General features: G+C 47.4%; 1 protein-coding gene and 1 pseudogene across 4 annotated transcripts; one reads left to right on the forward strand and one right to left on the reverse strand.

Annotated features, from left to right (window-relative positions):
* Positions 1-9093: 9093 nt before the first annotated feature.
* On the forward strand, positions 9094-110346 carry RBM19 (RNA binding motif protein 19). Of its 4 annotated transcripts, none has more exons than XM_061602878.1 (25): positions 9094-9279; positions 11450-11632; positions 12929-13060; positions 13224-13262; positions 14304-14520; positions 15746-16041; positions 17226-17306; positions 17885-17963; positions 19696-19767; positions 21052-21252; positions 23482-23612; positions 24209-24330; positions 24882-24978; positions 25890-26000; positions 27537-27737; positions 29577-29694; positions 31784-31932; positions 34114-34174; positions 34856-34935; positions 36020-36075; positions 37690-37806; positions 73411-73516; positions 81065-81185; positions 94197-94305; positions 108939-110346. In XM_061602878.1, the coding sequence occupies exons 1-24, from the start codon at positions 9187-9189 to the stop codon at positions 94280-94282; spliced, it is 2949 nt and encodes a 982-aa protein (XP_061458862.1). In that variant the 5' UTR covers positions 9094-9186; the 3' UTR covers positions 94283-94305; positions 108939-110346. The 4 variants fall into 4 exon arrangements, with proteins under 4 accessions (XP_061458862.1, XP_061458861.1, XP_061458863.1 ...); XM_061602877.1 differs by lacking the exon at positions 108939-110346 and adding an exon at positions 105424-108175; XM_061602879.1 differs by lacking the exon at positions 108939-110346 and adding an exon at positions 105421-108175 and having other exon boundaries at positions 11450-11528.
* On the reverse strand, positions 36289-36407 carry LOC133373597 (5S ribosomal RNA; annotated as a pseudogene).
* Positions 110347-143537: the final 33191 nt, after the last annotated feature.

Consider the following 143537-nt stretch of genomic DNA (forward strand, 5'->3'; position numbering starts at 1 on the left):
CAACGGAAAGGAAATAAAAAGGGAGAGTGACCCAGCGTCCTCCCATCTAATTGATTTCCTGAAGCTGTTGGCTGCTGTACACACTTTCCTCTTTATTGAGGGCACCTGCTCTCACATGTTGGAGTGCTTTGGCTCCCTGGGGGCTTTGCTGCTTTCCCCCCTTGCCAGACTTCAGCCGGGATGATGGACTTATTTGCTTCCATGGCCTCTGTCGATAGCCCCTGCCTCTGATGGAGATGGATTGGCAACAGAGTAGGCAATCCGGTGCACTTCATTAATAGTTCATTCTCCCCACTTAACGAGTGGCAAAGGGGTTTGGCAGGAGGACAGACCGGCAGGCCAGAGGAGATGATAATGTTCGCTCAGAGCTTGGAGGACTCTGTGGCTGCCTAGCTGGGGATGGGGATGGAGCACTTGTCAGAAGAAGCCATCTCCCAACATTTGGAGCCTTTTCAAGTACTTTGCAGCTTGATGCCTCTCTGGAATAGGCATGGGTGAGAAATTCGAGTCAGTTCGCATTTCAAGCCAAATCCATCAAATTCGCACTTACCGAAACAATGTGAGAACTGAAACATAGCCATCCTCTGAAATTTGCACTTATTTGAAAGTTGCAATGCAGTTTTCCAAACAATGTTTACAAAAATGCGTATGTTAAGGGGGACGTGTGCATGAAAATGAATATATGAGTGACAATGACATACAAAAATGAATTAGATGAGGAGAAATCACTTGCAATTCATGCAGACAGGTGAGATTTGAGAGCTGTGTTCAATGAGGTAGGGGTGAGGGCAGTAGCGGGCAGCACGATAGGGTTGTGACGCTTGCCTGAACTCCGACAGATGCAGACTGGGAAGGTTCTCTACTTAAAGGCTTATTGGAAGAGGAAGGTCTTTAGTAGGTGCTGATACGACAACAGAGACGGCGCTTATCTAATATTTAAGGGGAGGGGATTCCAAAGGACAGGCGCCGCCACACTAAAGCTCCGGTGCTGATGTTGTGTGGAACGGACCTCCTGATGGGATGGTATCTGTAAGAGGCTCTCACCTACAGAGCGCTGTGATCGATTGGGTATATAAGGGGTGAGACAATCTTTCCGGTATCCCGGTCCCAAGCCGTATACATCAAACCCAGCATCTTGAACTGGTAGCTAACTGGCAGCCAGTGCAATTCTTTCAGCAGCAGGGTGACATGTCGGCGATATCCTGCCCCAGAGATCAATTGTGCTGGCACATTTTGCACCCGTGGCAACTTCCGCACCAACCTCAAGGGCAGCCCCACACCAAGTAATCCAGCCTGGAGGTTACAGTGCATGGGCAACAGTTAGGAATGATGAGCTTTGTCATAAGCAAGCTGGCTATTTTGCCCCACCCTCTAAGCAACACAAGGAGGGGAGGGGGGAATGTCTAGGGATGATCTGTCAACCGTCAGCTTCAAGCCTAACCATCTGGCCCCAGCAAACTCTCTGCGAAGGTGTGGAGGGCTTAGTCCATTTTTGTCATCCATCTTCACTTGTGAAAATACTACCTACTAGGTCCCTGGTAGGTTATGCAGAATGCAATGACTCGTGTTTCCCTTTCAGTCGGGCTCTAAATCACTCTTGTCAGGCCGCTACCCCCACCAGTACCCTATCCCTTCCTCTCCAGCTCAGCTTCCAAAACATTTCCCAGAGAGCGCCTGCGATATGTTTTCCACTGTCCTTTTACTTTCTGCTCCCCAGGGAGCCTCAAGGCGATGGGAGGCAGAGTGGCAATATCTATCATGGTTGTTTTTTTAAATAAATAACATAACACCACTACCTTGCTGTTGGAAATCAATTTAATGGTCCCCAAAACCTTACTTCCCAGCTCCCTTCACCTGCTCTGTAGTATTCTTCTCACTCTCTCTCACACACAGGTGGCATTTTAGGGGGTAAAGGAGCCAGGTTTCTCCCTGATGGCAAGGTTCATATTGGACCAGGTCCTTCATGTTATCATCAGGGATGTGCCAATCTGTCTGTGTCAATTTCTCTCCTCTCCTCCTCATTTTTCCCCAGTCTTAAGTTCAGTTCTCGGCCTTTCCACACTAGTTTGCAATTTATTTTTTTTATTTTAAGGGCTCGTGAAAATTCATCAGCGTCGGGGTGAGAATTTCTCTTAATATGTATGTTTTTGCATGCAATTCCCCCCTAATTCACAAACTTTGGGCCAGTCAATGTCTGTGGAAAAGGCTATAAATCAAGTTTAAAAAAAGAACCGCTCAAGGCAGAGCCAACTTTGGTGTGTTTTATGATGGAGTTAAGAGTAATGAATGAGGAGCTGGATGTTTATGTTAGCTTTGGCTCTCCGGCAGACGGGGGGAAAAAAGTGATGTTGAACTTCATGATAAACTATGAACACCAGCCTGGCGGAGGGAATGGAAACCGCTTTTCAGAGCTCCAGCTCAGAGCCCCATCAGGGATACAGAACAGCAGATGGTCCTATTGATGAATCGCGACAAGGGGGAATTAGAGAACCTGTAAGAACGTCATCAGTCCTTAGGTTAAAAGAGAGTAGGTGCCAGGATCACCGGATGCCAGGAAATTCTCCTTTTTGCCTCAGGAGTTTCCCTCCCAGCCCAGTACATCTTTTCATTATTTTATTGATAATTTTAATCTATTTTTGTAAACTGCTTAGAGGGTTTTTTAAATTTAAAATCTAGCGGTATATAAATTTTATTTATTTATTTATTTATTAAATTTATATCCTGCCCTTCCTCCCAGAAGGTGAACTGGTTGGCAAACAAAAACACTAAACACACTCTAAACCGTCATAAAAATAGACTTTAAGATATATTAAAATGAAACATCTTTAAAAACATTTTTAAAAAGCTTAAAAAACATCTTTAAAAGCAATTCCCACAAAGATGCAGACTGGGATAAGGTTTCTACTTAAAATACACAGTCGATCACTGAGCTCTGCAGAGACCATCTTATCAGGAGGTCCGTTCCGCATAACATAGGAAGTGGACCTTTAGTGTAGTGGCACCAATCCTTTGGAATTCCCTCCCCTGAAAAGTTAGTCAGGCGCCATCTCTGTTATCTTTTCGGTGCCTATTGAAGACTTTCCTCTTTCAACAAGCCTTTTAAGTAGAGACCTTATCCCAGTCTGCATCTGTGTTGGAATTGCTTTTTAAGATTTTTTAAAGCTTTTTGTTTAAATATGTTTTTAAAGCTTTTTTAAAAAAGATGTTTTTAAAGATGTTTTGTTTTCATGTTTTTAAGAATGTTTGGTTGTAATATATTTTAAAGTCTGTTTTTAGGATGTTTTAGAACCTTTTTAGTGCTTTTGTTTGGTGCCCTAGGTTCCTGCTGGGAGGAAAGGTGGAATATAAATCTAATAATTAATAAATAAATAAAATAAAGGGTTTGTTGGAAGAGGAAGGTCTTCAATAGGTGCCAAAAAGATAACAAAGATGGTGCCTGTCTAATATTTAAGGGGAGGGAATTCCACAGGGTTCTTGCTACCACACTAAAGGTCCACTTCCTATGTTGTGCAGAACAAAACTCCTGATAAGATGGAGATTGACTGTGTCAACTGGGCCTGATGGAAGCCATAGTCTAGAGGGTACCAAGTTGGGGAAGGCTGCACTAATGGATTTGTCAGTAACTCAGGAACAGCCAAGATGATGCCCTCCCAGATATTGCTGGGCTCTAATTTCCACGAGCCCCATCAGCAGGACCAATAGGGATGATGGGAGTTGTAGTCCAACAATATGCGCAGGATGAAAATTCAGGAGAAACTCAACTCAGTTCGCCTTTCAAGGGAAACTTACCCAATTTACACTTTCTAAAGCAACATGTGAACTGAATTACAGGCATCCTTTGAAATTCGCAGATGTCCACATTTTGCAGCTCAGTTCTCCAGCCAAGCAGTGTGTTCAAAAATTTGTACATTGGGGTAAAGTATGCATATAAATGCACATATTCGTGAAAATAGAGCACGGAAATGCATTCTGCCAGGGGAATCAGTGTGTGTGAAGAAACTAGCCTACTGCATAAAAAGATTATATTCATTGCTCTGCCCACTTTTGTCTATGGCCCCGCCCACTAATGGCATGCGGTCCTTGGAAGGTTTCCAAGAAGGGAATGCGGCCCTTGGGCTGAAAAAGTTTTCCCTCACCCCAGACGAATCCATCTACTGAAAACAGAAGAAGAAAACTTTCTTTTCTAAAACGGAGAGAGGCTGTCGCAGGAGAAGCCGCCAAACCAGGCACACGGCTGTTCCTTACTTTAAGCAGCAGCAGAAGCATCCCTGCATTGGGCATTTCCTCAATTTTTTCTCATCTTCCTTTTCACATCAGAACCCAGTCAAGCTCAGTTCAGGTGTACCCAGAAGTATAGTGGCAAATTCAGAAGTGCACGGTCCCTTCATGGTAGTCACAGCCATGCTCCCCCTTATTTTGCTGCTATGTTGAGAATGAGATCCTTGTTAATGTCTTCTCACACAACAACAGATGTCCTTAGGAACCAATAAGCATGAAAGGGGAGAGTGTTAGCTGCTGAGAAGAGGCTTCTCAGTGGCTGACTTGCCTCCTTTCACTCTGATTGGGTCCAATCAGCAGGAAAGGACAAAGAAGCATGTTAGAAGACTCTTCTCAGTGGTTAACACACTCCCCTTTCATGCTGATTGCCTGATAGGATGCTGAAGACATAGGGACCAAAAAAGTAAAGGGTCTAAGATCCCCCGAGACCCTGGATGACTACACCCCTGAGTGTACCCCGAGCCCCCCTCCTGCAGTTGCTGCAGGGGTAATCTTTGCTGTGCCCTCAAAAGCCTCTGGATCCTCAGCTGCTGCCTGGTGGAATAATCTTTCTCGCTGGGCACACAGCTGTCTTGCCCTTCAAATCTCTTTGAAGATTAGGGAGCTTTAATATGTCTTTAAAGTGAAGCCCTCCTCCTCCATTTTATTCCCATAATTAATGACCAGCAAACCTTTGCTGTTTCTCCCATCCCCCTTTATCTTTTAAATATATTTCTCCCCCCCCTTTTTTAAAAAAATGCAATATTTCTTTTAACTCAGACTATGGATGAGTCTGTGCCTAACAGGGCAGCCCATGCGCCATCTGTCAATTTGATCGCGCAAAGCCTGTGCTTTCAGCTGGCACAGATTTCAAAGTTGTGAGTCACCCGCTCCACCAGCAATTGTAAGAGGGGCAGAGGCACACACACACACACACACACACACACACACACACACAGAGCTCTATTGTAGGGTGCTTAAGGATGGAAAGATCCGTCAGTTTTGTATCTCTCAGTTTCTCATTTTTCCAGCGTTAAATTCGGTTCTCTACATTTCTACCCTGATCTGCAATTTTTTTTAAAAAAAAATTCTCATGAAAATTCTCCACCATTTTTGTGCGAATTTCTCCAAATAAACACATTTTTGTAGGCAGTTTTGACCAAGGTAACTTTTTTGCAAGCCATTTCACATCACATCATGCCTTTTTGCAGGTTATTTTCACTCATATATTCATTTTTATGCACCCTTTCCCCTAATACATGCATTTTTGTAAATATTGCTTAGCTGGCGACCTGCATCCCAAAATTCTAATAAACGCAAATTTCGAAGGCTGGCTGAGTTCCGGTTCTCTACTGTTTCGGAAAGTGCGAATTTGATAAACGCTGCTTGAAATGCGAACTGAATCGAAATTCTCACCCATCCCTAATTGTGCTTCGTATCTTTTACAGCTTCCGCCTTACCGACGATGGGGAAGAGAATAAGCCAGTGCCATTATTCATAGCCATACACATATGTAAAGGGAAGAGACGGGCGGTGGCTCACTGGTAGAGCATCCTCTTTGCATGCAGAAAGTCCCGGTTCAGTCCCTGGTGTCACCAGGCAGGGCTGGGAGAGAAACCTGTAAGAAATCCTGGGACAGCCACTGCCAGTCAGAGTAGTCAACACTCAGCTAGATGGACTAATGATCTGACTTGGTAAAAGGCAACTTACTATGTTCTCTTCCAGCACAAGATGAATCATTGGGGAAGTTCTGTACTGGCGAAATCCTTGATATTTGCAGACGTTCATGTCTTTGTCTTTCTTGTCTTGTCTTGTTGATCATTCATGACCGAGTAAGATTGTCTTCCAAAATAAAATTAACAATGGATCCTTCTGAATCTGCATCTACCGCCGATGTGCCAGTCCATGACTAGGGGCTTCTGGGATTTCACAGTCCTGCCTCTGTCGCCATTCACCGATCACCATGGAACTTTTGTTATGGAAGATGCCTGTGTATGAATTTGTTTTATGTGGGGAGATCGGTGCACCACGATCAACACACAATCTTGACAGAAAAAGGCTTGGATCCAATGGCATGGGTACCACGATGATTGGAAGTCCTTTCTCTGCTGCAGCCTTCATCCACCTTCACAGCCGTTGTAATGTACACATTGTTATCCTCTACTTGTTCTGCTGTTGAGGACATTCTTGGATCGTTCTTTGTCTGGTTCCTCTCCCTTGACCTTACCGCCATGGGTGACCCTGCTGGGAGTACATGACTCCAGACGGCATCGCTCACAGGGTTCATTGGAACACGAAAGCTCACTCACCACTACAAGGTGACAATCCAGCGAGGGGAAGATGTTCATGTACTATGTTCCTGTAGCATGGGGATTAATGGCAGGACAACAAAAGTGAATGTCGTAAGTCCTGATGGTCTCTAAGAGTCTGGAACTTTGAGTCTGGGAGGATAAACACCCACTACCTATTATGCAACGGTCTGAGGACCTAACCACCCTGGCTACATTTTAACATATTTCCTATAAATGCCAATCTTGTGTGGATATCCGGAGGGCTTGTATCAACTTATATGTTTCATTTTAGAAAGGAAAAGATGGGGTGGAGCAGGAGTGAAAGACATGCTTCCTTCCAGAAGGATCTCTGTCTCTTTCTGTGGCAACACATCACATGTACTTGGCCATCTCTTTAGTTATGCAAAGGCCCAATACAGTAAAATGAGTAAATAATATAGGGTGGGGTGGATTCATCAAAGATCAGGTCCTTCCAATGATTACAGATTCCCAAGAGAAATTGAAAATGCTTAGGAACATAGGAAGCTGCCTTCATCCCTAACAGGAAGGGTCATCGTTTTATTGGACAGATCTTAGGACCAAGAGTCAAAGGTGGCCCTTCATGACCCTCTATCCAGCCACTGGGTCTTTCTTCAGACCATCTCCCATTTTCCTAGCTCACTGTCTCTGCTCACAAACCAACTCTTTCCCCCTGGCTCTCCAGATCTCAGGCAGCAGCGGAGCAGAGAGCCATAGGGGCTCAGACTGTGACGCCTTGGGTTGGCCAAAAACATTTTGTACCGCCCCACTGACTGGGAGGGTAGTTTAGAAGGAAATTCGTTACATGGGCCAGTTCTTTTGAAAGGAACAAGGATGGATGAGGGTGGAAGAGTAGAAGAAGCAGATGAGAGTGGAGGTAAAGGGGGGATGGAGATGGCCTGTTTGGGTTGGACACCCTCTGCAGCGCACAAACCCCCTCTTTAACACAGAGCTCAGCTGTCAGAGGGCTCCCACCTTTGATCACAGCGCGGCATTCATGCTGGCTGGCTCTCCTAGATCTGGGGCTGATCAAAGGCAGCTGTTGCCAGGGTCTCTCTCCAGAGCCCATTTAGACACGGGCAGAGAAGGAAACCAGGAGGAGAGGGTGATGGATGTAGAACTGAGGGGACAACCAAACGGAGAATATCAGGGGGGCATCACCTCCCAGGCTCTTCTGGGACTCTCTCTCTCTCTCTCTCTCTCTCTCTCTCTCTCTCTCACACACACACACACACACACACACACACACACACATTCAGAGTCTCATTCCAAATTCTCACCATCTCAGTCAAAAGGGCTGCCAATGCAGCCAAACGCCTGTAGTCACATCCACACCATCGCAGTGCATTCGCAACCTCGAGACTGGATTACTGCAATGCACCCTATGTGGGGTTGCCCTAGAGGCTGACCCAGAAGCTCTTGTTAGTACAGGATGCAGCGGCTAGGCTGCTGATGAGGGCCAAACGGCTGAGAACAAACTGCTGAAACTGCCGGTCAGTGTAGGCAGTATGGATCCAGATGGACCACTGGTCTGACAATGGGTAAGATAGAATCTTATGTTCCTTACTTACAAGGTGCCACAGGTTAGAAGAAAATAAAATAAAAAGAAAGGACTCCTGCTCTCTCCTGAAGTTCCCATTGTTTATTTGAGTGGCTTTTGTTTTATATCCTGGGTATAGGGTTGCCAGGTTCATGGCCTGAGACTGATCTTGTATCTTTAGGAGAAGAGAAAGTCAGCCAAGTGCACCTGTTCTTGCAACACTGTAATGGAAAAAAACTCCCCATTACAGTGTTGCAAGAACACGTGCACTTGGCTGACTTTCTCTTCTCCTAAAGATACAGGATCAGTCTCAGGCCATGAACCTGGCAACCCTACCTGGGTACGATGCTGCAACAAAACTCCGAATTCCTGGGGGGGGGGGAACTAGTCAGGAGATCATTCCTGCTGACTCTCTCGCGCCACCTGCTGTCCGATCTCAGCATCTCTTTTAAAAAATTAACCCAAGCGTGCAGGCGGGGAAGTTTTCACCAAGAGGATGTATGTCCATTCCCTCATTACCGGTTCCCATTTGAACGCCTCCATGTGCTGGGATGGTATCTAATACAGCAACTATTATGTGTATTTGCAACACACACACACATGAGTACTTATTGCTGTAAAAAGCCTGTGTCGTTTCCCCCCCAAAATAAAGTATATTAAACTATTACCGCAGAGATGCAAAGCTTCAAAATGATGCCAGTCTATTGGCGGCTTTCAATTGATTACTAATCCATAACGGAAATTGAGGGCTCTTTTCTTTTTTTTTTTAATAGTTCTTATCTCTATGATAAAATGGAAAAGCCACTCTCCTCTTTTCCGACTCTATGGTCTTCTAGTCCTAGTTCTGTGCGTGGATCCCCCCCCCCGCAAAAACTCCACTCAGAGCCGGAAATGTCGTTGAGGAGTCTAGCCTCTGCATCTCCTATGAGCGATTTCTGACCCTGCCTACCGGGAGCGTCGCTTTGGCTGATTCCTCCAATGCGCAGGCGCCCTGCGGATTCTAGTGTCACGTGACCGTTAGCGAGAGCGCAACATGGCGGCGCCCAGGGAGCGGCGTGACTACCGCGGATCATTTTCCCCATGAAGTGGCTCTTGCTGGATTCCGTTGCGGAGGGGAGAAGTCGCAGCTGTTGCAACATGTCGCGGCTTATCGTAAAGAACCTGCCGAACGGGGTGAGAGGCAGCGGTGTGCAGGGGTCGGCTGGGTCGGCGTGGGGTACCGGAGTGCTGTTAGAGGGGCTTTGATACTGACCTTGCTTAACTCTTAAGCAGCAGAGACTGAGGGTGATGGGTGTGCATGGGTGTCTTTTTCTTCTAGGGCCCAGTTGTTCTGGAACGTTGTTGGCTTTGATTTGGGAAGAACTTAAGAGCATAAGAAGAGCCTGGCTACTGGATCAGGCCAGTGGGCCATCCAGTCCAGCATCCTCTTCTCACAGTGGCCCATCCAGATGCCCATTATGGGAAACCCGAAAGCAGGACCTGACTGCAAGAGCACTCTCCCCTCCTGTGGGTTCCAATAATTGGTGTTCAGAAGCATGCTGCCTCTGACTGTAGTGGGAGTGCATAGCCATTGTGGCTAGTAGCCGTTGATGCTGTTATTCTCCATGAATTTGTCTAATCCTCTTTTAAAGCTGTCCAAGTGGGTGGCTATCACTGCCTCTTTTAGGAGCAAGTTCCATAGCTTAACTATGTACTGTGTGAGGAAGTACTTTTTTTGTCTTCCCTGGATCTTCCAACACTCTGCTTCGTTGGATGTCCACGAGTTGTAGTGTTGTGAAAGAGGGAGAAAAAGTTTTCTGTATCCACTTTCTCCATGCCATGCATAATTTTATACACTTCTTTCATGTCACCTGTTACTTGCTTTTTTTCTAAATTAAAAATGCTGCAACCTTTCCTCTTAGAGGAGTCGCTTCATCCCCTTGATCATCTTGGTTGCCCACTTTTGCTTTCGTGTGTTTTGTGTGTTAGGTTCTTTTAGTGGTTGTACTGAGGCATGATCCCTAGTGTGTTTATCCCAAAGACCCACCGAACTCAATAATATCGCCGAGAGTCAAGGCTACAATCCTGTACACAGTCAAGTTGTTAAAATCCCAATAGCCTCAAGAAGAATTTAAGCAGCCTAATTACTTGGAAGATGATAAGAAGTTGATTCTACTAACGCTGCAATCCAAGACCCATTACCCATTGAATCCCATTGAACCCAATAGAATCCCAGTAAATCCCATTGAACCCAACAGAGCTTACTGAGTAGACACATATTGGTTTACAGCCTAAGGCTGTAACCCTGCAGGTATTTAACTGGGAAACATTCTGATTGAGTTAGTAATGATAATAATGGTGGTAGTGATGTCGTTTCCAGGTGTGAGAGATAATTTAAGGTCCAAGTAGCTATTGAGCAAGTGTTGTTTGCCAAAAGCGGTGTCATTCTGTGGCTGCTTCATGGAGAAGTCTTGATTGTTGGAGAATAGCAGGCAGATCTTCCGGGCATGAGTTCAGAAAGACTGGCATGATTTTTATAGGACGTATGACATGCAATCTAGAACTGGATGGATGATCTGAATGGGTTCTGTAAACGTTGAATGCTGGTTGTAAGCTTATTCGTATTTGAAGGCTTCTCTCCCCACCTCCAACCCTTGCAAACTGTCTGTTGCAGAGACGGGGAGCCTGTGACCCTCAATATGGTGTTAGCTCGCCATCTCCCCCACTCAGGATGGCCAATGCCAGGGATGAAGGGCTGGTCTGCGGGCAGAAGGCCCCAGCTTCAGTCTCTGGCATGTCCAGGTGGACTGGGAGCAACCTTGGTCTGAAATCCTGGACAGCTGCTGCCGGTCAGTGTATACAATACTAAACTAGATGGATCAGTTGCCTGACTCGGTATAAGGTAGCTTCTTAATTTCTTGTGGTGAGAGTTATCATCCAGCAATATCTGGAGGGTTGCAGGCTCTCTGTACTTGATCTGTTGAATATGAATAAATTTATTTTGATCAAAGATCAGTACATAGAAACATGAGTAATTAAAATCATATAAAATACATAAAATCATGAATGAATAAAAAGTACAAAATTACAAAGTATAAATTTTCTGCATAAGAACATTTATCACTGTTTTCCGACATTAACTGATGTATATCAGTCAAGATGGAAAAGTTCGTTGTTTGAGAAATTGCAAAATCTGGGATTGACCCCTTGTGCCCTTCTTGCTCTTGGATATGCTAAAGCAAAAACTACTATGCAACAGCGAATTTGGGATATAGAACTACAAAATCACTTGAGTCTTGATCTGTCGTGTTCTTCGTGCTACCTGAAGAAATCAGCCACAGTCTGTTTCCTTCTCCTCCTCTAGATGAAGGAAGAGCGCTTCCGGAACCTCTTTGCTGCCTTTGGGACGCTGACCGATTGCAGCTTGAAATTCACCAAGGATGGCAAGTTCCGCAAATTCGGGTTTATTGGCTTTAAATCTGAAGCTGATGCCAAGGTGGCCCTTGCCCATTTCAACAAAAGTTTCATAGACACAGCCAAAGTAACGGTGAGGTGCCTTTCAGATACACTGCAATGTCAAGTAATTGAGGGAGGGGGTGTTTTTTGGATGTACTTCAGCTGGACGTTGATTACCTCTGAGGGTGAGGGAATAGGAGTCAGGGTTATTATGTGCTGCTCTGAACCCGGCTGCCTATCAGGAAGACGACTAGATATCTGTGGTGAGTTGTATCCTACTCCTACTCAGAATAGACCCATTGAGATTTATTGATCGAAGCTAGTCATGCCCATTAAGTTCAGAACGCAAGAAGAGCCCTGCTGGATCAGGCCTCTAACCCATCTAGTCCAGTGTCCTGTTCTCACAGTGGCCAACCAGAGGTGCATTATGGGAAACCCACAAACAGGACCTGAGTGCAGTAGCACTCTATCCAGTGGTCTTCTGTGGGCCCACTCTGAGTAGGAATAGCATTGGATACAACCCTAAATGCAACCAGAGTGGTTCAGATGTAACAACCTCGGTCTGATAAACCAGGATTTATCCAGCCAAGAACAAGCACTCTTTTGTGTAAAATGTCTAGGTTTGTCAAAACACAGTTTCATGTCCAGACTGGGAAATTGGTTCCAAGTCTGACTGTATTCCTCGCTTTCAAACCGAGATCGCACTGTTGTTTGCATCCCATAGGAACGTAGGAACCTACCTTATGTCCATTTGTGTGGCTTCGAAACTTTGTGAAATCTGCAGTAAGGAATGAATATTCCGTCCCCGCCATGGAATCTGTGAACTCAAGCTGTGCACGCACCATACATTTAGAGCTCATGACTTTCCCCAAAGAATCCTGGGAACTGTAGTTTAAGGGTGTTGGGAAGTGTAACTCTGCAGACAGGAGGTTTCTTTGGGGAAGCCATGTGTTGTAAGTGTATGGTGTGTACTCAGCCGAGAGTGGGGTTAGAGCCTTTTTTAGCTCAAGGGCCACATGACCTTCTGGGCAACCTTCTGAGGGCCATATGCCAGTGGTGGAAAGGGGCGGAGAAAAAAGTGAGCGGAGCAGCAAATGCAAAATTTACCTTTGTGCAGTAGGCCAGTTTCCAGACAGACTCGCACACCCCTCTCCGTCCAGATAAGGAAGAAACTTTATCAGAATTCAAAGCCATCTTCCACCCAGGCAAAAGCATTCAAGGTGTGAAACATGGCCAGTGAATGGGGATGGCCTGTGGAGAGTCCCGGGAGTGAAATAGAGAGGCCTGGAGTATTGCATTTGGCCCCTGAGGCCTGAGGTTCCCCACCCCTGGGCATGAGAGAACTGTAAAAAAACCTGCCTCATAAGTGCTGGTGATTCTTTTGCAGGTGGAGTTCTGTAAGTCTTTTGGGGACCCTCTGAAACCCAGACCTTGGAGCAAACACTCCCTCAAGCCCCCAGCACTGAAAGAAGCTCCTGAAAAGTCCACAAAGAGTCCTGGCCATACAGAAATGACACGGGTAAGATTTTATTTTCTCAAAAATACCCTGAGGGAAGAGTTCTGACGTCTGGTGTTCTCAGCTTTGGTCTTTTTCTTCCCCTGAGATCTGGCGGGCTCGTTCACTGGTACAAAGGCGTCTTCTGTTGTTTCACAGTCACCGCTTTCAAATTTTTATTTTTCAGGGTAAAAAGAAGATGAATCAAGCAGGGGAGTTGAAAGAGGCAAGTCTTGGCTGTTTGCGAGGAGGGTGGGTGAGGACTGCAAGGGAGGCTGGAGGTGGAGGAGCCCAGCACCAAGATGATATGGAGCTCTGCTTGGCATCGTAGGAACATAGGGCGCTCCCCTACCCACAGTCAGAGGCTAAAATGATGAAACTGAGGTTATCATACTTTGGACACATAAGATCTGATTTACTAGAAAAGACAATGATGCTGGGAAAAACAGAAGTGAGTAGAAAAAGAGGAAGGCCAAACAAGAGATGGATTGATTCCATAAAGGAAGCCACAGACCTGAACTTACAAGATCTGAACAGGGTGGTTCATGACAGATGCTCTTGGAGGTCACTGATTCATAGGGTCGCCAGAAGTCGTAATCGACTTGAAGACACATAACAATAAATGTTTCCGAGTACCTGCTGCTGGAAGCCGCAGGAAAGGAGACTGCTCTGGTGTGGATGGGTCCCCAATTGCTATTATACCAATTCGAGTTTTTGTAAATTAGCAGAGTTTAGCTTAGTGTAGCTTGCTCAGGGCTCTGTGTTGTGTGGGTGTGATTTTTACCTGAGAGAAAGCAAGCTTTCACCTTGCTTTAAATCACTCAGACTTAGTCTTGGTTTCAAAATAAGGAAATACTACTTTATTAATAGGAATACATACCAGATAGGAAAGGCTATACTTCTGTCTAGCTAACTAAGTTGGAGGCTGCAGTGACCGTGCCTGGACATTGCCCCTCGTGCTAGAGGACAGGAGACGCAGAGAACATCGCTCCTTCTCTGGTGGTCAGCAGAGAAGAGAGAAACAGGAAGGTGAGAACAGCTCCTTCAGTTTACACAGAAGGAAGATTATTGTTGTTATTATTACGACCTTCCTCCCAGGAGAAGCCCAGAGCTGCTGACAAAAACACTAAAAATAAAATATATTAAAACAACTTTAAAAACATCCTTAAATAAAAAATCTTGAAGAGCAATGGCGTTAGGGGTCTCTTCATGCCAGCTTTTGAGGACCGACCTTGACCTTGGTGATCTCTTCCTTTCGTTCCGCCAGCTGGCAGGAGAGGCGGCCTTTCAAGACTTCCTGGCAGTGCACCAGAAGCGGTCTCAAGCCGCCACCTGGTCCAATGACACAAAAGCGGAGGAGCCCAAGAAGAGCAAAGCCAAGCAGCGGGACGATTATCTGAACTTCGATTCTGATGAGTCGGAGAGCCTGAGCGAGGGGGAAGCTGAGCTTCGAGAGGAGGACCGAGAGGCAGGCGCAACCCAAAGTAATTGGCGTGGGGCTTTTGTGTGTGTGTTTGTTGACTCAGTGTCTCCTGAGGAGCTTATCCTTGCAAGGAGATTCCATCTAGCGGAGCAGAAGAGCACAACATCTATTTGCGGTCTTCCTCCCTAGGCTGCATATAGAGCAAGATGAGGATGAGGATTAATTAAATGTATACCCTGCCCTTCCTCCCAGAAAGAGCCCAGGGTGACAAACTAACAGCGATAAAACACTCAAAATATCTTAAGCTTTTAAAACATTTCCAGTACGGTGTTTCCTAAAAAGGCTTGTGGGAAGGGAAAGGTCTTCAGTTGCTTCACTTATTTTAGTTACTTAACGATGAGTTGTATCCTGGGGAGGTCCTGCCTGCTTCCCTTTTTGCTCACAGCCTGCCCAGAGGGTGGCCGCGGCTGTCAGCTTCCTCCTTCCTGGTCTCAGTGTTGCCCTTGTAGAACTCACCAGGGAAGAGGATGGGGGCCAAACCTAGAATCAAGGAGGCTCCACCTATCATTGGCTCTGGCTCTGCCTGTTATCGCCTCTGGCTTCGCCTACTGTTTGGGCTCCCTGCCTTCCGCTCCACCAGTCTCAATAGGCACCAGCCGCTGCTGGTTGTATCCAATGTTAGTTCTACTCAGAGCAGACCTATTAAAATTAACTGGGCACAACTGACTTGGGCCCATTGACTTCAATGAGACTCTTCTACTCTAGGAATATAGGACGCTGCCTTATACTGAGTCAGACCATTGGTCTGTCTAGCTCAGTATTGTCGACACTGACTGGCAGTGGCTCTGCAGGCAGGAATCTCTCCCAGCCCTCCCTGGAGATGCCGGGGATTGAACCACAGAACTTTTGCATGCAAGGCGGATGCTCTGACCACTGAGCTGTGGCTGTTCCCTTCTAGTATACTTTAGATGGATACAATCTGATATTTATATATGCCTGCCCAGTATTATTGATGTTCTCTGGACAGTGCCCATGAAACAGACCAACAATTACAGTGTTTAAAAATGCAGTGGTCATAGCTCAGAGGTGAATTCTTCCTTCTTTTAATTTCTTTTTTAAGGAGGCGCAGGTGTCTTCCTTCCAGCTCTGCCACCACCCCATTCTTTGTCCTTGGTCATGTTCGTTCTCTCTCTCTTTCCTCCCCCCGCCCCCATTTAACGCTGAAGCCCCATTAGTCGGTGTGCAAAGGGTGCCCTCAACTCTCTGTTCCTTCCCCCAACCCGCAGAGAAAGAGAAAAGCTCCAAGGGAAATGCAGCGGCCAAGCCAGAGCTCTCGGACATGGACTACCTGAGATCGAAAGTGGTGAAGGGCCCCGAGTCCTTATCTTCGTCCGGGGAGGAGAGTGGGGCAGAGGAAGTGGAGAGCATTAAGTCCGACGAAGGAGAAGAGGAGGGGGAGGAAGAGAAGCCCAGTCCAAAGCATGTGGCTGGCTCCGGTTTTACAGCAGAGCCTGGACTAGGGAAAAAGTTCACGGACCAGGAAAGGATTGTGGAGGAGAAGGCACTGAAGGCCACGTCCCAGGTAAGCCCCAACCCACCCTATAGATCAGGGGTGGGGAGTCGTTTTCAAGCCGAGGGCCGCATCCCTTCTGGGCAGCCTAATGGGGGCCACGTACCAGTGGTGGGCGGTGCCAGAGGCAAAAGGGGGTGGAGCAACAGATGTAAGCTTTACTTTTCTGCAGGAGGCTAGTTTCTACCCACCCACACGAACACCGTTCTCTGTCCCAGGCAAAAGGCATGATCAGAGATCAAGGGCGCATAGGAATGGGACCTGGGACTTTCTTCATGCAAAGCATGGGCTACTCTTCCTTCCCAAAGAGTAGATAATGCGCTGATAGCTACATATAGCCATTGTTTAATAAACCACAGTTCCATCAGCTGCGGCTTAGGGTTAATTTGTGAACTAGGCCAAATTCAGGGTGTTAGTACTAGCAGGTAAAGCCCTAAATGGCTTGGGACCTAAGCCCCTAAATGAGTGCATTTCCCAATAGCAACCATCTCGAACCCTGTGATCAGCAGCTGAGCCCTTGTTGGTGCCGCCGCCACCGGGGCTACCTGGTTGGCATGGACCCATGACAGGGTCTTTTCAGGGGTGGTTCCCCATTTGTGGAATGCCCTCCCTGTTGGGGTGTGCCTGTTCTCCTTATAACTGCCTTTTCAGGAGGAATTTTAAAATATTCCTGTTCACACAGGCATTTAAACAGCTGAAAAGACACGGTTCCTGGCAACCCTGAGATCTCTGATTGAGAGACTGTTTCTTCAAAAATTGTTTTTAGAATGCTTTTTTCAAAAATTGTTTTATCCCTGATGTGCTTTCTGCCCTGCGCTTCTTCGGGAAGAAGGGCACCATATACACTGAATGAATGAATGAATATTGGGCTAGTTGAATGAATTGCCTGACCTGGTTTTAGGCAGTTGGTTGCATTTCTACACGTCTTGGCCTGGAACGATTTATTTCTTTGCATTTATTGATTTAAAATATTTTTATCCCACCCTTCTATCCTAAAATAGGGCACTCAGGGCGGCTCACAATAAAATCATAGACAATAACAACACACACACACAGAAAAATACATAAAATACAGTTCAGAAATCTAGGGGAGCAATATTAAAAGGGGACTAACAAGGTAAAACTGAAGATAATAAATTAAGTGCCGAGAAATATTTTAAGGCTTTTCATTGACAATGCTGTTTGTCGTGCCACAGGCAAAAAGTCCGTCCAGCTTGAATGCGCCCACCACACCATGCACAGTGAAGCTGCGAGGCGCCCCGTTCAACGTCACAGAGGTAAGTGTCATTGCAGAACCTCATCTAGGACATAGCTCCGTTCCTAAAAAAGGGATAAAGTTGTAGTTCTCGGAAAGTTGCACTGCAGTCTTTGCAACATCCGTTCAAGTGACCCTTAGGAGAAGAGGAACGTGGAGCCAGGCTGGAGAAGAGACAGAAAAACTGTTGATTTTATTTATGAATATATTTGTATACCGCTATTTCGTTAAAAACGTCAGAGCTGTTTACAAGAAGTTAAAAGCCAACAGCGACCGTACAATAAAAGCAAAGGTCAACTATTGTGAAATCTCCTTAGTTGCCTGCATAAGCCTGGCAGCGCAGAAAGGCTTTCAGCAGGCGTTTAAAAGGGAAAACAGAAGGGTGAGAGTTGGAAAGAGGGAAGTGAAGCTGTTTAAAATGTGTGCTAAACATGGAGAGGAGAAGGAGAAAGGCCATAGCTCAATGGGCAGAGCATCTGCTTTGCACACAGAAAAGAAGGCGGCTTGTGGCTAGGGATGGAAGAAGAATGTTGCACCGTTAGCTTTTTCTGGCTTGCTGACTCTCCTCTGTGACCTGACTTGAGCTTCTACCATCCCCAGCAAAACGTCAAGGAGTTCCTTGTGCCTCTTCGTCCCGCGGCGATCAGGATTGCAAGGAACGCCCATGGAAATAAGACAGGTAACAATTGGCCTCTTGTGTGCTTACGCCGTTCTTGAGTCTTGGATGCAGTCTTCCCATTAGGCCATCAAGTGATATTTTGCTTTGTTGTGTTGTTATATGCCTTCAAGTCGATTTTGACTTACGGCGACCTGATGAATTGGCGACCTCCAGTAGCATCTGCTATAAGCCACCCTGTTCAGATCTTGTAAGTTCAGGTCTGTGGGTTCCTTTATGCAATCAATACATCTCTTGTTTGGTCTTCCTCTTTTTCTACTCCCTTCTGTTTTTCCCAGCATTATTGTCTTTTCTAGTGAATCATGTCTTCTCATGATGTGTCCAAAGTATGATAACCTCAGTTTCCTCATTTTAGCTTCTAGTGACAGTTCTCGTTTAATTTGTTCTAACACCCAATTATTTGTCTTTTTCGCAGTCCATGGTATCCGCAAAGCTCTCCTCCAACACCACATTTCAAATGAGTTGATTTTTCTCTTATCTGCTTTTTTCACTGTCCAACTTTCACATCCATACATACAGATTGGGAATACCATGGTCTGAATGTTCCTGACTTCAGTGTTCAGTGATGCATCTTTGCATTTGAGGACCTTTTCTAGTTCTCTCATAGCTGCCCTCCCCAGTCCTAGCCTTCTTCTGATTCAATACCCTATGAACAGAGTATTTTGTTTTAGACATAGGAATATCTGGTCCAGCATCCTATTCTCACAGTGGCCAACCAGATGCCTATGGGAAGCCTGCAAGTGGGACCTGGGTGCAACAGCGCTCTCCCTTCTTGTGACTCCCACTGAAAGGTATACTGCCTCTGACAGAGGAAGCAGAACATAGTTATTAGCCTTGATAAAATACAGAAAATGGTGGGCATCCAAGTAAACCAATAAACCGCCCCGAGAGCTTCAGCTATGAGGCGGTATATAAATTTAATTAATTAATTAGAGTGAGGGGGGAAAAATCACAGGATGCTGTAAGTTACTTTAATTGTAAAAATAACCCAATGACAGGCCTTCATCGTGGGTCACAAAGTGAAAACATAATTTTCAGAGAACTCTAGGTATTATCAAAGATTTAATGTATTACTGGATGTCTCTGAAATTTGTATTTTCGCTTCGAACTGACCCCGATGAAGGACTAGAGTGTATGCAGGCCGAAATGCGTTGGGTTTTTTTAGAGGTAAAATCACTTAGAGTGTCTTGTGATTTCCCCCCCCCCACACACACACACATTAGTAGCCATTGGTAGCCTTATCTTCCATGAATTTGTCTCATCCCCTCAAGCCCTTCTGGATCAGGCCAAGGGCGCTTCTAGTCTGGCATCCTTTTTCCATAGTGGCCGACCAGAGGCCTCAATGGGAAGCCCACACACAAGCCCTGAGTAGTGCAGTGGCAGATCTCCCCACCTGTGAGGTCTAGCAGTTACTGTTCAGAGACATACTCCCTCTGCCAGTGGAGGTGGAGCATAGCCATCGTGGCTAGTAGCTACTGACAGCCTGATGGGAACATAAGAGGAGCCTCCTGGGTCAGGCCTGTCTAGCCCAGCCCACCAGCAGGACATGAGTGCAACAGCATCTCTCCATCCCTTCCGATTCCCAGTAAATGCTATACTGATGCTGGAGGTAGTGGCCTTGGATAGCCTTTGGACCGGTGGTCTGATTCTCTATAAGGCAACTCCACTCTTAGCTTGTTCTAAAGGCCTGTCTGGAGCTTAATAATATTAATGTGCATTTTTATTCTTCTCCCAGGTTATGTATTTGTTGATTTTAACAGCGAGGAAGAGGTACAGAAAGCACTGAAACGAAATCACGAGTACATGGGTATGTATCCGTCTATTCTGAATGGGGATGAGGAGGTTGAATACAGCCGAACTAGTTCCTGAGTGTCTCTCTGTGCGTTACTGTGTTTAAGGCACGTGCTAAAGATGCTTTGCGCTTCAGATGTTCAGGCATTATGTCTAGAAACATGTAAACGCAACACACACGAATTGCAAACATGCGTACCACTTGGGTACAGTTCAGTCGCAATTTCACAGAAGACTTTAGCCAAGTTTCAGAGTTGTTCCCAAGTTTGCTTATTTCCTCGTCCCTCCCAATCTGTTTTCCTTTTGTATCGTGTCTTCTTCTGTTGTAAGCCTGAGGGCAGGAACTGTCTTCTTTTTCTGTTTTTTAGTCATCTGTCAACCACTCTGGGAGCCCTTTTTGGGCTGAAGAGCGGGACCAAAAATGTTTGAATGCATAAACAATCTAGGCTTTGCTGTTGTTTCTTATTGGGTATATTCTTGCTGGAAAGTTTGCTTTAATGTCATGTGTGACACAGTTGTTTGACTCTCAGTGCCATAAAGCATAGTTTATTATTATTATTATTATTATTGTGTTTGTGTTTATGTTTATTACTTTTATTATTATTAAACCTGTAAGTAATGCTACACACGGTGATGCAGGAAAGAGCCATTTGTGTTTCAAATCGCAAATTTCTAGTCCCTAGTGATTTTATGCTTTGGGATATGCTAAAAATGTTGATTTGCCCAAGTATTTTCAACTTAGTGAAACTGGTCATCTATGTTCCTGGTCACTATGAAGCTGTGGAATTGTATTTTATTATGTATATTTTTGGAGAAGGACTGTAGCTCAACGGTGAAGGACCTGCCTTTCATGCAGAAGGTCCCAGATTCAATCCCTGGCATCTCCAAGAAGGATTGGGAAAGGCTCCCTGTTTGAAACCCTGGAGAGCTGCTGCCAGTCAGTGTGGACAGTACTGAGCTAGATGGACCAGTGTGGTCTGACTTGGTACAAGGCAGCTTTCTGTGTCCCTACAGCACTTTTTCTGTCTGCCTCACCTACCTCGCAAGGTGGTTGTGGCGCTCTTCAGAAGCTCTGCGGAAGGTGCGGGGAATTTTTGGCCCTCCAGATATTGCTGAACTACAGCTTCCATCATCCCTGGCTGTTCTCACTGGGGCTGATGGGAGTTTCAGTTCAGCAGCATCCGGAGGGCCAAAGGTTCCCCCACCTGTTGTAGGGAATGAATGAGTAGATAAATAATCATTGTTTTTGGTGCCTGATTTTCTCCTCCCCCCCCCTTCCCTCTATGCTGTGTTCTGACAGGTGGGCGGTACATCGAGGTGTTCCCCGAGGAGAGCTCAGCAAAAGCAAAATTCCCCTCCAAGGGCCCGGCCCAGACCTGGCAAAGGACGAAGAAGGACGATGAAGAGGAAGAAGATCTGTCTGAATCTGGGAGGCTCTTTGTGAGGAATCTTCCCTACACCAGCACCGAGGAAGACTTGGAAGCAATATTTTCCAAATACGGTAGGCCACCACCCCACCTGCAGGCTACATATAGTACCTGCTCCTCTAGAGAGAGTGCAGCCCCATCGAGGACGCACAGCCAGCCTAACTTCTGGCCAAGGCAACCACCTACCCACAGACCCTCCGTCTTTCCAGGATTTAAGCTCAGTTTATTAACCCTCATCTAATCCATCTCTGCATTAAGATGCTGGTCCAGTGCTTGCGCAGCCTCTCCTGGGTACAGATGCGAAGGCCCGGAAGAACCTCCTAAAACTTTCTGTTTGTTTATTTTTTAAAAAATTGAAAAATAGGGGAGGGAAGAAACAGTTTTCCCCTGCATTTTTCTGGTTTTTTTTTTCCCCTGCATCTTCACATCTCTACTCCTGATTCAGATTTTATGGAGAAGCAGAGTTGTGTGTCAGGAACCTACAGATGCCCCCCCCCAGCCTCTTCACCAAAGTGCTGTTAATGATCTTAGAGAATCTGTATGGATCATAAGAGGCAACAGCTTTGTACACACCATACATTTAAAGCACATTCCTCCCTGCCCATCCCCGCTAAAGAATCCTGGGAATTGTAGTTTACCCCTCACAGAGCTACAATTCCCAGCACCCTTAACAAACCACAGTTTCCAGAACTGGGGGAAGTCATGTGCTTTAAATGCATGGTGTATATGCAGCCAGTTTGGAGTAGCAAAGCATCTGGCTAGGCCTGGGGAAATCCCTGCTCGGCTATGAAGCTCAGTGGATGGCCTTGGTTGGGAAACTCTTTCTTTTTCTCAGCCTGACCTCCCTCACAAGGTTGTTGTGAGGATGAAATGATGGGGGAAGGGAGGTGGAGGGAAAATACACGTACACAGCCCCAAACTCTTCAAAGGGAAGTCGGAATAAAAAAATGTAGTTTAATAATTATTGCTTGTTTTAATGCCACTTCCATTGAAGCTGTCGTCCGGGAATTTCATGAAGGGCTGGCAGAGGATGGCTAGACCGTGTCCTCTCCTCCCCCACTGAAGGGCGTGAAGCATGGCCAGTGAGGGGTGTGGCCTGGAGAGAGTTCAGAGGGCCAGATACAGAGGCCTGGAGGGCCACATTTGCCCCCCCCCATTCCCCACCCTTGGACTAGATAAATCGTGTGTTTGAACCTGCAGGGCTGCTCTTTGCTTTCCTAGCTCTGCTTTTCCAGCCTTTGGGTTTCCAGATGCTACTGAACTACAACTCCCATCAGCCCCAGCCAGCATGTGGTCAGGAATGTTGGGAATTGTAGTCCAGCAACGTCTGGGGGATCCAAAGTTTGGGAAAGGGTGTTGCTCTACCGGCCATGCACCATGATGCTTGTGCAATTCTTTCTCTCAGTCTCTTCCCTGCCCTCCCTCCCCATTCTGCCCATTCCTGGGCATCTAAGGGCCAAACTAGATGTGATGGTGAAGGCATTCTTGCATTTAAAGGTGCAGGATTTCTTGAATTCCAGCAGGAGCTTCAGGCCAAATGGGGGTGCTGATCTGGGACTGCAGTCAGCAGGGTAGGAGGAGTTTATTAAAAACCCTTTTGCCTACCCTGCTGCAGTCCCAGTGAAGACCACTCCTCCAACGGCGCTCTTTGCATTGCAGAGGAAAGGTGGGGAATGAGGGGTTTGCGCCTGATACAACCAGAGCAGCTTCAGAAGAATTTTTTGCCAGGACCGCAGCTGCGGAAGAAAGGGTTTAACCTTCCCTCTGTGCCTAGTGAGATCTGAAAATCTGCATGTTTTTCAAGGCAAAGATTGTTGTAATTACTTATTCCCTTCCATGCACGTGTCAAGGCTATGTACAAAATTCAGTTAAAATAGCCCCCCACACCCACAGAAAGTAACATCAGATAAACTTTAAAAAACAATACAAAGTAGACACCCATGGCAGTGAGTTGTTCATCTAGCCCGTCGGAACAAAAAAATGACTTCAGATGTTTCCGGCAAGCGCAGATAGCAGATGCCTGACGTATCTCGGCAGAAATGCTGTTCCACAGTACTGGGGCAGCCCCACTGAGAGCCCTGCTCTGAGCTCCTGTGGAACGGGCTTCTGATCTCTTTGGATCTTGCAGGAGAAACTCTCCCGCAGACCACAGACCTACCGGGTAAATAAGGAATAAAGCAGTCTCTCCATTATGCATTAAGATGCAATTAATGTCTCATTGTGTTTACACGGGCCCTGCGTTCTGGGGCTGCAAGGACTTCATAATGAACATTCGTGTCTCTGCCTCTCCTAATTCACTGCAGGGCCTCTCTCCGAGATCCATTTCCCCATTGACGGTCTCACCAAGAAACCCAAGGGCTTTGCCTTCATCACCTACATGTTCTCGGAGCATGCTGTGAAAGCCTTTGCAGAAGTGGATGGACAGGTGTTTCAGGTACAGCTGCGTCGGAAGGGGCGGTGGCTTAGTGGGTAGAACACGGGGCTTGCATGTAGAATGCCCCATGTTCCATCCTTGGTCTCTCCAGGTTTTCTAAGACATCGGTAGGCAATTGCTCGCGTGTTTCTCAGCATACATCTTACAGCCGCACAGGCTGCTATAAAGATGGGGAGTCTCTGGCCTGGGTTCCAAATGTGGCCCTTCAGACCTCTTTAACTGGCACCCGAGAGTCTCCCCAGGCTGCACCCCTCACCAGCCTTGCTTTGCACTCTTTCTCGATTGCTTAGTCTGGCTGGAGCGTCTCTTTGACTTCTGATAATAAATCTTGCTTTCCTGGATGGAAGACAGAAAGGAACATATATACAAACTAGCCCACTGTGCGAAGGCAGGGTTCCCATTTGTCTTTCCACCCACTTTTCCGCCCCCATCCAGAAGGGGATGCGGCCCTTGTGCTGAAAAAAAGGTTCTCCAGTCCTGGTTTACAAGGAAGAAATGCGTTTTGACCAGTTTGGCAAGTGTACTAAAAAAAAAAGAAATGGAAGTCTTTTTTCCATTTTGGTGGGGGAATTCAGAGCTCCTATCTTGCCTCTTAGGGAAGGATGTTGCATGTGTTGCCCTCCACCATAAAGAAGGAAGAAGGGGAGAGCTCTGATGCTGGGGGCGCGTCTTCATACAAGAAGCAAAAGGCGTCCAAGGACAAAGCCAACAGTTCCAGGTGTGTTTTTTTGGGGGGGGGGGGTGTATGCATGCAAAGGCCCTCGTTCTCTCCCTGTGGATAGAACAGTGTGTATCTGTGGGTGAGGGGAGACTCTCAAGTAGAGAGGGGCTAAGGCGGTGATTGGGTTCCACATGTTGGGGCTCAATCTGTTTATTATTATTATTATTATTATTATTATTATTATTATTATTATTATTATTATTATTATTAATTATTATTTATACCCCACCCTTTTTCCAAAACTGGCTTACAACTAAAAATGGGTACATATCGTTTGGATATATAAAAATCTACATTTAAAATAGAATTAAACTCATTACAGCATTAAAACAATTAAGCATCACCTAAATATACCTAAAACCAATTTAAGAATAATGTAATCGAACAGTAAAACAATACGGGATACCTCTGGAAGTCCTGTTTTGGTAAGAGTCTTTTTATTTTAAGAAGTTGTAGCTTATGTAACAGTTACAGCCGAATAACGCAGTGCCCCATAATGAGCGAAAGTGGTGCTTGGTCTCCTCTCTTTCTGCCCCCTCCCAATTTAGCTCTCACAACTGGAACACGCTCTTCATGGGGGTGAACGCCGTGGCTGACGCTGTGGCGCAGAAATACAACGCCACCAAGAGCCAAGTCTTGGATCATGTGAGTCTTCCTTTCAACATTATTTTAAGGATGCCTCTTTCGGTGGTTCCTAAACCTTCTCCTCCATGCACCGCTTGCAAATTGCTGACGGTCTTGGCGGAGCACTCAGCCATCTTCTTTTCCCCCTGTCTGTTGGGTCACTTGTAACAAGCGGTGCTAGATGCTGTGTGGTTTTTAACTGAATCAGGAGTCAGCTTCTTAATTCTAGCCTCCCATTGACTTGGCTGCTCATGCTTTTTGCTCCTTTTAAGGGCAGGCTCCTCTTCTCCTCCCCCTACCCCGTCACTTCCAGTTCACCCCCCCCCACCTTCCAGGTGGACCACCAGGTTATAAGCATGACAGAACAGCTGTTGCGTCCACCGTTCACAGACATGGCATGGACCACTTGAATGACGCCCACGGACCACTGGTGGTCTGTAGACCACAATTTGGGAACTGCATTCTGTCCTGTCTTTCAACTAAGTTAACAGCAAAAACATAAACTGGTGGGGGTTTTTTGCCCTGAATTTCTCTTTATCGTTCCATTGGCATATTGTATATGTCAAGATTTTTTTTAAAAGTCTTTGCATGTTGTGGTATTGGGTGGTCGTTGTTTTACATTCTGTAAAGCTGCTTTGAAGGACTCAGGTGCTATCTGCTGGGTGAACTAGGGGCCAGTCACGCTTGCTCGGCCTAACCTACCTCACAGGGTTGTTGTCGTGAGGATAAAATGGAGAGGGAGGAGGAGCTATGTTCGCCACCTTCAGTAATCAGTGTGATAAAACGAACGAATGCATAGAGAATATGGCTCTCGGAGCTTGGTTGTTCTGCAGTCTTGTTGCCGTCCAACAGCGCTGTCCCCCTCCGGAGGCATGGAAGCTGGGGCAACTCCTGGCATGTTGTCCATAATGTCTTTAATTCTCTCTTGGCAGGAGGGCAAGGGCAGCGTGGCAGTGAGGGTGGCTCTGGGGGAAACGGAGCTCGTTCAGAAGGTCCGCCAGTTCCTGCTGGAAAACGGGGTCAGCCTGGATTCCTTCAGCCAGGTAAAGACTGTGTGCCCTTGCGCCCTCCCTGTGCATGTGGGAGCATGCCTTATACAGAGGCAGAGCATCGGTCCATCTAGCTCAGTAATGTCTGCACTGACTGGCAGTAGGTCTCCAGGATTTTAGACAGGATTCACTCCTCGCCCTACCCGGAGATGCCATCAGGGATTAAACTTGGGATTTTTGCATGCAAAGCAGGTGTTCTGCCACTGAGCTGTGGCTGGCTGTCGCGAGCAAAGGAAGCTGCCCTTGAAGTGCTTCCCTCAAGGCTGAGAAATTGTCAGTCTGGGGAGGGTGGCGTGTAGATGGATCTCTTCCCCTGAAAGCGATGCAGATGCCGTTGGCGTAGAGCGCTTTGCAGAAGCAAAACTGTAATGGGATCCCTGCTGAAGGAACACATTTTACCCTGGATATAATCACACTGGGTCTCTGGGTTTCAGAAAACAAGACATTGATTTGAAATTTATTTCAAATCAGTCAATTTATTGATTGTATCAGGAAATTTATTCCTGATAGGAAAGATCCTAGTTCCAGGTAACTAAGCTGGACATGCAAAGAGGCACGCTTGTCCTTTCTTCATCTCTGTAGGGGAAAGAGACAGAAAGGAGAGACGTCTCCTATCCCAAGGTGGGAGAAAGAGGAAGGGGAGGAGGAGGAAATGAGGTCAGAAACCCCTAAGAGTATTAGTTTACACACTTGAAGGTCAGCACAGGTTAGGTCAGAAAGACAGTCTAGGAAGCTTGGAGGTTCTCCTCTGTCTACTCTTTTCCCCATGCTAACCCCCAACAAGGTGAGTTGCATCTCAACCCTTCCAAAAGATAAGGCCTTGGAACTTAGGACACTGCCTTATTCCAAGCTGGACCTCTTGATCCATCTCAGTGTTGTCTGCACTGACTGGCAGCAGCTCTCCAGGTTTCCAGGCAGGGGGATGTTCTCAGTCCTCCCTAGAGTGGCCAGGGATTGAACCTGGGCCTTTTTGCATCCAAAGCACACACCTTAAGCACTGAGCTATGGCCTTTCCCTTAAGACATAGCAAGCTGCCTTATACAGAGTCAGACTGTTGGTCCATCTAGTTCAGTATTACCTAACCCGACTGGCAGCGGCTCTGCAGGAGTTCAAGCAGGGGGACATTCCCCATCAGCACGCAAGGGAGATAATATACCACTGAGCTGTGACCCTTCCCCAGTACGTGAAAACACAGATTGGCTCCTGTAGGCAGGTACATCTGCATGGACTCTGCTGGTCAGAGCCGGGATGAGGGGAGCTCGCTTCACCCGGCCCGTGCTGGATACCTTGACGGGCGAGTTGAATTTTTATTTATTTATTTATTACATTTATACCCCACCTTTCTTTTCATGATGGAAACCCAAGGCGGCTTCCATATGGTTCCCAGGCGGTCTCCCATCCAGGCACTGACCAGACCTGACCCTGCTTAGCTTCAGCAGGGAGCTGGCCTTACGTGCCTTAAGACCATAGCCTGGGACCGAGCCGGAGAAGAAAAGTGTTGCAAAGCCATGTTCTTCTCTCCTTTGCCAGGCAGCCGGTGAGCGGAGTAAGACGGTGATCCTGGCGAAGAACCTGCCCGCTGGCACTGAGGCAACGGAGCTGGAGGAGGCGTTTCAGGCGCACGGCAGCCTCGGGCGGGTGCTGCTCCCTGAAGGCGGGGTGACGGCTATCGTGGAGTTTCTGGAGCCCACGGAAGCGAAGCGGGCATTCACCAAGCTGGCCTATTCGAAGGTAAGGCCCGTACATGCGTTCGTGTGTGTGGGAACAAAATGTGGACTTGGGCTCAGCAAAGGTGGTAAAGCCCCCCGCTGGCGCAATCCGTCTTTGCAGAGCTCTTGCTTTGGGTCCCTGGCTCATTGTCTGTGGCCCAGTGCAGCAAGCGACTCCTGGCCATTCATTTAGTTACTTATTTGGGATTATTTATTGCATTTTTATATTCCACCCTTCCAACTCGACTGGTAGCTCAGTGGTAGAGGGTCTGCTTTGCACACGAAAGGTCCCAGCTTCAATTCTCAGCATCTCCAGGTACAACTGGAGGTGCCTGGGACCTTCCACATGCGAAGCAGACACTCTTCCACTGAGCTGGGGCACTTGATCTTCCTCATGCATCTTTCCATTTAAGTTAAAAGTCCTTTGAAAGTACAGTAGGGCCCCATTCACATGGGGGGTTACATTCCAGACCCCCGCCTAAAAATGAAACCCGCCGAAAAGTGGAAGTCCTTCAATAAAATGGCGCCCAACGCCTGAAAAACACTGTAAAAGCAGAACAAGTGCCGTATGAGTGGGGCCTTACTCTAATTTTAGCCGCCATATTAATGGAACGCCGAAAAGCGGGGCCCTACTGTATATTAAAAAAAACATTAATAACAAAAAGATGTACTTAAATGTTTAGCGGTCCAGCAGAGCTGTCACACCAATGTTAAGGGGTGTCATTTATTTTATTTTCACCTTTCTTCCAAGAAACTCAAGGCTCACCCCATTTTGTCCCCACAACAACACTGAGAGGCAGGTTAGGCTATGAGATGGTGAACAATCCCAGGGGTGGGCAACCTTTTTCAGCCCAAGGGCCATATTCCCTTCTGAGCAACTTTCCGGGGGCCGCACACTATCCTTGTTTTTATATTTGTGTTTGTATGTCGCTGTGCGTTTCACTTTTCTGAAGACAAAGCGACTAATGAATAAGATGCTAGTGGTGGGCAGAGCCAGAGGTGAAAGTGGGAGGAGCAACACATGCAGATTTTACCTCTGGGCGGCAAGCTAGTTGCTACACACACTCCCTCTCTGTCCTCTGCACAAGCAACCGAGAGGCATTGTTGGAGCTGAAGGACACATTTTCGCCACACATAAACACTCAAGGAAGGGTGCACAGCAAGGCCAGGGAGAGGGGAGACTGAGGAGGAAGTAAAGAGTTCTGAGAGCCAGACAGAGAGGCCTGGAGGGCCACATATGGCCCCTGGTTCCCGACCAGTGCTATATCAGCAGGCGCCTTCTGTTTTCACTTTTAAGCACCTGCTGAAAACCTTTCTGTTCTGCCAGCCTTAGCCAGGCAATTAAGAAGATGCTTTTTCACTGTATTTTTAATGGGTTTTTTTGGTAAATTCTGTGGTGGTTCTTTTAAACATGTTGTAAACCACTCTGATGTTTTTAACGAAATAGCAATATGCAAATATTTTATTAATAAATAAATAATAAATCTCCGCTAACTGGGGAGTCATCCCCTTGCAACTCAACGGGGACTGACTTCTGAGTGGGATCTGCTGGTCAACGACCGAAATAAATTTATTATTGTTACAATCTTCTGAGTGGGATTGTACTTGGAAACGCACACCAGCACAGGGCAACGGAGGCTCCAATGCCACAGAGCCATTGGCCACTGAATTGTGTGAGAATGTGTGGGGCGTGAGATGGAGTGGGACAGGTTAAGGGGGGAAAGTAGCACAGCGTTGGTTTTTTAAATAACCCTTTGAGATAAGCCAAGAGTCCAGATACATAGGAAGTTGAAAGCAGCAGGTTCCGCTTCCTGCTGTCGTGCTAACAGTGGGTTTCTCGCCTCCTCTCCCTGCGTCTCAGTTCCAGCACGTCCCCCTGTACCTAGAATGGGCACCGATGGGGATCTTCTCCGGCCCTGGAAAGAGTGCTCCCAAGATCCCAGAAGTCGAGGAGGAAGGCGAAGGGCAGCCTGGAAGTGGTATGCATCTGGCGCTTTTAAGGTTTTGTGGTTGGTTTGAGTTTGAGTGGTGGGTCTCGAGAGCCCCTTCCCGCTTGCTACGTGACAAGTGGCTTTTTGTCCACCTGAAGAAACTGTGGACTGGGAAACGGGCAAAGCTGAGCTCTCCTCCTAGAATGAGAGGGGAATTCTAACAGAGCCTTTGTAGAGCTTCCTAAGACAGGGCCATAGCTCAGTGGCAGAGCATCTGCTGTGCACGCAAAAGGTCCCCGGTTCAATCCCCAGTGGCATCTCCAGGCAGGGCTGGGACAGAGACCTCTGCTGGAAACCCTGGAGAGCTGCTGCCGGTCAGTGTAGACATTACTGAGCTAGGTGGACCAATCGTATGGCGTGGCGTAAGACAGCTTCCCATGTGGGGAAGGGTCATAGCTCTTTGGTAGATAAGGCTGAGAATGTCCCCTGCCTGAACCCCCTGAAGAGCCTCTGCCGGTCAGGGTAGGTAATACAGAACTAGATGGACCAATGGTCCATCTTATACCAAGGCAGCTTGCTACGATTTAAGGGAAAGGCCATTGCTAAGTGGTTAGGCTGTCTCCTTTGAATGCAAAAGGTTCCAGGGTCAAGCCCTGGCAACTACAGGGAGCACTGAGAATGTCCCCTGCTCTTCCCCATCTGCAGCCCGTAGTGGTATACCCTAAACAGGGTCCAATTGCTTCGGTGATGACTCTGCCGGTCAGAGCAGGAGGGACGCATCTATGATTGGCAGGCTGTGTGTGTGTGCGTGTTTAATTTCAAGGCCTGCTGCAAAACGCCCAGATTTCTTGCTTTCGTGACGTGACCTTCTTTGTTTTCATTTTTCAATGCAAGTGTGTGTGTGTGTTTCTTTAAATACGTTTTTAAATATTGAAAACCATCTCCTGCCTGCGGAGGAGTCAGGAGGAGAAGGGAGGTGCAGAGTAAAGCCACTGATCCTTTCTGCATGCTGGTCCCGGCAAGCAGTTTTCTCTTTTCCCACACCCAGGACCTTCACCTCTAGATAAAGGGCTTTAAACGTCGTGGCCCTTAGAAATCTGCTTGTGGCCGATAAGGGTCTCCGCCGCCAGCCTCCGGCACCCGGGGGAAGCAGCAGTAAATTCCTCTGGCTGATTACAAAAGAGCTCTGTGAAGCTGACTTCTTCGTGTTGTTATTGTGGAAACTGCAGACGGGGGCAGGGCAGGGGGAGGGGAGGGGGCTTCATCCCCCATGGCTCCAATTTAGTTTCTTTTCCAGAGAATCAACAAAAGTTCCAGTGAACGTCTGTGTTTGCTGATTCGCCACCTCTCCCTTTGAAAACGCCTGCGATAGGAAATTTTGCCTGACTAGAACTAGGGAATCTTTTTTTCAGTCCTTCTGGGGGCCACATGCCAGGGTGGGAGGGGCCAGAGGCAATAGTGAGTGGAGCAATGGATGTAAATTTTACCTTTAAACAGGAGGCTACTTTGTACATGCAAGTCGCACCTCCCCTCTCTATGCAGAAGAGCAAAAGGCATGATCAGACATGCATAGGCGAGTGGGACGGAGGGAAGCAAAGCTTGGGAGGGAGAGCCTGGGGAGAGTCTCATGGGCCAGGTAAAGAGGCCTAGAGGGGCTGCATTTGACCCCCAAGCCTGAGGTTCCCTAACTCTGGGCTGGAGAGAGAGAGAGAGAGAGGCACTCTTTAAGTGTTCAGGCTGGACACGGGGAGGTCAAAAGTGTGTAGGGGACAGTTCTTCAGCCTTGCATCCCCAGATGTTGCTGGACTACAACTCCCATCTGTCCCAGCCATCTTAGCCCGTGGTCAAGGATGCTGGGAAGTGTAGTCCAGAAATACCTGGAGGACTCAAGATTGAAGAAGACTGGTGTAGAGGAACAAGGGCTCTCTTGTGTTGGCCCCACAAAGGGAGGGCCAGAAGTTTGCCACACCTGCTGTACAAGGACACAAGCTACAGTGCTGGCTTGGACTACAGGTTGCAAGTTTATTAGAATGCCCCTTCTCTGGTTTTTTTTGTGTGTTTTGTTTTAAATGCAAGAGAAATCTTGGGAACTGGCTGCTGGTTGGTGATGGCTGCGATTCTTGCTCGGTCTTTGCAGGCAGTTGTGGAAGCAAAGAAGCTCTGACAGAGGCAGTGGAAGCCGGAATGGAGGAGGAGGAAGAGGAGGAGGAAGAAGAAAGCATCCCAGGGTGTACGCTCTTCATAAAGAACCTCAATTTTGCCACCACGGAGGAGACCCTAAAAGAGGTGCGGGGAGTAGGGTGGTTTGTGTGCGTGCGTGTGTTCCCAGGCCTCTGTGGCTAACGGCAAGAATTGCAACTCTTAACCTCTGTGCAACCCAAGCAGCGACTCCGTTCCAAGTTAAGCTGAATTGTGTCCCCAGCTGACTCCGGCCATGCTGCTGATTTTTGCTTCTGATCCAGTTGAGCTGCAGTTTCTGGCCACACGCCTTTGTCCTTCGGGGTAGCTGCTCCTTATTTATCTATCTATTTTGACAGTTTCGATGCCATGATGTATTTTGAGAGGTGGGGCCTCTCTAAAGCAGCATACAGCTTATAGTTCACATTTATTAGTTGCTTTCCTTGCTAAGCAGCCGAAAGCGACTTACAACGATAAACGTTAAAACCATTTTTACCAAAACGAACCCGTTGAAAACGTCAAAAGCAACACAACAACCTAAAAACTCATTGTTGCATATAAAGACAGGTCTTGCAAGACCTGCTGCGCCAATCGAGGCCGCTGGTGCCTGAAGCCCTTCAAATTAAGGGCCAAAAGCCTGGGTAGAAAGGAAGGTTTTTGGATGTCACCTAAAAACAAATGATGATGGGGCCAGGAGTCCATCCCTGGGGTAGAACGTTCCACAAACAGGAAGCCACCACTGAAAAGGCCAGTTCTTGTGTCACCACCCTCTGCACCACCCGGTACACGGAGGGGGTACACAGAGAAGGGCTGGGGAAGCTTTATTTGTTTTAACTGAAGGGCCACATTCTGTAATGGGTAATCTTCTGGGGACCCTGTCCAATGATGGATGTGGGCGGAGCAACAGATGTGTCTCTCTTGTCTTTGTACAGTAGTCAAGTCATTTAACACTCATTGCACATGCGCGCTCTCTCACACACACATGTCCTTTTCATCCAGGCAAGCAAAAGCATCCAAAGCGGAGGCGGAGCAGGGTCAGGGAGGGGCATGGCCTGGGGACAATCCAGAGGCTCAGAAGGAAAGGCCTGGAGGGACACCCCTGTCTTAAAATATCAGAAATAAAGATATTTCCGGACACAATTCAAAGTGGTGGTTATGACCTATAAAGCCCTATACAGCTTAGGTCCAGGCTATTTGTCAGACCGTATCTCCCTATATGAACCTGCCCGGGCCCTGAGATCTTCAGGAGAGACCCTTTTCATGATCCCAACACCTTCACAAGTGCGACTGGTGGGGACACGAGATAGGGCCTTTTCGGTGGCTGCCCCTAGGCTCTGGAACTCCCTCCCTAGGGAGGCAAGAATGGCCTCCTCTGTGCAGTCTTTCCGCCGACAGCTAAAGACTTTTTTCTTCCGGCAGGCCTTTGGAACTGATGGTTTTAAGGGTAGTGACTGAAGAGGATGCTGTATGTTATTGTTTTACTTGTATGCTTCTAAACTGGGCTGCAGTTTTTTAAGAGTAACTGGTTTTAACATCTTAATAGTTTAATCCTGTTTTAATGCTGATTTTATATGTTTATATGTTTTATATTTTTATAGGTTCTTAATGATATGTACTTATTTTTATCTGGAAGCCGCCTTGAGTTCCAGTTTGGAAAAGGGGCAGGGTATTAATAATAATAATAATAATAATAAGATGCAACCCTCCCCCTGGAAAAATTACATTATAGACCATCACAGTTAACAGCTAAATAGGACATCCTTTTAAACATCGGAAGAGAACATTGCACATGAAGATCAACTGCAAAACTAAAACAAAACATTTCATATTTTAGAACAAAGTAATTAACATCTGTTAATCAGCGGTGGGTGATGGCTGCGTGTCAGCGGGGTGGTGGAGTTCGCTCTGGGTTTAGTCCGATTTCAGCACCTTGGACAACTCCTTGACTATTCAGACTAACACTTGGAGTGTATTCCACTGCCCTGCTGATGTGTAACCATCAGCTACCACTGTGTGGATATATTATTGATACTGATACCCAGCACCTCAGCCACCCTCCCAGAGAGCACGGGATTTCTCACTAAGTGCAGCAATATCCTGATTGGATCCAAGTGTGTTAAACGTGTGCACAACTGTCACAGTTAACTTTGAGTGTGTGTGCCTTTAATTGTTATGAAAAGGGTGGTTGGATCCAGATTAGCCTAGTCGTGATTCGTAACATCGTGATGAACGTCTGCAGTGCAGCTCTCTAAGATTAAAACTAACAAGTGTGTAACTCTTCCTTTCCAGGTTTTTTCCAAGGTGGGAGCCTTAAGGTGTTGCACCGTCTCGAAGAAGAAAGATAAAGCCGGTACTTTCTCTAATTAATTAGTTCTTTGGTATTCTGCCGTGCTCTAGAGCGGCCTTTGCCCACCTGATGACCTCTGCATGCTTGGGACAACAGTGCCCGTCTGCCCCAGTCAGAACAATTGAGCTGGCTGGGGGCTGATGGGAGTTGTAGTCCAAAACATCTGGAGGGTACCAGCTTGGTGCAGCCTACTCTAGAGTGACCAAGCGACAGAGACTAGGAAGGGGGTGCCGCTGTGAATCCAGGAGTAGCCTTTATTCTCAATGGCTGAAGTCACCTGGCAGCAAACACACCAACAATAAAATCTTTTTAAAAATATATATATAAATCTAAAAACGACGATCTCAAGGTTACCAGGAACAGTACCTTTCAACCATCAGATGCCTGGGTAAACAGGAATGTTTTTAATTACCTCCTGGAAGCCAATAATGGGAGAGACAGACACGCCTTACCAGGGAGGAGATTTCACAAATGAGGAGCCACCATTAAAAAGGCCCTGTCATCGACCAGTGCCAGCTGGACAGCCCGTGATGGTGGCACCACCACCAATGACAAGCATTGAGCTCCATGGGCCAGTAGTCTTGCCTAGTGTGAGGCACCTTCCTATATACCTAGGGCTCTGGAACCTGTGGCTATGTTCCCTCCCCTACAGTGCCCCCAACACCTTTTGATCTGATTTTCTAGGCACGCTCCTTTCCATGGGGTTTGGATTCGTGGAATACAAGAAGGCAGAGCATGCGCAGAAAGCCCTCAAACAGCTGCAGGTAATGGGAAAACGCCTCTTTTTGCTCTTCTGCAAGCGGAGGGTGGGGACTGTAGCTGAGTGGTAGAGCGCCCACTTTGTCTGCAGAAGGTCCCAAGTTCAGTTCCTGGTGTCTCCAGTTTAAAAAGATCAGGTAGCAAGTGATTGGGGGTGGGTGGCGGAGACCTTTCTCTGCCTGAGATCCTGGAGAGCCACTAGTCAGAGTAGGCAGTACTGGGCTAGATGGACAGATACTCTGCTTCAAGTATGAGTAACACTGGAGACAATCCAATGTCACCCTAGGATTCATTTACTGTCTGTTTTATTTACATTTCAAGTCAGGGTTTATCAGGGCTTCCAAAACCCAAGGGGGAGAAATTTAATGCTCTGCACCTCTTTTCCCCAACCCCCCATAGATACTGTTCTCTGACCTCATCTCAGTCTTCATTTCAGGGCCTCTTCACATATTTCTTTTTTTACATTACAGACATGGTGGTTGTTACTAGCATTATTATGATCATTATTAAATTTATATACCACAATGCAAAAAAAGGGCTTTAAAGCAGTTTATAAGTATAAAAATACATACTTCTTAAAAAGTGTCATCTTATAAAATTAACGGTGTGGATGTGGGGCACGTTTTCAGAAATAAAGGTGGCAATAATTCACTTGTGAAAACTCTCATGTCGTTCATCGCTAAGGTATTGCTTGCTATCTACAGGTATTTTGGGTGGGTTTGTGTTTTTTTGCAAGGGCTTATATTAATATATAAAAACTCTGCCTAACTAATTGTGGACACCTCTCCAATCTGTCAGATGTTTTGTTTTTAAAATCAATTCCTAACTGATCAATTGGATGAACACTACGACACGGGAAAGGGCCATAGTTCAGTGGCAGAGCATCTGCCTTACATGCAGAAGGTCCCAGGTTTGATTCCTGGCACCTCCGGGTAGCGCTTGGAGAGACCCTCATCTGAAGATCTGCAGAACCTCTGCCAGTTGGTTTAAACAGTACTGAGCTAGATGGATTGTTGCTATAAAGCAACTGTGGACATTCCTTGCTTAAAGGTTTCTTGCATTCCCCTTAGCAGTCTTTGCTTTCTACAGGGTTCTTCTGTGGACGGCCATCAGCTGGAACTGAAGATCTCTGAAAGAGCTGTGAAGTAAGTTTCTGACCGAATACAGGAGGCACGCCTTCCCAGTCTTGTAAACCAATTACACAGTGTTATTGTTGACAGTCAAGCAGTATATTGTTGTTGTTTTATGCCTTCAAGTCGATCACGACTCATGGCGCCCCCATGAATCTTTTTTTGATATATTCATGGGGTTTTCATGGTAAGAGGTCTTCAGAGGTAGTTTGCCATTGCCTTCCTCTAAGCCTTTGGCAGTCGGTATTCCCAGGGGGTCTCCCATCCAAGTACTAACCAGGCCTAACCCTGCTTAGCTTCCGAGATCAGATGAGATCAGGTGTGTTCAGGGTAGTTTGGCCGTAGGTATAAATAGTCTTGTCCATACTAAAAATCCTGTTTGAAAGGTATGTGGAGTTGGGGCAGCTTGTGCCAACTTGGTTTGGGGAGGTTCCTCCAAAGATGCCCAGGGTGACCTTAATCTCAGGAAAGCCATGCATCCTTGCTCATCAGGAAAAACCTCCTAACTGTTAGAGCAGTACCACAAGGGCACTAATGACCTAGGGAGGTGGTGAACTCTCCGACACTGGAGGCCTTCGAGAGGCAGCTGGACAGCCGCCTGTCAGGGATGCTTTAAGTTGGATTCCTGCATTGAGCAGAGGATTGGACTCGATGGCCTTATAGGCCCCTGACGACTCTATGATTCTATGATTCTAGCTTCAATGGGTCAAGGCTGACATTGGATACAAACCACTGTGCATGTGGGTTCTAAATTGCTGACCATCAGCTGACCATCAGTGTTTCAGAAGCCCTTTTGGCCTAGCCCACCTGCCTTTTTACCTGCCCACACCTGACATATATGATGTCAGGTGATTGGCAAGTGGGCGTGGCTTGGACAAAATAGCCTGTTGGGCCAAATGAGGGAGGCCTGTTGGGCCAGAGGCGACCAACCCCTGTCCTGAATAGTAAAATGGCTGCTTTTTCCAAAGGGTTGGGGCCCTAGCAGCTGCCCAAGACCACCAGATGCCGGCGCTGGGCTTGGGTCTGCTTGGGAAGTGCAGCACAGCATCTAAGCTTATGTTCCGCTTGTGTAAATTGATCTGCTGGGCTTGGCGGATGCCTTTCTTGGTCCCTTTCATTCCTGTTGATTACAGTTGGTCTCCCAGGGGTAGAACAGGAAGAAGAGCAATCTGTCTTGGGAAGTGCCTGTGCCTGTTCTTTTAACTAGCTTCTCTGATGCAATGTTCTGTGTCATAGCATTCCTGCAAAAACTGAAACAGGAGTGAAAATTGCCGGTGTTGGCTTATCTGTCCCATGTCCAGAAATCAGTCCAGAGAATATGATCGATACTCGCCGTTGTTGTTGCTTTCCATCCGCAAATGATTCATAATTGATTAAACTCTCCCCCACGCACACATTTGCATTGTTTCCTTTCTGTTGAAATGAATAGAGTGGAATAAGGTAATGATCACGTAACTTACATAATTGTGTAAGTTACTGAATTTTACTGCAGCAGACAAGGAGATGAATAATGTAGTGCAGCGGAACAGAAACAGTGCTGCATGCGACGAATACGGAGTGGAACGGTTGGAGGTGATGCCGCCTTACCTCCCAAGTTGTTTCTCACCTGCCCCTCTCTTGATCTGCCAGGTCGGCTGTGGCTTCGACCCGGAAGAAGCAAGCCAGCAAAAGGCAAAAGAGCTCCAAGATCTTGGTGCGCAACATCCCTTTCCAGGCGACGGTGAAAGAGATCAGAGAGCTCTTCAGGTAAGGACGGAAGCCTCAGGAGGGGAGAGTGTTCTTGCACTTGAGTCCTGCTTGCGGGCTTCCCCCAGGCACCTGGTTGGCCACTGTGAGAACAGGATGCTGGACTAGATGTGCCATTGGCCTGATCCAGCAGGCTCTTCTTATGTTCTTATGTTCTTATAAGACTCTCCTTATGTTCCCTTGAGTTCTCCAGCTGCAACATTTTGTTGCAGATCCCACTAGTTTCTGGATTCCTTTTTGACCTGTGCTGTTAGCCCCTCAAGGTCAGGAGAGGCAGTGTCAAAATGTGTCTGTCTGTCCAATAAAAAGATAACTCATGGCCAGCAACATTCCTTGAGGGATGACATGTCCACCTATGCTGGCCTTCCCCCTGCAACTCTAGTCGGAGCTGCACATCTCAGCTGGCAACAGGCCAGTGGCAAAGCCTGGCCCTTAGTTTGCAAGAAGGTTGCACTCAATGCAACCCTCTGTCAATCCAGACGTGAACGGTGCTTGCCAGTAGGTGGTCCCCCTTGAGTGTGTCCCACACCCAACCCCCAGTTTTCTCGGACCCTTGCTCTGCACCTCTCTGAGCACCTGTTTTGCATTCAGAAGGTCCCAGGTTCAATCCCCAAATGGCATCTCCAGGTAGGTCTAGGAGAGACTCCCTGTCTGAAACCCTGGACAGCTGCTGCCAGCCAGTGTAGACGATACTGAGCGGGATGGACCAATGGTCTGACAGTATAAGGCAGCTGCCTGTGTCGCTAGGGCATTAGGCTGAAGGCCTCCTCAAGCCAGAAGCTGGCCCAAGGGCCTGAAGATCAGGATTTCGGCCACTACCTCTCTCCTTCTCCAATCATAACCCTCCTGAATAAGTTTGCTATTATTCAGGATTCCACTGCACCTCTTTGTCTTTGTGCCACTTTAAAATTGTTGTTGTTGTTGTTGTTGTTGTTGTTACTAGTACTATTATTATTTATTAAACTTATACCCCACCCTTCCACCCAGTAGGAGCCCAGGGCGGCAAACAAAAACACTAAAACACTCTAAAACATCAAAAACAGACATTGAAATATATTAAAACAAAACATCTTTAAAAATGTCTTGTTTAAGAAGCTTTAAAAATACCTTAAAAAGAAATTCGAACACAGATGCAGACTGTCAAAATGCACCCATCAGTCTCTCTCCCTCTCTCTCTCTCTCTCTCTCTCTCTCTCTCTCTCTCTCTCCCTCTCTCTCTCTCTCTCTCTCTTCTCTCACTCACACACACACACGCACACACACACACAGAGAGAGAGAGAGAGAGATTGAGACAGAGAGACAGATCAATCCCAGGCCCCATCTGAGGTTCTTCTAAATAAAATGAAGAGGCCAGTGAGTTGAAGCGAGGATCTTCTGCATGCAAAGTGCACTCTCTGCCAGAGGAAGACTGCAAACCTCTCTCTCTCTCTCTCTCTCTCTCTCTCTCTCTCTCTCTCTCTCTCTCTCTCTCAGAGCTGTAGCTCAGTGGCAGAGTTTGCATGCAGGAGTTCCCAGGTTCAAGCTGGCATCTCCGGGCAAGCTGGGAGAGAGGCTGGAGAGCTGCTGCTGCTGCCCAGTGTAAACAATAACAAGCAAGCGGGTGTAACCCTGTATAAGGCTGTTTCCTGTATTCCTACACAGCCGTCTCCTGTTTTAAGCAGATAAAAAAAGGCCAGCAGGGGGCACTCTTAACCTTTGCAGGAGACAAGAGCTGAGTAGGGAATTGAGAGTCGAAGCTCTCTCCAAAGGCTCTTTGCTAGGCGTTGGTAGCTGCCCGTGGAGGTTGAAGGCTCTGGTTGGGTGGAGGTGGGGAGGCCACTCTCTCTCTCTCTCTCTCTCTCTCTCTCTCTCTCTCTCTCTCTCTCTCTCTGTGTAAGCCACTTTTGAAAAACTCTCACATCTGTTGTTTTAACCTACATCGTTCAGAGATTTTTGTTTGTCTGAGCCAGGGATGTTCACCCTACGTTTATCCTGGATATGGCTGGAGAGACGATTCCTCTTCTCTGTAGTCTCTCTTTTATTTTTTTTCTTTTTGGCTTGGGGAAATGCTCATTTCTCCGCTAAGATAGCCGGCTTACAAACCGGCAGAGGAGGGCGAGATGGCAGAGACAGAGAAAGCGAGGGAACACAAAGCCCGTGCAGGATTTTTCTTCCTGGTTCGAAGCGAAGAGTGCCCTTCTCTTTGTATGCTCTCAAAGGCCGCGAGTGTGGCTTGGAGCATCTCTGAAGCTGCTGCAACGGGTGAAAGACACACATCCTTTACTTTCCCCCTACGGTGAAACCGCTGCATTTTTTGTTGCTGTTGTTGTTCCTGTGCTGATGGTGTGAAGACTGAAGACTTATAATTTTCCTGATGATTGATTTGAATTTGATTTTGATTATGCACCTCTGAATACGCTCCAAAGCATGAGGACCGGAGGCCCCCTCCCTCGGGCTTCTTGTCTCTGTAGATGTGATATACAAGGCGTAGAGACAAGGGAATTCAGGGCTGGTGTCACATCATGTGCACGTGGTCTCTCACAAAAACATATTTTCTGGAGGGTGGCTATTTATTATTTTTTTAAAGGCAGCTTCATTTTGATTGAGCTGAAGGGCTGGTGATGTGTGCTCTGCCCATTGACTCGCTGCTGCGCAAGACAGGAGCCACGAGTCAAGAGGGGCTTGGGTGGAGTTCTCCCCTTTTGTGTAACAGCAGCACTGCATGCTGCCCCCCCCCCCGTTTTGGCTTTTTCTGTCTGCAAGTGGAGAGCCCCCCAAGTGTGTGTGGGACAACACCAGGGTGGGGAATGAGGAGTTAAAGAGCATTTGGCCTGTGTCCCATTTTAGAAGAACTAGGGTCCTCTGCCACACTGCTTGCTCCGCTCGCCGACACACACACACACACCGCCACCGAGGCCTGGCCAGGCTCCCGGAGTGCAATAGAGGCTCCTCTGGTTATGTTCAGGGTGCCTTTCCCTCCCCCACTGGGTAAAGGGCAGTCAGGGTCAGGAGAACAAGGTGGGTGAAGCGTTGGCTTGTAAACTGGCAGGCTGGCTCCCTCGATCATTTCTTCCTGCCAGCCTTCAGTCCCCTGACCCGTTCCTGCCTTCAGAACCTTGGAACACAGCATGACGACAGTTTAGTGCAAATATAATACAGAGAGAAAGGAGTGAGGCCAGGAAATGCGGTCCTTGGGATTGGAGTTTATTCTAGCAGCCAGAATAGCCACAGGGGAGGAGTCATAAGCTAGTGGGTAGAGCACTTCCTTTGCATGCAGAAGGTCCCCCGGTTTAATTCCTGGCATCTCCAGCTGGAAGGATCGGGTAGAGTGGTTCTCTACCCAAGAAACTGCCATTCAGAATAATCAGCACTTGGCTTGATTGGCAAATGGTCTGACCTGGTTTAAGGAATAAAGAAGAAACTTCAGGTGCTATAAAACCATTTATTATGAGCCCCAGGCATTTCAGGAGTGAGTGTGTGTGCAAACCCTTTATCAGGGTCACTGCCAATGTGCAAACTACATAAATAAGGGGAAAAGAGGCAATTGACACTCATGCAATAGAGTGAAACATGAAAAGTACATCGAGCTGAAAGAGGAAGTTGGAAGAGTGACCCTCTTTCCCACTTCCTCTTTGAGCTCTATGATCTTTTGAAGGCATAGATTAATTCTGCTGGCTGAGATTCTTATACAGACCCTTTACAAAAGTGAAGTGTGCGTGTGTGCTTTCTCTCATTCTTTCCAGAGCTGGGGGACCTGATCCAGGGCAGAGAAATGACCAGAGGGGAGTGGCGCCCATGGTACTAGCTCAACAATCCAGCTAAAAGACTGGCAACTGCTGGTGCGAGAGCTCAAACAGGGCAGGAGTGAGTGTGACCCTCAATGATCCCTTGCACGCCACCCTCACATGTAGGTCTGTAGGACATTCTAACCGTGTTCAGCTGAATGTGCTTAGAATCCTCCCTTTGATCAGGAACCCTGATTGCAGGGATAATTTTGAGCAGGCTCGAATTCTGTTAGAATCCCCCTTCAGCATGAAAGTCAGGAGAGGAACTGGCATGCGTGGGGACATTGGTTATGGTTGCTTACGCGCTGCCTCCAGTTTAAGCCTACACACGCATAGCCCACCCGTCTGCCTTAAAGGGAGCCCAGGGCAGCTCACAATAATAAAAAATACAGGAAAGCAATTTGAAACAGCACTGAATTGCATACAGATTAAAACCAGCAGTTTTAAGATTATCAGCACAGAGCCTGGATAAGTCTCTGCGTGTTTCCTAAAGGCAGGTAAAGAGAGGAGAACCACCTGAATCGCCTTGGGAGGGAGTTCCGTAGCCCTGGTGCCACCACTGATAATGCCCTGTCTTGACTCCTTGTTTTTTTGAAAGCTCTCTTGAACACCTGTTGCGCTCAGGTCCTGCTTACGGGCTTCCCATTGGGGCATCTGGTTCTTCATTGTGAAAACAGGATGCTGGACTAGTTGGGCCACTGGCCTGATCCACCAGCCGGGAACTTCTGATGTACTTGGTCTGTTTTTCTATTTTTTTACCTTAGTCCCGACGACTTTTTCCAAAACCTTTGGAAAATGTATTATTATAATTATAAAAAATGGAGGGAAGGTCTCTCCATGTCACTAGAGCTTACTCACAGTCAAAAATTGCAATTAAAATTTTAAAAAAATCAGCATGCAATTCATGGTGAGAGGGTGAGTCTGCACTTGTACAGTTGCCTTTTCTCTCTCTGTTGAATATGAGGGGAGCACTTTTGGGGAAGCTCAGTGTTAGAGCATCAGTTCAGAATGTCCCAGGTTCAGCCCTGGCATCCCCAGGTAGGCCTAGGAAAAACTCTCTGTCTGAAGCCCTGGAGAGCCACTGCCAGTCAGTGTAGACAATATTGAGCTAGGTGGACCACTGGTCTGACTCGGTGTAAGGCAGCTTCCTATGTCCCCCTCTGATCTCACAGTGAGAACATGTGCTAGTCTGGTGGGGGCCCACAACTGTGCGCATGACGTCGGGAGCCCTCCTCCTGGGTTCCTGTTGAAATTAAGAGCTAGATCAAAAGTTCCCAAACGTTTCTCCTGCCAGACCACTTGAAAATTTTAAAGATTGATTTATTGTGTTCACAGTATAGAAAAGTTCTTGCTGCTTGCTCTTCATATTTGTTGTGATGTTGTTCTTTTATTACTTTTTGTTGTTAGGAAATTGCAATTGCTTTTGAGATGTATTTCTGTTCTCCTTGTTGTAAGCCGCCTTGAGCACAATTTTGTGTGGAAAGGCGGCATACAAATAAAATGGATGGATGGATGACGATGAAAATTGCTGACAACCGTGGTGGGCCACTGAATGATTTTTTTGCTGGTTGTCCCATTTGTAGTGCACTGTGCTAGATTCTGTATGGGTTTTGATGGTCTTTTTATGACTTCTTATTTCTTAGATTGCATTTCGTCGTATTGCATTTTGCTTTCCATAGAATTCAAATTGTAGTACAATGCATAACAATTTAAGAAATGAAAGAAGCGATAAAAAATACCATTAAATCAATGTGAATATCGAATTCAGACATGCCTTGGGCCACCTGAATGAAGCTCACGGACCACAAGTGGTCCACGGACCACAGTTTGGGAATGCCTGGGCTCGATCTTTCTGTCCTTGTAAGTGACTCTAGTCTGGTGACATTACATGCTTTGATTTGGGTTCCTACATTGGTCTCAAGGGCCTTCCAGCTCTATGATTCCGTGATATCCATTTGCTATTCATTCTGCTTTTGTTTATTTAGAGTTTTAAGGATTTGTGAAATTTCTCATGCTTTGGGTTTTACCGTTGTAAGCTCTGTGGATGCGATCCATTATTGCCGGCTTTTGTCCTGTATTGGAGTCCACGGTGTGCCTTTTGTTGCCTAGTTGTGGGGAAGAATCATGTAGCTCAGTGGAACAGCATCTGCTTGCATGAAGATGGTCCCGGCATCTCCAGATGGGGCTGGGAAGGACCTTTGTCTACAACGCTGGAGAGTCGCTGCTAATCAGTGTAGATAGCACTGAGCTGGATGGACCAATGGTTTGATTTGGTATACAGTAGGGCCCCGTTTTACAGCGCTTCGCTCATGCGGCGGTTTTCAATTAAGGAAAGGCCCCCCTCTTACAGCGCTTGTTCCGCTAATACGGTGGGTTTTTTCTGTTGCGTGCCATTTTGACGTCAGTTTCGCACGACACGGCCCATTATAGTCTATGGGGCCCCGCTTTACGGCGATTTCCGCTTTACGGCGGGGGCCTGGTCCCTAACCCGCCGTATTAGCGGGGCCCTACTGTAAAGCAGTTTCCTCTGTCCCTAACTTATTTATTTATTAGATTTATATCCCGCCCTTCCTCCTAGTAGGAGCCCAGGGCAGCAGTTGTGGGGTTGACTTTTATTGTAAGCCACCCAGAGATCTTTTATTATTGGGCTATATCTAAATATCTTAAATAAATAATTGCTCAGCTGTGCAGTCGGCCTTTTACGTAGCCTTGACAACTTTTGTTGGCCGTGCTGCTGTAACATAGGGTGAGATCAATATTGTTTTGCTTAAAAATGGAAATATTCAGGAATTGCAATAGGAGTAAGACCCAGTGAACTCGGCAGGACATAACTGCTGGGCAGATGCTCCTAGGATTTTGCCCGTAGGTTCATATGGGCAGCCTGTGCATGCATGCGCACGCATGCATATATGCTTCTGCACTTTCGGAGAAGTCTTCTTCCTCTTCCCACCCCCATCCACCCAGTGGTGGTTGATATCCATTGGGACTGGCAGGGCGGAGAGCAGGCCGCCCAACAGTAGATAGAGTCAGAGCCTATAAGAGGGGAGAGCCAGCTAATCCTAGCTTGGCCCCCATCATCCTCCCTGCTCAATTCTACAAAGGCAGCACTGAGACGGAGGAAGAAACTGACAGCCAGTGTCATGCCCTGGACTGGTTGCAAATAAGGAGTCAAGCTGGTAGTGGCAGCCTGAGGTTGGGTCGGGCAGTGCCGCACTTGCCGTACTGGGCCAGCCACCAAATAAAGACTGTTGGTGATGGATGGGTCACTGAGGAAGTAGTGTAAACTTGGATGCAGATTTGCTTGGGAGAGTTCTATATACAGTGCTAAAAACAACTCTCTGTTCTTTATGGTAGTCCCAGGGTTGGGGTGTGTTTTCTGTTTGAAGTGACAGAGCTGTCCCGTTAACACAAAGCAAACGATAGAATCCGCTTTCGTGCAAGAAGACGTGAAATTGCAATACGGGTGATTCCTTACGGTAAAGGAGTGTGGCCTTTCTGTACTGCATCCATCTCCGTTCTGCTCCCTAGGAAGCTGCCTTATACCCAGTCAGACCATTGGTCCATCTAGCTCCATATTGCTTACACTGACTGGCAGCGGCTCTCCAGGCTTTCTGGCAGGAGTCTCTCCCAGCTGTACCTGGAGATGCCATTGGGGATTGAACTTGGGACCTTCTGCATTAGAAGCATTAGAACGCACCGTTCACCGTTGAGCGATGGCACCTCCCCTTTGGGTGACACCATGCAGATGTTTTGGAGCACAACTCCCGTCAGCCTCAGTCAGCACAGGTGGGAGGCTGCCAGATGGGAAGGGCGTTAGAGGGTCATAAGTCCTGTGGGCCTGTTCCCATAGTCGCTCATTATCTTGACTGCTGCTCAGTGTCACTTGGAAGGATGCATGAAAACCACAACCAAAACAAGCCCTAAATGCTGCATGATTTAAAACTTCTGAGCATCAACTGCTGCATCGACATAAAACAACTGTTGCAGTGAGGCCACATCAAACTGAACATTTGAAGCACTGTGGTGCTACTCTAACGGGCATGCCGTCCCCCAAAGAATCCTGGGAACTGTAGTTGGTTAGGAGTGCTGAGGGTTGTTAGGAAGACTCCCTATTCTCCTCAAACAGCTACAATTCCCAGAGTGGTTTATCAGTCAGTCCCTCTCCCCAGGAAACTATGAGGGGAATAGGGGCATCTCCTAATAACTCAGCACCCTTCACTAACCACAGGTATGTTGGATTTTTTTTAAAAATACTCAATGCAGCTGATGACCTCGATGTTGCAGTGGGTTTAAGAAAACAAGGCTAGAGAATATAATCCCTGACCAGTCAGAATAGCCGGGGGCATTTTAACTTATGTACTTACTACATTTACATCCTTCCTCCTTTTTTAATCCAAGGAGCTTGAGGTGGTATGCACGGCTCTCCCCCCTGCGAGGTAGGTTAGGCTGAGAGATGGCAATTGGCCCAAGGCCACCCAGTGAGCTTCCTGGCTGAGTGGAGATTTGAACCCTGGTCTCTTAAGTCTTAGTCCACCACTCTAACCACTATACTACACTGGTTCAGGTTCACACCAGGTTCAAGTTTCATCCCAGTTGTCTGGGCTATAGCACAACAGCTTTCAATAGGAAAATGGCACATGCATGGACACACACGCTTTTAAAAAAATTATTTTCTTTTTTCTTTAATGCACAGGGGAGCCAGCATGAAACTCACCAATATAACCTGGCCTTGTTCCAGAGAACAAGGACTCTTGCTGGAAATCATTTGTGCTGGGTAGCTACTTCACTCTGGGCTAGAGGAAAGATACAGATATTTTAGAAGAGCATCTAAACAAATCTCTGTGGTGGTTTTCTTTCTTTCTTTCTTTTAAAAATGAAATGAACACTTCTTAGAAGTATTTTTTTTTCCTGCAGTGACTGCAATCGAAATGGCAGTGTGCAATGGATTTTTCTAGCTGGTAAGGGAATTGAAATCTCCCTCGGGTCATTCTGCTGTCCACAGGCAAAGGTGCAAATGCAGATAGACAGTGGATGCATTCTTAAAATGTGTGTGTGTGTGTGTGTGTGTGTGTGTGTGTGCGCATAAATATATATATACTTTGCGCATACCATGGACCGCGAAAAAGACAAATAATTCGGTGTTGGTACAAATTAAACCAGAATGATCACTAGAAGCTAAAATGATAAAACTGAGGTTATCATACTTCGGACACATCATGATGATTCCCTAGAAAAGACCATAATGCTGGGAAAAACAGAAGGGAGTAGAAAAAGAGGAAGGCCAAACAAGAGATGGATAAATCCAGGTACACACACACACGTGTGTGTGTATGAACGTAATTGTGATTAACAAAACAGGTTTTGTATTAACAAAATGTTTCAGCTTCCGCCTTCATCAGCTGCTAACATGCAAACGTTATGAGTGAAAAAAACTTGAGTGAAGTTCTGTTTGTTACTTTCAAAACTGTATATATAGACATCTGCACTAGACATTTATTTGTTTATTTATTATTGATTTATATCCCGCCCTTCCTCCCAGCAGGAGCCCAAGGCGGCAAACAAAAGCATTAAATACACTTTAAAACATCATTTAAAGCACATTGATATCACTCTGACAGTCATGGCTTCCTCCAAAGCATCCTGGGGACTGTCATTTGTAAAGGGTGCTGAGAGTTGTTAGGAGACCCCCCTCGTTCCCTGACAGAGCTACAATTCCCAGAGTTCTCTAGGAAGTGGGATGGATTGTTCAGCCACTCTGGGAATTGTGGCTCTGTGAGGGGACGAGGGGGGGTCTCCTAACAGGTCTTGGCACCTTTCACAAATGACTGTTCTCAGGAAGGCCTTGGGGAGGAGCCCAGATTACTGAAAGTGGCATCACACCGCTTTAAGTGTATAGTGTAGATGGAGCCTAAGGTAAGCTCAAAACCGAACACCTGCAGAAATCCTTAAGCACCCTCAGAATGAGGCAGAAAAATCGGAGCCATCTTTTGCAGGAGAAGACCTTTGAAAAAGTGGTGTGCGTGTGTGGGTGGATGTTTTGGCACAGCGCTAGTGTGGATCGGTGCCCAGTCGAGGAATGTCCTGGGAAACTGCCTTGCCGTTAGTGGCCTCTCCACCTGTTTCATTGGCGAGTTGTCATCTTGAGCAAGTTCTCTGGCTGCAGTGCCTCTGCTCCTGGTTCTGCCCACAGGGGTCGGCATCGTCGGGCACTTGCCGAGGCCCACACAGCTAGCGGGAGGGGCCTGTAGCCAGTCCATGGTGCCCAGTAGCTGTTATGGTGCCTGAGCAAGGGAAAGAAGTAGTAAACTCTGTACACCTCATTCTTGTTCTCTCTCCCTGCAATGTGTTTTCGGTTGGGTCCATAGGCAGAGTGCAAACAACGGACAGCAGCCACTGGAAAGGAAAGAGTGGGTTCATTTGGGGGGGGAAGGCCCAAAGAGAACATCTTTCCCAATGGCAGTCATGTCCCCTCTGCCCCCCCAGATCCCTGAATCTTTCACTGACGCGCCCTCCGCCTTACCCAAACGTGGCGTCCTTCCCGCCGTGGCCTTGCTAGAGAGTTGCAGCAGCGGAAGGGTTAAAAAGGCAACCGGGGGAAACAAGGTATTTCAGACTCTCATTATTCACTGCCAGCTTTTCCCAAAATGGTATTAATTTCATGCTGTCACGCAGGACTGCACCGTGTCTCTTCCAGTGGAGCCTAGCGAGGGCTGGGCGGGGAAGGTGCACCGCCTCACTGCCAAACGGAGGGGATTTATTTATTTATTTATTTTAAAGGAGCCGCTTTGGGGTTTTTTTTCTTGCTTCTGAGCTCTGAGCACCTCTTCTGGGGAAGTGGGGGGTGGCTACTCTGTGGGGATACTCCTTCCCCATTCTCTTCTCCCCTGTTATGTACCCAAACGATGACCCCAAATTTCAGGGCAGGCTGCAGGAGCGATACATTCCTTGTGAAAACAAGAGTGCCATTTTTATTCCATTGTGTTTGTTTTGAATCTGCACCAAAGTCACCCAGTCCCATATATTTATCTGGGAGGAGTGAGGAACCAGGTAGAAGACCGTGACCCACCCTCTGGACACTGTGAATTTAGCTCTTAAAACTTCCACCGGTTGTTGCCTGCAATTTACCTATGAGTCCATGAGGACTAGAGCCATGGTGCTTTAAAATGGGGGGGGGGGTGGATGGCCTATATGGCTGTGTAGAGCAGGTTTAGCGGACGTCTTCCCCTCCCTGATGTTGCTGGACTGCACCTCTCGTCATTCCTGATCATTGGCCATGTTGGCTGGGTCTGAGAGGAGTTTTATTTATTTTTTACTACATTGATATCCCAGCTTTCCTCCAAGGAGCTTAAAGTGGCATATGTGGTTCTCCTCCTTCCCCGTATATCTTTACAACAACTCTGTGAGGTAGGTTAGGCTGAGAGACTTGTGACCGCCCCAAGGCCCCACCCAGTGAGCTTTCTGGCTGAGCTGGGGATTTGAACCCTGGTGTCTCAAGTCCTAGTCCAGCACTCGAACCACTATACCACAATGGTTCACATTCACACCAGGTTCAGGTTTCAACCCAGTTGTCTGGGCTATAGCGCAACAGCTTTCAGTAGGAAAGTCCCCACACACACTTTTTGTATTTTCTTTGCTTTTTTTGATGCTCAGGGGAGCACCCCCCCACACACACAGAGAACTACAATTCCCAAAGTGGTTTAACAATTAGTCCTCTTTCCCAGGGAACCCTGAGCATTGTAGCTCTGGGAGGTGAGCGGGAGTCTCTTAAGAACTCTCAGCACCCTTCACAAGCTACACTTGCCAGCATTCTTTGGGGAAGCCATGACTGTTTAAAGTGGAATAAATGTATGGTGCAGATGGGAACTAAGACCAATCTGCTTTTTTTCTACCTTGTTTGCATGGATTAACATCAGTTTCCCGGAATCTTTCCCCTAAGCATTTACTGGGCTGTGCCATTTTTAGGCCACAAGTGGGATATAAAATGTTTCTTCCTTTATATAAAACTCTTTCTAGATGAATAAAGCACAGATGTTCAGGAGGAGATTGAACGAAACCATTTCCCATATCTTATGTATTTATTTTATATTTACTAGCAGACAGTACCTGCCATTTCTCAGGCAATCTAAGAAACAAACAATTCTGAGATGTGTAAGTGTATTATGTATTTATTTTAGCGTCTTATTGAAAGGAAAAAAATATGCATTTTCATTCTAAAGCTGTTGGGTAAGTTGCAGTGTACAATTCTACCAAATGTGGTTAAAATCAGTGCAGTATTGACAGGTTCAGTCTGCCGCTTTGGTTTAAAATGGTATCCAACAGTAGCCAACCACAGACGAAAACCTGCTTCTCCACCTTAGGAACCATTGTGCCACATTTGGTTACAATTTCTTAAGAAGTGTCCGGACGCGTAGAGAACAGACGGACGGACGGACGGACAGACAGCTTTCCAGAATATAGATATAGACGATGGAAGATATGAGCAGAACTAACATTGAATTCGACCCGGTGAAGCTGAATGTTGGAAGATTCCAAAGCAAATACTTCTTCACACAGCTCATAGCTCATAGTTAGATGGGAACTGGCTCCCACGAGAGGCAGTGATGGCCACTAATTTGGATGGTTTTAAAAGAGGTTTAGACTAATGCATGGAGGATGAGGCTATTGATGGCTACTAGCCATGATGGCTGTGTTCTCCCTCCATAGTCGGAGGAAGTATGTTTCTGAACACCAGTTGCTGGAAACTGCAGGAGGGGGAGAGTTGCTGTTGTGTCCAGGTCATGCTTGCAGGCTTCCCTTTAGGACAGCCTTTCCCAACTAGTGGGCCACCAGATGTTGTTGGACCACAACTAACATCAGCCTCAGCCAGCATTGCCAATGGTCAGGAAAGATGGGAATTGTGGTCCAACAACATCTGGTGGCCCACTAGTTGGGAAAGGCTGTCTTAAGGGAAAGCCCCTGGCTCAGTGGTAGAGCGTATGCTTTGTATGCAGAAGGTCCCAGGTTCAATCTCTGGTAGGGCTGGAAGAGTCTCCCTGCCTGAAAACCTGGAGAGCCGCTGCCAGTCAGTGGAGACCAGCCTTTCCCAACTAGTGGGCCACCAGATGCTGTTGGACCACAACTCCCGTCAGCCTCAGCCAGCATTGCCAATGGTCAGGAAAGATGGGAATTGCGGTCCAACAACATCTGGTGGCCCTCTAGTTGGGAAAGGCTGCTTCAGGACATCTATGGGCCACTGGCCTGATGCATCAGGGCTCTCCTTATGATGAATGTATGTGATCGGCGGGGGGGGGACTCACACATTCACTGGAGACCCTTTTGCCCACAACAAATATTTGAACCTAGGGTTATTTTTTTCATTCATTTTCTTAAATCCATATCCCACCCTTCTTCACGAAAGGTGCCCCCAGGATGGCAAACAAATGATAAAGCAATAAAAACACTTTAAAAACAATTCCAAAAAAAAATGCAGACTGAGATTTTGTGGCCCCTTGTAAGTCACTGCCGCTCAGGTTTGATTTTTTTCCCCGCATCTGCAAAATGGGAGCAATAGTTGATCTCTTTTTGCAGGGTTGTTGTGAACGCTGACATACAACCTAACTAAAACCCACCCAGTGCCTCATTTCTTTTTTTGCCGGAGAGGAGAAAACGCCACTGACGATGGAAGTGTTTATGTGCGTCTTTAACATTTGCTTAGATTTTCCTCCCTAAGCTAATCAGAGGTGGGGAAGGGGAATAGCTACGTTCCCACACCTTTCCTAGTATCCCCTTGTTTTATATCTCATTTTCGCACTATCATCAAGCTTCCACCACCACCTCCAGCCCCTGTTTTGCAAGGCTGTTTTGACAGCTTCTGTCAGTAAAGTGCAGCTGCCTGCCATCACCTCTTATTGGCTGCAGACACCTCTGGCATCGTGCGGAATATGATTAAAATCTGATTAATGGCAGAGAGGGGTGGCGGTGATGTCGTTTCCCCCACCCACCCCAAAGCTCCTCCAGTGCCAGCATCCTGCACTGTTGTGCTGGCCTCTCGGATTGTTTGCGTTTTTGCAAGCCATGGGGGGTGGGGGTGCGGGCGGGCAGCGAAGGAACAAAACTATGATGTGCACAGACCCCTGCAGAGCTGCCTTTTGACATCTTTGTTTTTGGGGTTCGCGGCCTTGAGCCTGTTTCAAGGCTCAGCCGGTGTGGTGTCCTCCAGATGTTTCAGTCTATGACTCCCAGCAGCTCCAGTCAGCACTGCCAGGAACAATGGGAGTTATAGTCCCCCCAAAAAATTGGGGGAGGGGCACCGTGTAGCCCACTCTTGCTCTGTTGCATCCATCCAGAACGCACCCAGAAATACCTGGCTGCATTTGGACAAAGCATCTGCTCTGAAGCATACGAACTGAGTAGGTTTGGGTCCAGGCCAAGTTAAGTCTGATTTTAAGGTCCCATCTGCACTAGATGTTGAAAGCAGTACTGTATCATCCACCATTGATACAAAGAAAATAATGGAGAAAGCTTCAGTTAGCTAATTCATCAGTCTGTAAGGCATAGTCAACGTGATGTCCTCCAGATGTTGGACTCCAGCTGCCATCATCCCTAGCCAGCATGGCCAATGGTCAGATATGATGGGAGCTGTAGATCCAAAGATATCTGGAGGGCGCCATGTTAGCTAACCCTGCCATAAGCTACCTGCAGACTATGCCAACCAAAAGCTGCAATAAATCAAATCACCTAAGCTACCAGATCTTGATTTGCCTAGGGTCTGAATCCTAAATGTGATTGCCGTTACCCCAAAAGCTCCAAGCTGTTTGCATGTGCTTTCCTGCACGGTCTCCTAAGACCTGCTTTGCGTCAGGACTAGATCTATTGGATCACTCTCTGGGCACAATGACTGAGTCGGCTGCATCAAGGCAAAATAGCTGCAATGCAGCTTTTTGGAACGATTGACTTTGCAAAGTTTCAAGACTGCTTTCTCATAACTTACCAAGTTCTGGGCCATGCTCTGGGTACTGTTTGTCTTGGACGCCGACTGGTCTTCTCTCTTGACCTGGTTTGCAATACTGCTGATACATTTCTCTGTTTCGTCCTTTTGGTAATTTCGTCCTTTGGTAATTTCGTCCTTTTGGTAAAACTCGGGGGATGGAGGCCTGGGAGAGGACATTCTTGGTGTTAGCCTCTAAGTTGTGGAACATACTCCCCACCGAGGTGCATCTGTCCACTGTACAGTTTTTGGCAAATGCTGAAGATGCACCTGTTTACCGTGGCCGTTGACACCTGAGACGTATATTTTTAGGACCTGCTATTTTTTGCAATGTTGTGATTTTAGTTTGTTTTTAATGATGGATTTTTAAACTGTTGTGACTCGCCTTGGGACTTTTGGGTGAAGAGCAGGTAATAAATTTAATAATAACAACAACAGCAGCAATAAATGTAAAATGTTTATCGCCAACAACAATCTCGTACCCAGTATTGCTCAGGAATTATAAGAAAGCAAAAAATCAGTGCAATTTTTAAATCGGTGCTTAAAATCTGTGCAGCCTTGAAAGGTTCAGTCTGCCCTCTTGATTCAAAATGGTGGTCCAATTGTAGAATCATAGAATAGCAGAGTTGGAAGGGGCCTATCAGGCCATCGAGTCCAACCTCCTGCTCAATGCAGGAATCCAACTTAAAGCATTGTGTCCAAACAACAACGCAGGTACCGTCATGCAAAATTTGGTTACGGTCTCTTAAGAGGTGTCCGAATGCATAGAGAACAAACAGCTTTCCCAAATGAATAGCAAGTGTTACTTAGAGAAATTCCTATTAAAAATGGTTGCCGCACTGGCAGATGAACTAACAGCAAAGAAAGTTTCATTTCGCTTCCACGCTTCTGCCGTATCTTTTTGGCTTGCATTTAGTTTGCTCTGCCCGTTTTCTGGCTTTGAAGCCCTCAAGGAGAAGAAGCAAGTTCTTCCTTTTCCGGAGACTTATTTCACATTCCAAGTTCTCGCCATTTCTTTAATGGAAATGCTTAATGAGAATCCCCACAACCTTCATGGATTTGCATTTATTTGATCTTCTGCGCACATTTTCCTTATTCCCCTCATTAAAATAATTAATCTAGCCAAAGTCATTTTCTGGAATTCTGCAAAGTAAAGTTCTTCAAAGTCTAGTTATTTTTTTTAATAAAATGAAATAAAAGTGCCTTTTTCGATAATGACGTCCTCCATATATTCAGCATATTCGTTCTCTCATTGAGTTTTGTATGGTTTGGCCACCCAGCTTCTATAAAACTCGACTTCAGTTTAAACAAACAAGATTTGTGTGTATTTATGTGTGAGGGGAGGAACCTGCGGCATTGCATCTGAACAGTTTTTTGCAGCTGAAATTCCAGGAGTGGTTTCTGGGAAATGTCTAGTGCAGTAATTCCCAAGCTGTGTTCCAGCGTGCATTATTCTGTTAAATAATAAAAAGCTCCTGTGAGCTCAGATTACCCACCCAGTGAAGAAGTCTTCCCCCATCTCTTGTATGATATACAGCTGTGACTCTCATTATGTATGATCTCTCTTTCTCTCTGCAACTTTGATCCCTCTTGATCCAGAGAGGGGACTGGAAAAAACTGCCTTTGGAGGAGGGTGTCTGTTGCATCTCTTGTTGAGTTGTTGCACTGTGTACTGGCCATGTCCTGCTCAGAACAGGAACCTAAAACACAAGAGGGTGGGCCTCACCGAAGTTGAATAATTCTTATTTTTAAGCATTCCAAAAAGGTGGCAGTGGCCACGTGTTGGCTGACTAACTTCAGTCCTTCCTCTCCTTTGTGTAAGTTGCCCGATGATCCGTAGCTGCAGACCTCCCTCTCTCATAATACCAGAACTCAGGGTCATCCAGTGACACTTAAGGGGCAAAACCACAGCTCAGTAGTAGAGCATCTGTTTTGCGTGCAGAAGGCATCAGGTTCAATCCCCAGCATCTCCAGGTTAGGGCTGGGAATGTCCCATGTCAGAAACCCTCAAGAGCCGCTGCCAGTCAGTGCAGACAGTAATGAGCCAAATGCACCAATGGTCTGACTCGATATAAGGCAGCTTCCTGTGCCCCTAGATTGATTGGTGGGAGATTCAGGAAAGACAAAAGTGAAGTACTTTTCATGCAGGGCATGATTTGATCTATGGAACTCGGATGCGGTGATGGTCATTAGGTATCTATCAATGGCTATTACTGTTGATGGCTATATCATACCTACAGGGTGTCTCTGAATTCCCAGCTGCTGGTGAGAAAGAACAGGAAAAAGGCTACAGCGTGTAGAAAGGAGATAGAGAAAATTCTTTCTCCCTCTTTCACGACACTAGAATTCGGGGCCATCCACTGGAGCTGAATATTGGTAGATTCAGGACAGACAAAAGAGCATATAGTTAAGCAATGGAAATCCACTCCCACAGGAGGCAACGAAGTCAACCAATTGGAGTGTTAGACGAATTCATGGAGGATCAGGCTGTCAACAGGCTACTAGCCATGATGGCCATGCTCTGCCTCCAAGACAGTGTGCTTCTGAATCCCAGTTTCTGGAAACCGCAGGAGGGGAGACATGCTGTTGCACTCAGGTCCTGTTGGCCACTGTGAGAACAGGATGCTGGACTAGATGGGCCACTGGCCTCATCCAGCAGGCAGGCTCTTCTTAGGTCCTGATTTACGGGACTAGATTTTGGCTAAACAATGGGGGGGGGGAATCCTTCCAGTAAGAACTATGTGCTACCTCAGTTGTTGGAGGCATTATGAATACTACTTACTGGGAATTGCAGGTGGGGTAAGTGCACTCCCATGAGCATCTGGTTGGCCACTGTGGGAACAGGATGCTGGACTTAGATGGGCCACTGGCTTGCTCCAGCAGGCAGACTCTTCTTATGTTCTGAAGGGAATTAGACAAGTAAGGCTGTCAGTGGCTCCTAGGCGTGCTGTTCTACCTCCCCTGTCGGAGGCAGTATGCCAGTTGCTGGAAACCGCAGGAGGGGAAAGGACTCTTGTGCTCAGGTCCTGCTTGTGGGCTTCCCAGAAGAGATATCTGGTTGGCCACTGTGAGAACAGGATGCTGGACAAGATGGGCCACTAGCCTGATCAAGTGACAGCTGCTCTTACTTGCCAGACCTCGGAGAGTGAAGGAGGATCTGGATGCAGGATCCGGATGACGGCTTGATTTCCCCTGGCTCGCCAGTTTATGATGTCAATGTTGCACAGAGCCTCCAGAATCGTCCCCTTTTCTAAGATCTGGGGAAGGCAGTTTGGGGGGGGGAGTCTTGTGCCAGCAGGACAAATGAGGTCCCTTGGGTGAAGCCACACAGCGCCCCCCACCCAACTCCTCCTTGGTTAAATTATTCCATGGGAGCCGGCTCTGGGGTGCTAAATTACTGACAGTTGTAGCAACGCAGCCATACCTGCCTGTGCCTGTCACTCTCTGCTCCAGCTGCGGCTGAGAAGCTGTCAAGAAGTAATCATTTCGGGAGTGGGCTGTTGGTGAGGGGAGGGTGCGAGGGGGGCGGCAGGCAGGGAGGGGCTGGCTGAGAACTGAGACAATGCAGAGCGGCTTGGCTCCCAAGGCTACCGCTCTGAGACGATTGCCCAGGCCCTTGGTCTTAGGAAGCTGCCTTATTTTGAGCGAGATCCATTGTTCCATCTAGCTCAGTATTGTCTACACTGACTGGCAGCGGCTCTCCAGGGTTTCTGGCAGGGAGCCTTTTCTAAAACCATCCTGGAGAGACAGGGAAATCTGGGGCCTTCTGCATGCCCAGCAGATGCACTGCCACTGAGCGACAGCCCTTCGCCCAGCAGATCGTAGCTCATTAAGGAATTCTTACCATTCGAGGACAGATTGTACCAGCAGCAAGAACACAGTTTTCCTTTTTTTTGTTTGCTTTCCCTTCCCAAAATAAGCCAGATGAGGTATGACAGAAATAAAAGCTGGTTGAGGGTCTGTGCCTGAAAAAGTTGAGGCCTGATGGCAAAGGCCTGCTTTTTTCAAGATCTCTCTCCCTCTCCCAGTTTGTGTGTGTGTAGGTGTACATACACACCTGCACACACACACACATACATATAATCTTCCTTTCTTCTCACTCATTCGGCCCCCTATCAATTTTCTTCTCACAATAACCCTGCAAGGTAGCTTAAGCTGAGAGACTGTGACCGTCCCAGGGCCATTGAGTGAGCTTTGTGGCCAAGTGGGGATTTGAACCCAGCTCTCCCCAAACCTGCAGTCCTCCAGATGCAACAACCCCCCCTCTCGTTTTATTCTCACAACAATCCTGTGAGGTAGGGTATGGTGAGAGAGAGATTTACTCATCTGGTGAACTTCATGGCCAAGTGGGGATTTGAATCCAGGGCTCCCTAGTCCTGGTCCGACGCTCTAACCGATGGGGAACTTGTGGCCCTCTTGATATTGCTGGACTACAACTCCCATCATACCCAGCCTATTGGTCATTCTAGGTGGGGTTGATGGGAAATGGAATCCAACATCATCCAGAGGGCCACTGGTTCCCCATGCCTGATCTAACCATTACACCACATTGACTGATTCACATCCTTCACCTGCCCACACTCCCCGATCAATGGCTACATCTCTCCTTTGTTGCATGCTTACCATACACTAAGCTACATCCGCAGCATACATTTCAAGCACTACGATGCCACTTTAAAAAGTCATGGCTCCCCCCCCAAAGCACAGTGCTCATTTGTGAAGGGTGCTGAGAGCTGTTAGGAGACCCCCTTTTTCCCTCACAGAGCTACAATTCCCAGAACAATCAATCGCTCTTCCCAGCTGACTCTGGGAACTACAGCTCTGTGAGGGGTCTCCTGAGAACTCTTAGCACCCCTTAAAAACTACAGTTCCCAGGATTCTTTTCTTTTTTGGGGGGGAGCCATAACTGTTAAAGTGGTGTAACACTGCTTTAAATGTAAGATACAGGTGGGCCCTAGATAAGATCATCCATCGCAGCTCCCTAAACTGTGCACTGGCGTTTGGCTGGCCAGATCCAGTGAAATTTGTGACTGCGGAGAGAATTGAACCTAGATTTCCCCAGCTGGAGCCCAACGCACTCTAACCACTGCACTCTAACACTGGCTCTCTGTTGATGACTGGCAGCTGCTTATGTGTGAACTGGCTCCACTGGAGAGACATCGCACGTTAGTTGAAGAGAGGCGATATGACAGCTTTACCAGTGGTGGTAGATCTGTGATGACACGTTCGCATATGCATGTCATCACTTGATGTGCGTGCGCGGTCTCTCCTTCTCTTTGCACCAGCGCCACCGCAGATCTGCATTCCCAACTCTCTGAGCCCCCTTTCCCCCTCGCGTCCCCATGCAGAAGGTTTTCCAGTTGTTCCATCTGTTTCCCTGTCTCTGTCATCCTGCAGAATTAACTCCTGCACAGTTACAGAAGGGCCGCAACTCAGTGGTAGAGCACCTGGTTTGCATGCAGAAGGTCCCCGGTTAAATCCCAGTCATCTCCAGATGGGTCGAGGAGAGTCCCTTGCAGCTTTCCTGGCCACTGTTGAGAGCAGGTTGCTGGGCTGTTTGGGCCATGGGCCTGATCCAGCAGGCTTTTCTTATTTCTTACTCAGCGGAGCCTGGACCCCCCCCCTTCCAAGGTGGGCTCTATTGCTTTTGTTGGTTTGCTTGTATTTTTGATGTGACAAACCACTCTGCAGATGACAGCATGGCTAATGTTCAGGGAGTTTATTTGTATTTTATTTATCTATAAAACATTACTTGTATCCTGCAATTTCGTATAAAAACAAATTCCAAGCCATTTACAACAATTATATTTTATTATTTGATTTCTATCCCGCCCTTCCAGCAGGAGCCCAGGGCGGCAAACAGAAGCACTAAAAACACTTTAAAACATCTTAAAAACAGGCTATAAAATACATTAAAACAAAACTTCTTTAAAAAAAATTTTTTTAAAAAAAAAGCGTTCAAGACATCTTAAAAAAAAGGTTAAAAACATATTGGGGTTTTTTTTAAAAAAAAAAAAAGGTTTAAAAACATATTAAAAAGCAATTCCAACACAGACGCAGACTGGGATATATCAACACACAACAAAAACCATGTAAAAAAAATAAGTAAAATTGCAGATTGTTAGCTAACTCTTTTGGAAGATGTTGTAGGAATTGCCTGCATGCGCCTGACTGCATAGAAAAGTTTTCAACAAACATTTGAAGGTTAAAAGAGATGGCGCCTGCTGAATCCCTGCCGGACATTCCGCAGGACTGGACCGATGACCCTAAAAGCTCAGCGTCTTGTCGATGTCAAAAGAACCCCACAACTCGAGAGTAGGGGATGGCCAATGAAGCTCCTGCAGATGATCTCAGTCATTGAGCTGCAATAGAAGGATTCAGGCAATCCCTAAAGTACCCTGGGCCTAAGTTGAAAATGAAATTTTCACACCAGCCCAGAATTTAAATGTTGGTATATCACATACAAGAGAGCCAGTGTGGCATAGTGGTTAGAGTGTTGGACTACGACCTGGGAGACCAGAGTTCAAATCCCTGCACAGCATGAAGCTCACTGGGTGACCTTGGGCCAGTCACTGCCTCTCAGCTCAGAGGGAGGCAATGATAAACCCCCTCTGAATACTACTTACCATGAAAACCCTATTCATAGGGTCACCTTAAGTCAGGATCGACTTGAAGGCAGTACACTTACATTTAGTTGGGCTAGACTGGGGAAACCCAGACTTCAAATCCACACTCAGCCCTGAAGATCACTGGATGATCAGGGATCAATCTCTTTCTCACCCTAATGGGAGAAGGGAAGACTCTTTATATTGCTTTGAGGCCCTTGGAGGAAAAGATCTAAGTGTAATGCATAAGGACAGAATCATTTGATCTAGAGCTTGGGAAGAATATTAGAGAAGCTGTGAAGGGGATCTGGAGAGCGAGGGGCTGTATATTCTTGTCTCTCACCAATATCACCCGCTTTGTTAGTGGCACGTTAAAAAAAAATCTTGCTGGGAAAAAGTGTCATTTCTCGTTTCCTGCCATCGCTGGTAACTGGTCCCATTAACTAATCCGACTGATTGTTCGTATTCCCGGTGGGATGAAAAGAGGCCCGAATCTACACTTCATTTACAAGACCCTCTGCTGTGTGCGTCGCTAATGACCGTTCTAATTATGATATCTCACGGCTGCCTTTTTATTCAGAGGCTGCCCGATCCTGGATTGCCTTGTGACATCTCACCAGTTCGGGAGTGTGTCTTGCGGGATGAACGGAAAGTGGGTCAAACTTGGGGGAGGGAAGCAGAAGGTTCTGTCAGAGGTGGATTTTTAGGGTAGCACACATGCTTAGTGCAGCACTGTTTTTCTTCCCCATTGCCCCTCCCTGTCTCTGGGGTAGCTGGGGGCTCTTTGGAGGAGCCGTGATGGCTTACATTCCTCTTGCGAGTAGAAGGAGGGGCGTTAGGAGGCGGGTGCAAGAGGCAGGGCCTTTTTAGTGGTGGGTCCAAATTTATGAAACTCCCTTCTCTGAGAGGTTCAAATTGGCTCCCTCCTTGTTTTTTTTAGTTGGGCTCCAAAGACTTTTTAAATGATTCTTTCCGTCTACTTTGCATCAGGAGAATAGGCTAACATTTCTGTTGCTGTATTTCAGTGATGGGGAACCTTTGTCCAAGGGGCCAAATGCAGCTCCCCAGGCTTGTCTGCCTGGCCCTTGGGACTCTCCTGAGACCAAACCATCAGCAGCCCTTTTTCATACCTATTCTTGTATCTTTTTGCTTGGGTGGAATGCATGCTTGCACTCTGATGATGCCTCTTGGTTGCCTGGGTGAAAGGTGGAGGGTGTGTTGTATGTACAAACTAGCCTACTGAGTAAAGGCAAACTTTACATTCTGTCCACATTTGCCTCTGGCTCTGCCCACCCTGGCATGAGGCCCCCAGAAGGTTGCCTAGGTGGGAGTGTGGCCCTTGGGCTGGAAAAGGCTCTGCACCCTTGCTGTAACCTGTTTTTTTTAAAAAAATGTGCACATTAGTAGGGTTTTATAATGAGGAAAGACTGGCTTGTCGTGAAACAATTATTATGTTTGGTTGTTTTAACGTTGAATGTTGACGTCTGTTTAGAAATATTTCAGTATTGTTTGCCACTTTCGGAGGATGTTTATGCTTTGGAGGCCGGCTAAGAAGTTTCTTAAACTGATCATGAAAAAGTAAAGAGCATTTTCAGCAAAGAGTATAGAGTTGGAAAAAGTAACACAAAAGAACTCAAAATGGAGATGGGTAGCCTGTGACTGTCCAGATTTTGTTGGTCTCCAACTCCCATCAGACCAGGGATTTGGAATCCAGCAACAGATCAAGGGTGAGTGTGAGTGGATCACCCTCTATGGGGATGATAGGTTTAAACAACTTGCAGCATTTTTTTAAAATGTAATTTACTTAAAGGACTTTTACTCTGGTCCTTGGCTGAAAAAGGTCTCCTGGAAGCTTACAAACACCAATCATGAGGCAGCCCCTCACCTCAGGCTTACAGTCTAAAAGGCATGGCACAAAAGGAAAAGAGCTTGGGATGGAGGAGGAAAAAAAAGAATGCAGGCGCTAGTCCTTTGTTGTAAAGTTTTTCTATGATCAGCTGGAATGGCAACAGCCAAACGTTGCTGGCCTCTCGGTAATGGCAGAGAAGTTTGGCTTCCTCTTTCTCCCTGTGCTGCATCTTTGGTGATATGGGGATGGAGGAATTCTAAAAGGAGGGAAGCGACAAAAGATTTGTAGAATCCTGAGGCAGCTGGAATGAGTGGATTTTATTTAATACATCTATATCCTGGATTCACTGATGACATGCATTGTACAAGCTGGGTGGATTTAGGTAACTTATGTTCCTTAACTCTTCAGAATTCTGCTATTTGTGTAGAATTCTCACTTTGCAAGGCACAGAAACCTGTATTCGGATTCATAGTATCATAGAATCATAGAACAATAGAGTTGGAAGGGGCCGTAAGGCCATGAAGTCCAACCCCCTGTGCAATGCAGGAATCCAAATCAAAGCATTCCTGACAGATGTCTGTCCAGCTGCCTCTTGAATGCCTCCAGTGTTGAAGAGCCCACTACCTCTCTAGTTAATTGGTTCCATTGTCGTATGGCTCTAACAGTTAGGAAGTTTTTCCTGATGTCCAGTTGAAATCTGGCTTCCTGCAAGTTGAGCCCATTATTCCGTGTCCTGCACTGTGGGACGATCGAGACGAGATCCCGGCCCTCCTCTATATGACAACCTTTCATGTACTTGAAGAGTGCTAGCCTATCTCCCCTCAGTCTTCTCTTCTCAAGGCTAAGCATGCCCAGTTCTTTCAGTCTCTCCTCATAGGGCTTTGTTTCCAATCCCCTGATCATCCTAGTTGCCCTTCTCTGAACCCCTCCCAGTTGCTATTCTGCAAGGGATATCCTGCCAACCAGTATATGATGATGATTTTGCTTCTGCATCTTTCTTCCAAACAACTCTTCTAGACTTTCTGCTTCATGGGGTCTTGTTTCTTCCTGGTTGAGGTTTGTTAAGCAGGCAGTACTAATCCGCATTCCAGAATATCCTCGCAACTGTAAGGACTAGCAGCGTGGGTTTTTTTAAAAAAAATAATAATTAAAAAGCAAAGGCTGAGATTTTTGAAAGGCTAATGCCACTTCCTTCCTACGTCCTGCCTCCGGTAGAGGTGGCAACATCTCTGGGGCGGGATGGACCCCACACACACAGATCAGTGAAGCCATAGCTCAGATCGCTGTGAAACGCCACCACTACCGTAAACCACTCTGCATCCATCTGATAAGGCTTTCTTTTGCCTTGCTGTTGAGACGGCTTCAGCTGGGGGTTTCAGTGGGCTGAGACAGGTCCGGCTATGTCAGAAAGCCACCTCTCTTTCCTCTTGCGGACGGGAACAAGCTTATTGTAGCGTGTCAGAAGGTATATTCCAATCCCTGCCCTCTGTCCTTCCACGTTCATTCATTCATTCATTCCCCTCCAGGTTACCAAGGAGATGTTATTGATGACAGCAATAATCATAATTGGGGAAGGGGAGAAAAGAAAAAAGAAGATGGTTCAAACCATTTCCCCTGAATTCGCTAGCCAGATTTTTGCAGTAACAAGAAAGGATCTCGATCGCTCTCTCCTTCCTCACCCTACAGATATTTCCTGTGCCGAGGATAACGCTGGGGAAAGAGTGTTTAAATTAGCTCTCAATGTCCACCCCTGGCTGTCTGCATCCTTGTAATGATTTCATTAGCTTGAATTATCCACGTTATTTTCTTGTAATGGGATTAGCCAAACTGGAGTCATCTGAAGAGTGAAGGGCGTGGAGAGAGGGAGAGAATGCCTTCTGCCTTGCGCGTCTCATTGCCTCTCTTATTCAGGGGGTGGAACTGACCACGGCTGGGCCCAGGGGCAAAAACGCTATTGGGCTGAGAGCCTCTTCTTTCAGAGAAAAAAAGGAGGAGATTGGAGGGGGGTGGAAGTGGCTATTATCCTTCTGTAATCGGCCAGTTGGCACAAAGCAAAGATGGTCCAAGACAGTTGGGGGGGACGGAAGATGCTGTTTTGCGGGTGGTTAAGGAAATTGTGTGGCAATGGGATGCATTTTGCTGAGATGGAGCTCATCATCCCAGCAATGGGGAGGGCAGGGTGGTGGTAGTGTAAGATTGCGAGGCATGCCACATCCAGGCCCAGAAAGGCTTGGCTGACAGTGGAATCAAAACTTGCCTTGGCTTCCCCCCCCCCCCGGACTCATTCCTTATTGTTTGAAATAAGAGATTTTTTTTCTTTCAAAATCAGTATTTAATTCTCAGCACCGCTGCCATCTGTGGCAGCTGTGCTGTCATTAGTAGTAGTAGTATTTATTGCCTGCTCTTCACCCGGAGGTCCCAGGGCGGGTTGCAACAACTTTAAAATGCAGTGGGGTTTTGTTGTTGTTCAAATCTCTCAGATCTCATAGGCATCAAGCAGAGGCTGGTGGTGATGCTGAGCCAATTGGTGGTTAGATATTAAATGGCTTAGAAATGCTTTTAAATGAATGAACTATTTATGTATTTATTACATATATGTCCTACCTTTCTTCCAAGGAGCTCAAGATGGTGTACGTTCTCCTCCTTCTCCATTATATCCTCACAACATCCCTGTGAGGTTGGTTAGGCTCAGAGAGTGTGACTGCCCCAAGGTCACCCAGTGAGTTTTAGGGCTAAGTGGGTATTTGAATCCTGGTCTCCCAGGTCTTAGTCCCAACCCACTATCCATGACGTCACACTGGCTGTCTGAATTTTAAAGTGGCAACTTAGTACCTGCCTACTGTAGCCATCGGGTAAGAGCCCATGGCTGGTTTAGGGTGGGCTGGTTCTGGGGAATCTAAGGGATTCACAACACTTGCCAAGGGCTTCCTCAAACACTCAGCCAACCCTGTTCCCTTTTGCGTCCAGCACGAATTCAGTTTCTTTGCCTTCAAAGCGCTCCACGGCTTTTCCTGGCCCCATCTCCCTCTCTCTCCTTACTTCTCATTATATCCCTGCCTGTGACCCCCACGCCTTGAACTCTTACTTATCTCTAGAGCACAGATGGGGAACTTCAGGCCTGGATGACAAATGTCTGGCCCCTAAGACACTCCCCAGCCCACACCCCTCACTGGCCGGGCTCCACACGTCTCCAAGTTCTTTTGCTTCATCTCATTCGTAGAGCAGATGGTCCTGGGTTCAATCCCCGACATCTCCAGGTAGGCCTACGGGAAGATCCCTGCCTGAAATTCCAGAGAGCTGCAGCCAATCAGTGTCATTCGTTCATTGGCGATCACTCATGGCCGAGTAAGATTGTCTTCCAGGGTAAGGTCTTTAACGGTGGGTCCGTAAGTGACTGTGGAGGCCAATTCTGGATCCACACAGCCTCCCACAGTGAGGACATAGGTTTCCAGATGGAAGATGGTCGCGATGAGGATTTGCTTGACGTGCCTTCCGCTTAGCTCGTTTGTCCCTTTCGCCCTGTACTCGTGATTCTTCAAAGTCCACAGCACCTTTGATAATAGCCAACCTCCAATTGGGACGCTCATGGGCCAAGGCTTCCCAGTTCTTGATGCTCATGTTACATTTTTTTAGATTAGCTTTGAGAACATCTTTAAACCTCTTTTGCTGTCCACTGATGTTCCGTTTTCCATCCTTAAGTTGGGAGTAAAGGAGCTGCTTTGGAAGTCAGTGATCAGGCATTCGAACAACATGGCCGGTCCAGCGAAGTTTATGTTGAAGGATCATTGTTTCAACATTGGTGGTCTTTCCTTCTTCCAATACGCTAACATTAGTCTTTCCAAGTAATCTGCAGGATTTTCCGGAGGCAGCGTTGGTGGAATCTTTCAAGAAGGTGGGAGTGGCGTTTATGGATGGTCCATGTTTCACAGGTGTACAGTGAGGTCGGTAGTACAATGGCTACAATATTGAGCTAGGTGGACCAGTGGTCTGACTTGATATAAGGTAGCCGCTTACACTTGGTTGGAATGTGTCCTCAGACAGTGATAATTCTTCTCATTGCCTGGATGGAGATACACATGTGTAGAAACCTGCCATTTGTGTGGCTGGCGTGTTGCTTGCTCTACAAAAATCAGAATCTCATCGTTTTCTCCACCCATTTTGCCTCTCCCCACCACCACCACCACTGACAGGTGTTCCCTGGGAGGTTGCCTAGGAAGGAATGTGACCCTTGGGCTGGGAAGAGTTCCCTACCTCTACTCTAGAGCAGAGGTTCCCAAACTGTCGTCCATGGCCCACCAGCGGTCCGTATCAGGTGAAGCTCATGCATTAAATATTCACATTGATTTTCAGTTGTATTTTCTTGCTGCTTTGATTTCTGGTGTCGCATTTTGTAGTGTTAGGATTTGCAAGTAAACTTCACTCTGTAAGAAATCAGAGAAGCGTTTCCTGGCATTATCGTTTGAATGCCGTGGAATGCAAATTGTGATTCAGCAAAAGACAATATAAGAAAGGAATGAAGCCATAAAAACACAGTTAAAAATCACAGAAGATCTACCACAGGGCATTACCGTCGCTACAACAGGCCAAAACTCTTTTAAGAGGTCCGCCAGACGGTTAGTAGTATTCAAGTGGTCCATGGGGGGAAATGTTTGGGGATCACTGCTCTAGAACACTGTCTGTCAACTGTGGGTCCCCATATGCTGTTGGCCTTCAACTCCCATCATCCTTTGCCATTGGTTAAGCTGGCTGGGGGTGATGGGAGCTGTAGTTCGACAGCATCTGAGGACCCAAGGTTGAAGAACAGTGCTCTACAGCATGGGTTGCCAACCGGCTGCTTTCTCAGACGTTGTTGGACTAGTAACTCCCATCAGCCCCAGCCATCACGACCAGCGGTAAGGGGTGAAAGAAGGCTGTAGTCTCACATCATCTCAAGGGCACCCACATTGGCTGCCTCAGCCTTCAACGCTCCCCCTCTAAACTGCTTTATATGCCTGGCACCTCTCTCCCAAGACAACTCCATGGGGCCACTGTTCCTCTTCAGCTGTGGGGTAGGGCCTTTAGGCAGGGGTGGAAACCTGGCAGCCCTTCAGATGTTTTATTCATTTATTAAATATATATCTCGCCCTTCCTCCCAGAAGGAGCCCAGAGTGGCAAACAACAAGTGACAAGACATGTTGTTAAATGTCTTGGGGGGGAAAATCATTGAAACTTTTTTTAAAAAAAAATAAAATTAAAAATCTTAAAGAACAATTCCAACACAGATGCAGACTGGGATAAAGAGCTCTACTTGAAAGGCTTGTTGGAAGAGGGAGGTCTTCAGTAGGCGCCGAAAAGACAACAGAGACGGCGCCTGTCTTAATATTTCAGCGGTAGGAATTCCAAAAGGGTTGGTGCCACCACACAAAAGGTCTGCTTCCTATGTACTGCAGGATGGACCTCCTGATAAGATGGTGTCTGCAGGAGGCCCTCAGCTGCAGAGCTCAGTCATCGACTGGGGATGTATAAGAAAGTGAGATGATGTCGTTGGAGCCCCAGCTCCCATCAGCTCCAGCCGTCATGGCCAATGGTCAAGGCTGATGGGGCCAGAGTTTGGTGACTTATGACCCTTCCAAATGTTGCTGGATTCTCCAACTCTCCATCATCCCTGACCATGGGCCATGCTGCCTGGGGCCAATGGGACTTGGAGTCCAGCAACATCTGGAGGGCCATAGGCGGCGGTGGGGCTGGTAGGGCAGAAGGCAGTCTGACCACCTGTAGGGTGGAGCCAGACCCAATGGCAGGCAGAGCAACCCTAACTGGCTGGGTTATATCCAACTTAGGCTTTACTCAGAGTAGTCCCATTGAATTCAATGGACTTAAGTTAGTTTTGTGTATTCATTCCAGTGGGTCTGCTCTGAGTTGGACTAACATTGGATACATCCCATTGTAAGCAAGAAGACAGGCAGGTGGGAGGCTGGCTGAGGGCAGACTGAGTTTTGTGGAGCGGTACCCCATGAGTCCTCACGGGGCCCCCTCCCCTGGCCACAGGTTTCCAGCTTCCCGCCACTGGTCTACATCACAGAGAGTGTCAGGAACATGGGCGTTGTGGATGCACATTCTCCACAATCTCCCTCCCCCTAGATCTGCGTCCTCCAAATGACCCCGAAACAATCCGAAACATGAACAACAACCGGATGGAGGGGGGGGGAGCTTTCCGCAAGCTCCAGAGGATTTAAAAGGCGATCCAGAAGTCGCAGATGGCAAATGAGCCATTGGAACAGATTTGCTCAGCAGTTTCACTCCCCCAACCCTCCCTCCCCCCAACCCTAGTCTCCGTCACACATTTGCGCTCACGACAATGTGCATGTGGCCTCACAAGCAGAAAAGCCACAACAACCCAAAATGAAAGCGTTCCCACGATGTCAAGTGCTCCCTCCAGAAACCTCTTTTGGTAACCATTCTGATTATTTGCACACACATACACGCACACAAAGCACCTTTTCCTCCATTGCAGCACAGAAAAACAAGGTGCTAACAGGAAGGACCAGCACACTCGAAAAGAGCGGTGGGATGTGGCCAAAGGTCCCCCACACCTGGTGCTTGCAAGGGAACCCTCTACTACTAAATCTAACCGTAACATTTGTTCTGCTTAATTTTTTTTTATCTCGCCTTTCTTCCAAGGAACGCAAAGTGGCATACATTATGATAATTATTATTATACCTGAGCTCCCAGGGCAGTTTACAGCTGTTTAAAATAGATATGTTTTGTAGTGTATGGCTGAATTGTATTGTCGGATGCAGGTATAGTTTGTGTATGATTTACTGTAATTGATTGATTGATTGATTGATTGCATTTGTATACAGCCCCATAGCCAAAGCTCTCTGGGCGGTTTACAACAATTGAAAACATTAAAAGCAAATATACAAATTTAAAAACACATTTTAAAAAAAGCAATTTAAAAACACATGCTAAAATGCCTGGGAGAAGAGAAAAGTCTTTGACCTGGTGCCGAAAAGATGACAGTGTTGGCGCCAGGCGCACCTCGTCACAAAGAATTGATGAAGGTATTTTCGTTTTGTTGTCGTGCGGATATCTTGTCAGTGTGATAAAAAATGAAATGGATCCTTGAATTTTGCCAATTGTTTATTTTTAGTTATTTTTTGAATTAGTATCGGATGACCGTGGGGGTGTTTTTGGTATAGTTTGGCCTGTCTATGGCTGTAAACCACCTCAAGTACAGTAATGTGGAAAGGCAGTATACAAACTAGAAATGAAATCTTTGAAAACAATTTAAAACAACTTAAAATCACAAACATTGCAAAAATAAGGTGGATCTTAAAAATCTCAGGGTAAGGAGGTATGCTCTCTTCCTCCCTGCATTCCTTTCTGGGCAAATGTCCGTGGGGGGCGAGGGAGGCATATGCCTTTGGTGGGCTGTGCCAGAGGCCAAAGCAGCCAGAGCAACAAACATACATCTTACCTTCTGTACAGCAGCCTGATTTGTACCCACATTCGCGTACCCCTCTCTCTATCCTCCATCGTCAGAGTTCAAGGACACAACTCCAGCCAGACAAAGGATCACCCACAGAAGGAGTGAACCAGGGCCAGTCAGAGGCGTGGCCTGAGGGAAAGGGGGTGTGGCCTCAGAAGAGCCTTGAGGGCCAGTTAGACAGGCTTGCAGGGCCACATTTGGCTTCCAGGCCTGAGGGTTCTCCCCCCCCCAAAAAAAAAACAATAGCCACTAAAGTTACTAGCGGTTTGGTGATGAAGTACTGTGCGAGATGGAGCCAGGGGCTGAAGGCTGTTTCCTAGGTTTGCCTCTCACAATATACCGTATATTGAATAATGCTATTGATGGGTATAAATGAGGGGAAAGGGAATCTCAGGCCCCAGGGCTCAGATGTCTGGCCCTCTGGCTATCAGGACTCCCCCTAAGCCACACCTCGTTTGCCTCTAGCACGTGACCCCTGGAAGGTTGCAAGCAAGAGAATTTGGCCCTTGGGCTGGAAAAAGTTCCCTGCCCTTGGCATAAATAAATAATGGGAGGGAGGAATCATTTTTATCCCTAATGCTGCACAAGGAGGCTGGTGTCTGTTTCTAATGCTTCATACATGAACTGTTTGCACGTGTGTTGTCAGGATTGTTGTGGTGTGTTGTTGAAGGCACAGGGAAAACATGCCCAGCTAGCAGCCTTTGAGAGAGATCGCTGTCTGGCCTTGCAGGCCATGTGTGTTGCAATCTTGTCAGGATTGTTGCGGTGTATTGCTGAATGCAGTGTTTCCCAGCCTGTGAATAGTGGAGCCTCTGCAAGTGGGTTGCACGCTTTCTAAGTAACCCACACACACAAAAAAAGTATTGCTTTTAATCCTTAACTGGTATGACTCTTGCAGCCTCTTGGCATATTATAATGCTGCGTAACTGAACGTCAGAAAGGCTCGAGCCTTACATTTTAACACTTTCTGGTGTCTGGAGGCAGGTGTTTTATTGACGGTTTTTTAATTACATTTTTAATTTATGGATACTTCTACTGATTGCATTTGTGTGTTGTATACCGCAGTGATATATTTTATGAAAGTGCGGATTGTAAATATTTCAATACTTGGATGCCTGGAGTACCGGTTGTGAAATAGGCAAATTTGCAATTAGAATGCATGAAACTGACCGCTGTCAAAGACCTAAGGTCCAAAATTCATGTGACAATAAATCAATGGGTCCCCATACCAGGTAAATTTGGACTTGCGGGTCGCCATACAAAGAGGGCTGAGGACCATTTGTTTAATGTGTAAGGAAGCATGCACAGCTAGTAGCTTTTGGCAGATTACTGTCTGGCCTTGTAAAAGCATGCACTCACTTTCATGCATGTGTGTGTGCACCCAGAAGCCCCCCCATTCCCCTGTTCAGGCTCGCAATCTGCATACAAATAGGGACTTGTGCACATTGTAGCTTCCAGAGCTCAATAGGGCCATAATTATTCTCGGGTTCCATCAGGAAACACACACACCCTCCCTGCGTGCACCCTTTTGCTCATGTGCACACAGAGACCAACCCCATCCCATGCTACAAAACAAATTAGAGATGTGAGAACTCTTCTTGTTGATCAAAACATAAATTATTCTTCACAGACAGGGCACATTGTGCTCTGGAGAGGGTAATTGGTGCCTCCTCCCACTCCTCAAAAGGTGAACATCGTAATTGGAAAAGAGAGGTGTTAGTGGCTCGCTTTTGCTCGGAGAGAAGGGGGGGCATTAAAGCGTCCCCTCCCTGCCGTTTTTTGCAGCTTTGTGGATGTCAGTGGCCGTGTTATGGATTCTAATTATCAACACAGTGGGAGAGAAAGGGGGGTGTCCCCGGACAAGGAGTCCTTGGTTCCCCCTTGGTTCCCCCTGGCTTGCTGCTCAGTGGGTAAGGAAGCCTGATAAAATGCTCTTCCCTTGCCATGACTCTCTCTGGAAAACAGTGGATTCCCCCCCCAAAAAAAAATCTCTCTCTCGCTCGCTCTCTGCCCTCCATTTACCATAACCACATTTGGGTTACAGCTGTGGCTTTACTCTCAGTGAGATGGTCAGCTTAGGTCAGGACTGTATTATTAATAATAATAATAATTAGACTAGAACTGAGGGGTACCCAGTTAAATTTTTGCAGTTGATTTGCGACAGAACCATTTATCTCTCTACCCGATGCATAATTAACTTTTGAAACTCGCTGCCCCAAGATGGGGTGATGAAGGCTAGGTTAAAATGGCTTCAGAGGGGCATGATCTATTTTTGTCAGTTTGTTTGCTGAACTATTTATACACCACAACTTCATAAAAACACGGCCAGGCAGTATGCGGCAAACAAAATGACAGATGAATAAAAAATAAATGCTTGTTGGCCAAAAGAAATTCACATTGCACAGGTCTGCCTGAATAACACAGTTTTTAGGTGACGTCTAAAAGAAGGCAGGAATGATTCCGTTCAGACCTTCAGCATGCAGAGAGTTCCACAGGGCAAGGCCTGCCACATTGAAGTCTCAGTCCCTAGTAAAGACCAGTCAAACCTCATGGGTGGTGGGGTACCACAAAAAGTGCCCATCCAAGGATCTCGGTGATCGAGGCAGTAAGCATAAGGAATCAGACAGTCCTTAATGTAATTCGGGCCCACATCGTTTAGGGCTTTGTGAATTAACACAAGAAACTTGAACTGGGCCCAGTAACAAATTGGCAACCAGCACAGCTCAGATGCCAACCAGTGCAGCATGCAGATTATTTATTTATTATTTGATTTATATCCCGCCCTTCCAGCAGGAGTCAGATTCACAAGATTAGGTGAATTTGTGAAGGAAAGATCTTTTTAGGGTGGAACTAGTCATTTGCCTGCTGCTCTTCCAGGCAGAGATAATTCCCGAAGAGGTCTTGCAAGATTCACACCTGGACAGAGGATCCTGATTGAACCTTCTAGCAGATAACGGCCCAGGTCTGCTTACAACAATGGCCCTTTGTGGCTTGTTTACTTCCCTCTTTCACCACCTCCTCAAAGATTGGGCACAACATCCCTGCTGGTTTAGGCCCCAGCCCGCTGATCCTCCGAGGCTGTTGCCTCTCTCTTGTTTTAGTTTGTTTTGCAATTTTGTTTCAGCGCGGCTTTCAAAGAAAGGAGAGAGATGGAGGCTGCAAGGAGGAGGTAGCGCTGGGGGGGAAGGCTCCGAGGAGGGAGGCGTGCGGATTCATTTTGAGACTTCATAATGCTCTACTTACACACGGTGCATCCCGAGGAAATTCAGCAGATGGATGCCTGGTCATGCGGACAGTGCAGCAGGTTAACTCCCTGGATTTAGCTTCTATCATTTCACGAGAGCATTTATGGCACTTTACCGTGTTTATTCCCAGCTGGCTTCCCCCGGCCTCACGCTGCATGTGTGGAGATTGTCGGATAAAATAGCACACCCTAGCCATCCAGAGCCTGCGTTAAATATTCATTGCCTCCAATTTGTACGTAGGTGTTGATGAATGGCCCCAATGATGGGCGAGAGGCGGCTGACTCTTAGCAGTGAGAAAAGAGGTTGCTTTACTGTGGGATTTTCAGGGGTGGAAGGGAAAGAGAATCTGTGGGACAGGTTGGCTAGCGCCCTCTGTTTCCCCTTATGTGCATGCACATCCAGGCACACTCACTCTCACATACACACTGCCACAAAACAAGGCATATATGATTCATTGGGCTGGATCCAACGGGCTCTTGCGCTAGCTGATGAGTGAGCGTTAACATTGCACAACGGAGGAATCCAACACAACCGTTGCGCTAGTGGGAACTAATTGCGCAGGCTGGTGTGCAGCAAATTGACCGGCCGCCTGCTTCTGCATTCTCTCGTGCAGCGACATTCCACTGGCGCAAAACATTTCACCGGTGGAGCAAGCATACCACTGACTGACTTCGGCCCCATCAGCAGTATACGTTGAAATCGGTATCATACCACTGTAAACAGTCATGGCTTCTCCCAAAGACTGCTGGGAAACTGTAGTTCAGGATACAGAGAGCTGTTAGGAGAGACCCCTCTTCCCTGCACGAAAGCTACAGTTTTCAGAGTGATTGTTAAATCACGGTGATTCATAGGGAAGAAAGTTTGGGAACCACTGTGCTAGATTTTTACTTGTGTGTGTGTGTGTGTTTTCCTTTCTGTGTTAAATAAAAGTTATTCCCACCCCCAGTTCCAAGTTCAGAATCTCTGTTGTGAGATCGGAATCTCCGTTAACCTTTTAAAGAACTAACGCAAATGTTTTGGGACAGCACATTGTGCAGCGTGCCCGAGCAGCCTTCTCCCCATGTGGAAAGCTTAGTTTAGCAGCGCATAGTTAAACTGTGGAATCTGCTCCGACAAGAGGTGGGGATGGCCACACCCTTGGAGGATTAGACAATTTCATGGAGGGTAAGGCTATCAGTGGCTGCTAGCCACGATCTGCCTCCACTTGTTTGAAGGCAGTATATTTCTGAAGGCCATTGTCTGGGGAACGCAAGCGGGGAGAGTTGCTGTTCTGCACAGGTTCCATTTGTGGGCTTCCCAATGAGGCATCTGGCTGGACACTGAGAGAACAGGATGCTGGACTGGATGAGCCTTTGACCTGATCCAGCCGAGCTGTTCAATTCTTAAAAGCTGTAAGAGCACGGAAAGCTAGCATGTCAGGGAGAAAATTAAACCAGAGCATGCCAACTTCCTGACTTTTTTAAAAAAAACCATGGGAACAGTCGGACAAGGCTTCCCCGATGATGGTGATGATATCCTGAAAACGCTGAAGCTTGTGCTTTTCCTGAACATTTGAATGTCCTATAAGCATGCTTTGAAAGGAGAATAACATTCTCTCTTTCACCATCCCAATTATTTCTTGTTCTATTTGTTGATTTGCGGATTGTTCTTTTTCTCCCGCTCTCCCCCACCCCCACCCCCCCAAAAAAATTCCTTGCCTTTAGCACCTTTGGAGAGCTGAAGACAGTTCGCCTGCCAAAGAAAATGGTTGGAACAGGGACGCACCGTGGTTTCGGCTTTGTGGATTTCCTCACCAAACAGGACGCAAAGGTGAGCACCCTAGACTTTCTCTTCCTTTGGGGAAGGGCCGTAGCTCAGTGGCGGAGCATCTGCCTTGCATGCAGAAGGTCCCAGTTCACTCCCTGACATCTCCAGCTGCAGTCGGTAGAGACACTCCTGCCTGAAACCCCGGAGAGCTGCTGCCAGTCAGTGTAGACACAACTGAGCTAGATGGACCAATAGTCCGACTCAGTGCAAGGCAGCTTGCGATGTTCCTTTATCTTAAGGCAGCCTTTCCCAACTAGTGGGCCACCGGATGTTGTTGGACCACAACTCCCATCAGCCTCAGCCAGCATTGCCAGTGGTCAGGAAAGATGGGCATTGTGGTCCAACAACATCTGCTGGCCCACTAGTTGGGGAAGGCTGGTGTAGACAATCCTGAGCTGGATGCACCAGTGAATGTGACTCAGTAATCGGTAGTTTCCTGGAAGGTACTGTTGCAGGATTCAATTGCATACTAGCAAATTCCAGTTGTGCATTTAAAGCTGATTTGGTGTTCTTGTGCACAAACCTGCTTCCCCAACCCACACACCCCCAAAATTGGACTTTTGGATGCATGGCTTCTGGTGGGATACGGCTCGTGTGCCCAGGCCATGGGGGAACCACAAACAATGGTCACCTCCACACCATACATTTAAAACACTCTTATACCACTTTCACCATCACAGCTCCTTCTCCCCAATGAATCCAGGGAAATGTAGTTTGTTACGGGTCTCCTAAATCTAAAATCATAGGCAGGAAACATGTGGCCCTCCAGATGTTGCAAAACTACAACTCCGATCATACCCAGCAGTCATGGCAAATAGTCAGGGGTGATGGGAGTTGTAGTTCTGCAACATCTGGAGGGCCAAAGGTTCCCCACGCCTGATCTAAATGTTGCCTGAGCGGGGAAGGGAGGCAGCACAAGTGACAGGATGATTGATAAAGTGCAGTTGCATGAACTTTAGCTATGACCCTTGTACACCGGGAATAGCCAATGTGGTGCCTTCTGGATGTTTTAGCCTATGACTCCCATCGGCCTCCACCAGCATGGCCAGTACTCAGGGATGATGGGCATGTAGTTTGAAACATCTGGTGGGCACCATGTTGGCTGCCACCAGAGTAGATATCGATGTGGAATCTTGTGGGCTTCATTTTTGCAAGGCGTTCCTCTTTACAAGCGACTGTTTCCTGCGGTTCCCCGGGGCGGTGCTTGGTTCTGGGTGGTATTAAAAACTCAGCTGCTCTGAAAACCAAGAAACCGCCCATTTAGGAGCAAAGAGAATTCCTCTCGCAGCGGCAGCAGCAGGAGCTCAGCTGGCCCTGCAGGGAACATCCTCAACTGGCGCCCTGATGAGCCTTTGTTTTTTAGGAAGGATGGGAAATCTATCAACAGCCTAATGTTGTCTGCCTTTTGTGTCCTGCTAATGGTTTTTGCCTCTGGGCTCTTTGGGCCGAGTGTTTAATAGGGCAACAGGGAGCTGAGAGGCAGAGTGGTCCTGTCCCCCAAATTAAGAGCATTTAGATCCAGTGAGCCGTTGTCCCCCTGGGAGGTGAACTCGGTGGCCCGCTTCCGTGATCTATGGCGTCCACTGCTGTGGAACCCAGACGATTCCCTCCTTCTCTCCTTGCATCTGGGAGCGACATGCACAGTCATGCCAGCAAGAATCCCGGGGTGTGTGGAATTTCAGTTCCAATGTAGATACAGTGAGCTGCTGGGCGCATGTTGCTTGTGTACCCACATTTACAAATGCGTCATACATTGGTGATGGTGATAATAATATGTACACAAAACCAGAGGCTAGATCTTGGGAATGTTCAGGCCTAGGGCCTGTATGTAGATTAGCCCAAAATAGATATAGTGGCCTGCTGGGTGCATGTTACTTATACACCCACATTTATATTGCAGAAGGAAATCACCCTGTGCTTTATAGATTACAGCAAAACCTTTGATTGTGTGGATCATGAAAAGCTATGGGATGCTTTAAAAGAAATGGGGGGTGCCACAGCATCTGATTGTCCTGATGCACAACCTATACTCTGCACAAGAGGCTACTGTAAGGACAGAATATGGAGAAACCGATTGGTTCCCAATCGAAAAGGGAGTGAGACAGGGGTGTATTTTAACACCCTACTTGTTTAATCCATACACAGAACATATCATACGGAAAGCAGGATTGGACTAAGATGAAGGAGGTGTGAAAATTGGAGGGAGAAATATCAATAATTTAAGATATGCAGACGATACCATACTACTACCAGAAACCAGTAATAATTTGAAACGAATGCTGATGAAAGTTAAAGAAGAAAGCACAAAAGCAGGACTACAGCTGAATGTCAAAAAGACTAAAGTAATGACAACGGAAGATTTATGTAACTTTAAAGTTGACAACGAGGCCATTGAACTTGTCAAGTATTATCAGTACCTGGGCACAGTCATTAACCAAAATGGAGACGAGAAATCAGAAGAAGGCTAGGACTGGGGAGGGCAGCTGTGAGAGAACTACAAAAGGTCCTCAAATGCAAAGACGTATCACTGAACACTAAAGTCAGGATCATTCAGACCATGGTATTCCCGATCTCTATGTATGGATGTGAAAGTTGGACAGTGAAAAAAGCTGATAAGAGGAGAATCAATTCATTTGAAATGTGGTGTTGGAGGAGAGCTTTGTGCATACCATGGACTGCGAAAAAGACAAATAATTGGGTGTTAGAACAATTTAAACCAGAACTGTCACTAGAAGCTAAAACGATGAAACTGAGGTTATCATACTTTAGACACATCATGAGAAGACATGATTCATTAGGTAAGATAATAATGCTGGGGAAAACAGAAGGGAGTAGAAAAAGAGGAAGGCCAAGGAAGAGCTGGATTGATTCCAGAAAGGAAGCCACAGACCTGAACTTACAAGATCTGAACAGGGTGGTTCATGACAGATGCTCTTGGAGGTCACTGATTCATAGGGTCGCCAGAAGTCGTAATCGACTTGAAGGCACATAACAAACTATCACAAGATAGTGTAATGGTGTAAAGAAAGTGGACAGAGATGAGTTTTCTCCCCCTCACTCATCCCTCTAGAACCCGTGGTCACCTAGTGGCCTGCTGATTGGCAGGAGGTTCAGGGCAGACAAAGGAGATTCAGGACAGAAAATGAAAGTCCTGTGTCACACATTAAAGTCTGGGACTTGCTTGCTCAGAAGACAGTGATGGCCACCAACGTAGATATTTTAAAAGGCGATTGCACACATTCATAAGGCTATCAGTGTCTGCCAGTCATGAAGGCAGTGGAGGCTACTCCCTTAGGGCAAGTGGGGTACTGCCCCACCAACCTCCGTCTTGGTTCCTCCGAGACCATCTGCCTTCTTCCTCCCAACCACTCTGGCTGTTTGCTTCCTCCTCGGTGTTGCCATTGTAGAACTCAGCAGGGAGGAGGTGGAGAGGGGGGCAAAAGTCGAATGAGTTACCCCTGGCTGCACCTCCTGTTGGCCTCCTTGCCTCCCGTCTCAGCGGGCACCAGCCGCATTTGCACGATAGGCATGCACTACCTCCAAGATGAGAGGCAGCTTGCCTCTGAATTGCATGTTGCTGAGGAATAACAGCCTGAGAGGGCTAAAGCACTCTTCTTGCGGACTTCCCGGAGGCGTCTGTGTGAAGCAGGAGGCTGGACTAGATGAGTCTTTGGTCCGATCCCTTGGGGCCCTTTTTATGCAACTTGTGTAATATCTCGACCAGGGAAGGGCCATAGCTCAGTGGTTAAAGCACCTGCCTTAACATACACAAGGCCTCCGGTTCAATCCTCAATGACATCTCCAGGTAGGGTTGGGAATTGCCCCCTGCCTGAAACCCATGAGAGCCGCTGCCAGTCAGTGTAGACAACACTGAGCAACATGGATCAGTGGTTGTGACTCAGTATAAGGCGTCTTCCTAAGTTCCTGTGTTTCGGAGAGCATTACTGTTGCCTGTCTCTGAGGCTATGAAACGATGAATGGAGGCTGGGAAGGTTTTGACTCTGACATGACACTCTGCCTGGGTGAGACCTCAAGAATCTGGTGGCGCCCAGCTGCCGAATCTCTTGTGTGTACAGACGGGGGCGCAGCGTTCATTCTCACACATTCTCCCTCTCCCTTGTAAGCGATGCCGGGAAGTGAGAAATTAAAAAGTACAAATTAGCAGACGAGAGCCTACAATTAGAACCACAGTTGCTTGCCAGGGTTGGGGCGGCTGTTTCTGCCAACGTAAACAGCTATTACTACTCCCTGCAGCTGACTCCTCCTCCTCTTTTCTTCCACTCAGCTCCCCCCTTCCACCCCACAGCGATGTTTATTTAAGCCAACACATTGCTCTGCTAATTGGGTAACATTCGGTGTGAAAATAGGCATTTAAAAACATGCACACAACAACAACAACAGCAGCAGCAGCAGCAGCAGCAGCAGCAGCAAATAAAAACAGCCTAAGCTGCCACATCGCAGGGAACGTCAACCTTAGGAGAAGCTAAACTTAAAACCGAAAGCGTCTTCTAGTGCTCTCTTGGGGAATCACAGCATCATAGAAGAGTCGAGTTGGAAGGGGCCTCTATGGCCATCCAGTCCAGCCCACCTGCTCGATGCAAGAATCCATCTTAGAGCATCTCCAACAGGTGCCTGTCCAGCTGCCTCTTCAATGCTTCCAGTGTTGGAGAGCCCAGCACTTCCCCAGGTCATGGGTTCCATTATCTACTGCTCTAACAGTTAGGTTTTTCTTGTTGTTCAATCGAAAGGGCTGTGGCTCAGTGGCAGAGCCTCTGCTTTGTATGCAGAAGGTCCCAGGTTCAATCCCCGGCATCTCCCAAGTAAGGCTGGGAGAGATTTGCATTCTGAATCCCTGGAAGACTGCTCAACGAGACTGATCTGGATGGACCCGTGGTGTGAATCAGTATAAGGCAGCTTCCTGTTTTCCTGTGTTATTCTCGAGTGGAAGAGGGCAAAACTAGTTGTAAGGCAAGCTCCCCAATGCCGGGGCCGGGAAGGCCCTCTACAGTACTCATTCCCAGAAGTGGAGAGGCCTCCTCCCTCGAGCTAAGGCGATCCCTTTGGCAGCCAGTTTCCATGGCATCGTTCACAAGGAATAGGCCAACGCAAATCACACCATGGCCTCTGTGATGAATTCTAACATCTTTCTGATGACACAGTGCAAGACCTGGCTGTTCCCAAGATGGATATTCCAGTTGCAGCCTTCCCATAAAAGACACCTCCACCTTTGGACTCGGATGAGCTCCTCAAAGATCAACGTGGCAGAAAAAGTGGAAGTCCTTCCTGTTCAGGGGATTTGAGACCTCTTCCATGGCTTCCCTTGGAGCCTTAGTTATTGCTCAAGTAGCTTTCCCCTGGCTGAATGAGGTCTTGGAAGATAATTCTCTGCACAAGGATGCCACAGTCGGGTTGGATAATCTCTGATGCTCCAGCTGTCATCAGACTCCCAACTCCTGTGAGCTCCAGCTAGCATAGCAAATGCTCAAGGATGTCAGGAGCTGCACTGCAACACCATCTGGAGGGTCACAGGTGTCCCATCTCTCCACTAGAGAAACCCTACATTAGGTTTCCCTCCCCATAGCCACAGTGGCATGTCAGTATGGCCGTGGAATCTCCAGGATTTAATCTGAACTTTCAAGGAGCTGTCCAAGGTGCTGAAGCTTTCCCCCCAAAATAGGTTCAGCATCCTGGACAGGTCCTTGCAGACTAAAACCTGGAGCAGATTCCGCTGTGCCTCTGACATGGAGCCACCAGCCCACCACTATGTGGAGGATACCTTTGTAAGCACCCTCAAACCTGAAGCCTGATCCACCGACTCCAACACGGTAGCTAGCTACTCTGTTTGGAGAAGATGCCACGCCAAAGGTGAATCTGTCCAGCTTTCCGTTCTGCAGAAGATGTCTCTTTGGAGAGTCCTTAGGACATGGGTGGGGAACCTTGGGTTCCATGGGCAAACATAGCCTGCCAGGCCTTCCCATTTGGCCAGCAAGGCCATTTGGGGGGGGGAAGCCATGCTCCATCTGGCCTACGTGATGTCTGGTATGGAGGAGGTAAGGTCAGGGCTTGAAAGAAACAATCAGGAGCTAAAAGTGGGCTCCCAGTTGCTCCTTTGCCAGAGCAAGGCACGCGTCCAGCCATCCATTAGCTGATGGAACTGAAGGAGCAGACCTTGGTCAAGGAGGGGAAAATGTTTTCCATTCAACGGAAACTGCTTCACCCTCCCAGTGGTGCTCTTTGAAGGAGGCTGCTTTGCATCTCCAAAATTGGACAAGTGCAGGGAGGATTGCCAAAGTCCTTTGAACTTCCGACGTCAGGATTTTGACAGGTGGGATGCCCAATTCCCATCATCACCAGCTTCATGTGACTTCATAATAATGGCGTACGATTGATAAGTAGGTTGCCCAACCAGCTTGGCCAAGTGTTCAGGGAGGATGGGAGTCATAGTCCAGCAACATCTGGAGGGCACCATATTGTCTATCCCTGCTGCAGATGCTTACCTGAGAATAAGCCTTGTTGAACTCATGGGGAACTTGCCACCCTGGGCTCCTACTGGGAGGAAGGGATGGGATATAAATTTAATAAATAAATAAATAGCTTATTTCTGTGTGGATCTGCATATAGGACAGCTAAAATTGTCTGTCTGTCTGAAGGGACGCTATTTCCCCAACCATTCTCATTTTGTGCAAGGGTGCTTTGCTTCAGTATCAAGGGGGCTGGGGGCTCCTCTCTCTGTTCTTATGTCTCAAGCCACTAGCTTTCCATGATGTCTCGAGTGACTAGCCTTCCAGCATCACTCCCTATCTTCCAAATGTGGGTGTATACTTTTTTCTTTTTTCTTTTTTGCAAGGGCCTCCTTAAAAAAAGAAGCTGCTCTCTGAAAATGCCCTTTTAGGAAAAGCTCCTTTTTTGTGCATGGCTCCAACTGATAATGGCCCTTATCTCTCCCGGCTGGGGACAAGCTTGTTCCCCAGGATGCCCAGTTGAACCAAATCCTCAACCAGATCAAGCCCTAAATCAATTTGGGGGTGGGGCTAATGTTTAATTAAGGGTTTTTTTTGAAACCCTAATTAAACGCCTAAGGCCAGGAGGGGACAGGGAAAGGTGACACTGCGTCTCCTTCCCCCACCACCACTACCATCCAACCGCACTGTGAACAGGAGGGTTCAGGCCTGCAGTGTGTTGCTTTGCAAACGCCTTCCATGCAGAGGTACGTGCAGGGGCTGCCTGCGCCTTTTCCTTTCTACCTGAGACTCTGCCCCCTGACAGTTCCGGATCGCTCCGGGCAGCCCAACCTGACCTCAGGCAATCCAAGGCTGACTTCACCAGACTCGGGAGCAGCCTGGATCCCCCCAGATCATCCCAGTTTGGGATTCATCTCAATCCAGTGCACACACCTACTTTATATGTTTGACCCCTTCCAGTGTAACGTGGCGCATTTGGGGCCTTTATTCGTCTCTCCATTTGGGGGAGAGGAGAAAGGGAGAGGCAGAGGGATTGCAGATTCTCTTAAAGCCAGCTCAACGGCGTGCCTCCTGTTTTCTCTTTCCACAGAGAGCCTTCAACGCCCTCTGCCACAGCACCCATTTGTACGGCAGGAGGCTTGTCTTGGAATGGGCCGACTCGGAGGAAACGGTGGAGGCCCTGAGACGGAAAACAGCCGAGCATTTTCACGGTACGTGGCGCATGCAGCGCCCTCGCAGTTATTGTTTCTGTTTCGCTTCTAATTTTGTTTTCTATGACTGGTTTTGTTCTGTTTTTCATTTCACAGAATTTGTATGCCACTTAACTGTGTTTTTTTTTTTTAAAAAAAGAGGCAAAACTTCTAAGCGGTTTACCCAAGACAAAACATGCATTAGAATTATTGATTAAAAAGTCAGAAGTTGAAAACAAGTTGGCCCTCCAGAAAAAAAAGATCAAAATACAATCCAAAACAGTGGTTTAAAATACGCATTGTGCGTCCTTTGACTGAGCAGACACCCTCTTTATCATTAGCTGTGATGGAAATTCTTGTGTTGCTCATTTTCTGGTCATTTATATGAATGTATGTCCATAGTCTGCTTGACATATAGGACCACTATGTATATAACATGCACACACACTATAAAAAATAAAATTGCAGATTAAAATACGTGTCACCTTTACAAATCTGGGTAGGCTTCCCTAGGCAAAGCAAAACAACAGTTTTGTTGGTTGGTTGGTTTGTTAGATTTATATCCCACCCTTCCTCCTAGAAGGAGCCCAGGGCGGCAAACAAAAACACTAAAAACATTCTAAAATATCTTTTAAAACATATTAAAACTAAACATGTTAGAACAAAACATATTTAAAAACATGTAAAAAAAACCGTAATTCCGAGACAGACACAGACAGGGATAAGGTCTCTACTTAAAAGGCTTGTTGAAAGAAGAAGGTCTTCAGTAGGCACCGAAAAGATAACAGAGACGCCTAATATTTAAAGGGAAACCCTGGAGAGCTGCTGCCAGTCGGTGTAGGCAGCACTGAGCTAGATGGACCGATATCTGAGTCAATATAAGGCAGCTTCCTATGTCAGGCCTCTAGTATTCCCTCTTCTGAACCTTTTCCAACTCTATAATATCCTTTTTGAGATGAAGACGTTGTAGAGCAGGGGTGAGGAACCTCAGGGCCCAGGGGCCAAATGAGGCCCTCCAGGCCTCTCTGTCTGGCCCTCGGATCTGTCCTCAGGCCACGCTCCTCAGTGGCCCTGCTTTGGACTTGGACCATTTTTGCTTGCCTGTGAACTCTGATCATTCCTGTTGCTTGTCTGGATGGAGGCTGGAGAGGGTTGGGCTTTGAAACTAGCCTCCTGGACAAAGGTGAAAATGCACGTTCGCTGCTGTGCCTGCTTTTGCCTCTGGCCCCACCCACTAGTGGCACGTGGCCCCCAAGAAGGTTGCCCAGAAGGAAATGCGGCCCTTGAGCTAAAAAAAAAGTTTCCCACCTTGGTTGTATTCCTTGGGAGCCAACCACAGTACAGCTGTTGCTTCCACCCCGCCTCGCCCAGGTGAACCATAATCCGTAGATTCCTCTGTGTAATGGTAGGGCCGGCTCTGTGGTGGGCATAGAACCGCAGCAACAACAAAAGCAAACCTCACAGGCCGTGGTGTTCTAAATGCATTCCCGAAACCGGTGGTTTTTCAATACGAAAGACCAGACGCGGGTGAGCGTGCTTGCAAAGACTGATTGTACAGACATTTCTTATTATTATTGCTGTCCGCCAAAGCCCAGGTGATGATTTTGTGTGCGTGCATGTGCCATATCTTCAAGCTAGCAAAGAGGACATGCTTGTGGAGATGTTTTTTGGGAGGGGAAGAATCTGACAGGAAAGCCGAGTGGAGGAGAGAGCGAGAGCCGCTGGCTGTGTGCTATTCATCCCGAGGGCATTTTGAACAGCAGGCCTACAGCAGAGAGAGGCTTTCAGCCCCAGTTTCCCGGCTGTGGTACCTGGGAACTCAATAGACAGAGCATAATGGTGCTGGAGGTATCGGCTCCTGGAAATCTTTGTTTGCTGTTCTCTCGGGTCAGAAGAAATGGGTTTTAATATTTAGCTACATGCTCGGATCTGTGTTTCCTCCTCCCCCCCCCCCCCGCTGGTCCTTTTGTTGCTAGCAAACCACTCCATGCAGAGGGTCAGTGCACTTATCCGCTCACCTTGGAGCATTGTGCTTGGCTGCGGCCTCTGCAGTTGGTAGCCTGCCACTGTCCCTGAATGGCCAGCTCTCAGGAGCAAGAAAGGAGCCACACCTGAACTGCTGAAAAATTGTCTTTTTCTGTTGGCATAGCAGTCTGTGGAGCTGCAGCTCTTTTCTCCCAAGATTTATGTATATCCGGGGGAAAGAAACTTTTTTCATCCCAAGGACCCCGTTGCCACACAGGCAGCCCTTCCGGCAGGAGGGCTTCTGAGTGGTGGCTCCCCACTTGTGGAATGCCTTCCCAAGGAGACACACCTGACACCATCACTATCTTTTTTTTTTTATTCACACAGGCCTTTGGAGCTCCATTCCCTGTTTGTTTTCAGGCGTGGATGAGTTGGATCTTGTTTTTTTATGTACTTGGTGAACATTTTTGGAAGTTTTATTGTTTTTATATCTGTTTTTAATGTTTGTATGTCACTTTGAGCTTCATTTTTGGGGGAAAGGTAAATACTACTACTAATACTAACAACAATAATAATAACAATAACAAAACAACAACAATAATAATATAAGAAGAAGAAGAAGAGGGCCCTACTGCACTAGCTCAAAGGTTCATTTAGTCCAGAATCCTCTTTCCATCCCTGACCAAGCAAATGCCTCTAGGAAGCTCACAAACAGGGTTTAAACCACAGGCAGGGAATCTTTTTCTTACAAAGGGCCACATTTCCATCTGGGCAGCGTTCCGGGGGCCACATGCCAATGGTGACCGGGTCCAGAGGCAAAAAGCAGGCAGAGCAATGAGTATAAAGTTTTACTTTTGTCCAGTCATTTGTTAGTTTATTTATTTCCATTATTTGTAGAGGTCTTTTCACCATCGATGGCCACAAAGCAGTTTTGCACCACCATCTGTGAAACAATCCATCAATCAAATGTTTATAAAAGCGTTCCTTTGCTGTTCTCACCATAGCCAGCCCGGTGCCCCAGTGAGAAGCCCGCAAGCCGAACCTGAGCGCAACAGCTGTCTCCCCACTTGTGATTCCCAGTAAATGGTATACTGTCTCCGACAGTGGAAGTAGAATGTGGCTCGTAGCCATTGATAGGTTTATCCTCTGTGAATTTGGCTCACCCCCTTAAGAACCAAAGAAGATCTTTGCCGGTTCCGGCCCAAGGAGACCCTTCTACTCCAGCATCCAGTTCTCACCGTGGCCAGCCAGATGCCCCCATGGGAAGCCCACGAGCACAACCTGAGCAAGGCCCGCTTTGAAGATTGAGCCACAGTTGCTTGTGGTGCCCCCAAGCCGAGCAGCCGCAGTCCTTTGGGCTAACTGAAGCTCTCTCTCTCTGCTTCCAATCTGGTTTGCTGCTTGTGAGACGTTGTAGAGCGCAGCGGCCCTTGCTTTGCCAACGTCAGCTCTCAAGGCCCTCAGCTCCCTCCCCCCCTCCTTCCTCCCCCCCCCTCTTGGAGGCTTGTTTTAGAAATATTTCCAAGTGAGTCAGTAATAATCCTGTGCACACTTCTCCCCTCCCGGGAGCTGCGATTTGTGCAGAGGAGGTGCCTGCTCCCAATCTTGCTAAATTATTATTGACTTGTGTTCTGTGCGCTCCACAAACATTTCACTCAGCCGTCACCAGCAGGGCCGGCGATCTCCTGCCAGGGGTAACTTGGGAGGCCAGCTGCGCAAGGCCGCATTTCCTGCTCTTCCCCATCGATCAAAGAATTAAACTGACAGAAGGGAAATTTTCAGCCCCGGCTGCGGGCTGGGATGGGGGAAAGCGAGCGCGCCTTGGACTGAGGTGGGGGGATGTATTGCAAATAGAAAGCTTGGGAGGTTGTGAGGGTCCGTAGAGGGGGGGTGTTCTCCATCTCATGTGTCAAGCACTGAAAAGATGCAAGCAAATTTAGTGTTTTATCCGAACTGGGGGGGGGGGTTGTGGGTGGCACATTCAGTTCACAAGACTGTATTTTTTCCCAGCACTTGGTAATTTCCATCCAAGCAGCTATTAGCATAAATGTAATCAAAGATTTTCCCCCTCCCAAATATTTAAGAGTGCCCACTGCGAAGAGAAGGCTACCTTTTTGTTTTGTGATGAGCTCAATTTCCTTAAAAATTATGGTCCAATAAGATACTACCTTTGGATATTTGCAAATTTATTTATTTATTTACATCCCGCTCTTCCTCCCAAGGGGAGCTCAGGGCAGCAAACAAGTGATAAAACACTAAAATCATCTTTTAAAAAATATATATGGTATATAATAAAACTCTGTTCATAGGGTTTTCGTGGTAAGAGGTATTCAGAGGTGGTTTACCATTGCCCTCCTCTGAGTTTGGATGCATCTTAGTCTGGTGTCTCAGCTTTGATGATTCCGCCTTGGGTGCCCCTGCTAGGAGTCTAGCCTCTTGGTCTAGACTCCTGAAGGCATTGCTCTCAGCTTCTTTGACACTCTCAAACCCACTCACCACGTTAACGTGTGCAGTCGAGAATGAGGACATTGAACTTGTCAAGGATTATCAATACCTTGGCACAGTCATTAACCAAAATGGAGAGAATAGTCAAGAAATCAGAAGAAGGCTAGGACTGGGGAGGGCAGCTGTGAGAGAACTAGAAAACGTCCCCAAATGCAAAGATGTATCACTGAACACTAAAGTCAGAATCATTCAGACCATGGCATTCCCGATCTCTGTGTATGGATGTGAAAGTTGGACAGTGAAAAAAGCTGATAAGAGAAAAATCAACTCATTTGAAATGTGGTGTTGGAAAAGAGCTTTGTGCATACCATGGACCGCGAAAAAGTCAAATAACTGGATGTTAGAACAAATGAAACCAGAACTAGAAGCTAAAATGATGAAACTGAGGTTATCATACTTTAGACACATAATGAGAAGACATGATTCACTAGAAAAGACAATACTGCTGGGGAAAACAGAAGGGAATAGAAAAAGAGGAAGGCCAAACAAGAGCTGGATTGATTCCACAAAGGAAGCCACAGACCTGAAGTTACAAGATCTGAACAGGGTGGTCCATGACAGATGCTCTTGGAGGTCGCTGATTCACAGGGTCGCCATAAGTCGTAATTGACTTGAAGGCACATAACAACAACAATATATTTAGAACAAGACACCTTTAGAAACATCTTGAGAACAAAAAAATCTTTAAAAATATCTGAAAAACACAACATCTTTAAAGTCAGAATCATTCAGACCGTGGCATTCCCGATCTCTATGTATGGATGTGAAAGTTGGACAGTGAAAAAAGCGGATAAGAGAAAAATCAACTCATTTGAAATGTGGTGGTGGAGGAGAGCTTTGTGCATACCATGGACCGCGAAAAAGACAAATAACTGGGTGTTAGAACAAATTAAACCAGAACTAGAAGCTAAAATGATGAAATGAAGGTTATCATACTGTAGACACATCATAAGAAGACATGATTCACTAGAAAAGACAATAATGCTGGGAAAAACAGAAGCAGAAAAAAGTAGAAAAAGAAATAGAAAAGAGTAGAAAAAGAGGAAGACCAAATAAGAAGGCACATAACAACAATATATTAAAAACAAGACACCTTTAGAAACATCTTGAGAACAAAAGGATCTTTAAAAATGTCTGGAAAACACATCTTTAAACACATCTTAAAGACAATTCCAATACAGATGCAGACTGGGATAAGGTGTCTACTTAAAAGGCTTGTTGGAAGGAGATATTCAGCAGGCAATGAAAAGACAACAGAGATGGTATGAGGCACATCTCTCTAGGAGAGCATTCCACATTTGAGGAGCCACCACTGAGAAGGCCGGATCTCAAGTTGTCACCCTCTGCACCTCCTTCACAGGGGGCACACAAAGAAGGGTCTCAGATGATGAACATAGGGCCCAGATTGGCTCATGCAGGGAGAGGCGTGATGTACACCCCCCCCATGCCTGCTGTTGTGGGCATGCCCCAGCAGAGTTAGATACCATATGTGAATCCATTTCAATGAGCACTCCCTGGCTACTGCAGAGATGTCATCCATCTCTTGTCACATGGATGCTGTTGAGATACTGATTGTTGCAAACAAGAAAAAGAAAAAAACTAAGGAATGGAGAAAAAACAGTGGAACAGTACTCCACCCCTGAAATCTTTGGATAAAGGGTGGTTAAAAAAATATTCGAAATATCTTCCCCCTTTTTTAAAAAAAATTGCCTTTAAACAAACCTCCCCAAAGAATGCAAGGTAACATCAGCATCCAATCAAATCAATAGGACATGTTTAATCACCGACTGCAAAAGGCTGTATCGAAGCACAAGCCTCCTAGAGGCTCTTCTAGGCCTGGCCACCAAGAGCCAGCCTTGATCAAAATAGGCCTTGCGACGCTTCCCAAAACTCTGATCCAAGGGGAGAAAGTTAGAAAACAGGAAGATGAGACAGCAGACGAATCAGATCGTTGGTCCATCTAGCTCAGTATCGTCCACACTGGTTCTCTAGAGTTTCAAGCAGGGACATCCCAAACCCTGCTGGGAGATGGAATTGGGGATTGACATTGGGACCTTCTGCATGCAAAGCAGGTGCTCTGCCACTGAGCTCCAGCCTTTGTTGTAATCAGCCTTATTTAAACAACTGCTCATGCAAAGGTGAAAGAGGCAGTTTCAACAGCCGAGGCGTAGTTCCCAGGCTATGGTCTGAAGGTACATGAGGACAGCACCCTGCTGAAGTTAAGCAGGGTCAGCTCTGGTAAGTGCCTGGATGGGAGACTGCTTGGGAACCATATGTAAGCTGCCTTGGGACTCTATCATGAAAAGAAAGGCGGGGTATAAATGCAATAAATAAAGAAATAAATAGCTCCTCAAATGTAGGAACCATACAAAGCGGCTTTACACTGAGGCAGACCATTGCCTCAGTATCGCCCACGCTGAATGGTAGCGGCTGTCCAGGGTTTTGGACAAAGACATTTCCTAGCCCTAACTGAAGAGGAATTGAACTGGAGACTTGTGCGTGCAAGGCAGGCGTTCTGCCACTGAGCCACGGTCGTGGTGTGCAGGCGGACTCACGTGCAAGCAAACATAGCTAGACTCTCTGCAACTTAGGAAGCTGCCTTATACCAAGTGAGACCCAGTGATCCATCTAGCTCAGTGTTGTTTACACTGACTGGCAGCAGCTCTCCAGGACTTCAGAGCAGGAGTTTCTCCCAACCCTGCCTGGAGACACCAGGGATGCAATGAAGGTAGATGCTCTGCCTTCCACCATAAGGGTGAAGTGCCCTCTCCCTCCCAGAATTTGCCTTTGTTCACTGAGGGTTTTATGGATTAAAGAAACCTGGGCCGTGTGTAAATTTTGGGGGGGGGGTCCAAAAGCAGAATACCAAACCTGCAATTTTATGCAAATTGTGGATCTCTCTGCCTGTTTTGAATAATGCATGCTCCTTTTACTAGCCGTAGAGAGGAGGGAAGAAATCTCTGCAGGAGTTCTGAACTTCAGGCACATTGCAAACATTGCAAGATAGCGCTGGCTGATGCTCACTCTTCCTGGTGGGGCAGAAAGCAAGAAGGCCCACTGAGCCAATGAGAGACAGAATCATCCCTTGGACTAGAGGGCTATAGGTTCCCCGTTCCCCTCTGCACCTCTTAAGCTGAATAGAAAGTGTTCCTGCTGGGCTCCACCCCTAGATAAACCAAAAGCATCCTGACTCTGCCCCAGATCCACCAAAAAACCTTCCAGGCCCCACCCCCCCAATCAGATTTTTATTTTAGAGAGAGTGTTGGGAAGTCAAGAGAAGAAGCGAATGCGTGCAAAGGTGACACAATCTTGCCTCAGCCTCGAAACGGGCATGGGCGTCTGTCTCCGACTGACGCCTTTTCCGGCTCTCAGTTCTGACTCTCGGACAAAGTGGCGTCAAGTCGTCGGTGGGTTGGGAGGCGTCCCTGTCAGTTTTCCCCCATACCCTCCCCACCTGCTCCTGCCTTTTCCATCTCCTGCAACATTCATGAAAATACAACTTCGTGCTGGCATTCTGTCAAGGAATTAATTGGGGGGAAAAAAATAAAATCATTAGATGGGAGGGGGACTCCAGAAATGCAAAACTGTTTGGTCGAGGACAGAGTGAGGAAGCACCGCTTTTGTCAGGTTAATTTCTCCTGTATTGATGTTTTGTGGCATTTGCTTGTTGTTTGTCTTCCGAAGCAGCTGTAATGCTAGAACAAAATGCAGCAGCTTGTTCTGCGTGTTTATTTTACACCCTCTCCCCGAGTCCTGCAAGTACATTTATTTGTTTGCTTGAGATGGGTGTTTTGATGGCTGAGATCGGGCTTTGAACAGCTGTTGCCCACATGGAGAGCTGCTTTCTAAAATGAGGAGGAAGTACTGAAGGATCGGGATTTTTTCCCCCCAGTGTTTTGCAGGAAATGTTCATAGGGAGCTTCCATAATTCTTTTTTTTTTTTTTTTGAGTTTTGGAAATAATAAATGAGATATCTATATGAAAATGTGTACGGGTTTTTGTTCTTTTAAAAACTCTTATTTTGTGAGCCAGACTGACTTTTCCCCCATCCTGCTCATTAACACCTAAGACTGGTTGAGCTGATGTGAGGTCACTGAATGTTGATGAACATTCTTCTGCAGGGGAAGGGTCAGTCACAGAATGTTGGCAAAGCATGCAAGAAGCTCTGAATCGCTTCCAGGGGTGAGGAGCCTGTCATGGGGCCTAGGGACAGGAAGAAGCTCTGAGCTGTTGGAAGAGAAGAGGCGTAAAGAAAAACCTTCTGAGAAGCTAACAGAAGGGGAGACAGAGTAAGCTGTAGTCTGGGGAGCCAAGACTTCAGGGAAGATTAGGTGGAGGGCAACAAGCAGAGGGGACAAGGTGAGGGCAGGAGGCACTTAGAAGAAAAGAGAGGAGGCATCTAAAGGGCAAAGAAGTAAGAAATTCCAGATTAGAAATCTGTAGGTAAGGAAGTGGAGTAGGTGGTCTGAAATCTCCTTACATAATGTAAGATAACCAGCCAGAACTTTGGCTAGGAAAGTTGGTTGTTATCTAGAATATGTTTCAGCCAGAGCAGTGAATGGGGGGACCTGCAACCCTCTGGATGTTGTTGGACTCCAACTCCCATCAGCCCCAGGCAACATGGCCAATAGTCAGGGATGATGGGAGTTGTAGTACAACAGAGCCAGAAGGGCCACAGGTTCCCTATGCCTAGTCTAGAGAGCACTTAATTACCCTTTGTGGGGGGGGGTCCTAGATTGCCATACCAAGAGCGTGGTGGTGGTATGAATGGCTCTTGTTCATGTGTAGGGTCTTCAACAGGGGTTCCCAAACTGTGACCTGTGGACCACCAGTGGTCTGTGAGCTTCATTCAGGTGGCCCGCGGCGTGTCGGCAAAAATACAATTGAAAATCATGCAGCATCTACCACCTTGTGTTGCAGAAAAGGCATTGGGTGGTCCACCAAGACCCTCACCGGTTTTCAAGTGGTCCATGGGGGGGACGTATGGGAGCCACTGGGCTAGGCTATTTCTCCTCTTTCCCTTTTGCATCATAACCTGAATGGCTCATAAACTCCTTCCTCAGTTTCTCCGCAGGCAAATGGGAATGATGGGAGGTCACCCGTTCAGAAAAGTGTGTGAAACTGGCAAAACATTTCAAGTTCGTAACAGCAAGCAGATGCACATTCCCACCCTACATCTCTCTGCGGACCTGTCCTTGTAGAAGACTAAGAAACTTCAGCTGGTCCAAAATGCAACAGTCAGATTATTGGGGTTCCATTTAGATCTTGTATAACCCCCCTCCCCATTGTAAAACAGCTACATTGGTGTCCAGTTCATTTCTGGGTCAATTCAAGGTGCTCACTTTAGCATTTAAAGCCCTAAACAGCCCTTCATTCCTGAAAACACGCCTCCTTCCCTACAGACCCCCTCGGGTGTTGAGATCAGCAGAGGGGGCCCTCTTCATAGTTCCACCACATTCAGAAGTTTGGGGGACAATGGCCCAGGAGAGGGCATTCTCTGTGGCATCCCCTAAGTTGTGGAATTCCCTCCTCACCAAGGTGGGCCTGGCACCTTCTCTAGACAGCTTTCAAAGTTTGCTGAAGATGCACCTTTTTACCGTGACCTTTTGAATACTTGAGATGCGCATTTTTAGGACCCACCTAAAATTGTAAATTTGTTTTATACTGTTTTTAATGTTGTGCTTTAAATTGTTGTGACCCGCCCTGGGACCTTAGGGTGAAGGGTGGATAAATGATGACGATAGGGTGAAGGGCGGGAAAATGATTATCCTGATTATTATGATCACGATGATGATAATTGCTTTCTGACGGGGTGCTTCTGTGGAACCTGCAAGCCATGCAGATGAGGCGAAAACCCAGGAGTTCACAGCCACGAGAATGTGATCAGAAAGAAAGCACCGTGCAAGGACATAAGGAGAGCCTGCTGGGTCAGGCCAATGGCCCATCCAGTCCAGCATGCTGTTCTCAAAGTCGCCAACCAGGTGCCCACTATGGGAAGCCCACAAGCAGGACCCGAGTGCAACAGCCCTCTCCACTCCTGAAGTGTCCAGGAGCTGGTATTCAGAAGCATACTGCCTCCGACGTGGGAGGTAAAACATAGCTTTATCCTCCATGAATTTGTGGAGTTGTGAACACCACAGTTGCCGGGGAGAACCGGGAGGACAACGTTGGTGCCCGTGTGTTCTGTTTGTGGGCACCTTGGTGGCATCTGGTTGACCAGGATACTGGACCCGAGGGGCCTCTGGCCTCATCCAGCATGGTAGCCATTCTTACATTCTTAATCGCAGCCACCACGTCTTGCCTGGAAGGTGGCCACATTTGGACAGCGCCTGCGACGGCAGCATCTGTTACTGCCTTGAGGGTGTTTGTTATCGCCAGCCGGAGTGGCCTGGCGGAGAGAGCCTCAGCAGGAAGGGATCAGCCGCGGCGACCCTTCTGTCTCAGTTCCTGCAGTGTCACTGAGCCTCACTGCCATCCGAAGCCGGGGAGGAGGGTCTACTCTGCCGTGATTAGAGCGCTCACTTGCTAGGCATTTGCTGCGTCTGCTTGCGCGCACCCCTGGCTTCCCACCACCATTAGCCGTTGCTGCGCTCTCGTTACCTCACTGCGGGTTCAGTTTCCAACTGCCAAGTTGCACCAACATCGCCTTGTCACTACTGAGGAAAAGTGATTGCTGATAGGTTTGGGGGGGGAGAGAGAGAGAGAGAAAGCAATTGCGTGTGCATTCTGGGGACTCTTGTTGGAGAGAAATGTACTGGGAAGAAGCTGCTGAGTGGCAGCTGCTAGGTGCCAGGATAAGTCTGTTGATTGCTACTAGCCACAATGGCTATGGTCTGTCTCCGCTCTTGGATGCAGTAGGTCTCTGAATGCCAGGTGCTGTGCCACTCAGGTCCTGATTTTGGCCTCCCCATTGCGCCATCGGGTTGACCACTGTGAGAACAGGATGCTGGACTAGATGGGCCTCTTGGCCTGATTCAGCTGTGGGGCTCTTCTATATCTTCACCCCACCTTGCAATGACTGGCCTGAGATTTTATTTATTTATTTATTCATTCAATCATTCCATTTCTAGATCACCCATTGACCAGAGTCCTCTGGGTCATTCACAAAAATTTAGTAAAATGCACTCATAAGATGCAATCGATACAACGGTCTCAATGCAAGTGACATGAAAACTCAGAACCCAGGATAAAATAACATCACAAAATCTGGTTGGTGGCTGGCTTACAACATCCAAATAATAAAAACATGGGCTGTCAGTCCGTCAGGATGTTTTCCTGCAGGAGTCCCGCTAACTTGAATAAAATCTCGCTGTGTTTCTTCATAGACTTGGGGCCCATCTGAACTGTACATTTACAGCGGTATTGTGCCACTTAAAATAGTTGTCGTTTCCCCCAAAGAATCCTGGGAACTGTAATTTGTAAAGGATGCTGAGAGTTGTTAGGAGACCCCTGTTCATCTACAATCTCCAGAATGGTTTAACAGTCAATCCCTCTTCCCCCTGGCAACTCTGGGAATTGTAGCTTTGTGAATGATTTAAATGTGTAGTGTAGATTGGGCGATATAGATATTAGCAGTGGAAGCTTCCTTATACTGACTAAGGTCATTGATCCATAAACCTAGCACTGCCAACAATAGCAGTGGCTCTCCAAGGTTTCAGGTAGGGGACTTTTGCAGTCCTACCTTGAGATGCTAGGAATTGTACCTGAGACCTTTTGCACGCACTTGGTCTACAGCCCTCCCCCACTGATCTCCACTGATCTTCCACTGTTCAGGTAGCAAGTGATGCTCCCTCTCTCCGCCTGAGACTTTGGAGCGCCACCGTCCGTCAGAGTAGACATTAAGGGAGCCCAGTTGCTGGATCAGGCCAATGGACCGTGTAATGCAGCATCCTGGTTGCACAGAGGCCAACCGGGTGCCCCACTGGGAAGCCCGCAAGGAGGACCCGAGCACAACAGCACTCTCCCCACTTGTGATTCCCAGCAACTGGTATTCAGAGGCCTTCTACCTCCGACAGTGGAGGCTGAGCAGAGCCATCCTGGCTACTTCTGCCCCCATTTTTTAATGAACATTTTGTAACATTTTGTGTAAACCGTTTAAAGAGGTTTTTGTTGATTTAAGCAGGATATAAATCTTGTTAAGTAAATAAATAAAATAAAGCCATGGAATGAAAAGGAATAGAGCTGAAGAGCCTTACCAGGGTGTGACGGCGCTGTGGGTGTGGGGCAGCACAAGTGCAAGAGGTTCTTTGTGCTGATTGGCTGGGAGGGCGTGGCATTACAGCTCCCTTCTTCCCCATCCGCACCCTCAACTTAAGCAGGGTGTAGTAGTTAGAGTGTCAAATGATGACCTGGGAGACCAGGGTTCAAATTCCCGACTCAGCCTTCAAGCTCACTGGGTGACCTTGGGCCAGTCGCCATCTCTCAGCCTGACCTACCTCACTGGGTTGTTGCAAGGATGAAATGGGCAGAACCGTGCACGCCACTTGGAGCTCCTTGGAGGCAAGGTGGGATATAGATGTAATCAACAAATGAACTAAACATTTTGTCTCTTGACCCGTGCAGATTCTCCAACCAAAAAGAAGAAGATGCGGTCAGCTGCCCTAGAAGAAATCCTGGAGAAATTGGAGGATGATGAGGAAGACAGCTAATGCCGCTGCCCCACAACTTCGAGGTACGTGGGAGCATCTTCCTCTGGTTGTCTCCAATTATTATTTATTTATTTTATTATTTATTAAATTTGTTAGTCGCCCATCTGGCCAGTTGTCCAGCCACTCTGGGCGCCGCACAACATAAAAGCATACAGTTCACATTAGAGCCTTAAAATTCCAACAATAACACTAAAATTAACCCACCCCAATGTAGCGCTAAGCTAAAATGTCTTAGCGGTAGACTCTTTGCCCCTTGCCCTACCAGTCCCAGTGGGCACCAGCCACCATTGTATGGCACCTTCGAGTTCGCTATTAGGAGTGAATCCAGTGGAGACTGATCCAGTAGGGCAAACAGGGCAGTGCCCCACCAACCTGCCCTCAGCCAGCCCCTACTAGCCTGCCTTCTTACTTGCAACCACTCCAGGGGGTGGCCTTACCTGCAGCTTCCTCCTCCTCCGAAAGTCTCAGGGTTGCCCTTGTAGAACTCAGCAGGAGAAGGATACAGGGACAAAACTAGAATTGTTTGGTTCCGCCTATCACTGCCTTTGGCTCCACCCACTGTTGGGCCTCCCTGCCTTCCGCCCCACCAGTCCCAGTGAGCACCAACTACCACTGTAGGTGCTGGCCATAGATGAAAAGGATCAAGACGGGCACCCTAGCATATGTATGGCAAAAGTGCTTAGTCCCTCTCTGCCCCAGGCAGCTTTTGTGTCTTCTCTTTCTCCCTCCCCTCCCCATATTGTCTTTCACGGAGGGGTGAACTGCTTGCCAAGCAGGCCCCTATGTGCGCCGCGGCAGCAAGACAAAGGATTAGTGCGAGCCGAGCAGGTAGGCTTTTGCGAACAGAGCGGAGCTCGGTTTCAACATCTAATTCAATTTGTTCTGCTGAGATTGAAATACGAAATGCTTGACAGTCTGATGTTCAGAGGTTGGGAGGAGGGGGCGGCCACGAGGAGGGGGAGGAAGAGATCAGAGAGCTCCTTCTGAAGTTTGCATTTTTATAAAAATTAGTTTAATCCTTTGATTTTTTTTTTCTCTCTCCTGTCCGCAATCCCTTTTGGGTTTGTTTGGGTTTTTCCCGCCTTTCTCAGCCTTAAAGAAGACTTTGATGTTTCCTCCTCACTCCCAGTAATGATGTTTATCTCCTTTTCAGCAGGGTTTGTTTGGAGAGTTTTATTTTGTCTTAATAATGTCAGTTGAAAAGGAATTCCTTTTGATGAATGTTTGCTGCAAGGTCCTCGTGTTGCAATTAGGTTCCTCTGTCAAAAAGACTCAGACCTCCCTGGTATTGGGGATAAATAAATAAATGTTACCTCCTCCCCTGAAATACTCAGATCACACTGAATTTAGCAGAAATTTGCACGTTAATTCATTAATTACACCACAGTGGGGTGCAACTGCATAGTTTTGGCACACACTCGCCCTTCTCGACACAGGGGAAGGGCCCTAGCTCATTGGAAGAGCATCTGCCTTGCATGCAGAAGGTCCCAGGTTCAATCCTCGGCATCTCCAGGTAGGGCTGGGAGAGACTCCCTGCCTAAAAGCCTAGAGAGCTGCTGCCAGTCCGTGTAGACAACACTGAGCTAGGTGGGTCAGGGGTCTAAGTCAGGATAAGGCAGCTTCCCGTGTTTGTCTCTAACCTTCATTCGGGCGAATCAGAGTTCAAGCCCTCAGACAGACAGGATGTGAAGCAGGGCTAGTGAGGGGTGTGGCTTGCGGAGCATTCCAAGGGCCAGATAGAGAGGCCTGGAGGGCCACATTTGGCCCCCGGGGCCTGAGGTTTCCCACACCTGGTTTAAAATGTGTATCTCCTGTACAGCAGGAGCCTGTGATCCTCCAGGGGTTTCTGGACTCCCAACATCCATCAGCCCTAGCTAGCGTAGAAAATGGCCAGGGATCATGGGAGTTGTAGTCTAATGGCACCTGGAGAGGCCACGGGTTCCTGACCCCTGTCATTCAGTGACATAGGAAGCTGTCTTATACCAGGTCAAACTATTTGCCCAGGGAGCCCAGTATTATTTACTCTAGATGTTGTTGGACTACAACTCCCATCAGCCCCAGTCAGCTTGGCCAGTGGTCAGGGATCATGGAGACTGGAGAGCACTGCATCCCCTGTTGATCTTTGCTTTCTCCGCACACGTACACACATCTCAGTAATTTAAGATTTTTCATTATCTATAACAATAATGATAAACCAAGGGTAGCCAGTGAAGGTGCCTTCCAGATGCTTGTTTATTAATTTTATAACACGCCCGTCCTCCCAGAAGGAGCCCAGGGTGGCAAACAAGGACACTAAAAGCACTTCAAAAAATGGAAATGGACTGCCTTCAAGTCAGTCCCAACTTAAGGCGACCCTACAATAGGGTTTTCATGGTAAGCGGTATTCAGAGGTGGTTTACAGTTGTCTTCCTCTGAGGCTGAGAGGCAGTGACTGGCCCAAGGTCACCCAGTGAGCTTCATGGCTGTGTGGGGATTCGGACCCTGGTCTCCCAGGACATCTTAAAATCAAAAGTCTTTGAAACATATTAAAGCAAAACAGCTTTAAAACCATATTAAAAACATATTCAAACAAAGTATCTTAAAAACATATTTGAAAAGCAACTTTGAAAACATCTAAAAACTTAATTGCAGCACAGACGCAGACCGGGATAATGTCTCTACTTAAAAGGCTTGTTGAAAGAGGACAGTCTTCAGTAGGCGCCGAAAAGATAACAGAGGCCATGGCGCCTGTCTAGTATTTAATGGGGAGGTAATTCCAAAGCGTCGGTGCCACAACACTAAAGGTCCACATCCTATGTTGTGTGGAACGGATCTCCTGATAAGATAGGATCTGCAGGAAGCCCTCACCTGTAGAGTACAGTGATCGACTGGGTATGTAAGGGGTAAGACGATCTTTCACATATCCTAGTCCGAAGCTGCATAGGGCTTTGTACAACAAAACCTGCACCTTGAACTTGGTTCGGTAGCTGATGGGCAGCCAGTGTTGTAGTTGAACAACAACTCCTATCATCTGTAGACAGCATTGCCAGCAGTCAGGAATGATGGGCGTTGTAATCCACCAACATCTGGGGGGCACCACATTGGATACCCACAAGATAAACAAGAAGAGAAACAAAGGCAAGAAGGATTATTGCTCAATTCAAATGTTCAAATACCAAGAGATATATCACCCCTTTAGGCTATTCAGAACAAAGGATGCTTCTAATAATTGTATCTCCTCGTTGTTAACGGACTTCTGGAACTATTAAAAACCCTCCCTTCTCTTTGCAGCGAGATAAGCAAGAAGACAAATCCTTGATAGAAAAAGTTAAAAAGAGTTCCAGAAGTGGGCAGGATGTGACAGGGGTCAAGGAGCTGGCGTTTTTTATGTCAGCTGGGCAAGGAATCTGATTATCAGATCACAGCAATTGTTGATTTGTGGAGTAGTACCATGGTAGTCCGAGCCCTCAAGAAAGGCATGCTATGTTTTTCATCCCATGTGAATAAAACTGTGCACGGCATAGAGAAAGTAGACAGAGAAAAAACTTTCCTACCTCTCTCCTAATGCTGGAACTTAGGGACATCCAATGAAGTTGGATCGAAGGTTCAGAACAGACAAAAGAAAGTCCATCTTCTCATCGTGTATGGCTTAACGATGGATGGTTTTAAAAAATTACACACTCATGGAGGATAGGGCTATCAAGAAATCAGAAGAAGGCTAGGACTGGGGAGAGCAGTTATGAGAGAACTAGAAAAGGTCCTCAAATGCAAAGAGGTATCACTGAACACTAAAGTCAGGATCATTCAGACCATGGTATTCCCGATCTCTATGTATGGATGTGAAAGTTGGACAGTGAAAAAAGCGGATAAGAGGAAAATAAACTCATTTGAAATGTGGCGTCCGAGGAGAGCTTTGCGCATACCATGGACTGCGAAAAAGACAAATAATTGGGTGTTAGAACAAATTAAACTAGAACTATCACTAGATGCTAAAATGATGAAACTGAGGTTATCATACTTTGGACACATAATGAGAAGACACGATTCACTAGAGAAGACAACAATGCTAGGAAAAACAGAAAAAAAGAGGAAGGCCAAAGAAGAGCTGGATTGATTCCATAAAGGAAGCCACAGACCTGAACTTACAAGATCTGAACAGGGTGGTTCATGACAGATGCTCTTGGAGGTCGCTGATTCATAGGGTCGCCATAAGTCGTAATCGACTTGAAGGCACATAACAGCAACAACAGGGCTATCGGAAGCTACTAGCCATGATGCCCAGTGTCGGAGGCAGTATTCTTCTGAATACTAGTTTCTGGCAATCAGAAGGGGGGAACATGCTGTTGTGTTCAGATTCTGCTTGTGGGCTTCCCACAGGCATCTGGTTGACCACTCTGGGAATAGGATACTGGACTAGATGGGTGTTTGGTCTGATCCAGCAGGGTTGTTCTTATATTCTTACGGATGACATTATATTTGTGCAAGGTGTTCCTTTTGTCACTCGGTCTCAGCACGTCAGTTGGTTGAGATTTAATGTTGGGGTCCTGGACCCGAAAATCTAATGTAGGCTATAGCAAAATGGTTAAGTCAGGTGGATGATGTCACAGTTTCTTGTTGAAACTCAGTAGTGACATACGAATGTTCTGAGACATATAGGAAGTATGGCTGAAATGCCATGGAATTCCTTTACTGTATAAATGGAGAAATGATGCCATTCTAAGGTATAGCGTTATGAACTGGGGGGGGGGGAATAAGCAAAGCATTCACAACAGCTGTATTTGAAAAGAAGTCTTTGCAGCTATCCAGTGTGGTCCATCGTCAACATTCCTTCTAACAGCGCTGTCAGGTGGCTGAGTGACTATCATTTTAGGAGCAAAATGGGGCCACCCAAAAATAAAAGAGTGGTTTCTACATGCTCGGAGGACTCCAGACGTATGGAGAATTGTGTGAATTTGTAAATTAAGAAAGATTTAGTTTTTTAAAAATCCGAAAACACACCTGACAAGGACCTATGAACTGACGAAAAGGGAAGCAGGCTGCCCCATGGTAGTACACGTTCATTCATTCATTATTAAACTTAGATCCCACCCTTCCAAAGGAGCCCAGGAGGGCAAACATACCAACAAAACAATTTAACAAAAAAAAGAAAAGCATTCTGTTTTTTTTTTAAAAAAAGCATTCTAAAAACACAGATTCTAAAGCACAGTTACAGTTTAAAGCATTCTTTCATCAGTTATCTTCGGGTGCCAGCAACAGTTGCCTTCAGCCGTCAAATGCCTGAGTAAAAAAGGAATGTTTTCAAATTTCTCCTGAAAGTTATTAGTGATAGAGGCAGACGCACCTCCCTGGGGAGGGCACTCCACAAACGGGGGGCCACCACCGAAAAGGCCCTGTCACAGGTCAGCATCTACTAGGCAGCCCTCACCTGCCAATCGTAGGGTCCAGGATGGTTGACACTGGGGAAAGCATTCTTTTAGATGTTTGGATCCCAAGCCATTTAGGGCTTTATATGCTCATATTAACACCTTCAATCCCCGGCGTATGTGAAAACCTGGACGGCTGCTGCCAGTGAGTGTAGACATAGATGGACCAAATGGCCTGACTCAGTATAAGGCCGCTTCCTTCAAGCCTCTGGCTACTTATATTAAGTATCACAGGTGGGGTTAAATATATATATAGGTGTTCAAAGCAAAGCTCCAAAATTGATGCATTCATTCATTCCATTTTAACCAACTTTTAACCCCACCTGTTTTTCAAAAGAAACTCCAAAGTGGCTAGAAAATCCAAATTTCCCAACAATATTACAATCTATAATAATCCCCAATCTAACCCCCTTCTTAAAATCAACAAAACAACCCCCCCCCAAAAAAATGGCAATGGTAAATTCCAAAATGGCCGCTAGAATTAAAACCTCAAAGAGAGCCAAGGTGGTGTAGTGGTTAGAGTGTTGGACTAGGACCTGGGAGAGCAGGGTTCAAATCCCAACTCAGCCATGAAGCCTGCTGGGCCAGTCACAACCTCTTGGCCCATCCTGCCTCGCAGAGTTGGTTGGGGGGATAAAATAGAGAGGGATGGGGCCCAAGTACGCCACCCTGAGCTTCTTGGGAGAAAAAAGGGATATAAATGTATATAATAATGATAAATTACAAAAAATAACCAGCTGTTACCAGCTGACCTCAAAACAGTGTTATAATGGGGCCTGATGCACCTTGCCTGGCAAGACGTTCTGCAGGGTGGGGGCCACTAAAAAAAAGGCCCTGCCCCTGGTTACTGCTAGCTGTGCCTCACGTGGACCCAGAATCTGAAGCTGGTTCTCATATGCCACTCAGACCTTGCAAGGAGCAGTGTGCGGAGAATGGTAGTGCTTCAGTTACCCAGATCTCAAGCAGTGTAAGGCTGCAAAGCAAGGGGCAGGGACCTTTCTCAGGTCATGGGCCGCATTCCCTTCTGGACAACCTTCCGAGGGCCACACGGCAGCAGTAGGCAGGGCCAGAGGCAAAAGTGGGCGGAGCAACACATTTCTTTTTACCGTTGTACGTTTGCCTCGTTTCTACACACCCCTCTCTCTGTCCTCCATCCTCACAAGGAAGAGATGTGATCAGAGTTCGGGAGCACGTTCCAGCCGAATTAAAAAAGCACCCTCCCAGGAGCCAGATAGAGAGGCCAGAAGGGCCGCGTTTGGAACATTGAAAGCTGCCTTATACTGAGTCAGGCCATTGTTCTGTCTAGCTTGGTATTGTCTACACTGACCAGCAGCAGCTCTGCAGCACTGCAGGCAGGGAGTCTCTCCCTGCCCTACCTGGAGATGCTGCTGGGGACGGAACCTGCAACCTTCTGCCTGCAAGGCGGATGCTCTAACACTGAGCTACAGCCCTTCCCCTGAGATGTCCCATCCCTTTTTCCTTTTTTTTTATAAAGATCAACTGATCCCAGAAACAAACCAACCCAGCAGTCGACGCAGATCACCCAAAACTGGTACGATGGGAGTTTAAAAAAGAAAAAAAAAATCAACAAACGTCTAGCTAGGGTGGTCTCTCTTTTTTTCTTCAGTCTGACAAAGTTGTGGGCTGTTCTTCTCCAACAAAAGGAGCAGGAAAGTTTAAACAGGAACTGTATTAATTGGATTACAGGCTGACTGCCTGGGCTTGCAAGGGAGGGATCAGGTGCAGAGAGCGTCCCTTCAGCTCCAAACCTGGCATCAAGTCAGGGAAGCTCCTGCCTCTCTTTGGTGCCAAGTTAGGAGAAGCCGTGGCTGTTTGTCCTGGTGCCTCTGCTCTTCGGGGGAGACGTGGGGTTTAATATCTGCCCTTTTGGGGTGATGGCAGGAACATCTTGCATCCATGTGGTTTAAACACCCCTGCTTGGGATTGCACGGAAGCGATGGAGGGCTTGCATCCCAGAGAACGAACGGGGCCGCCTCCTGTTTTTCCTCTAAATATATTCATTCGGGGAGAGAGAGAGAGAGAGAGAGAGAGCAATGGCGTAGCGGGGAGCTGAGATTTCAGATTTATCCATTCATGAATAATAATCAGGCTGAGTAATTCACAGTAAATGGGTATCCAAATTGGCTAATAAGGAAGGCTTTCACCTCAAACTGAAACCGGGCGAGAGACTGAGGGTATCAACAGACGTTGGCAGTGGCATGTGTGTGTACGCGATGTGACCTGAATCAGTGAAATATGCAAACCAGGGCCGGAGTGCCAGCAAAATAATAGGCATCTCTGTTAGCAGACGGAGGAGAGGGAGCAGGCCTTGGCGGCCTGACAGCTTAGCAGCCTTGGCGGGGGCTTCCTGTTGGCAGCCGCGGCCCTAGTTAACTTCTTCCTGGCTCTCTGTGTCTGCTCGGCCGAGCGACGGCAAAAGCCCGTTCCGACGGAGAAGGTCCCATCTTATGGCTGGAAGAGGGAAATGGAGAGTGTGGGGTTGGTGGATCCCTGGGGGTGAACAGTTGATTCATACAACAGGGAAAGCCTTCCCGGGAAACTTCTCTCCGTTTGCAAAGTCCCTTGGAATAAAGAAGGATGCACGGAGAAGGCCGGCGGCAACTCAGTGATAGAGCATCCGCCCCGCATGCAGAAGGTCCCAGGTTCAATCCCAGGCATCTCCAGATAGGGCTGGGAATGACCTCCCTGCCCGAAACCCTGGAGAGACACTGCCAGTCAGTGTGTAGATAATACTGAGCTATATGGGCTGACTCCGTATAAGGCAGTGTCCAATGTTCCTATGGTAGATTCAGGCCAGCAGGGAGGAGGATGGGGACAAATGTAGAATTTGTTGGCTGTCCTTGCCATTGGCTCTGGCTCCACCTACTGTCGGCCTCCCTGCCTTCCACCCTACCAGCCCCAGTGGGCGCCAGGCACCCCTGGATAATGGTCCCAAATAATGGGAGTTGTAGTCCATCAATTGCTAGAATCTAACACAGGCTCCTCACCCTTGCCTTAAGTCATTTTCAGCCTAAGGCGTACGTTCCCTCCATGGCCAATCTTCACAGCGCCATGTTGGCTACCTTTGATTTATCTCCTTACTACACATTTTCCCCCTAAACAAAAAAAAAAGAAAGAAAGAAAAATCCCAAAGATTTACTTTTGGGATTGGAGAACCCCTTGCCCTAGAGATGCTGCTGTACCTCAACTCCCATCAGCTGTGACCTTTGGCCAGGGAAGCTGGGGCTGATGGGAGTTGGAGTACAGCAACACCTGGAGGACCAGAACTTCCCATCCCACTTTTAGCAGGGAAAGTTTGCCCACCCCACCCCACTCTTCATTTTGCTCACCCTTCCCTGGACTCCTACCAGCTTTGTCGTATTCTGCACCCTTTGAAATACATCTGAGATGGCAGAACATCAGAAGGGTCCTGCTGGGTCAGGCCAGAGTCTCATCCAGTCCAGTTCTCACAGTGGCCAACCAGATCTCCCAACGAGAAGCCCGCAAGCGGGGCCTGAGTGCAAGAGCACTTGCAATTTCCTGCATCTTGTAGCCAGAGGGATATTGCCTCTGACGCTGGAGGTAGAACATACAAAGGGCCCTACAGCTGGCTCATGCCAGTGGCCCACCTAGTCCAGCATCCTGTTCTCTCAGTGGCCAACCAGATCTCCCAGTGGGAACCGCCAAGCACAACCCGACTGCACTTTCCCCACCCGCAGTTCCCAATAAGTGGTACTCATACTGCCAACAACAGGGGCGGTGGCACATAGCTCTTACCGTTGGAAGTTTTTCCTATGGTTTAGCCCAAATCTGCTCCCGTAAATAAGGACCTAAGAAGAGCCCTACAGCTAGATCAGGCCAGCAGACCGTCTCGTCCAGCATCCTGTTCTCACTGTGGCCAGCCGGATGCCTCAAGTGGTACTCGTACCGCCTCCAACAATGGAGGTCAACCAGATGCCCCAATAGGAATCCCGCAAGAAGGACCTGAGTGCAACCGCACCTCTCCCCGCTTGCAATTTCCAGCAACGGGCATTCAGAGGCACACTGACTCCAACAGTGGAGGTGGGAAAGTGCCATCGTGGCTAGCAGCCACGGATAGCCTTATCCCCCATGAATCTGCCTCATCCCCTCTGAAAGCCATCGGAACCGGCACTGCCTCTTGTAGGAGCGAATTCCCCAGAATATGCGCGTATGTCTCTTTGCGTACATGGCGATGGAGGAGAGAGAATTTGCGCTCCCCCGGGCCCTTTGGGATACGTAGGATAGAAATAAATGAATAAGCCTGAGAGAAGTAGTAGTAACTGTATTTGCATGCAGGCATGTGAGATTATTCGTGGGGGGGGAGGCTCCGGGGTGTGTGTGTGCCTTGGACTTAGTTAGAATTCAGCCGCGAGAGCTTTGCTTTCCCTCTGATGGCTGAGCGTGATTGACACTTACAAATTACCCAGCCAAAAGTGTCGAGTCTTTGACCCCTCAGTAACATCTTCGGCAAGCTTGAGATTTGCCCGCATTTTGTCATCTAATTACTACAAATCCCTTGAAAATTCACTGGCTGGTGAATTTTTAATGCAGGGCGCAGTTTTCGGCGTGATGCATCGCCCAGATGGGTTTGCGGTTTCCTCCCCCTTTCTTGCCGACACACACACAAACACTTTAGTCCTTGCTGGGGATGGGGAGTGGGCTCTACTGGATGCCAACAGAACAACACGGGAAGCGGTCTACAACCGAGTCAGACCATTGGTCTACCTAGCCCAGTGTTGCCTACACCGACTGGTAGTGACTCTCCAGGAATTTAGGCAGGGGGTCTTTTCCGGCCCTATCTGGAGACGCCGGGGATTGAACCTGGGACATTCTGCACTCAGAGCAGATGCTCTCCCATGGAGCTATGGCCCTTAAAATGCAACTCAAATCGGCACGAACGTCTGAAGTTGCTTTCTACTGAGTCAGACCATTGGTTCATCTAGCTCAATATCATCTACACAACTGGCAAGGGCTCGCCGGGATTTCTGGCAGGGGTCTGCCCCAGCCCCACATGGAGATGCCAGGGATTGAACCAGGGACCTTCTGCATGCAAAACATCTGCTGCTGAATCCCATAGACTGGATTCACCCCATAGAATGGCTTCACCACCACTACCACCCCTGAAACTTGACCTCTCCATCTCCACCCCTGGCTATCATTTTGCATTTCATTTGTGGACTCCTCTTTGTGTCCACATCTGTGTGTCTGTACAATTGATCTTTCTGCCTGAACTTTCTAATTTGCAGCATTTAAGAACATAGGAAGCTGCCTTATACCGAGTGAGACCTACTGGTCTAACTCATTAATGGCTACACTGGCTGGCAACGTTTTCCGAAACTGACCTGGGACCTCTTGCATGCAAAGCAGATGTTCTCCCACTCCACTTCAGCTCTTTCCCCCAAATAAATATCTAAACAGACATAAGAAGCTGCCTTATGTTGGGTGAGACCGTTGCTATGTATTGCCTGCACTGACTAGCAGCATCTCTCCAGGGTTTCAGATAAAGGTCTCTCCCAGCCCTACCTGGAGATGCTGGGGATGAACCTGGGACCTTCTGCACTGCACTGCTCTTCAGCCCTTGGTTGGAATGCCATAATAGCAGCTGCTTCTTCGGGTCATTCGCTGACGGTCAAGTTGGGCTCTTCAGCGTTCCTCCGCCCTCCCCAGAAGGATCAAACCGCTCGTATTAACTCTCTGTATCTTTTCTTCCACCAGCAGCTCAGAACTGAGCCATGGCCGGCCAAGAGGACAACAAGGGGACATCGGCCCCTTCTAAAAGCCAAGCGGATCACTTCCTTGAACCTCCCCGAAAGGAGAATTCTCAGGACAAGCAGCTAGACAGCAGTGGCACTCCTCACCTCATGTGCCTCCTCCAGGTTTTTTTCTGTCTCCTGGCTGGGCTCGGAGGAGGCCACAGTGCCTCCTATCCCAGGAAGCCACTACCTTGGCTTGAGTACCCGGGAAACGGCTACCAGCAGTTCGGCTTTCGCCTTTCCTTGATCACTTGTACAGTTCTGAAACGATAAGAAAAACATATGTGCACATACCTTTGTGCTAATGAACACATCTGGGTATTAATATCATATAATGCCGCCCTGGACTCCTACTAGGAGGCAGGGCGGGATATAAATTTAATAAATAAATAAAATAACAATAATCTTTCCGTTGTTTCTGCTGTCCGGCTTCTCTGTGTGTTACTCCCAACTATTCCCTGTAGAATTCCCTCCCCTTAAATTAAATAATAGGCGCCATCTGTGTTACCTTCTTGGTGCCTATTGAAGACCTTCCTCTTTCAACAAGCCTTTTCAGTAGAGACCTATCCCAGTCTGTGTAGGAATTGCTTTTTAATATGTTCTTAAACTTTCCTTTTAAAATGTTTTTAATCTTAGATGTTTTGAAAGCTTTTTTTAAGTAACGTTTTTGAAGATGTTTTGTTTTAATGTGTTTTAAAGTTTGTTTTTATGATGTTTTAGTGTTTTTGGTGCTTTTGTTTGCCGCCCTGGGCTGCTGCTGGGAGGAAAGGTGAGATATAAATCTAACAACAACAACAACAACAACAACAACAACAACAACAACAACAACAACAATAATAATAATAATAATAATAATAATAATAAACTAGAATCCCCACTCCCTGCAAGCTTGATCCCTTTCCACATCCCCCTGTATTTGCACCCAAGCATGTGGGTAGCGGAAAAGAGAATCCTGGAAGGGTTGAGGCTACCAGAGTTGGAGTGGGCCCCTGGGTAGATCCCTTCAGTTTTGCCAAAACAGGGGCAGAGAAATACACCCAGAGGGAGGCAAGGCATAGGAACATCAGAAGAGCCTTGTTGGATCAAGCCAGTGGCCCCTCTAGTCCAAAATCCTGTTCTCACAGTGGCCAACCAGATACTCCAACAGGCAGCCCACGAGCAGATCCTGAGTGCAACAGCGCTGTCCCCATTTGCAATTCCCTGCAACTGATATTCAGAGGCATACTCTCTCCTACTTTGGAGGTAGAACGTTGTAGAAGACGCCTGCTGGATTGGGCCAGAAGACCCATCTAGTCCAGCATCCTGTTCTCACAGTGGCCAACCAGATGCCCTGATGGGAAGCCCGTGAGCAGGACCGACGCACAAGAGCACCCTCCCCTTCTGTGGTTTCCAGCAAGTAGTATACTGCCTCCAACAGGGGAGGTAGAACACCGCCAGCCAGGTTAATAACCAAGCCAGCCAAGATGAACCAGAAAGCAAGAAGCGGCAACAGAGCAGCCATCAAGCTACTGAGAAATACCTGGAGTATAGCTGGAGAGCCAGACCAATCTGTCTGTGGCCCAAGCAAAACACCCAAGCACGGTCAGGAAATGTGTGTAGCTAGGACAGAAGGAGCCAAAGGTCTGTGTGCTATGGTAAAGCCTAGTGTGTAGAACCATCCCTATCTATCTATCTATCTGTCTATCTATCTATCTGTCTATACATGCACACACACACACACACACGAGTGATCTTGAGTTGCTCACTACAAGGGGCACTAGACTCCTGGTTCAACCTGGGCCTCTCTGCAGCGGTGGGGGACCTTAGGCCCTCCATATGTTGCTGTACTACAACTCCCATCAGCCCCAGCAAGCATGACCAATGGCCAGGTATTAGGGGAGTTGTAGTTCAGCAACATCTGGAGGGCCAAAGGGTCCCCACACCTGGCCTGTATTCCATCAGCAGGTTGCTGTCCTTGGCTTGACAGGGGCAGAATATCAACTGAATTTTTTTTAAAAAAAGCTTCCTATTTCCAAAAGGGGCAAAAGGATATCCTTTTCATCTCTTGCCGTAAGGTGGTTTGGCCTAAATGCAAATTTAGATTGCCTGGGAAGGAAAGACGTTTGCGTAGAAGAGTTTTTCCTTCCCTTCTGAAAGGAAGTTCTCTTTTCCTTCCCCACCGCACGGGATCAGTCCCTGGGTGATCTGCTTGGCCATCAGTGCTAACTGAACTTCGGGGGGGTAGAGCTGGGGTAGAAATTCTACAGTAGGGCCCCACTCATGTGGCAGGTTACGTTCCAGACCCTCGCCTAAAAGCGAAACCTGCCGAAAAGCGGAATAAAATGGCACCCAATGCCCGAAAAACGCTGTAAAAGCGGAACAAGTGCCGTATGAGCGGGGCCTGACTCTAACTGAAAGCCGCCATATTGGCGGAACACCGAAAAGCGGGGCCCTGCTGTATTCAGTTTGCATGGAAAGGCGAAGCTCCCTAATTCATCCTTTCCAAAACAATATGTGAACCAAAACAAAGCCATCCTTTGCACTTCTCTGAATTTTGCAAAGCAGCTCTCCAGCCAAATAACATGTACAAAAATGTATATACACGAGCGTACAGCGTGGATCAAAATGCAGATATGCATTCCCTCCCCTTGAATATTAGGCAGGTGCCATCCCTGCTATCTTTTCGGCGCCTTTTGAAGACTTTCCTCTTTCAACAAAACTTTTAGGTTGAGATCTATCCCAGTCTGCGTCTGTGTCAGAATTGCTTAATATGTTTTTTAATAATGTTTTTAACCCTTTTTTAAGGTTGTTTTTTAAAATGTTTTTAATGCTGTTTTGTCGTAATGTATTTTAAGATCTGTTTTTATGATGTTTTAAAGTGTTTTAGTGCTTTGTTTACTGCCCTGGGCTCCTGTTGGGAGGAAGGGCGGGATACAAATTAAATAAATAAATAAGTTAGTGAAAATCGCACACAAAAATGCATCCTGAGCTTATTAGGCAACGTTGCATTACAAAAAGGTGTGCGTTAGGAAAAAGCTGCACTAAACTCCTGATGAGTGTTCATGAGGACTTTCTTCTTTTTAATTGCAACTGATGTCGAAAAGTGGAGACCTGAAAATGGGAAACTGCAGTGGGCAGGTTTGCCCATCCCTACGTAGGAGCAGGGGGTGGCTTTTGCGGTAGAAAGTCACTTCAGGCTTCTTGGCTAGAGCCCAGCAAATGAGGGGTGCCCTCCGCTCCTTGCACTGTCAGGAGAGGAGGAGAGCTTGCTACCCGTCTGATAGTGCCTTTTGAGACAGAGAGAGGCTGGAAGAGGAGTGGGCTGTGCGTACCCACTTGGACGCCTTTCGAATCCACTTACTGCATCCAGAGGCGTGCAATCGGCAACTCTCACTGGCCCCAACAAAGCCAGCTGCATCTCATTCCCACCTCCGCCTTGTGGTGCCAGTGGGGGATTTTCTCCTTGAAAGATTCACTCCTCCACCTCCTTTTTTTTTAAAGGAGAAGAAGGGGGGATGTGCATGGACATCCTCACACGGGCTTGTCCAGGCAGCTTTTGCGGCCCGAGAATTAAGCGAGGAGATCATTTCTTCGGGAGGTGCGAATGTTCATTGTCGGTTCCCTGGCGCTGCAGAAGGAGTCAGATGGAAGCATCTCACAGGGAGTTGAAAATCCATCCAGGAGGATCCTTGGGAGTTTTTATCTGGCCTGCCTTGGAAAGGTCAAACACAGGGGTGACCAGCCCCCAAAATTGGTGTGGGTACCAAACATCATCTACGGCCATACTACCCTGAACACTCCTGATGTTGTCTGATCTCGGAAGCTAAGCAGGGTCAGGCCTGGTTAGTACTTGGATGGAAGACCACCCGGGAATATATATAAAGATTAATAGGGTCACCGTAAGTTGTAATCGACTTGAAGGCACATAACAACAAAGCCAAACATTATAGAATATGCTGGGGGAGGGGTGGAATTCACTTACACTTCCTCATCTAGGCTGAGAGCCAATTTACCCTTTATTTGGGGGGGATCTTTGGCCTTCCAGATGTCGTTTGACTGCAACTCCCATCACCTCTGCTCATTGGCCGTGCTGGCCGGGGCTGATGGGACTCAGAGTTCAGCAACAGCTTGAGGACCAACGGTTCCCCGCGCCTGCTGTTGGGCTTCTGGTCCAGCCCTTTGCTGGATGCAGGAAATCCTGAGCTAGAACAGCCCCAGCAGATGGTGGCCCGGTCTCTTGTGAGCCTCCATCTCCCATCATTTCCAACTTTGCCAGCTGAGGCTGTTGAAAGATGGGAGTCCTGCAACATCTGGAGGGCTGCAGCTTTCCCACCTGTGCCCTAGCCCATTGCCTTCATTGCCAAATTTCTCCTACTGTTAAGTGTCTCCCAATATTCGGAAACTTCAGCTGGTGCAGAATGCTGCGGCCAGAGTTCTTACTTGGACTAAAAAATCTGACCATATAACACCTGCCCTGGCCCAACTGCACTGGCTACCAATATGTTTCCGGGCCAGATTCAAAGTGTTGGTTCTTACCTATAAAGCCCTTAACGGCATCGGACCGCAATACCTGGTGGAACGCCTCTCCCGCTATGTACCTACCCATTCGCTACGCTCGACGTCGAAGGCCCTTCTCCGGGTTCCAACTCACAGGGAGGCACAGAGAGCAATAACTAGATCTAGGGCCTTCTCAGTGGTGGCCCCCGAATTATGGAACGCCCTCCCTGACGAGATACGCCTGGCGCCTTCTTTGTTATCTTTTCGGTGCCAGGTAAAGACCTACCTCTTTGCCCAGGCATTTTAATCTTAATTTTAATTGTAATTGTAATCTTATTTTAATCTTTGTCTTCACCTTGCTTTTAAAATGTTTTTATAGTTGTATTGTACCCTCATTCACCTGTATTTTAATGTGGTTTTATTCTGTTGTACACCACCCTGAGAGCTTGTCGCTAAAGGGCGGTCTAAAAGTACAATAAATAAATAAATAAAATAAAAAATATTCAGCTGAAATCGACCTTCCTCTCCCTTAAGCCCATTCATTCCAGGCCTGCCCTCTGCAGGAGCTGTGAACAAGCCCTTTGAAGAGTGTGGTCTTCTCCTGGCTATGCGCACTGAATTCCTTCAGCCTTTCCCAGCAGGACTTGCTTTCCGTACGTCTGAGGCCGTTCCCGATCGTGGCATCCGGGCTATAGAATGCCCTTCCCTCGCAGACTTGGTGGGTGGCAGTCCTGTTGGGCTTTCGGCCCTTTCTGAAGATTTGTTTATTTACCCAGGCTGCGATAATTAGGAAGCATCTTCCTCCCTCACTGAACGGAATATGATTCTGATGCTTTCTTGTTCCTGCTGTTTTTTGATTGTGTTGTATGATGTTTATATTAGTATATATAAACTAGGACTGGGGAGGGTAGCTATGAGAGAACTAGAAAAGATCCTCAAATGCAAAGATGTAACACTGAACACTAAAGTCAGGATCATTCAGACCATGGTATTCCCGATCTCTATGTATGAATGTGAGAGTTGGACAGTGAAAAAAGCGGATAAGAGAAAAATCAACTCATTTGAAATGTGGTGGTGGAGGAGAGCTTTGTGCATACCATGGACCGCGAAAAAGACAAATAACTGGGTGTTAGAACAAATTAAACCAGAACTAGAAGCTAAAATGATGAAATGAAGGTTATCATACTGTAGACACATCATAAGAAGACATGATTCACTAGAAAAGACAATAATGCTGGGAAAAACAGAAGCAGAAAAAAGTAGAAAAAGAAATAGAAAAGAGTAGAAAAAGAGGAAGACCAAATAAGAAGGCACATAACAACAATATATTAAAAACAAGACACCTTTAGAAACATCTTGTGAACAAAAGGATCTTTAAAAATGTCTGGAAAACACATCTTTAAACACATCTTAAAGACAATTCCAATACAGATGCAGACTGGGATAAGGTATCTACTTAAAAGGCTTGTTGGAAGAAGATCTTCAGCAGGCGACGAAAAGTCAACAGAGACGATATTAGGCACATCTCTCTAGGGAGAGCATTCCACATTTGAGGAGCCACCACCAAGACAGCCGGATCTCGTCACCCTCCGCACCTCCTTCACAGGGGGCACACAAAAAAGTCAAATAATTGGGAGTTAGATCAAACTGAACGAGAACTATCACTAGAAGCTAAAATGATGAAACTGAGGCTATCACACTTTGGACACATAATGAGGACATGATTCACTAGAAAAGACCATAATGCTGGGAAAAACAGAAGGGAGTAGAAAAAGAGGAAGGCCAAACAAGAGATGGATCGATTCCATAAAGGAAGCCACAGACCTGAACCTCCAAGATCTGAACAGGGTGGTTCACGACAGGTCCTATTGGAGGTCGCTGATTCATAGGGTTGCCATAAGCCAAAATCGACGTAAATAATAAAATAATGACAACAATTGGTATACCCCACTCTGGGATTTTTATTTGTGTGTGTGTGTGTGTTTAATGAAGAGCTGGTCAAGCATGCTCTTCATCAAGGGTGGGGACCTTTGACCCTCAAGATATTGCCGGACTACCGTTCCCATCAGCCCTGACCGCTGGCCTTGCTGGGTGATGGGGCTGATAGGAGTTGTAGTTCAGCGGGGGCAAAAGGTTCCCCACTCCTGCTCTTGCCCATGCTGCACCCTATCTATTTAATTGGGCAGCCGTGCCCGGTCTCTTTACTATTGCAGGAGAGCAGAGGGGGAAAAACTTGCCCACTTTTTTCCATCATGATATGATGCCATCAATGTATAGAGTGCTTTACAGATTTAAAAATGTAAATGTACTGCCTTCAAGTCAATTCTGACTTATGGTGACCCTATGAATAGGGTTTTGCATGAGGCTGAGAGGCAGTGACTGGCCCAAGGTCACCCAGTGAGCTTCATGGCTATGTGGGGATTTGAACCCTGGTCTCCAGGTCGTAGTCCAACACCTTAACCACTACACCACACCGGCTCTCTTACAGATTAGGATCAGACAAGAAAGGGGGAGGGGCAAGTCTCCCTAACCCACGGATTTTACAGTCTGAATCAGTGTCTCTTAAGCTTCTTAGAGCCCAAGCGCATTTTTTCTTCTGAATAAAAATTGGAAAGCACCCTTGGTTCTTCGCCGCCAAAGGCTTTGCTTTTAAATGGCACGAGAGTAAGACTCTCCCATAACCCAGAGGAGGTGGCCTCCTCATATATTTTCCTCCTGGCTGCAAAGAGATTGGCCTAGAGCAGAGACTCACACAGAGAGACAACGCCTTTAAGGATGGCTAAAGTCTGTGCTTGCCAGACAGAAGCGAGAGGCATTCTCAGAGCTCAGGGACCCGTTCCAGCCAGGCAAAGATGTGAAGCAGAGCCAGGGAGGGGGGTTGCCCTGGGGAGAGTTCTGAGGGCCGTTTTTGGGGCCTGGGCCTGAGGCTCCCCATCCTTGCTTTAATGATTTAATTTGTCTGTTCCTCCCAGCCCACTTCCTGATCTAAATATTAATAGCAGGTGATCCATTTGATGGGAAGGGGGGGCGATCTCAACAGTTCCAAGTTGGACTGCACGAAGGACTTTGCTACAGACATCTTTGGCACTCCATAAAAGTCTGAGCTTTGCCGCCGCTGCAGTGAAACAGCGAATTAATTAGTCCTGCTTTCCACAGTGAGTAAAACCCAAATGTCAAACAATGCCAGAGCTATTAAGTTCATCTTTTTTTTTTAATAAAAAGAAAGAAAGCTGCATATATGAGCTCGAATGGTAATGTCCACAGCCTTCTCACTGGAATTCCCTGTGGCGATGGGAAGAGCTGATAATGTTGCTTTTGCTGAGCAAAGGGACCAACAGGCTAACACAAGAATACAGAATCTTCATTTGCCAGGTGAGGTGGGGGGGGATGTCCTGCAGGATTCTCTCTGGCCACCAGAGGGCACCGTGTCTGTTCCTCTTCCTTTCCTAGAGAGTGGGGCTCAGTTCCTGCCCCTTTGCATTTCTGTTCTCCGTGGATTTGGAGTGTTTTGCCACAGCAGTTGGGCTAAATTTAGATGGGAGCCAGGAGCTGTGCCAGGAAAAAATCAGAGCCAAGAGACAAAGCCAGGAGTCACAGCCTAAAACCACACTGAAGCCAGGAACGCTGTTTTGCAAACAGGAAGCTCCCGCCAGCATCTCAACAGAAGGAAAGCCATTGGAGAAAAATTGCTAGCACCCCTCATTCATGAATCTTGAGTTCCGTTTACACATGAAGCTGCTTTATACTGAGTCAGACCGTTGGTCCATCGACTGAATACAGGGTGCAGGATGCTGCAGCCAGATTGCACCGCTGCTCAGAGATCTGCACTGGTTGCCAACTGGTTACCGAGCCAAATTCAAGGTGTTACTGCTGGTATATGAAGCCCTTAACAGCTTAGGACCAGTTTACTTGTGGGATCGTGTTACCCCATATGTGCTCACTCAAGCGATTCTCTCTACGGAACAGACACTGTTTCAGGTGCCACGTAATACTCGTTCCACGCTTGTAAGAAATCGTTCTTTTAGCGTAGCAACACCTACTCTTTGGAACTCCACGCCTATTGTCATCAGGCGGACACTTTCATTGTATCCTTTTCTGCTCCTGCTTGAAAATTTTCTGTTTGGGCAAGACACATGGATGTTGATCTGTTTTAATCTTTTTAGCTAGTAGCTGTTTGAATGGTTTTAAATGTGTTTTTAATTACTTGTTTTATTGATAGTTTAAAAACAAGTTTAATTACTTGTTTTTATTGATAGTTTGTAACTGCTTAGAGGTATTTGCATTCAAACATAAATTTTTAATTAAATAAATAATACACCAGCGACAGAGAACCTCTTTTCATCCCAAGGGCCACATTCCCCTCTGGGCAACCTTCCAGGGGCCGCACGCTGGAGGTGGAGCCATGCATGTCAATTTTGCCTTTGTACAGCAGGTAGGGATGGGTGAGAATTTCAATTCAGTTCACATTTCAAGCAGAATTTATCGAATTTGCAATTTTCAAAAGAGTATGAGAACCGAGACACAGCCATCCTTCGAAAATTGCATTTGTTAGAATTTTGGGATGCAGTTCGCCAACTAAACAATATTTACAAAAATGCATATATTAGGAGAAGGTGTGCATAAGAATGAACACATGAGTGAAAATAACATCCAAAAAGGCATGAAATGAGGAGAAATGGCTTGCAAAAATGTGTACCTTTGTCCAAACTGCCTACAAAAATGTGTTTATTAGGAGAAATTCACACTAAAATGGTGGGGAATTTTCATGAGGAATTTTTTCTTTAAAAAAATGGCAGATTGCTACCATAACATACTGAATTTAACATTAGAAATGTGAGGAAGTGAGAGATCTGAAATTGATAGATCTTTCCACCCTGATAGCAGGCAAGGTGCTAAATACCCCTCTCTGTTCTCCATTCAGGGTAGCAAGAGACACTGGGTGTATGCAATGCTAAACCCATTGAAGTCAATAGATATGACTCACTTGAGTTCATAAATTTTCGCGGGTGTACTCTGAGTAGGACCTAGGTGTGAATACAACCCATTCGAGTTCAAGGACATATTTCAGCCAGGCAAAAGCACTCAGGGAGGGTGAAAAACAAGAGTTGTGAGGGGAGTGGCCTGGGAAGAGGCCCAAGGGCCAGACAGAGAGGTTTGGAGGGCCGCATTTGGCCCCCGGACCTCTCACCCCTGATCTACACTGATTGGGCAATGGCTTTCTAGAGTTTCAGAGGGGGGAGATTCCTCGCCCTAACTGAAGATGGTGGGGATTGGACCTGGGATCCTTCCTTGCAAAGCCTGTGCTCTGACCACTGAACCAAGATCCTTCCAGTTGCTGCAAATCAGTTGGAGGATGGAGCCAATTTGAGAAGCGACTAGTCCTACTCTGTATTGTAGGCATGGTTAACAATGGGATACATTTTCCGTTTCTCTTGTGTCTACAAGTCAGGAGGACCTGATCCCAGCATGCAGGACCCGGAGTAATGGGCTCAAGATACAGGAAGCTAGATTTCGACTGAACATCAGGAAAAACATCCTCAGAGAGATACAGCAATAGAACCCATGACCTAGGGAGGCGGTGGGCTCTCCAACCCTGGAGGTGTTGAAGAGGCAGCTGGGCAGCCGCCTGTCAGGGATCCTTTGACATTGAGTATGGGGTTGGACTTGATGGCCTTACAGGCCCCTTCCAGCTCTACTCTTCTGTGATTCTATGATTCTATTACCAGTAACATAGTGGCAAATTCAGAAGAGCTGTGTACCTTCATAATAGTCACAGTCACACACACACACACACTTTGCTTTTGCTGCTTGAGGTTTTGCTGGGTTGAGAATGAGATCCTTGTTAATGTGTTCCCCCACAACAACAGCTGTCCATAGGAACTGATCAGCATGAAAGGAAAAGAGTCTTCTCAGTGGACAACTCACCTCCTTTCACTCTGACTGACTCCAAGGACAAAGAAGCAAGTTAGAAGACTCCTCTGAGTGGCTAACATATTCCCCTTTAATGCTGATTGGCTCATGGGACACTGGAGACAGAGGGACCCTGCTTCTAAAAAAGTAAAGACCCCCTGAGACCCTGGACGACTACATCCCTGTCTATAACTAATTCACCCCTTCCCATGCTTACTCATTTTATTATATTAGGTCGATGAATGGTTTTAGCCAACAAAAACATCTTTATTTTTGGACTGTGGAGGCTCCCAGCTCTCCCTAGCGATGACAGGGATTTAACCCGGGACTTTCTGCATGCAGATCAGGTGCCCTTCCCTTAATACATAGGAAGATGCATTTTATCGAGTAAGACTATTAGTGCATCTAGCTCAGTATTGCTTACGCTGACTGGCAGCAGCTCTCCAGATTTTTAGACAGGTCAATGCCAGGTACAGGACCCGGGCTTTCTGTAGGCCACGCAGATGCTCTAGCCCTGAGCCAGGGCCCTTCTCATCATCAGCCTTTCGGACTCGGGGTTTGAGTCCTCTGAAACAATGGCCTGGCTTACCCTTGGGAGTCAGCACGACCGGCAGCAGGAAGGAAAGGCTGGACTGAAACATGAGAACGGGGGGGTGGCAACGAGAGGACAGCTTTGGCGCTAGGAAACACAGGAGGAGAAACTGAGGCAGTAGAAGGCAATGGCTCTCTGCCGGAGGAGAGCGTGGCAGGCATTCCCACGAACCCTCCAGTCACCTCCACCCTGCATTCAAGGCCACTGTTCACGTCTGTGGACAGCCCCTAGACAGGCGGTGGGGGGCAAAAGAGCCCAGGCAGCCAGCAATGCATTTCCTCGCTGCCTCCCTCTCTCTGCGCCCCCCTCCTCCACCCCCCTGCCAGGCAAGGCCGCCCCTGCCTCGCCGATGCCCGCCGGGCCCCGAAGGCAAATTACAGCCACCGCCATGCTGCGCATCCCTGGCTTTCTGGAGAGGGCCTTCGGGCACCTCCGTGCGCCATCACTCATGCTCGCCTCCACCAAGCCGCTGCCATGGCAACGGGGCGAGTGGCTGAGCCCGTCAGATGATGAGTTACCCCCCCTTTCCCCCTCCTTTTCTTTTAATTCTCCCCTTCTTCTTTTGCTCAGGTAGCTACTGACGAGCAGCCTGTGGGAGCAGGGAGGGGGGCAATGGTCACCCGTCTAGGGTCCAGTGCCACTGACACCCCCACAGGCAGGCAGCCCAGCTGCAGCAGCGACCCAGAGCAGCCACCTTCTTGGAGCAGAGGCCAAGAGCAGCTAGGCTATGCCGACAGTTGCTCCATCTAGCTCAGTATTGTCTACACGGACTGGCAGCAGCTCTCCAGGATTTCAGAGAGGAAGTTTGTCCCAGCCCTACCGGGAGACGCTGGGGATTGAGCCTGCCACCTTCTGCATGCAAAGCAGATGTTCTGTGACTCAGCTCCAGACCTGTCTCACATCAGTTGAGCTAGCATGGTGATGCCTGCACTAACTGGCAACGTCTCTCCAGGGTTTCGGCTAGGAATGTCTCCCAGCCCTACCTGGAGATGCCAGGGATTGAACCTGCCATCTTCTGCACGCAAGGCAGATGCTCTGCCACTGAGCCACAGCCCTTCCCAAATATACAGAATTCTGGGAAGCTGCTTCATACTGAGTCAGATCACACTGGTCCATCTAGCTCAGGATTTTCTACACTGACCGGCAGCATCTCTCCAGGATTTCAGATGGGAGTCTCTCCCAGCCCTACCTGGAGATGCCACTGGGGATTGAACCTGGGGCCTTCTGCATGCAAAGCAGATGCTCTAACACTGAGCTACAGCCCATCCCAAGAAGCTGCTGGGAGAAATTTAAGGCAATAAAATCAGGGTTTGAAAAATGATTTTAAAAAAAAAATTGTAAAACTCCAGCATAGATGCCATTGAAAAAATGTATGAAAGGAGACCCTCAGGAAACTCCAGACCAAGATTTATGAAGAATGGTGTCATGTGATTTCCGATCTCGCACATGAGTGGTGGGAACAATTAATGCAGGCTGCATGCACACTATGCGTTTAAAGTACACTTAAAGCACATTCCCCTTTCCCAAAGAATCCTGGCGCCCTAGTTTCCCCCTCACAGAGCTACAATTATTCCCAGCATCTAAACTTTAACCACTAAAAAGGTCTGTTGTTGGGTTGCCGCTCTCCACCAGTCCCTTGGAGGACGCACACATTGAAAAGCCTCTGGTGATGGTCACAGGGTACAGGCAGGTTCATGCTGGGAGAGGTATCTTAAACTTTCCAATCTATGTCGGAACTTGGTTGGAATTGCCTGCCGCCAACATCCTGTCCTCATCTGGGTTTGGGAATCCATCATGAGAAGTGCCGCGGCTCAGTGGCAGAACACCTGCTCTGCCTGCAGAAGGTGCCAGGTTCAAGCCCCAGTGGCATCTCCGGATAGGCTGGGAAAGACAGCTGTTTCTATGGCAAAATATCTGTACGTGACCAACTCTTTAGACATGTAAAATAATAATAATAATAATAATAAAAATAAAATTTTATTTCTAGGCCGCCTATCTGGCCGAATTAACGGCCACTCTAGGCGGCGTACATAGACTAAAATATAACATAGAGTAAAATATAACATATAATACTAAACAAAACCCCAGTAGTCTATAGACATCCCGAGCAGCAGGTTCACGCACACATACACACACACAGTCTCTGGCCCCTTCAGCAGTTGCTGCTTTTGTAGCTGGAGAGAGACAGGGCCCCGCCCTTCCAGGCCAGGTGGAAATCAGCCAGAAATGCAGGGAGCAGGTCTTGCAGAAACTCACACAGGTAGACGGTCTCTGGCCCCTTCAGCAGTTGCTGCTTTTGCAGCTGGAGAGAGACAGGGCCCCGCCCTTCCAGGCCAGGTGGAAATCAGCCAGAAATGCAGGGAGCAGGTCTTGCAGAAACTCACACAGGTAGACGGTCTCTGGCCCCTTCAGCAGTTGCTGCTTTTGTAGCTGGAGAGAGACAGGGCCCCGCCCTTCCAGGCCAGGTGGAAATCAGCCAGAAATGCAGGGAGCAGGTCTTGCAGAAACTCACACAGGTAGACGGTCTCTGGCCCCTTCAGCAGTTGCTGCTTTTGCAGCTGGAGAGAGACAGGGCCCCGCCCTTCCAGGCCAGGTGGAAATCAGCCAGAAATGCAGGGAGCAGGTCTTGCAGAAACTCACACAGGTAGACGGTCTCTGGCCCCTTCAGCAGTTGCTGCTTTTGCAGCTGGAGAGAGACAGGGCCCCGCCCTTCCAGGCCAGGTGGAAATCAGCCAGAAATGCAGGGAGCAGGTCTTGCAGAAACTCACACAGGTAGATGGTCTCTGGCCCCTTCAGCAGTTGCTGCTTTTGTAGCTGGAGAGAGACCGGGCCCTGCCCTTCCAGGCCAGGTGGAAATCAGCCAGAAATGCAGGGAGCAGGTCTTGCAGAAACTCACACAGATAGATGGTCTCTGGCCTCTTCAGCAGTTGCTGCTTTTGTAGCTGGAGAGAGACAGGGCCCCGCCCTTCCAGGCCAGGTGGAAATCAGCCAGAAATGCAGGGAGCAGGTCTTGCAGAAACTCACACAGGTAGATGGTCTCTGGCCCCTTCAGCAGTTGCTGCTTTTGTAGCTGGAGGGAGACAGGGCCCTGCCCTTCCAGGCCAGGTGGAAATCAGCCAGAAATGCAGGGAGCAGGTCTTGCAGAAACTCACGCAGGTAGATGGTCTCTGGCCCCTTCAGCAGTTGCTGCTTTTGTAGCTGGAGAGAGACAGGGCCCCGCCCTTCCAGGCCAGGTAGAAATCAGCCAGAAATGCAGGGAGCAGGTCTTGCAGAAACTCACACAGGTAGATGGTCTCTGGCCCCTTCAGCAGTTGCTGCTTTTGTAGCTGGAGAGAGACAGGGCCCCGCCCTTCCAGGCCAGGTGGAAATCAGCCAGAAATGCAGGGAGCAGGTCTTGCAGAAACTCACGCAGGTAGATGGTCTCTGGCCCCTTCAGCAGTTGCTGCTTTTGTAGCTGGAGAGAGACAGGGCCCCGCCCTTCCAGGCCAGGTGGAAATCAGCCAGAAATGCAGGGAGCAGGTCTTGCAGAAACTCACACAGGTAGATGGTCTCTGGCCCCTTCAGCAGTTGCTGCTTTTGTAGCTGGAGAGAGACAGGGCCCCGCCCTTCCAGGCCAGGTGGAAATCAGCCAGAAATGCAGGGAGCAGGTCTTGCAGAAACTCACACAGGTAGATGGTCTCTGGCCCCTTCAGCAGTTGCTGCTTTTGTAGCTGGAGAGAGACAGGTAAAAGAATGCTTTAGCAGGCTCAGCTAAGGCCGTTAACAGAGACTGGCCTGAGAAGAGTGTGACCACTTCAGCAGTTGTTTTGGCTATCTGTACTTCCTTTTACTATCTGTACACAACAGGCTTGGCTCAAAGATATCATCCAAACCAACCCCCCATTCCTATACCAATATAATTTTTGTGGTGACGGGCAGCACTGAGTCAGCACACTCTGACATGCAAATCAGGGCAATGCAAGCCCCGCATCCCTGTTTCCTTCAGTGAGTTATTAGAGGGACTTGCAACAAAATGTTGCAGTATGAAGTCCTGTCCAGGATTCTAGCCAGTCATGACTTTTTTCTAGGATACTCAACTCTATTCCTCCACACATACAAATTATCCCACATATGCCCCAATAGTCACCATGGTTCATTGGGCTGTTGTTTGAGGGTAGATTTCCCTCCTTAGGGTTTTTTTGCCCCCTAAATATTTTGTTGTACTTCCTCAAACATTCAGGTCCCCTCATCCTTACTGATGCTTCCCTCTTGTGTGTGGATGGACCTAATCTGACTACATTAGCTTAAATATAACAAACAAGTAAACGTCAAATGCATATAATATCCTGAGTAACAGGTGTGTATGTACACAAGCACACACGCATATACACACACTAGGGTTGCCAGGTTCAGGGCCTGAGACTGATCCTGTATCTTTAGGAGAAGAGAAAGTCAGCCAAGTGCAGGTGTTCTTGCAACCCTGTAAGGGGAAAACCCACAAGGTGGAATTCTCCTCCCTCTCTCCACAACTGTTAAAGATAGAGAAGACCTCTTGGAGGCCGGGCCTGGCAACCAAGAGGTCTTCTGTATCTTTAAAAGTTGTGCAGGGGGAAGGGAGAATTCCACCTTGTGGGTTTTCCCCTTACAGGGTTGCAAGAACACCTGCACTTGGCTGACTTTCTCTTCTCCTAAAGATACAGGATCAGTCTCAGGCCCTGAACCTGGCAACCCTAACACACACATATGTCTGTTTTAGGGTGATGGGGACCAGAGAGAAAAGAAATGCAGGAAAATGCAGGCAATGAAAATCATCAGTGATAATCAATGATAATCATCAATGGAAATGGCAATTTACAAAACAGTTGTTAATAACTCAGACATGCTGGCACTGGTAACCCTAAATGTCATACATTTCTTTGATCTTTTTGCTGCAACTGAATTAATATGGCTACCCCTCTGGAAACTTCCTCGCAGAGCAGCTCTGGGGGATATTTACAATAGCAGACATCCCCAGACACCAAGGGCAGCCCTGCCCCACCCCAGGTGGACCCTACTGGGTCACTGGGACCCAAGCAGTTGCCCAAGAAGGATGCCTGCTGGCGTCAGGCTTCAGTTCATGTTTGCACACTCAGTGAAAAAGATCAATTAATTAATTAATCAAATCAATCAATCAATCTGGTTTTATTCCCAAACCACTGGTCTGCAGTCCTGAATTGTCTCTTTCATTCCCCAAATCCTGCAAAAACTATTTTGTTGCTGTTTCCCTGATCAGCGGGCATCCTTAACAGGGTTCCATATATCTGTAACTTAGCAGAAGAGTTTCCAAGACACAACATTGAATACCGGGCTAACCTTAATGCTGCTTCTTTCAGAAATTAGACCCTCTACGCAGCCCACCTTGAAGACATCCCTTTAGCACCCAGGCGGATAGAGTGTGACAGGGACCAAACAGCCTCTCTCATTGGACCTTTAATAAGCAGCCGAGGAAAAAAAAAGAGTCCAATCAATCATATTTAAACAAAAGCCTCTCCAGCCCTAGGGTCTTTTTAAAAGCTGCTTATTTAATTAAAAGTCCCATTTTCCATATTTATGGCTCTTGATTCAGTTAAACATTAACCGCCTGGGCCAGGGCAGGTTTATTCTTTGCAGAGAAGGTTCATTACCAGCCACTCACATTCATCAGAGAGCCCACCCACTCTTACTTGGCAGTACCAGTCCACCCCAGTGGATGCTCAGTTGTAATGGGCACAGGCCCGCACAGGGTGCCAGGCAGAAACCAAAAGCTGTGGCATTTTTTAGGTGGCATTTATGAGACCTGCAGATAAAGGTGATGGATGCCGGTGGAGGCTGATCTATAAGGGCTACTGGAGCACTGCCCCCCCAACCTCAGTTTGCCATCGCTTGCCAGCCGTCACTTGCCTACCTCCTTACTTAAAACCGGTCCGTCCGAGGGTGGTCCTGGCTGTCGGCTTCCTCCATCTTAGTCTCACTGTTGACCTTGTAGAACTCTGCAGGGATGAGGATGGGGTCAAAGCTACAAACAGTTGGCCACACTTGCCATTGGCTCTGGGTCCAGCTAGGGGATCTTCTATCCAGGCAAGCGCGATCACGGTCATATTCCAACTAGGCAAAACCAGTCCAGAAGGGTACGAAGCAGGGCCAGTGAGGGGTGTGGCTTGGAGAGAATTCCGAGGGCCAAACAGAGAGCCACACTGCTTTGGCACACTAGACAATTGCCTTCCCTCTAATGTGGAGCCGCTCTATTTGATCACACTTTAGGGTAGGGATGGAAAGATCTGTCTGTTACGGTTCCCTCCGTGTCTTGCTTTTCCAATGTTAAATTCAGTTCTCTACATTCCTACAGTGATCTACAATTTTTTTAAACAAATCCTCATGAAAATTCTCCACCGTTTTAGTGCGAATTTCTCCAAATAAACACATTTTTGAAGGCAGTTTTGACAAAGATGCACGTTTTTGCAAGCCATTTCTCATCGTTTCATGCCTTTTTGCATGTTGTTTTCACTCGTATTCACTTTTATGCACACTTTCACCTAATATATGCACTTTTGTAAATGTTTAGTTGGCAAACTGCATCCCAAAATTCTGCTAAATGCAAATTTCGTGGGATAGCTGTGTTTCGATTCTCATATTGTTTTGGAAAATGCGAATTGGATAAATTCTGCTTGAAATGCGAGCTGAATCAAAATCCTCACCCATCCCTGCTTTAGGGAAACACCTTTTCCCACCTGGGAATGTGCCCTGGGTGCAATGGCCCATTGGGAGTCCTGTGAGACATAGATCTATATTGTACATGTTGTAGAATACACAGAGACCACCTCAACCGTGACTACTGCAAGACTCTCTCCCTGCTTGCTGTCCTCTTTCCACCTGGCTTGGGAAGGTGGGGCCCTGACTGACAGCTACCCGAGGATGCCGTAGACCATCTTGACTGTGGGGTGTTGTTGAGGGGGCTTTTGCCAAACTTTCATTCTGGAAGTCAGTTATTTTTTGCTGTTATTGGAATTGTGTTTTTGGGGGGGCTTATGCTGTTGGAATGATGCAAAGCACCATGGGCCACTCCTTGAAATTTCAGACTAAAACCCAGAGCGGATTCCACTGCCCCACTGACATGGAGCCGTCAGCCGCAGGTGCATTCTACAATATATCATTGACGCAATAATAGCGTATCAGTGCTGGGCTTGTTCCGGACCATCCACACTTCATTCTGCTTTTTTAGTTCTTCTGCAACGCTTCCCCAATGTCAATCTCATTATTGACACCTGGAAGGACACTCCTGCACTGTAGCGCAACAAAACCGGGGCAAATGAAATAAATCTGGAACATTGGTGGGATAAACGATTGCAGGATCTCAGTAGGAAGCTGCAGGGCATGCACAGATAAAGCAGTATGTCCAGGACCGGCACCAGAGGGCAGCCAGGTTGGGCCCTGGCCGAGGGCTCCTGTGGCCCTGAGGGGCCCCTGAAGGGCTCTTCCTAGGGTGAGAGGGTGGCGCTCTCATCCCTTGATCCACGGCAGCATCAGGTCCTACAACCCGACTTTGCCACGGATCGCAGAGATGGAGCTTCCAGTCACACCCCCCCAATACAGACAGTGCTGGCTTTAATAAGCCCACCCGCACACCCCACCTACCTCTGCCATCAGTGTGAATGCTGTGTGTGCTTTGCACGCATGCCTGCTATCACCCAAGATGGTGGTGAGGGCTTTCCTAAGGAGCTGATGCTGACCCTGTCATCTTGGTTGGTGGCAGGCTTGTACACTCTGCGCGCATGTCATTCAGATGACAGGAGAGGTAGGTGGAGTGCGTGGGTGGGCTTATTAGCCCTGTGCCGAGTGTATGGGAGGGGGGTGTTGGGCTACATTGCGGCAGGCCCAGGGCAGGCTGGTGCCCAAGGGCCCAGTCATGCCTGGCGCTGGCCCAGAGTATGTGCACCCTGAAACTTTTGCAAGTGCAAGCGGTATTGAAAGGGATGGCGTGCATCCACCCCAATACCATCATGACTACAAATCATGAATGCACAATAAAAAAAAAGGATGCCCAAAGGGGCTCCCAGTCTTCCCCACTATGGTGAGATGAACTGTATTTCTTTTTAAATTGCAGTATTTCTAAATGTGTGTCGATGTGTATGAATTAGCATATGCAAATCCGCTGCCTCCTTTTGGGTCTCCTTTTTGTGTCTAAGCGAGCACCCTAAGGTAAACCCACTGATGGAGAGGAGAGGACACCAGTGTAGGGAGATGGCTCTAACAGAGAGAGTATTTTGCTGGGGGCTCCCTTCAACCTGGAGCCAGCCCTGACTGTGCAATGAGGTGCCAGGCTAAATCAAAGTGACTGACTGATTGGCCTTTCTCCTAGACTAGACTGCTCTTTTGCATTTTGAGCACACGCCATATATTTAAAGCAGATTTTTTTCCCCCTCCAAAGAATCCTGAAAACTGCAGTTTGCCTCTCACTAGGGATGAAGGAGATATTCAATTCAGATTGCACGTAAAGCTGAACCTGTCAGATGCATACTTTCTGAAACGGTATGAGAACCAAAACACAGCCAGCATTCCAAATTCGCTCTCATCTGAATTTTGCGATGCACTTCTCCAACCGAACAATGTTTCCCAAAAATGCATATGAAAGTGTTCACAAAAATGACTATTTTTGAAAATAGCACTCAGAAATTCCCTACGTTAGGAGAAACTGCTTACAAAAATGTGTACGTTAAGTCAAAAGCGCATTCAAAAATGTGTTTATAGGAAGACATTTGCACTGAAATGGTGAAGAATTTTCATGAGGATTTTTTTTAAAAAATGAATAAATTGCAAATTGCTGCAGAAATGCGGAGAACTGAATTTAAGATTGGGGGAAAAAGAGAAACTGAGAGATCCGAAATTGGCAGATCTTTCCATCCCTACCCCTCACAGAGCTGCAGTGCCCAGCACTCTTAACAAACTATAGTTCCCACGATCCTTTGAGTGGGGAAAACATATTTTAAATGTGCTTTAAATGTATAACATCTACTTAGCTGGAGTAGCCTGATTGTTGTTGTTTTTTCCTTTACTAAAATCTCTCACATTTTGAAACAGATATTATAAAAAAAAAAAAAACACAGGCAGTTTGCCGCAGGCTCCTTGCGCCTAACCCCCTATTTCTCCTGGGTGTCATAGGCCACGGTTACGGCAGTTAGGCCTAGAACCCGTAGCCTTTTCCAAAACGACCCGATTCCAGGGAGACTTGTAGGAACAACTCTGCTCTGCGATCATCACTGGCCAAAACAACACAAAGAACCGAAATCTCTGTCTCATTTTCATATCTAGTGAAATGAAATGACACCAGACCACACCGCCGAGTCTCAAAGGGGGGAAGTGTGCACGTGGGGGTGGGGGGGTGTCTGTGTGTAAGGGGGTGATGATAGAGGCAAAGCAGGTAATGAAACAGAGCTGGTAATTTTCTCCTGGGATGCAGGATTGAGGGGAGGGGGGGCAGATTGGTGCAGAGAGGAGGGGTGGGAGAAAGAGAAAGAGAGAGAGAACCACAGGGATAGTGGAAAGGAGGGAAAGAGACACCAGGTTATCACAGAAGTGTGAAGACAATAATGCAATCTGACATTTCTGAAATGAGACCCCCTGGTTGCCCTGGCAACGGCTCACGTGGGAGCAGTTCCCAAGAGACGGCCGCGCGATGTACTATAAATGATGTTTGATTAGAATTTAAATCATTTAGGTGGAGAGAAGATAGGCCTTTTGTCAGCAAGGGGGCCTCAGGGAGGGAGGGGGGGTCAGCTGCTCAAGCAGTTGGACTCAAGTGTATTAGCCCGGGCATGTGTAACACTGAGGACGGGGTGAAGGGTCGCCCGGTAGGTTGATTACTTTTGGCCTCTCCTTCCTGCTGTTTGCAGTGACTCCCCCCCCTACATCCCAATCGGTGGTGACACCGAGGGGCAGACTCTTTGGGGGTACAGGACTGTGAGACCTCATGTGGGAAGGTGTCCCCCTCCAACTCTGCCGATTTGTTTCTTTTTCTTGTTCCATTTATATCCCACCTTTCCTCCAAAGAGCTCAAGGTGCTGTACATGGGTCTGCCTCCCTCTCCATTTAATCCTCAAAACAACCCTGTGAGGTAGGCTAGGCTGAGAGGCTATGCCTGGCCCAAGGTCGCCCAGTGAGTTTCATGGTTCATTCGAGATTTGAGACCTAACATCCGCACTATACGTTGAAAGTCTTACAGTCCCGCTTGGAACAGTCATGGCATCCCCCAAAGAATCCTAGGAAGTGTTGTTTGCTAAGGGTGCCGAGAGTTGTTAGGAGATTCCCGTATTCCCCTCACAGAGCGACATTGCTCCAAGTTCCCAGGCAAAAGGAACTGACTTTAAACCACTCTGGGAATTGTAGCTCAGTATAGGGGAGATGGATTTCCCATCCAGGATATATTCTAAGGTTTTTTTTCCCAACTGCACAAGCATCCAGCATCCTGCCTGCCCCCAAACTAGTCAGGTAATTAGACCCGTAATATACTATTAGCAGGCCTTTTTGTATTTGCCGGTAGGGAGTACTGGCACTTCTTTTTTGCTGCCCATGCCAGCCATTTTGTGCTGGCACCCACAGTACTTTTAGTAAGACTACCAGCACCTGATTTTTTTTTACCAAAACAGCTCTGATAAGTAGTATAAAGTTACAAAGATTTGAACCAGTATTTCTCTTCATGTTCTATTTCTTTTTTCTTTCCTCATCTATTTGTTTTTTGAGGATCTACCTAGATCCTTATTAAATCCCAACTGTTCAAGTGCACAAAAATGTATTCTACACTGCACACATTTCTTGACGCCGCACAAAATGTGTCTAGCTGCATATTAAAATAAGCCCTGGTCCTAACAAATCTCAGCAACCTTAACCAACTAGTTTTTTATTATTATTATTATTATTATTGTTATTATTATAGAAAGACAAATAATTGGGTGTTAGAACAAATTAAACCAGAACTGTCACTAGAAGTTAAAATGATGAAACTGAGGTTATCCTACTTTGGACATACTATGAGAAGACATGATTCACTAGAAGAGACAATAATGCTGGGAAAAACAGAAGGGAGTAGAAAAAGAGGAAGACCAAACAAGAGATGGGTAGATTCCATAGAGGAAGCCACAGACCTGAACTTACAAGATCTGAACCACATGGTTTATAATAGATGCTATTGGAGGTTGCTGATTCATTGGGTCACCATAAGTCATAATCGACTTGAAGGCATATAACAACAACTATTATTATTATTATTATTATTATTATTATTATTATTATTATTATTTAGATTTATATCCCACCTTTCATCCCAATAGTTCCATGGATTGTTTGGGGGAAACTGTAACTGTTGAAAGGAGTACTGTAGTGCTTTGAATGTAAAATGCAGATGTGGCCTTGGTCTCTCTAGTCCTTGTCCAACACTCTAACCACTACCCCATACTGTACAACAGCGGTATTGTCCAGTGGTGGGTTGCATAGTTTTAATTTGCTCTGGGATGCGATGAAACCCTGGCCCAGTTCAAAGGAGAATGTAAAGTAGTAGATGTCTACCAGAAACCCTGTGAATGATCCACTAGGACCCATGAACTACTCAGGGGAAAATGTACACGTCTGCTGAACATGATGCTGGATGTTTATAGCTTGCTAGCAAGGAACCCAAAACCATGATGATGTGTTATTTGCCCACAACACTGAAAGCATACCAAGATCAAGCTAAAATTTGTCAAAATCGCTCAATTCATATTTGACTTTTTGAATGGAGTTTCATACCAGCAAAACCAGTACATAAGGTTCCTCCTCATTGTCAATTTCAGTTCTCATGCGAGTAATGAACAAATGTGTTGTGTTTTTTTAAAACTGCCTTCCAAGATATTTTCCTTTTCCCTAGTATTTGTTTTGTTTTAAAAAATAAAATATTTCAGATTTTGCTTCTGTAATCTAAATTTCAAATTTATTAATAAGGCAACCAAATATTGGCTATCTCCAGATAAAGCACAAATGAACATGAATTGTCCGTAAGCACAGATGCTTATCAAATACAATATAGAACAATAATATGTACACAAGAAACAAAATCTAAAATCCCGAGACTGGCCATGTATGTTTGTCTAAGTTGAGCAACCTTCACTGTGAATGTAGATGTATTAAACATTACAAACCTGTCCAAACTGCACAGCAAAGACATGATCTTATCCAAATTACTGAGGTTTCTGTCGCTGGCTTCTCTTCAGATCTCCTACATCTTTTGCTTTAACGTGTCGAAGTCTGGTGATAAACTTTAAGGGAATAATATTTAAGCATCCAGTTGCAAAATTCAGGGTTGCATTCAACCTAAATGCTACTCAGAGCAGACCCACTGAAATTAATAAGCCTAATTTAGTCATGTCTGTTAACTTCAGCAGTGGCACTGAATATCACCCATAGTACTTTTAAACTTACAATTTTTCTTCCTAGAACTTCTAAACCCAGCAACACCTATCATAAGAATGTCACAAAGTTTCAGAGAAAGAGTATATATAGTTAAATTTTTGCAAACACCTTCAAGTAAAGTAGGGATTTGTTTTTTTGGATTTTGTCTCTCCTAAGTATTCCAAGTACATAAAGAGGCCTTCGGGCAAAAAAATAATAATTGAGGTACATAGTTTCCCCGATGGAAATGAAGCCTGGATTTATCCATTCTTACCCTTTTCACCTGTCTCTTCCCCTCCTCTACCATATGCATTTAGATTACAAGCCCTTTGGGGCAGCGACTTGTGCTTTTTTGTGGATGTTATTCTGGAAAGCACCATACAAAGCTCCATACCAATCATTTATTTATATTCCACATTTCTTCCACACTCAGCTAAGCATCTCTGGGAAGGGTGCCACGACTGAAAAGGTCCTGTCTCTAGTTATCAGGCATCTAATTTCAGACAGGGGAGGGGATATGGTGTGTATGCAGTCATAATATTCAGGCAGTTTCTTGTGGTAGGTGCTGGTCCTTTGCAACTGCAGTGCATTATGGGCTTGGTAGTCAGATGAAAGCAGGGCAGGTTTGACTTGTAATTTTACCAAACTTTTTTCCAATGTATCCAGGAGTGTAGTTGTCCTGGGACCCAGGGGGTTCTTAGACCCCTTACTTTTTGGTAAGCAAGGTCCTAGCAGGGTCCCTATGTCTCCAGCATCCTATGAGCCAATCGGCATAAAAGGGGAGAGTGTTAGCTGCTGAGAAGAGTCTTCTAGCATTCTGCCTTGTCCTTTCCTGCTGATTGAGAGTGAAAGGCAGCAAGTTAGTCATGGGAAGATGTTCCTCTTAAAACTCATAAGCTCTGCCCAACTGCAGTTACTATGAGTCTTAGTATGACAACCGAGAGGGGAAACTCAGCCAAGGAATATCCTTACCTTACAGCATCTTAGTACATTAGCCCATGTGCATGCACAGAGAATAGCCGATCTAGCTGAAAGGCAACACATGGAGATCTGCATTGATTGTTGGAATGCATCACTAAGGGAAAGTGCTCCAAACAAAGTAAGAGACTGAAAACTCATTTTATTGTATAATCTTAGAAGAGGGCATGGCTGCGAAGAGGCCGTGGTATGACTATCATGAAGGGACTCCGCACTTCTGAATTTGCCACTACACCTCTGGATGTATCAGAACATGGTTTGCCTCAACAGAGCTCCAAATCGCACTTGGGGGCAGGAGGGATTCAGCAACTAACTGATTCAAAGGGACATGTAAATGGCTGCTTACAATACCACGGAGCTAACCCTCTCGCCTTGGTCATCATGACCACATGCGATTCTAAAGAAAGATATCTGATGTGCAAAGTTGAAAGTCAGCAGGGTATAGAACGGAGGAGGGAGAGGACTCTCATCTCAGAGACGAGAGAGGCTGGACTGGACACGCCAGCCCATCCGAGCCTTTGCTGGGCCCAGCTGTCTTTGCTCAGGGTGAGAGTATTTTAATTGGACACTTGATAAAACTGAAAAGCTGTCGCAGGCGTGGGCTTGCTGCCTGCCGGGCTCATGGCCTGCAGGCTGCCGGGCCGCTGTTAAACAGCACTGTGTATCCTGATGGGCACAGCGTTACAGAGCCAGAGGAAACTTCTCCATCCAAGCTTGCAGGCGACGCCAGAGAATGGAAGACACTGCAATTTATTTATGCACTGAGTTCTTAAATTTATATCCCGCCCTTCCTCCCAAAAGGAGCCCGGGGTGGCAAACAACAAGCGATAAAACCATTAAAACATCTTAAAAACTTCACATCTTTTTACAAAAATCTTAAAAGCAAAGTAGATGCAGACTGGGATAAAGGTCTCTCCTTAAAAGGCATGTGTTGGAAGAGGAAGGTCTTCAGCAGGCACCGAAAAGGCAACAGAGATGGGGAGAGAATATTTAAGGGGAGGGAATTCCATAGGGTGGGTGCCGCAACACTAAAGGACCGATTCCTATGTTGTGTGGAATGAACTTCCTGATAAGGTGGTGTCTCCTGCAGGGCATAGCAATCAACTGGGTATAGCTAAGAGGGCAAGACAAATTTTCAGGTATCTGGGGACCTTCTGCATGCAATGCAGATGCTTCACCACTGAGCTACTCTATGTGTGTTAGGGGTGGGGGAGAAATTGGATTCGGTTTGCATTTCAAGCCAAATTTATCAAATTTGCACTTTCCAAACCAATATGAGAAGTGAAACACAGCCATCCTTCGAAATTTGCACTCATCCAAATTTTGTACGATAGTTCTCCAACCAGTGTTTACAAAAATGCATATATCAGGAGAAAGTGTGCGTAATTTTTATTTTATTTTATTTTGCAGTATGCTTCAGAAAACCATTTGCCGGAAGCCGCAGGAAGGGAAAGTGGTCTTGCATCAGGTTTGGCCACTATGAGAACAGGATGCCGGACTAGATGGGCCACTGGCCTGATCCAGCAGGCTTTTCTCATGTTCTTAAATTAGTGAAAATAACATACACAAATTCATTATATTAGGATAAATTGCTTACAGAAATGTGTGCATTAGTCAAAAATGTGTGTTAGGAGAAATTTGCACTAAAATCCGGAATAATTTTTATGAGGATTTTTTTTTAAAAAAAATGCAAATTGTTGCAGAAATGTGGAGCGCAGAATTTAAGACTGGAAAAATGAGAAACTGTGAGAACTGAAATTGACAGACCGTTCCATCCCTAGTGTCTGGAGAGAGAGAGAGAGAGAGAGATCCCTTTAAAAATGGTTACCATCTAACACATATCGACAAGCTCCTCCCATGCTCAAAATGAATTGGTTGAGCTGCAGTGATGTCATAGAATATTAACTGATGTGTCATTCATGGAGGGCTAAAAATCAGTGTCGCTGCTGCGCTGGTAATGGAATGTAGGTTGGCTGGGGCAGGTTTGTGGTGGGGATATGAAATTGCTAGGAAGCTGCAAAAGGGTTGGGAGACAAGGGGTTGGCAGGGCTTCTGAGGGCCAGGGTGCCTGAAGACTGGGCAGATCTAGAATGCAGGAGAGGGAGGAAACTCTTACGCATGACCTCAAACAAGGACGGATTGTGTTCCTGAAAGGGCATGGAACGCAGGAACTTAAGAAACTGCCTTCTGTTGTGTCAGACCATTGGTCCATCCAGCTCAGAATTGCCCATTCTTCAGTGTTTCAGACAGGGGACTTTCCCAGCCCTACCTGGAGATGCCGGGGGTTGAACCTGGGACCTTCTTCATGGTAGCTCTGCCACTGAGCTTTGGGCCTTCCCCTAAATAATAAAATAAGACTCCAGTCCTCGTTGTTCTGAATAAAGGGGTGATTTAAACAGGAATTTAGAGAGCTGCCTTATACCAGTTCAGGCCATTGGTCCTGCTAGCTTGGCAGTGTTCACACTGACTGGCAGCAGCCTTCCAGGTTTTCAGACGGGGTATTTCCAGCCTTACCTGGAGATGCCAGGCAGAGCCGGCACCAGAGGGTGGCCAGAGGGGCCACTGAAGGGTTCTTCCTTAGGGTGGGAGGGTGGCGCTCATGTCCCTTGATCCATGGCAGCATCAAGTCCTACAACTCGACCCTGCCATGGATCGCAGAGAGGGAGCTCCCAGGCACCCCCCCGGGCTTTAATAAGCCCACCCGCACACCCCACCTACCTCTCCCATTAGTGTGAATGCTGTGTGTGCTTTGTGCACATGCCTACCATCATCCAAGATGTGGGGGGGGGCTTTCCTAAGGGGCTGACGCCAATGCTGCCATCTTGGTTGATGGCAGGCATATAAACTATGCTCGCATGTCATTCAAATGACAGGAGAGGTAGGTGGAGCATGTGGGTGGGATTATTAGCCCCGTGCCACCTGTATGGGAGGGGGGGTTGGGCTACAGTGTGGCAGGCCCAGGGCAGGCTGGTGCCGGTGCCAGCCCAGGTGCCAGGGATTGAACCTGGGCCCTTCTGCATGCAAAGCAGATGCTCTGTGCCTAGGATACATTTATGTGCCTAGTATTCATTTTGGCAAATGAAACAAATGTGTTTTAAATAACAAACAATTTCGGCCATATATATATTGCTCCCAGTTGGACTGCATCATAGACTATGTGTTCTTCAGGCTGCATAATCAGAAGTTCTTATGCATGTGTTTCTTCCTCACATTTGCATGGAATCATGGGCTTTGTTGTTCCAGGTTGCCTGTTTTCTGGGTGCACGATGGAACCCACAAAAGCAATGCAGATTTTGCTCATCTTCCAGTCCTGAGTTCCTTTTTAAATTGTTTGGCAACAACGAAAATGCCAGAAGTGCAGGGTCCCTTCGTGATAGTCACACCACACTTCCTCACATCCACATGCCCCGGATTCACGGTCTCTTCTGCAATTACAGAATTATAGAACCAGAATAAAACTGCTGGGTTCATAGCCCCCCCCCAATCTCTCTCTGGGGGCGAAATGCTGCCAGAAACGCTTTGATTTGAAGAATTCTCAAATGCAGCTAAGTGCAGGAGTCATCCAGGATCTCGGGGGGTCTTAGACCCCTTACTTTTTTGGGAGCAGGGTCCCAGTCACATCCCTTTGTCTCCAGCACCCTACAAGCCAAACAGCCACAGAGAAGAATCTTCTAGCATGCGTCCTTCTCCTTTTCTGCTAATTGGAACCAATCAGACTGAAAAGACTCTTCTCAGTAGCTAGCACACTCCCCTTTCATACTGATTGGCTCCTAGGGATGTCTGTTGTTGTTGGAGGAAGGACTTGGGAGTGTGGAGATGGTGACGGAGTGCAAGCAAGCAAGGGGGTGTGGCATGACTATCATGAAGGGACCCAGCACTTCTGAATTTGCCACTATGCTACTGGCCAAGTGTAGGACTAGGGTTTGGGATTCCAAGGTACTTTGCCATGAAGCTCACTTCTCACTTACCCTAGGAGCCAAACAGAGTGAAAGGGATGTGTGCATGCATTAGCTATTGAGAAGAGTCTTCTCAGTGACTGGCTCACCTTCCACTCTGATTGGCGCCAATCAGCATGAAAGGACAAAGAAGCATGTTGTTTGGAGACTCTTTTCAGTGGCTAACGTGCTCCCCTTTCATGCTGATTAGCTTGCACGTAGGGGACCCTGCTCCCAAAAAAGTAAGGGCTCTGCAACACACACACACGTACACCCTGAGACCCTGCATGACTACACCCCTGGAGAATACAGTGAAGTGAAATTGGCAATCTTTTGCTCAGCAGTCTCTCCGAACATTTATCAACCTGCTCTGCTTGCGCCTAACTCAAAAGATCCCATGGCTCTTTTCCCCGACTCAGTCCCTGAATGAAAAAAGCCTTCTCTGATGCACGCAGGCTGTGAAATGCAGCCCTTCTCGGTGCTCTCTCAGCAAAAACGGTTTGACACAGGAATGTAAAGATGGGTTTTGACATGTGTTCTGAGCAGACCCTTCCTGGCCCTACTTCCTTTCCCCCCTCTGATAAAACAATCTCGCTCCTTTGTGAATCAGATTTAATCCCAGGTGGCCAGCCCTGCAGCGGAGAAAGAGACCCAAGTCAATTGCAGCATTTTAATCACAGCCCTGTGCATTCCTGATTATGGTGATTTCCTCTTTTGTCCCGGCCAGAGGTGGATTGCATCTCTCTCTCTCTCTCTCTCTCTCTCTCTCTCTCTCTCTCTCTCTCTCTCTCTCTCTCTCTCTCTCTCTCTCACACACACACACACACACACACACACACACACACAGATTCTTCTTTTCTCCATTCCTGGCAAGCAAAACCAATCTGCAGATTTGATTCTTGCATAACACCCTCACTCCGCCCCTTTGGGGACTTCCAAAGGGGAGGGAAGCTTCATGACTACAACAGAAGAGCAACACTGGCAAGCCGTCCCCAGAGAGAGAGCAGCCCACCTGCCAAACCGGCACCCAAAGGTTATCTGCTCTTGCACAAGGATGGTGAGGCGGTGGCAGGCCGGTTAAACAGAGGGGACTCCTGACCATGAAATTGGGGCAACCATTGCCTGCATGAGGAGAAAAAGAGGAGGTCGCAAAGACCAAACTTAAACCATGCCTCTCCACACCTTAGCTTTCCAAAGCAATTAGAAATCAGAAGGGTGCTGCTGTTTTAATCTCTCAAGGCTGTTGGCCAGTAAAAGCTTTTTGATATCTCGTCTGATCTGGGAAGCTAAGCAGGGTCAGGCCTGGTTAGTACTTGGATGGGAGATTGCCCGGGAATACCGGGTGCCGTAGGCTTAGAGGAAGACAATGTTGAACCACCTCTGAAGACCTCTTACCATGAAAACCCTACGAATATATCCAAAAAGATTCATAGGGTCGCCATAAGTCGTAATCGACTTGAAGGCATATAACAATTATTGAACTGGTCAGGAATGGGGAAGCTCAGGGCTCAGGGATGAAATGTGGCCCTCCAAGCCTCTCTAACTGGCCCGCAAAACTCTCCCCCGGCAACACACCCTTGCGATCTATTCCCTCTCACCAGCCCTGCTTTGCATCCTTTTGACTGGCTGGGATGCGTCGTCGAATACTAACGATAGAGCCAGTGTGGCACAGTGGTTAGAGTGTCGGACTAGGACCTGGGAGACCAGGGTTCGAATCCTGACTCAGCCATGAAGCTCTTTGGGTGACCTTGGGCCAGCCACAGTCTCTCAACCTAACCTACCTCATTGGGCTGTTGTGAGGATAAAATGGAGAGGGAGGAGAACCACGTGCACGGCCTTGAGCTCCTTGGAGGAAAGGGAGGATATAAATGTAGTAATAAATAAGTAATAAAACAATGATGATGATTCCTCTTGCTTGTCTGGGTGGACTGTAGAGAGGGGTGTAGAAACTAGCCTATTGGACAAAGATAAAATTTATATTCAGTGCTCCACCCTCTGGTTTGTGGCCACCAGAAGGTTGTCCAGGAGATAATGTGGCCCTAAGGCTGGGGGGGGGGAAGGTTCCACATCCCTGTATTAACTGGTTCATTCACCAGGTGCTCATTGCCAAACCCTCAATAAAGGTAAAGGTGTCCTCGCACTTATAGTGCGAGTCGTTTCCAACTCTTAGGGTGACGTCTTGCGACGTTTACTAGGCAGACCATATATATGGGGTGGGATTGCCAGTTCCGTCCCCGGCCTTTCTTTACCCCCCAGCGTATGCCGAGTACTCATTTTACCAACCACGGATGGATGGAAGGCTGAGTGGACCTCGACACCTTTTACCGGAGATTCGACTTCCTCCTTCAGTTGGAATTGAACTCCGGCCGTGAGCAGAGCTTCGGCTGCATTACCGCCGCTTACCACTCTGCGCCACGGAGGATCTTAAACCCTCAATACAGGTGTCTATTTTTTAAAAAACAAGAGTTTTAAAGATGGTCCTCTCAGAGCCCCTTGGCCAGTTGCCTGCCAAACCTTAGTTCAGACTAAAAGCCGGAGTGGATTCGCTGCCCCGCCACCATTGGGGCCACCAGCCTCCGCCCGAACCTGACTACGGTTCACTCATTTCGGTGGGTCTGCTCTGAGTAGAGCAGCCCATAGAGATGGCTCTGCTCCCTGATTCACAATTTGCTCTCCACAACTGAGTTGATTCATCCCAAGTTTTCATTGAGTGGACAGCCGGTCCAATCAATATAAAGCCAGCTTTATTTGAGGTGCATCAGACCACTGGCAAAGGTGCTCAGTGGGAAGAAGGATTGTGTGGTTTCTTTTCAAATGCCTCAGGGTGGGACTGGAAGCTACCTCTGACACTAGAAAGAAGTGGGAAGCCATTTCCAGCCTGAGGGCCGTATCCCCTTCTGGGCATAGGTAAGCCGCCTTGGGTTTCATGAAAAAAGAAAGGTGGGGTATAAACGTAACTAATAAATAATAAATATGCCAGTGGTATATGATAGTCACAGCCATGCCACACACCACATTTTTGCTGCTGAGTTGAGAATGAGATCATTGTTAATGTCTCCTTCCACAACAACAGACGTCCCTGGGAGCCGATAAGCATGAAAGGGAAGAGCATTAGCTACTGAGGAGAGTCTTCTCAGTGGCTGACTCATCTCCTTTTACTCTGGTTGGCTCCAATCAGCAGGAAAGGACAAGAAAGTTTGTTAGAAGACATTTTTCAGTGGCTCACTTCCCTTTCATGCCGATTGTATGTTATTCTCACCAATATATGTATTTTTATGCACATTTTGTCCTAGGTATATGCATTTTGGCAGACGTAACTTGGCTGAAGAACTGCATTGCAAAATTTGGAGACATGTACATTTCAAAGGAGAGCTGTGTTTTAGTCTGGGTATTGTTGGTATAGCACGGTGGGGAGGAGAGCCTGGCTGGGAGTCCAGAGTCTGTGAGTTCAAATCCCCTCTCGTGTCTCCTGGGTGTCAAGGGCCAGCTAAAAATCACCCCAACAGGGAGTGGCTCAGGGGTTACATGCCCTGCCACCTAGGTCGCCATAAGTCCGGATCGACTTGAAGACAGTCCATTTCATTGTTTTGGAAAACACAAATTAGGCTCACCTTTAAATGTGAACTAAAGCAAACCCCCCCCAAACTTCTAGACATGATCCAGCAAGGCTCTTATGTTCTTCTGGATCTGATTCTACCAAATGCCTCCCAATCTTTCCTGAACACAAACACCTCCACATGCTTAAGCAGTTCCTTCCTGCAAGGGCAGCTGGTGCCCATTGGGACTGGTAAGGTGTAATGCAGGAGGCAAACAGTAGATGGAGCCAATTCTAACATTTGTCCCCCTTCTTCCTCCCTGCTGAGCTCTGTAAGTGCAACACTAAGAAGGAGGAAGCTGGTAAGAAGGCAGGCAAGTGAGGGCAGGCTGAGGGCAGAGTGAGGCTGGTAGGGCAGCGCCCCAATCGCCCAAATGGATCAGCCTCCGCCGGCTGCCTTCTTCCCTGCCGTGTGCATCTGTTTGTGGTGAGGCAGAGCCCTAACATCTAAACTCTTGGCAAGTCCAGGTAACCTAGTCTGCCTAGGCCCCAGAAGCCTGGGCGTAATAGCCAAAGGTTAGTGAAGCTGTTTTGTTAAATTTACACCTTCTCCTCAGACTGAAGGAGAGACCAACCCAATCCTCGAAGGAGCTATTACTGCACTCGCTTGATAGCCTTATATATCACGGCGTATAAATGGATGCGTTCGGCAAAGTATCGAGCGGCGTTCGTCGGGAGACAGTGCGGGTGTATCAGCACTTCCTCATCCATCAAACTGCCAGGCAGCTGGAGCTTCGACAGGCCTGTGTGCTAAGAGGGGCAGGATGCAAGATATTCACGGGGGTGGCCCCAGCACCTCTCCCTCTCTTCCCCAAATCAAGTGCTTAATGTGTGACTAACGGATAGGCGTCCCACGGGCATCTGGTTGACTACTGTGAGAACAGGATGTTGGAGGAGATGGGCCTGTGGCTTGATCCAGCAGGGGCTCTTCTTATGTTTTTAAATGAAATCAACTACTTAGCAGGGCCGGCACCAGGCATGATTGGGCCCTTGGGCACCAGCCTGCCCCGGGCGTGCAGCTCCTGCCTGTTCCACCTACCTCTCTCCTGCTGCTGTGCGTGCTTCACACGCAGGGCTGCCATCAACCAAGATGGCGGCGGAGGCTTCTCTAAGGGGCTGATGCCCCCCCCCTTTCGGTTGATGACACGCATGCGCTGTACACTACGTGCACGTATATGCCCGCCATCAACCAAAATGGTGGTAGGGGCATTTGCCCCTGAAAGAAGCCTCTGCAGCCATCTTGGCTGATGGCAGCCCTGCGCATGCAGCGCGCACAGCAGCAGATGATAGCCCTGTGTGTGCAGCGTGAGTGGCGCGCACAGCAGCAAAACGCAAGAGTAGGTGGAGCGAGCAAACGGGTGGGCAGCCTAGAAGCTCCATCCCTGCGATCTGCAGCAAGAACCCTGTCGCAGATCGCAGAAGGGGAGCACTACTCTCCCACCCTAATGAGGGGCCCTTCAGAGGCCCCTCTGGGCCGCAGGGGCCCTCAGCTAGTGCCCGACCTGGCTGCCCTTTGGCGCCAGCCCTGCTACTTACTCAAGGTTCTTGTGTTGATTCAAAAAGCCCTGAACAACATGGGCCAAAAGTACCTTTCAGGACTGCTTGAGTCCTTATGCTCTGCCTCAATCGCCAAGGTCTTCCGATGGGGCACTTTTGGTGGTCCTGCACGTCCTGAAGTTTGGCTGGCCTTTACCAGGGGGCTGAGCTTTTAGTGTGGCAGGAGCCTGCCCTGTGGAACTCCTTGCCAATAGAGGTTCAGCAGGAGTCAGCCCTGCTCGGTTTTACACCTCTTCAAAAAACTGTATTCTTCAGAGAGGCCTTCCAGGCCTGAGATTTTTTGCCAACCAGCTTTTACTGATCAGTTTGACATTTTACAATTGTTTTATTTACTGTGTTATTTTCAAGGTTGTAGACTGCTTTGTGGTCTTTTATTGTGAGAGAGGTTTATAAATAAACAAACAAACAAACAAATAATTTATGCTAAAACACACTATTGCTTCATCTAGCTCTGTCTCCGCTGGCCATCTCCAAGTTGGTACACTACCAGATCATCCTTCAGCATTGGCCATCAACCTTGACCATTGGCTATCAACCTTGACCATTGGCCATCAACCTTGACCATTGGCCATCAACCTTAACCACTGGCCATGCTAAATGGAGCTACAGGGAGACAGAGTTCAACAACAACTAGAAGGCCATAAGAGAAGAGATGAGCCCCCAGTAAGGTGGCTCTAAGAAAGACCACAGGGCAGGGATGGGGGACATTTCTCAGCCCGAGGGCCACATTGCCTTCTGGAAAACCTTCCAAGGGCCACATGCCAGTGGTGGGTGAGGTCAGAGAGGGAAAGTGAGTTTAGCAACAGCTGTAAATTTTGCTGAAGCTAAGCAGGTCTGGCCAGCGGCTAGATGGCTGACCACCTGGGACCCCCACGTGCATCGCCTTCAAGATACGCCCCTTCCTTTAAGCTGCAGGAACATCCAAAGCTGCCTTTTCCTGAGTCAGACCGTTGGTCCATATAGCTCAGTATTGTCCTCACCGACTGGCAGAGGCTCTCCAGAGTTTCAGGCAAGGTGTCTTTCGCAGTCATCCCCGGAGATGCCAGAGATTGAACCTGGAACCTTCTCCACGCAAAGCAGTCGCTCTACCACTGAGCCACATCCTTCCTAGACAACACCGGGCTAGACCAACAAAGAGCCCTACCCAGTGCGAAGGCAGCTTCCCATGTTTCCTTCGCAGCTCATACACGCTTTGCTCCCTCCGGGCCAGCGCTGATGCCTTTGTGGCTTGCCTCCCGCCATCAATTTTCCTCGGAGGGAGAAAGACGTTGATGTTTAAAAGATGTGGCAGACCTGGAAGGGTGATGGATGGACGATGGCTGGGCTAGGAAAGCAGAGACAGGCAGGCCCAAGAGAAGAAGCAAGGGCTGCTCGTGGAGAGCCGGCAGGGTAGGTATGATCTGGAGGAAGGGGCCCAGACTGATTTCGGCGGGTGGAGACAGGCACGCCGGTGAGACACACTTGATGGGTCAAGATGAGGATGTGCTGTCAGGGAGGGAGGTAACACAGGAGTCAAACCATTGCTCAGTCTAGCTCAGTATTGTCCACACTGGCTGGCAGCACCTCCCTTGGGTTTCAGACTGAGACGGTCTCCCAGCCCTTCCTCGACATGCCGGGGACTGAACCTGGGACTTTCTGCATGCAATGCAGAGGCTCTGGCACTGAGCTATGGTGGTACCTGGCTCCAATTGCAGGACCTTTAGCTTCTAGGAAAAAGCAATGTAGATCTGGCCAGTCTGATGTATGTCCACCCAGGCCGGAGAGGCCTCTGGATTGCCATCTATTTGAGCACTGTGTCTCTTAAAAGGCACAAACGCAGATATAATCCTGGGTGGGGAACTGCCAAGCCCAGGGGCCGAATGCAGCTCTTCAGACTCTGAATCTGGCCCTCAAAACTGTCCCCAGGCAACACCTCTCTGTGGCTCTGCTTTTGAACCCTGCTTGAGTGTTTTTGCCTGGCTGCAATGTGTCCTTGACCTCTCTGGTCCTGCTTCTCCCTTGGATGGAGGATAGAGAGGGGTGTGCAAGAGAGTGTGTGTAGAAACTGACCTATTGTACAAAAGTAAAATAATTGCTCTGCCCACTTTTGCCTCTGGCCTCACCTACCACTGGAATGTGGTCCTCAAGAGGTTGCTCAGAAGGGAATGTGGCCCTTGGGTGAAAGAGGTAGTGGGTTCTCCGACATTGGAGGCATTCAAGAGGCAGCTGCATAGCCATCAGTCGGGAATGCTTTGATTTGGATTCCTGCATTGAACAGGGGGTTGGACTTGATGGCCTTATAGGCCCCTTCCAACTCTACTATTCTATGATTCTATGAAGTTCCCATCGCTGCCTTATGACATCTCCTGGGCTTTAACTGAAGCACAGGCACTCAGGAAGGCTGTAGAGCACAGAGAGCCGAGAGATGGTCTGCAAAACACAAACACCTCTCAGCTGCCCCCAGAGCATAGTAAATGCAATGACAGGTATTCAGAGAGGTATACCATCCGCGACACTGGAGGCAATGCATAGCTGTCATGGCTAGTGGCCATCGCTAGCCCTATCCTCCATGATTTGCTTTAATCATCTTCTAAAGCCATCCAAGTTGGTGGCTCTTTTGAAGCCCTCCGATAATAATCAAATGCAGTTTCTTTTCTCATTAATTGACAGAGAAAGGTCGGGGGGGGGAAACATGGGAGAGATTTTCAGCACATCACTAGGACAAAGAGATGAACAATGAGATCTGAGGATCTTGACACAACTCATCAATGCTGAATTGCTTCTCTCCATCAGGTGGCCACTGCCAGATGCCCTAAACCATTTAGTCTTCCTAACCCAGGGCTAACCCGGGAACAGGGCAGGATGCACCTTCCTGCCAGTGATCTCTCTCTCTCTCTCTCTCTCTCTCTCTCTCTCTCTCTCTCTCTCTCTCTCTCTTCTCTTCTCTTCTCTTCTCTTGAGAGGCACTAAATCTTTGGCAATTGTCTGAACATTCCTGGCGCCGTCATGTCCAGCCCTGCAATGGGGCAGACTGAGCAAGCTGCCTCAAGCAGTAGATTCTAGGTACAAGTAAAGTAGTGATGGCAGAACCTCTGGCTCTCCACATGGTTTTGGTCTCCAGCTCCCATCAGCCTCAGTTAGGATGGGCAACAGTCAGGGATGCTGGGAGTTGTAGCCTGAGGGACTGTCTCCTTCCCTACAGACCCTGTTGGGTGCTAGCCCTTCTTGGTAGTTCCGCCACCCTCAGAAGTTTGGGTGATGGTGGCCCAGGAGAAGGCTTGCTGTCTCCCTCTGTGCCCAATTCACATGACTGTCCAGAAGGAGAGCTCGATGCAAGTGGAGGCAAGTGTCCCATCCTCTCATGCTGGTCTGCTTGGGAAGGACAGGTGAACCACCCAAGTGAGCAAGGAGGAGGCATAATATCCTGTGGGGATGTGGGGAGATGCCTGATAAAGCAGACGTTTGACCCCAGCTCTTCATTCAGTCAGCTTGGTCCTGACCACATGAGAACATAAGTAGAGCCCTGCTAAATTGGGCCAATAGCCCACCTAGTCCTTTATCCTGTTTTTATTGTGGTCAACCAGATGCCCTTGATGAGAAGCCCGCAAGCAGGACCTGAGTGCAACAGCACTCTGGCCACTTAGAGTTCCCAGCAACTAGTATTCAAAGGCATACTGCCTTCAGCGGTGGAAGTACAGCACGCCCAGTGGAGGTACAGCACACCCAAAGCTGTCCCTTTCCGTTCTCTTGGTTTCTCGTTTTCCCAATCTTAAATTCAGTTCTCCACACTTCTGCAGCAATTTGCAACTTTAAAAAAAAAATGCTTGTGAAAACTCTCTAGCACTTTAGTGCGAATTTCCCGGAATAAACACCTTTTTGTAGGCGTTCTTGAGCAATGTGCACATTTTTGCACACCATTTCTCGTCGTCAAATGCCTTTTTGTATGTTATTTTCACTCATGCATTCATTTTTATGCAACCTTTCCCCTCACATGCACATTTTCGGAAACACCGGGTGGCTGGCAAACGGCGCTGCAAAATTCAAAGAGTGCAAATTTTGAAAGGTGGCTGTGTTTCGGTTCTCATATCGTTTCGGAAAGCACAAATTGGATAGATCCGGCTTGAAATGCAAACTGAATCGATTTCTTGCCCACACTTACTAGGAGTCATTGATTCACTGGTTTGCTTCCACATTACATGTGACCCTCCATGAATATCTCCAGTCCTTCCTGCTGATTCAGGACACGGGATCAAAGGGCCTGAATACCCATCCTTTGGAACCTCTCTCTCTCTCTCTCTCTCTCTTTCTCTTTCTCTCTCTCTCTCTCTTGTTTTCCCCTCCTTTTCTCCCTCCCTCTCTCCATTTTTCTGCCTCTCACACAGCTGTTCTTTCCTTCTGCTTGTGTTCCCGGCTCCCTCCCTCCGCTCTGCCTCAGAGACATACATAACTCTCCGGTGAAATATATACAGTGTAAATATATAAAAAGCCAGCGTTTGCCTGCTGCTTATGTATTCATGAAATAGTAAATAAATTTTATGGGATAATGTGAAGGCTGCCAGGGAGCAGAGAGAGGAAAACTAACCCCTAATGAGACTCTGTGTCAGCTTCGTGCTCCCTGTATTGATCTGGCGGAGTAGGGAAGGAGG

Source organism: Rhineura floridana, chromosome 19, assembly GCF_030035675.1.
Source record: "Rhineura floridana isolate rRhiFlo1 chromosome 19, rRhiFlo1.hap2, whole genome shotgun sequence".
NCBI classification, from domain to species: domain Eukaryota; kingdom Metazoa; phylum Chordata; class Lepidosauria; order Squamata; family Rhineuridae; genus Rhineura; species Rhineura floridana.

Bases quoted from the DNA above. Each gene is read 5' to 3' on its own strand.
- RBM19 (XM_061602878.1), top strand. From the start codon at position 9,187: ATGAAGTGGCTCTTGCTGGATTCCGTTGCGGAGGGGAGAAGTCGCAGC. The intron at 11,633-12,928 runs GTGAGGTGCCTT...ATTCTTTTGCAG, and splicing joins TAGACACAGCCAAAGTAACG to GTGGAGTTCTGTAAGTCTTT. The intron at 37,807-73,410 runs GTAAGGACGGAA...CCTTGCCTTTAG, and splicing joins GAGATCAGAGAGCTCTTCAG to CACCTTTGGAGAGCTGAAGA.